This window comes from Talpa occidentalis, unplaced genomic scaffold (assembly GCF_014898055.3).
Source record: "Talpa occidentalis isolate TD23 unplaced genomic scaffold, MPIMG_talOcc4v2.1 talOcc4.6, whole genome shotgun sequence".
NCBI lineage: Eukaryota > Metazoa > Chordata > Mammalia > Eulipotyphla > Talpidae > Talpa > Talpa occidentalis.
In genome coordinates, this window is record NW_023604972.1 from 91,802,358 (window position 1) to 91,946,536 (window position 144,179).

The 144,179-nt window shown below is 42.5% G+C and overlaps 3 protein-coding genes, 1 long non-coding RNA gene and 1 other non-coding gene across 8 annotated transcripts in view; 4 read left to right on the forward strand and 1 right to left on the reverse strand.

Moving 5' to 3' along the window:
- Positions 1-15,282, forward strand: part of F2R (coagulation factor II thrombin receptor) — a 15,836-nt gene extending 554 nt beyond the window's left edge. Inside the window, exon 2 of the mRNA XM_037529846.2 lies at positions 12,153-15,282. Coding sequence (XP_037385743.1) covers positions 12,153-13,348 — 1,196 coding nt within the window. The 3' untranslated portion in view covers positions 13,349-15,282. The remainder of the gene's footprint in view (positions 1-12,152) is intronic.
- A 14,810-nt stretch (positions 15,283-30,092) lies between these two features.
- LOC129144694 (uncharacterized) lies at positions 30,093-76,931 on the reverse strand. The gene is made up of 4 exons (XR_008549115.1): positions 76,894-76,931; positions 76,530-76,684; positions 41,230-41,376; positions 30,093-30,262 (listed from the first exon to the last, which is right to left on the reverse strand). It is a non-coding gene; the product is annotated as an uncharacterized LOC129144694 (long non-coding RNA).
- LOC119261480 (U6 spliceosomal RNA) lies at positions 64,467-64,570 on the forward strand. The gene has a single exon (XR_005129025.1). It is a non-coding gene; the product is annotated as a U6 spliceosomal RNA (small nuclear RNA).
- Positions 76,932-77,017: 86 nt separating the features above from the next.
- Positions 77,018-92,025, forward strand: F2RL1 (F2R like trypsin receptor 1). Of its 4 annotated transcripts, none has more exons than XM_037529277.2 (3): positions 77,018-77,133; positions 77,545-77,637; positions 89,439-92,025. In XM_037529277.2, the coding sequence occupies exons 2-3, from the start codon at positions 77,592-77,594 to the stop codon at positions 90,545-90,547; spliced, it is 1,155 nt and encodes a 384-aa protein (XP_037385174.1). In that variant the 5' UTR covers positions 77,018-77,133; positions 77,545-77,591; the 3' UTR covers positions 90,548-92,025. The 4 variants fall into 4 exon arrangements, with proteins under 4 accessions (XP_037385174.1, XP_037385175.1, XP_037385176.1 ...); XM_037529278.2 differs by having other exon boundaries at positions 77,018-77,085; XM_037529279.2 differs by lacking the exons at positions 77,018-77,133; positions 77,545-77,637 and adding an exon at positions 77,761-77,785.
- A 22,027-nt stretch (positions 92,026-114,052) lies between these two features.
- On the forward strand, positions 114,053-117,645 carry S100Z (S100 calcium binding protein Z). The gene is made up of 3 exons (XM_037530400.2): positions 114,053-114,083; positions 114,180-114,379; positions 117,350-117,645. The coding sequence occupies exons 2-3, from the start codon at positions 114,239-114,241 to the stop codon at positions 117,506-117,508; spliced, it is 300 nt and encodes a 99-aa protein (XP_037386297.1). The 5' UTR covers positions 114,053-114,083; positions 114,180-114,238; the 3' UTR covers positions 117,509-117,645.
- The last annotated feature ends 26,534 nt before the right edge of the window (positions 117,646-144,179 follow it).

Consider the following 144,179-nt stretch of genomic DNA (forward strand, 5'->3'; position numbering starts at 1 on the left):
CTTTTCAGTATAAAATGGAGACCCGCGCCAGCCCAAGTTCTGTTCTGTTGAGATTGTTTCTCTTGTACATTTCGCAGAGGGGGAAAGTGGTTTAGACAAAAACCTCAGTCCCTTTGTCCATGTAGTAGAAAGTGGAGCCAGAGAGCCATAAGAGATAGCCATTGGGAGGTGGGTGGCACTTGTTGGGAAGTTTTGTTTGTTACTTGGAAGCTATTGGTTCTAAGTGAGTGGAGGAAAAGCATATCCTCTGCTCCCTCCGACACCATCTGATTTCAGTATTTCAGTTTCTGGTCTGCTGCAAAGAGGAGGTTGCCACTAATTTAAGTGTCTGACTACTTGACCAAATAAATGTATTTTCCAACCTCTCCCCATAAAAAACAAGACACAGGAGTTTTCAGCCTGTAAAGACACTCGTTAAAATGTGTGTGTTTTGGGGGGGGGGTAGCATATTTTTGTTTCCTTTTAGTAACAATACTTTATAAGACTAGAGCTGCCTTTTTTTTTTTTTAACATGCAGAAGCAAATTCTGGCTGTTTGCCTTTTTATCAGTGAAAGATTGTCTATATGACTTCCACTCTGGAAATCGTATGAACATATCAAGATTAAGAGGTGGCACAGTACATTTCCTCTGCCCTACTTTGCTCTGGGTGCATTTGCAGATAGGCCTGCAAAATTTTATAGCAACTAACCTGTGGGTAAAATGAACTTTATCTCTTGGGATGTTTGTGTGGTGATATGTGATGTCAGATATTACTGTGTAATTTTATTTCAGGCCAAGCTCTTGAAAATACAAATTTTCATTGGGATTTGGGGGAGTAAGGAATTCTTTCACACAAGTGCATATTCCTCCGTAGTCACCTTTCCTCACAGGTGTCCCTCAGGAAGCTTTTTGGCCTCATTTAGAGAGTGAGATTAAGGCTGCATGGTGCATGCTAAGGTGAACAGAGCTCGTGTAGACAGAAACATCGCTGTACAAACTTTAACTACTTTGTCTGTGCCGGATCCTACTTTGGAAGGGAGAATAGGAAAGAGGATGAGAGAAGAACAGGAAAGCTGTTGATTCTTGTCATAGTCCATGTTGAGTCTAGGGGGTAGATTCACATCACATTATCTCATTCTCCCTCTCAAATCAAGTTGTAAAGTGGGTGTTTAACTTTGCTGATGGTGAAATTAAAATTCAGAGACAGTAGAGGAAGGGGTCCTGGGTGCAAGGATTACTCTTTGGAGAATTTTTAAATCAACCAAAATAGGCCTCCTTTTTATTATCATTGCACACTGGAAAATTTAAACACATCTGTCATAACCAGCTCTCTGTGATAAGAGCGGCCGGAGACCCCAGCCCATAGGAAATCCTGCCACAGCCTACCCCACTCACCCATGCGAACTCATCCCAGGCACACTCGGACTTTTTGTTCTGACTCATTTTGGCATCTCTTGCTTTGTCACTTTGTGAGTATCTCATCTCCTTGACCAAGAACATAAATTTCCACTTATCCACATGAAGTCTAGAACAAATCTTCACTCAGTAGATATTTATTGAGAAATTTGTTAAGTCCATTAACCAGTTTATATTCCTGTATCCAGGTGATTTTAGTGAGATGACTCGCCTTCATCAAAGAGGGTCAGTGTCCAGGAGATGTGTATAAACTTTGCGAGCATCCGTTATATCCAGTCATCAAATCATGTTGTACACCTGAAACAATACCTGTTATATGCCCCAATAGACAAAATCTATTAAATATTTTTATAAGGATCTGGAGGGTAAAAATTTCAAGAATGGCTTACAGTAATTGGCAGAGGGGCCTGGGTGCTGCTTTCCTGCCCACAGGGTCAAACCTGATTCTTTAGCATAGAGTGTGGTGCCCCCTCCTTGCAGAATGGGCCCCTAACCTCTTTCCAGTACCCCATTACAAATCCCTGCCCTATTATATGACCAATTGTATTACCTGTGCTACACCCAGCCCAACCCACTAGTTCTTCCTCCAAGAACTTTGCTTTCTCTGGCTTCCTTCTCCCTGCCACCCCCTGTGCCCAGCATGCCTTCTTTCACAGTCCATATGTTCACATTGAATAAAAAAGTTACCCCTCAATGAGGTACCTATCAGGCAACATCCTACCTGTACAGTCTTATTTACTTCTTATAACAACCCTTTGAATAGATGTCATTCTCATTTTCAAGTAAGGGAACTGAGACCCAGAATCCTTAAGTGACAAGTCTAGTTAAAAGAGGAACTGGGATTTGATCACGTCTGTCTTTTTAAAGTGCAAGCTTTCTCTACCACACCCTATCAAAAAGAAGCCATCCAGACCTCTAGCCCCTCTTGGAGTATTAAGTAGTCCCCCTGTGCTCCCAGGGACCTCTAGAAGGTAAAGTCAGTGCCTCATTGCCTTGGTAGCTCAGGCCTAGCACATGGAGGAGTCTTGTAAATGTTTATGCTTGCCTGCTGTTTGGTGTCCTGCCATTTACTTTTGCTAATAGATAAGGCAGACTATAAATAGATCCCTAGTGGTGAATATGCCAATTAATTGACTTTTACTCAGAAACTGAAATCTTAAGCTGAAGCATAGAACACAAAACTGGACAATGATTCTGGTGTGTACGCAGACCAGAAACCTCTGTAAAACCTGAAATTCAGTTTTCTTATGAACCAGCAAGTCATTTGCTACTATAATATCTATCTAAAAGAATTTCTTTCTGTTTTCCTTTCTTCCCTCCCTCTCTCCCTTCTCTCTCTCATGTATGCTTTCATTCATTCATTGTGACTTTGGCTTTATTTTTACCAGACACATCAAGATAGTATGATGTCTCCTAATTTGTCCACCTTTCCTTTGTGTGAGAGCTTATTGAGGCGTTCTGACTCTTTCTCAGGAATATTCTGCTGTCCTCTCTGCTGGTTACCTTCCATCATGTGCTGTGGCCCTAACCTGGTTTCTCAGCAGCTCACAATGTTCCACCTTTCCAGGATGTTTTGCCCAGTCTTCTCCCCTGGGCCCTTGCTGCCCCCTCCCTTACCCCTCAGTTCACCCGGACCCACATTTCTAATCTTTTCACGCTCCTTATTTTGGGCACACACCCCTTTTTCGCTCAGAACTCTCATTAATAGGTCGTATTTTTAAGTTGAGATAAAATTTACATAGATACACTTAACCATTTTAAAGTATAGAATTCAGCAGCATTCAGTACATTTACAGTATTGCACAACCATCACCCCTATCTAGTTCTAAAACATTTTCATCACCCCAAAAGGAAGCCCTGTACCTGTTAGCACTCAAGAAGCTCCCAACCCCTTGCACCTCCTGTCCATACTTACAACCTCTTTTGCTGCAGGTGCTCACAAAACATCTAAGAAGAGACATTACGGACCATGGCTTTGGTTTGGTTTTTACTGTGATGCTAAGATGCCACCGTTGCGACATACAGACTTTTCAGTTTAGTTTCCCTAGTTTGTGGTTTCTTTCTTTCTGCCATGGGCCCTCTCTTGCTTTTGCTAGAACTCAGAGTAAATAGTTCTCTGTACAGGCTGATACTGTTTTTTCCTGGGTATGAACGTCTATTTCTCTCAAACCCCCTTTCCATATTGTGCTTGGAGAAACCCACTGCAAATAGGGCCTCCTCGCCATCCCAAAGCATGGATGTTGTTTTGCCACATAAAAGGCGGTGGTAGGCCTTTATATGCTTTCTGGACAACCCTGTCTTTTAAATTAATAGGAATTCTCCATAATGTGCACTTGAAAATAAATTTATTTCACTTTAGGAAAGGACATTACATAATCTACTTATATTTCAAATCCACAATGAATTGAATAAGACGTTAAATAGTATCGTGAGAGAGTGTTTTCCACTGTTTTGGTTTTTGTCGGCCAACATCAACGGTAGGAAGTATACCTACACCGGGTGTGCGTGTGTGTAGTAAATATACATGGACAGTCATCGTATCTCCATAGCTACAAGTCTAGAGTGCCTCGACAGCCCTGTAAGTTGATTTTATAACACTGTTGAATCTCTACCATCTGCAGGTGCAGCAACTTATCTGTAGTTTGCAGAATTAAAACCCTCAGTCCTGTAAGAAGAGTTCCACATTCTGTAAAGGGCTGTTTATGATGTTTCTATCATATCTAGAACCTAATTTGAGTTTAGGTTTACACACTGAGATAGACTTGGGCGGAGCTGGGGTTGGAGACAGTTGGTACCGGCAGGAACTAGTGATTAGTAACATCTTTTCCTGTGAATTAGTTTTCCTTTTGGTTCTTTGTCTTGGAGAGGGTAGCATTACCAGACATAATATGCTCAGGGCTGTAAGTTGTGGTGGACAACTGTCCTGAGGAATGGGGAAAACTAGGAGGAATCTGAGAGGTTCCCCAGAGGCCTGCAGTGTCCTAAGACCATGTGGCCTCCAGGAAGCCCCAGCCAAAGGTCCCAGCTTACCTTGTCCTCTCTATGCCTGCTTTGGTTTTGGATACACTGATGTTTAAATTTGCTGGTTGTCTTTGCTTTGCACTTAACTGAAACGGCCTCTTGCCCAATTTTTTCCTAGGTGTGCTTTCCAGTTGAGTCCTGGCCTGGGGTGGCCGGGGAAGTGTGGGGGTGTGGAAAGGGTTGGGGGTGACATTCTCTGGTATTGGACATCTCTTAATCCTGCAGCTACTTTTACCTTATTCTGCCTTTAATTCTGATTTTTCCTCCTCAGAAGTTTTTGTCCATTTCCTGCTCATGCTTCTGCCCCATCGAAAATAGTATTTTGAAGGGTTTATTTTTGCCCTTGAATGTCTCTCAGCTTCATCTGTCCTGTCTGTGCTGGCTGGGTTGTTGACCTGGGGTTGGTATGTAACTTGGGGTTAACAGGATTCCTGAATTACCAAGCACAGAGCCTTGGGCACCATCAAATTATTTATTCACATGATCACGTACTTCCTGCTGTAGTTAAAAGAATGGCAGATGCATATTGGTAAACGCTTAGAGAAAATAGTACTCTTTTAGGAATAGGTCACGAATCTCAAATTTCTTAGAAGGGCAGGGTAGTGTGGTGTGGTTCAAAAGACCAAAGAACCCAAGGCCAGGCAGATTTAGATTCCAATCCTGGTCTCTTCACTTACTAGCTGTGTGACTTTGAATTGGTTACTTAGCCTCTCTGTGCCTTCATGTTGCCCATAAGTTTAGGCCACACATCCCTTTTTTCCTTCAGAAGAGGGTTATACTTCAATGAGGTAAGGTAAGCGAAGTGCTTGCCATATACAGGTTTCCTCTGCTATCTGAAAGTAGACATGTTCTTTGTTGGTATGACTTGGTGGGTTACTCTTTGGACCTGGGAATGCTATTACCATTAATCTAAATGAAAAAATTTGGAGCATGCAAAGATCAAAAATACAAGCTACCAAATCATACCAAGTGGAATTATTCTCCTTTCAGATAGAGGGGAAGGCCTATAATAGGTACTCAACAAATGAGATGTATCTTTCATACACTGATGCCTTCATGTTCCAGAAAAGCCTCTGAGGAGTTAGTATCAAATATAAAACTGTGTTCACAAAACATGCAAGCACTTTTTCCCCTTCAAACCTAAGGTAAAAGAAAGCCAAAAGCAAAACCCTTCCTTAGTTTAGTGGCAAGTAAATATACACACACACAAAAAGCTTGTTTGTTTGACTTTCTATTATGGAAATTTTCAAACATATCCCAAAATGAACAGTCTAGCTACCTCTTATGGCTTGTTTTATCTATACCTTCACATTCTTCCTTCCCCATAAGACAAATTTATATCAAATCCTCGATATATCATTTTATTCATAAAAACATCAGTATAAATATCCTTACAGAAAAGAACTCTTTTTTTTTTTTTACATAACCACAAAACCATTACAACACCTACTTACCAAGAGCAATTTCTTAATATGATGTAATGTTCAGTCAGTGTTCAAATTTCGCTGGTTGTCTCAAAAATGCCTTTTTGGTTGTTTTATATGAATCAGGATCAAACAAGACCCACCACTGTATCTGTATTTGGCTGACATGTTTCTTAAATGTCTTTTAATCTGTAACCATTTCCCCTCTCCTCCTTGTTTATGACTTTTTGTCAAAGAAACTGAGTCATTTGTCTGAGGGTGTTTCCTGCGTGCTGGAGCTAGCCACCAGCATCTGGCAGGGCTGCTCATCAGGCCGGCCTGTCCTCTTCACTCTCTGTAACGTGCTGAGTCCTTGGAGCTGGAGACTTGATCAGACTTAGATTTGGTTTTTTGTAACACTACTGCAGCAGTGGCGCTTCGTACTTCCTTTTACATCACCTCAAAATTGTCTCTCTCCTTGAGATCTTAAGCTGATTCAGTGGATTCCAGTGTTGTCAGCTCATTCAGCCAGTCACTGTAAAGTTCGCCATCGACCTTACACCTAACGGTTTTAGACCCCACTAATGATGATTGGACTAAGACCATTATTTTCTACAACGATGCTTTTAAAAATCTATTTCTATTTCCGTATTTATACACTGGAATTATTATCTGAAGAAGAACTTTGCTTTCTGACTCTTTGGTTTCTGTGAAATATTGTTTATTCAGAAAAGACAAGGTAAATGCTTGAATCGTGCCTTTATTTACCTATTTTCCAACTGGATCTCCTCATTTCCACTAAAGGTGATCAGAAAGATTTTGTTTTCATCTGAACTCATTCTGAACCCCTGGATCTTAGCATATGTGACTGTAACTCATTCTGTCATTACTTCTCTTGATGATCAATTGTTCCATTTTGGTTAGTGGGGGTTCCTTCAGATTGACTCCAGAGTCTTTCTGACCTGACCTTAATATTCTCTGAAGATATTCAGACTCACCTAATGTATTTTTTTAAAGATTTATTTATTTATGTATACAGGAACTGGGGTACAAGCCAGAGGTGTGGGGTGAGAGGATTCACCAGAGACAGAGTGGGGAGCAGAACAGGCAGATTGACTGAAATACCCGGCTGAGGGGAGCAGCGAGCGAGTCAGGAGAGGTCTGCTGCGCCATGTGGGTTAGCTCCCTGGCGGGGGATCGAACTTGTGCTGCAGAGGCTGCCGACAGCTTATAGGTTGCGCCTTACCTGTTGCTCCACAAGGGAGGCCCCATCTAATGTATTTTTACCCCAGATCTGTAATCAGTTAGAACTTTAAGGAGCATTGGTTATTTTCACTGGAAAATGATATGCTTTTCCATATAAAGGAGTGGAGCACTTTTCCACTTGATGGGGCTGCTATGATTTTATTATTTTTCCATCATTCTCTTCTTTATTTCTCTTTTGCCTGTAGTGTTGATTCATTCATGGAAATGTACAGGGCTCAACTCTTCTGCTCTGTGTGGGAATGTGAGCCAGATCCTAGGACTTCTGCTTTGTTAATTCTCAGAGAGCATGAACCCTGTAAGGCAGAGCTGAGTCAGCACTGGGCTGGCGTGTGTGTACCCCAGGATGGAATGGGGCCTTGAACAAGCACCTAGCCACCGCTCTGCTTCCTGGCCAGATCTCTGCAAAGGCACAAAAAGCATCGCCTGAGTTGCTAATTTTAAAAAATTTCCAGAGATAGATTTTATATTCAGGCTGGTTAGCTATATGCTATACTCAGGAGCAAAACTATTCAAGAGCCATTTAGGGAACTTAAATTAAATAAAACTTAGCTAGCAAGTATGAGAACTGGGTTTAGGACCTCAGCTCTGTGTGAGTGTATGTGTGTGTGAGTGTGTGTGTGTGTAACCACACAACAAAAACAAATGAATTACAAACTTTTTGGCTCTAACAGGCACTTTCTCCTTGACCTATGAGCTGTGCTAGGGCTGGAGGAAAAGCAAGATATTCAAACTCAAATTTCAGCCTTAAGGGCTTGAGCTAGTTGGCTATATCTGTCCACCTGGAATTGGTTTTGTGCTTTCTTTGATGCTGGTATACACTTAAACCAAAAAAAAAAAGTTTTTGCTGACGTTCTTTAATTCCCCAAAAGTCAGAATATGAAGCTTATATTTAATAGCAAGGGAAAGTGGCACCTTAAGCAATAGTGTTTAACCAAGGGATTGAGCATTCTTCCTTGGCTCCAGCGTAGAAACATTTCATGTTCCAGTGAGTATAATGCCTGTGTCATGAATACCACTCTTTCCCAGAAGGCTTAGCCAGGAAGGACATTTCTTTAAAATAAATACTTACTGCCAAAGTACTAAATACAGAGTGCAACCTAATTTTCAGTTCAAGTCTTAGTATCTAAGAAGCTTAGTGATAGGTACTCAGTAGTTCAAATTGTGTCACTTCTCTAGGTGGTGCCTTGGTTTTTGCACATATGTGCACGTGAGTGAGTGTACCACCATGCGTGACAAAAGTCCTCAACCTGGGGCCTCCCTGGTGGCGCAGTGGGTTGAGCGCAGCGCTGTGAAGCTGTCTGCAGCCTCTGCAGCACAGGTTCGATTCCCAGCCAGCCAGGGAGAAACCCACATGGTGCAACAGACCTCCTCTCACCCTCCCGCACCTCTGGTCTATACCCCAGTTCTTGTATAAAAATAAATAAATCTTTAAAAAAAAGTCCTCAACCTGGCCAGGCTCCCAAGTCTGCAGAGAAATATTGTGTTATTTTAATGTTCTTCTGCATCAGCCTCAAAGGACACATATCTTTGTGGTATTAAGATCCCAGAAACCATTCATTCTTTTCTTTCAGCTCCCACACATTCATTATGACCTTGAGGGTAGCTACCTTCCCATCCCACAGCAGGGCTACTGATACCAGTGTCAGGCCTCCTTGTGCCTGGGTTAAGTTGCACACAGTAGGTTAGACACTCCTCCAGGAGGAGGAGACACTTCTGGAAAAGACTAAACTTGATCTCTTGCTCTGAACATGGGGGCTGTGTTCTTTACAACGCAGTCAGGCCCCTCATTGCACTGAAAAACAGTACAAAAAAAAATTGCTAAATAAGTAGGAAGAAAAGCCTAGATTCTGCTTTAACTTAAAAGTAAATGAGAATGAACAAATAATTGGGTTTAAAAGGAAGCTACATTGCAATGAGAGAAAGAGGGGTTAGAATCTAGCAATTCTTGTCAGAGTTTATAAAGTAAAGGCATTGTCCTATTTCACGTGGGTGCTACTCACTGGCAGATTTTTACAGGCCAAATAGGTACTGGAATTCTATTTTGGGGAGTCTGAGACTGAGTTCAGAAGTGTAAGTGATTCCTTAAAGGGTCTATTAGAATGCAAATCTGTGATGGGAAGCTAATTTATTAGAAAAGCTATGGAAACAACCTAAATGGCAATCGACACAAGACTGGATGAAGTAGATGTGAAATACTCCTCAATTATAAAAATAGATGATATCTTATTATTTATGACAACATGGATGGAATTTGAGGTGATTGTTCTAAGTGAAATAAATCAGAGGGAGAAACGCAAACATATGTTTTCGCTCATATGTGGAAAATAAGCAATACAGATGAACAAACAAAATAAAACAAAAACAAACCCTTAGGTACTGATGACAGAATGGTAGTTACCAGAGGGAAGGGGCCTGGGGGCAGGTAAAACAGCTAAACGGGGTTAGTTGCTTGATGGTGAATAGAAATTAGGTTTTTGACTGAGCTCATTACTTAGCATATACAGATATCAAACTATTAATATAATGCTGTACCTGCTTCTTATATGTAGTTGTAAAACTTACATGTAGTTGTAAATCAAAATATTAAAATTTTAAACTCTTTTTAAATTAGAGAAGAAAGAAAAGTCAGTATAAGAAGTACCTACCATGTGCGGGGCAGTGGACTAAACATTCAGAGAGTGATAGAAGTGGTCTCTTACCCTTGAGGAACAGTCTAGATCTATGTGTGTTCAGAAGCTGGGTCATGGAAATAGTTGTTTTTTCCCTGTGACACATCTCCTGCCAGATTAGCCCTTCATCTTCAGGGGAACCGCTCATGACCTTGATGAGGTAGTTTGACCTCTACCTTTCATGGCCACGTCCTCATCTACCGTCTCTTAGTAGTTAATACTACTCCCATAACTTTCCTTTTCATATTGGAAATAGATATTAATTTATTATATTTTCTAGTTCTAGAATTTCTATTGGTTGGTTTCTTTGCCAGTATATCCTGGGGTATTTTTTTTCCCATTCATGTCAATGAAATATTTTCCTTTACTTCATTGCACATAGTTGCAAATGTGTAGTTGCATAGTTAACAATCTTTCTCTGCTAATTTCAACATCTGGGTCATTTTGGGATTGGTTTTTTGACACAGCATCACATTTTCCTGATTCTTTTTGTACTGAATGCTTTTAGATTGTATCCTGGGCAATGTCACACTGTGAAGAATCTGAATTTTATTATAGTCCTTCAAGGAATTTTGGTGTTTTCACTTTAGCAAACAGTTAATATGACTGGACTCAAAATGCAACTCCCACTTAACCAAACAATCAAATACCACTTCAGTTCTTTTATTTTTAACAAAACTGCTTTCCATCTTCCCTATGAGTGCATGATCAAAAATCAGTGGAAGCTTTGAGCAGAATTTGCTTTAGAATTTAGGGCTCCCTTCTCTGATTTTTTCCTTTTGAGAATTCTCTCCTCATTTTTCACTGACTATGGTTGCCCTAAACTCTGCTATCTGATTTTTTAGAGCAAAAAGACAAAATTTTAGTTGAGTTTTACTCACTTTTAGAGGCTAGAGTTAGTAACATCCTCTCTCAAGCTAAAAATCATTAAAAACAGGAAACCTACAGGATGGGTGTCAATGTTGATGAGAATCTCTCTAGATACCTTCAGGTCTATGACCTAAATGCCTTCAGATCATAGATTTGGGGGAGAAAAGGGGTTCTGAGTTTGCCATTACAGATTTAGCATATACAGATATCAAACTGCATATGAGCCTTTATTTTTATCTTAAGGGATGGTTGGGTCTTCTGTTAGGACCTTATTTAGCCAGTGCAGAAGCAGAACTCTTGCTGCACAGTGCTTCTCTGTGGGAAATTTTTTTGCAGGAAGGATTCCATTACTGAAAAATGAAACCAAAAGTTTGAAAATCCACTGTACTTACACAAATTTCCAGCCAATCTTTTAAGCCTCTAATATTACTTCTAAGTGACCTGCACGTCTAGCCTTTGTTGTGAACAGTCCCAGAGGTAGATACCCCGAGGTAGATACCCCCTCCCCTCTTTCCCCTGGGGTGTCTCACCCCACCCCTCAGCTTTAGCTTTCCAATGCCTAAATTTTTCTCCCAGTCTCCTTAATGGCAGAATTTTCACAAAGCTCCACGGAAGGAGAAGCCAGGTGTTCCATTTCTTGGATGAACATTTCAAATGGATGTTTTTAGTGGAAGAGAGTGATCAAAGGAAGTTTGCAGCTGAGCCTTTATTTTGACTTTTGGATTATACTTTTAAATAAAAGTCCGGTTATCCTCCCACTTGTAGCTTTCTAGAACTGAGCTGAGGAAGGCCATGAACAAGGCCCATCTCTACTGCTCTGATCTGCTTAGGAAGGAGGCAGGAAGATGACTGAGGTGGTAGGTAACTTGTAGTTAACTTAGAAGATAACTTCTAAGGACTGTGGTCTGGACCCAACCACGATGAAAGATCTGGGACATTACACTGTCTGAACTGAAAAGAGTAAGAGGAAAACTGTCACATGCCATTGATCATGGAAGTGGGAGACTTTGGTCTTACATTGAATTTGTTCTAACGCCATAATCTTTAAGAAATCTCCCCAGCTTTCTTTATGGATTTTTCTATTGAGAGGAATGTGTTTCAAGGAGTGGCTGCAAAGTAAATAAAGAAAATGTGCACGTGAAGGCATATGGAGGAAGAAGAAGTCACAACCTGGAGTGAAATGTTTGGATAGCTCTGGCTCCAGAAATTGCTCATTTTTACGTTCATATCACATACTTTTCCTAATCTCCTACAGGGTATGTGTCTGGAAGCATATTGGTCACCTTGTCCCTCTGAGGAACAGAGTTTTAAAAGTGTTTCCTTGACACCCTAAATACAATGTTGTATGTTATTTTGAGTTAGCAAATTCCTTGATAAAGCCTCTAATCCATTTGTATACTGCCTGTTTTTTTACCACCCACACTCCTGTTAAGAAAACCAAAAAAAAATAAAATAAAAAAGAAAATAATGTACTCTTTCTAATTGTCTCTCTTGCTTTCTTAATTCCTTTTTTTTTTTTTTTAATAGAGTCAAAAGCAACAAATGCAACTGTGGATCCCCGGTCATTTAGTCTCAGGCATTCCAATGACAGATATGAACCATTCCCCATGGGGGAATATGAGGAGGAAAATGAAAGTGGGTTAACTGAAGACAGATTCAACCCCATCAACAAAAGTAGTCCTCTTCCAAAACTGCCACCTGTGTTCATCTCGGAAGATGTCTCGGGATACCTGACCAGCGCCTGGTTGACTCTCTTTATCCCTTCTGTCTACACCGGCGTGTTTTTAGTCAGCCTTCCTCTCAATGTCATGGCCATCATTGTGTTCATCTTGAAAATGAAGGTCAAGAAGCCTGCTGTGGTATACATGTTGCACCTGGCCATGGCCGATGTGCTCTTTGTGTCTGTACTCCCATTTAAGATCAGCTATTACTTTTCTGGAATGGATTGGGTATTCGGGTCTGAAATGTGTCGCTTTGTCACGGCCGCGTTTTACTGTAACATGTATGCATCCATCATGCTCATGACCGTCATAAGCATTGACCGGTTCCTGGCTGTGGTGTATCCCATTGAGTCCCTCTCCTGGCGTACTTTGGGACGGGCCTCCTTCACTTGCCTAGCCATTTGGGGGATGGCCATAGCTGGGGTGTTACCTCTTCTCCTCAAGGAGCAAACCACCCAGGTGCCGGGGCTCAACATAACCACCTGTCATGACGTGCTCAATGAGACCCTGCTTGAAGGCTATTATGCATATTACTTCTCAACCTTCTCTGCTTTCTTCTTTTTTGTGCCCTTGATCATTTCCACAGTCTGTTATGTGTCTATCATTCGATGTCTTAGCTCTTCCACGGTTGCCACCCGGAGCAAAAAATCCCGAGCTTTGTTCCTGTCGGCGGCTGTTTTCTGTATCTTCATCATTTGCTTTGGGCCCACAAATGTCCTTCTGATTCTGCATTACTCATTCCTTTCTCAGGATTCCACCACAGAGGCCGCCTACTTTGCTTATCTCCTCTGTGTCTGTGTCAGCAGCATAAGCTGTTGCATTGACCCCTTGGTTTACTATTATGCTTCCTCTGACTGCCAGAGGTACCTCTACAGTATCTTATGCTGTAAAGAGAGTGCTGATCCCAGCAGTTACAACAGCAGCGGGCAGCTGATGGCAAGTAAAATGGATACCTGCTCTAGTAACCTGAATAACAGCATATACAAGAAGCTGTTAACTTAGAGAAAGGGGGCTGCTGCTGACTTAAAAAGATAAGGTAAAAGAGCAAATAACCTGAGGATTCTATTAACTATCCCCCCAAAGTATGGGCTTTACCATCTAAAAACAACAAATATATTATTGCATACCTCCTTCTTATAAGGGCCATTAAAGTATATATATTTGTTAGTTACAGAAAAATGGAACAGGAATAAGAAAAGAGTATTGCCAATGCCGCATGATAATGAAGGTCACGTTCTGATATATTTAGGTGATGTGTGTGTATCTTATGCTGTGTGTCTCTTATGTTACATAGATGTGTCTACACACAGATATCATTTGCAGAGTGGTATGGAATAGGCACTTTGAAACCCCTTTCTCCTCTCTCCCTCTAGTGATGGTGGAAATAAACTCCAATTCTCTGATTTAATAATCAAGATTTGGGTCTATGGGCTTTAGCCCTGAACATCAGAAGATATCCATCAATTGTGAGCGGTTCTACAGTTTGGACTTAGCTTATGTACATCACTGTACTTTGAAGTGACGCAACAGCAATGTTTACGTTATTGAGGGTTAAGATTTAGTACTGTGTAGAAAAGTCTTACTGTTTTTTCATTTCAAAATATCAAAGTATGACACCTCAACATTATGAAAATAGACTGCATGGTAGCATTTTTGATGTTTTACATGCTGTGTGTATAAACTAAGCGTGAGGCTGCCACTGGAGAGCTGCAGTTGGTTTTCACAGTAACCTGCCCCTGGTGGAGGACTATGACTGAGCAGTGGCTACAAGGCAGGGCCATCTTATACAGGGGTTGGCCAGAAACCCTCCAGCCAAGGAGCAGAGGAATGGGTCCTCACCACATCTGCTCTTTCTTCCTGAGATTCCCTCAAGAGTTCACTGGATTGATCACGTTTATTAGAATGTAGTAAAGCAGTGTGTGCTACCCCAGGAAATAAAGACTGTAAGACTTCTCTGCCTAGTTTAAGACTGGAGGAAAAAGGCATGCTCTTCCAGCAGTTACCCTGCATGATCCCTGCTCAAATGGAAACCCTTGGAGCAAACACGAAGTCCTACTGTGTGCCTTGTGCTCTCTGGTGAGTGCTGGCTTACAAAGTTGAATAATACTGAGACCTGCCCTCAAGAACAAAGTAGACTGATACATAGAGTGTGATATGGGTAGAAAAAATGTCGTTATATAAAAAAGTGCTTTTAGCCATATGTCACCAAGCATGTTCACACAGGCAAGGCCTGTTAGTTGAAGAACTTTGAACATTTATGTTACTGCTTTCTGTGGTTTAATTTGAAGTAAAAATATAAAACAAGAAGTATATCTTTAAAAATACATCTTTCAATTTGCATTAATTGCAATCTTCATAAATTTTTTTTACAAAATTAAATAAGATGTCAGTCTGATTGGACGTAATAGAAGAAAATGAAACTGACTTTGAAGTTTAGGAAAATATTTTTATATTTATTCACTTTTCTTAAGAGTTCATGAGATGATTATAAAAGCATTTTTAACCCCATAACAAGTTTCAAGTACAGAAATCCTCATGTATTTCACAAAATAATTTGAAATTTAGGTTGAAATGTACTTTTTTTCCCTTATGAAAAAATACTGGCATTTTAAACAGACAATAATAGTGGACAGTTGCAAGGCAAATGTTTACTTATTTAAAAGAGGAAATATTCCAAATGCTATAATTCATATGAAAGCATGTATTCTAAGTAGAGGCTAGCATTGATTGTATTAATTTAGTCACTGTATTTTATTCAACTCAGTGGAGCTTTACTGTCATTGTTTATTCAGTCTCTATATATTTAAATACCTCTGACTTAATATGACTATCACTACTGTACTATCAGTTTGTACTTACAAAATATTATGTCACTGTTTTTATGTTTTTTTTTAAAGAAATTTATGTAACCTATATTAATAAACATGAAAAATTGCATGGTGTCTGTTTGGAATGAATTTTTATTGTCTTTCAGGACCCTGGCAGGAAGGTCACTCTAAGGGTTTCACTCATGAGCATATTTACTGAAGAGGCAATTTGCAGAGGTGTGGACAGGGTTAATTGAACCAACAAGGGACGCTGTAGCATCCCCAAGGGCTAGCGATTAGGGGAAACTGTTACCATCCCCAGCCCAAAGTGGTGGAAAAGGGAATATACTGACCCCCAATCCTCTGATCTCTTGCTGGTACCTCCCATCGCTGGGAGGATGGGATCTTAACCCAAACCCAGAGATCAAGGAATACCTGGGTGATGTCATTCGTAAAGATCAACTTCTTTTTTTTTTTTTTTTATAGAGGCATGTTTTTTTTTTTTATTTATTTATTTGTTTGTTTGTTCGTTTGTTTTGTTTATACATGCACTGGGGACAGTCAGAAGCGCAGGAGGGTGAGAGAATTCACCAGAGCCAGAGCGGGGAGCAGAGCAGGCAGAAGGAGCGAAGTACACTGCTGAGGGGAGCAGCGGGCGGCAGGAGAGGTCTGCGCACCATGTGGGACCCTCCTCTGGTGGCCGGGGAGCAGCCGGGAATCGAACCGGCGCTGCAGAGGCTGCGGGCAGCTTCGCAACCCAGCGCTCAACCGCTGCGCCACCGGGGAGGCCCAAGATCAACTTCTTGGGGCACAGAGAATGGATATGGAAAAACTGATGGAGGGAGAAAAGCACTGTTTCCACCAGAGGCACTGTCTTTTTTTTTTTTTTTTTTTTAATTCCTTTTTAGGAAAATTCAAGATTATATCCTTGAGAATATGTTTCAGATCCTGGATTCTAAGCATCATGGGTCAAGTCTGAAGTTCTTTCCTAAGGAAGCGCAAAAAACGTCAGAGTCAGGTTGAAACCTGAAGAAGGGCTGCCCATGGGTAACAATAGTTTGCCATCTAATGCTTCCTGAGGCAAGGGTGGTGAAGGAAGTTGAAGCAAAATGACAAGGACCTCTGAGAGCTGAAAACCAAATTCTATATCTAGATTCAGTCAATAGAAAAATTATTTCAACTAAACCAGAATCTGTTAACTCACAGAATTTTTAATTTAGTACAAAAGTGTTTTAAGTTTCTGATGCCTGGCACTGGACTGAACACCAGAAATACCATTCCCATTCTAATCAGAAAGTGACCTTTAAACTCTTCTGTTGTTATTTTTCAAATCTGTTTGAGTATATAAAAAAAAAACACTTGAATTTTCTTATGTAGAAATTTTTTTCACCAACTTAAAATAGCATTTTTAAGGAAATGGAATATTTGGCTGTTGAACATGCACATGGAAAATTTTAGGTTATACTTCTGAATTTTAGAAGTTAAGAAAAACACTGACATGCTACTCAGGAAGTCTTGAGCACTGAGAACAAATGGGAAATGTTAAGCAGCATTTAAATTTCTTAATAAATAAATAAATTTCTTAAGCCTGGCTCACCTGGGCACCACAGTGAAAATTAAGACAATAGTAATTTCCAAACAGAATCATAACTGCATGACTATTCTTACTTTCAAAATTACAGACCAAGTGTGTATGGAAAACAACTGACCACAGGATAAAAGAAATTATGTTTTAAGTAAGCTACAATCTGACCACAGTGGAGAAATTCCCCAATGCAGTGATCCTGAGACCCTCTCAAGAGATGTAGAGGTCAAAAGTCTTAAAACATGACAGTGCAACAGATTGAATGCAGAAGATAACGAAAATCTTCTGTTAAGACAAGGATTAAAGAGATTTGCAAAAATATAAAAAACAATGCAACTCTTCTCATTAAAGCATTTGGGGGGAAATTATCTAAAATAATGTATGTTAACATGTAATGGCTTTATTGTTTTTTTAAGTGAAATAGTTTCAAAAATTTTTCATTTTCATGTCTAGCATGGTCAGTATTGATAATAATCAGTGATTTATTGGTGACCAGATCTCCAGAAAAAGAAACAAACCCTGATTTGTAGCATTTGCCAATTCCCTTGGTATAAATACTCCCTCTATTGCCAATTTCAAGTTTTCATAGGTTTAACAGTTGACTGGAAAAATTCCTGAATATTAAATTCTGATGAACTGGTGCAAACTGATTCTAGCACACACCTGGATAAAACCTACACAAACAAAAACTCTTTGAGGTCTTCAACAATTTTCTTGTAAGGTATGCTGAGCACACAAAGTTTGAAAAGATTGCTCTTATGCAAAATATTCCAGCTTAATTGCCTTTAAGAAGACATTGAAACCAGTAATTGTAAAGCACAGAGAAGTAAATAGATGGCTTACAGCTGCAGGGTAGCACTTTGGGTTTCTTTTTTTTTTAAGATATTTATGCATACAAGAGCTGGGGTGCAGGCCAGGGGTGGGGAAGGTGGGGGGGTGAGAGGATTCACCAGAGACAGAGTGGGGAGCAGAACAGGATGATTGACTGGAATACACTGCTAAGGGGAGCAACGGGCAAGATAGGAGACATCTGCTCTGGCCATATGGATCCCCTGGCCAGGGGATCCAACTTGTGCTGCAATAGCTGCGGATTGCTTCATAGTACTGACGCTTAACCTTTTGCACCACCAGGGAGGCCCCGCACTTTGGGCTTCTGACAGCCCAGAGTGGTTCAGAATCTTGAAGCAGCAGAAATAAGGCAGTAGGTCTTACATGGCTGTAGAGGCAGGAATGGGCACAGAGCAGGATCTTTATGACCCAAGCAGACAGGGTAAGGGAGAAGTGAGTGCTGGAGACCTCAGTGGCATTTCAGGCTTTTATTGGGATTTACCAGGTATACAGCAGGCAGGGGTGCTGGGGGACCAGGAGGCTGGTAGGCCTCACAACCCCCAGCAAGTCTTCACTCTGGGTTCTCCGGCCTTCTCTGGTGGTTCTGCTTTTGCTTCTCTGTGTCTGCTTCTCTTGGCTTTTGCTGGCGTCCCCGTGACGCCAACCCTAAAAGCCCAGTCTCAACCCAGGTGAATCCCATCTACATATGCCCACACCCTATCCAGGTGCCCGCCATCAGGCATGCATTCCGGACCACAGGGTTCCGTCATCTATCCTAATGGCGGGAGGGCAGAAAAGCCTGTTACTTTTTACCTTACCCTACAATGGCCTAGAGTTGGAAAGCTCTATGTGAGGCCTGGTTTCCAGCCAGCAGAGGTGAACCACAGCTTGCACTGCCTACTGGTTCTGGCATCTCCATATAGTGAGCATCAAGTGCCACGCTTCCTGTAGTGGGGACTGTTGACTACATGCTCTTCTTCTGGAAACAGAAAACCAGAGGTTAGATTCAGCAGCATCTTGGAATTCAGATAACAGTAAGTTTCTACCTAGCCAGTTGTGTGTTCAACATTTCAGGAAATGACTCATAAGCGCTAGGGAACTTTGAAACCATATTTATAGTCACCTGGAGACAGTTAGTGGTGACAAGGTCAGTCTGGATGTTTTGTCCCTCTTAATGACCACAAAACTGGGCCATTTTAGCGTGACCCAGGAGCGTGCTGCTATGTGACCCAGGAAGGAAAACAGCCAAGGTTGGGATTGCCGGTAATGCAATGCATTTAAGGGCAAAACCGCAGTTGTTTCTTGTATGTTTTTGTTTTTTCATTCCTTATTTTCAGATAACTAGATGCTCTTGATACTGGCTGATGTGTCCTGACCTCCAGGAGCTGTGTTTTATTTAATTATAATATAAAACACTTAGTTATGGAGTTTGAGCATCTCAGGTTTTAGAAAACATTTTTATCAACTCTGACTCATTAAAAGAAAGTTTTAGAAATTTTAGTCAGTTCTCAGGTATGGCTGCTTATAGGATCACTGCAGCGCTTCTAAACAATTTCCATGCCCAGTCCCAGCTCTGGATCAATAAGAATCAGAATCTTTGGGGGTGGGGCCAGGGTATATTGTTTTCAAGTCCCTCAGAAAATTCTAATGTGAAAACCAGAGATAATACTCCTTACAGTGAGTGATTCTCAATGTAGCATGCTTGCAAACTACCTGGGGATCTTGTTCAACTACAGGCTGATGCATGCAGTCTCACATCAGGGCAGGACCTGCCTGTCTTACAAATTCCCATTAATGTTGACATCAGTGATTCTTGTACCATACTTTGAATGGCAGTGCCCTAAGAGATGGACCTGAGGTAAATTTGGTCAGCTTGGGGTCCAAACACTCAAAAATTTCAATTCTGATAACCTTAAAATCATTTTCTGGGGTAATTTCTTGTGGCAAAATTGGGGCAATTTTTATTTTATTTATTTATTTATTTTTTTAATAGAGGCATGTTTTATTTATTTATTTGTTTGTTTTTTTTTTGCTTTGTTTATACATGCACTGGGTACAGTCAGAAGCGCTGGAGGGTGAGAAAATTCACCAGAGCCAGAGCAGGGAGCAGAGCAGGCAGAAGGACCGAAGTACACTGCTGAGGGGAGCAGCGGGCGGCAGGAGAGGTCTGCGCGCCATGTGGGACCCTCCTCCGGTGGCCGGGGAGCAGCCGGGGAGCAGCCGGGGATCGAACCGGCGCCGCAGAGGCTGCGGGCAACTTCGCAACCCAGCGCTCAACCGCTGCGCCACCGGGGAGGCCCTGGGGCAATTTTTAATATAACAGTAGCATAGGTGCTTAATCAAAATTTGTTTAGGTGTTATCTATCCTGGTGTATATTTCACCCCTTTGGGGCTCTTCGAGGGAGTAAGATAGCTTAAAAGGTTCTAATCTCATACATAAAACCATTTCACAAGTGGGTGGGGGTTAGAGTGGAGACGGGTTTGGAAAGATAGTGGCTGATAGCAGCAGCGTCTGGTTACCAGAAAGCAGATGTGGATTTTTTTTGTCTCTGCGTCTGACTGAAAAATGGTGACCTCAGGGACAGCTGGGGATGCAAGTCAGCACGGGAGCTTCAGCTTTGCTGGTGCTGGAATAGGGAACTTTGCAAATCCTCAGACAAATTAGTCACCCCAGGGGTCATCCTGTAGAGGTCCTTGACTACACTGAGCCTGAGAGAAAACAAAAACAGAGGAAGTCAACTTTGGGAACATGTATTTGCAGCACAATCAATAAACCAGGTGTAAATTCCCCTTAGAGTGGATGAGAAAGCAACTAAATGATCTTAGAGGAACTATAACTTGTATGGAAAACACATCGCAATGTGTTTACAGCAATAATCAATAGCTGCAATTTAAAACAACACAGACTTCGCCCCTATTTTACCATGTGTACTATGTTTACCAGTATTAATTGCTGTGATTTTTCCCTAGAATGGCTATTTAAACAGCTCTTCAAAAATGGACACATGTAAATGACAAATTTAAATACCAGCAAGGGTAAGAGAATGCTTGCGGGAATGCTTTAGGAAAGGCAGTTTTGTTATAGGGCAGCCCTGATATTGAACAGGTTGCCTGGCTGTGGGTCCCCACCCGCGCACTTAAAAGGGACTTATTAATACTCCACTACAGGCACACACAAACGGTTAATTAAAGGTTTATTTACAAGGGAAAAGGAAATAAGGAAAATGTACAACTCAGGGAGAAAATAGGGAAATAAAGTCTTTAATGCGTCCTACCCGCTGGCCGGACGCTGCGAGCTGGCGGAGAGCCAAAATGGGGGACCCCCTCCAAAGCCCACGTGTCTGGCTTTATACCAACCTGGCTGCTTACCCCCACCCTCAGGGCCCAGCCACCTTCCCTTTGGTGGTGATGGGATTTGTGTCTTTGGCTTTGGCCTGGGGTGGGGGTGGAGTCCACAAAGCCTGTATGGAATTAGCTTTAGGACATCCTTTTCCCCCTAACAGTTTGACAACATGTCCTCACCCTTAGAAGGTTGATGACCCTGTTGCATGACTTCTGGGAGTCTGTCCTAAAAAAAAATTTTTATAAATAATACAAAAAAAATAGACTTCTAGGTTTTAATAGCATCCTTATTTGCATACTAGCAAAAAGCTGGAAGAGCCTCTGAATGTTCAGCCTCAGAGGACTGCTTCTCCTAGGACTGTTATGTCCATTTAAAATGACAAGTATTCATGTTGGGCTTGGAAATGCTTACAGTATTTAATTTTCAAAAAGCAAAATTCAGTGGTATGAAACCAACAACATGGAAGATAAAAACAAATCCAAGTGGGAGCAAAGGCTGATGGAAAATATAACAAAACATTTAAACTTATGTTTAGAAAGTAAGGCTATTTTTTTTTCCTTTTAGGTAGCTCCTACCTCTTTCGTCTGTACTACTTGCCTAACAAAAAAGCAGTCCACATTAAGATAAAACAAACAAAAAGCACACAGAATAAAAACTCCAACCCTGTTACCTAGTCCTTATTCTCTTCTCAGGATGCCAGGTGACCAATGCTGCTTCTAATATTTTTAAACAGATATTCTAGAGTATCTGCTAGCAGCAACTTGTATTTCATACCTAAAAATATCATCCAAATGGAATAAAAGTATTAGAAAATTCTATGATTCTACCCCTACATTTGACATCTTCAAGAGTCTTCCCTGTGGAGCCCTGATGTTATGCTCCAAAACTCGAAAACAGAACTGTCTTCAGCAGACTCTGAAGCATAAATGTCTGTCAGAACATTCAGTATAGCATTTTGTCAGCCTATTTAACCAGGCCTCAATTCTTCCTCTGATTGATAGACTTTGTACTTATACCAAATGGCTACTCATTAATTTTTCTCTGGAATTCATCTTTCATCAAGTAGGAAACATTATTTGCTCAAAATAAAACTCCTTTATTTTGACTGGTCTCATTGCATAATTATGTTAGTCCTCATTCTTCCTAAAATTAATTTATATAACTTACATGTTACTATCTAGCACTGGAACAATCTGATTAGTTCTTCTATGAATTTCTTTTTCAAAAAAAAAAAAAAAAAAGAAGCACTGGGGCTTTATTTCTTTAACTCACTTCTGCCTGTCTCAGGCCATGCTTTGGGTCCTTAATGTTACTTCTCTTTTTTCCTTAATTATGAAATGATCTATTGAGAATGAACTGGGCACCCTGGAGCTCGTTATTTCTGTAAAGTGAAGGGAGCTTGAGTTTTTGATAAACCCATGGGATACTGACTTCACTGTGTTTCTCAAAATGGAGTCCCTGAAAATAATTTGAGCTGCTCAGTATAATACAGATTGCTGGGCTCTGTCCACACCTGCAGTCAGAATCTCTACCATGGGAACTGGAGGCAGGCATTGTTTTTGTGCACACCAAACTTTGATAGTTATGGAACTAGTGTTGAAAAGAAACCTCTGACCTATATTTCTTGGTGAACAAGCCGAAAACCACAGTTGATCTGTTCAGAGGCTAAAGTTTTTCAGAAATGCCCCATAGATTATTGTGTCCATCTGCAAAGTTACTGGAGTATTAAGATTCTCTAGATCTTTTCCCTAGATATTGACCCTAATTATCTGACTATATGCATTGAGAGATTTAGCCTTACAAATAATTGTCTTTATCATTTACTTTGCCTTGTGTATAGAAACAGGCTCTCAAAGCTCCGTGTGCATGTAAGATTTTTAATGTATTTTTTGCAAGGGATTGGATTCATGTGGTTCAAGTTTCAAAACAACAAAAGGACATTGGGTGAAGAATTACCCTCCTGCCATGTCCTCAGAGCTAATCACAGTTAACAGCTTCTGAGTTGCAGATATTTAAAAAGCTATCCAAAAACTATCAGTTTGAGGGAGGGAAGCAAAAGGAGAGTACATAATAGGTCAATTTATTTTTAAATTGTACCTTTAGGGCCTCCCTGGTGGCGCAGGCGGTTGAGGGTCCCACTGTGAAGCTGTCCGCAGCCTCTGCTGCACGGGTTCTATCCCAGCTGGCCGGGGAGAAACCCACATGGCGCAGCAGACCTCTCCTGTCTTGCCTGCTGCTCCCCTCAGCAGTGTATTTTGGTCGGTCTGCCTGTCTGTTCCCCACTCTGTCTCTGGTGAATCTGTTAGGGGGAAAAGGCAGTCCCAAAGCAAATTCCATACAGGCTTTGTGGACTCCACCCCCACCCCAGGTCAAAGCCAAAGACACTGGGAACTCCAAATCCCATCACCACCAAAGGGAAGGTGGCTGGGACCTGAGGGTGGGGTTAAGCAGCCAGGTGGATACAAAAGGCAGACACGTGGGCTTTGGGGGCGCTCTCCATTTTGGGGCCCTCGGCCAGCTCGCGGCGTCCGTCTAGCTCTGAGAGTGACTTTGGGGTTTCCAGGTCGTCGGATAGGGTAGGACGCATTAAAGACTTTATTTCCCTATTTTCTCCCTGAGTTGTACATTTTCCTTATTTCTTTTTCTCTTGTAAATAAACCTTTTATTAACCCTTTTGCGTGTGTCTGTAGTAGAGTATTCATAAGTCCCTTTAAAGCGCGCGGGTGAGGACCCACAGCCAGGAACCCGTTTAATATCGGGGTTGCTCTATAACAAATCCTCTCACCATCCCAGCCTATACCCCAGTTCTTGTATAAATAAATAAATCTTTAAAAAAAATTGTACCTTTAACTTTGAAAGATTTCTGTTGATATAGAGCTATCAGCCAGTTATTACTGAGCAACAAAATGCATAAAACCCCAGAGGCACCTAATAAATAATAAACATTTATTACTCATGCCCTGGAGGGGCAGGAGTCAACAAGGTTGATCTATCCACTTATTGAGGAAGATTTTACTTGTGGTGACATAAGTCACCTCCCATCTTCAACTGTGCATATTCTCATGGCGATGGCGAAGGAACAGAAGAGAAGAGGGGTACGTGCAGAATTTATTGAGGTCTAGGATTAGAACTGGCATGTGGTATTATATATTGGCCAGTTCCAATTTGATAAGATGGAGAAATAGACTGTCCAGTTTTTGGGAAAGACATTTCAAAGCTACATGACAAAGGCAAGGGTATTGGGAGTGACAAAGAATCAAGGCCATCAAGTGAAATCTACCATGATTAAATAGCTCATTGTTGTATTTTAAGAACAACATGATCATGATTTCAGCTGTTTAAATATGTTTTACAGGGCCTCCCCTGGGGGCGCAATGGTTGAGCGCTGGGCTGCAAAGCTTCTTGCAGCCTCTGCAGTGCCTACTCAATCCCTGGCCACCAGCGAGGGTCCCACATGGCACGCAGACCTCTCCTGCCGCACCCACTGCTCCCCTCAGCAGTGTATCTCCTCCGTCTGCCTGTTCTGTTCCCCACTCTGGCTCTGGTGAATTCTATCACCCTCCCGCCCTTCTGACTATACCCAGTGCTTGTATAAAAAAACTTTTAAAAAATAAAATAAAATAAAAATAAATATGTTTTACAAAGAAAATAATCCAGTCAAAAATTGGCCAGAAGAGCTAAAAAGAAATTCTCCAAAGAGGAAATGCAAATGGCCAACAGGCATATGAAAAAAATGTTCAACATCACTTGTAATCAGGGAAATGCACATCAAAACTACAATGAGATACCATCTTATACCAGTGAGAATGGCACATATTAAAAAACTAGCAACAACAAATATTGGCGAGGATGCGGAGAAAAAGAATTCTCCTGCGCTGCTGGTGCGAGTGCAAACTTGTCCAACCACTATGGTGAGCTGTGTGGAGGTTCCTCAACCTACTAAAGATAGAGCTTCCATATGATCCAGCAATTCCACTCCTAGGTATTTACCCAGAAACAATTCAAAAGGGCACCTGTACCCCTATGTTTATAGCAGCACTATTTATAATAGCTAAGCTTTAGAAACAACCCAAATGCCCAAAAATAGATGACTGGATCAAGAAGATGTGGTACATATACACAATGGACTATTACTCAGCAATCAAAAAAGGTAAACTCATGCAATTTGCAGCAACATGGATGGAGCTGGAAGGGATCATACAGGGAAATAAGCCAGAAGGAAAAAGAAAAATACCAGATGGTCTCACTCATAGCTGGAATCTAGAAAACCTAAATAAGGGACCAGGAAAAAGAATAACTATAATAAAGAAAAAATCAAAATCAACAAGCAACTATAAACCAGAGACACACTATGGGGGGGGCAGAGGAGGGATTGGGGTCAAAATAAGGGGGGTGCAATTGTATGGGGAATATAAAAAAATCTTTTAAAAAAGAATAATAAAATAATACTTGATATATAGTAAATTCTAAAAAAAATAAAATAAAATAAATATGTTTTAATGTCAACCTAAGGATAATAAAAACATCTCAGTGACATAGGTCCTGGACCCAGTTCATTAGCACATGCCTTACCACGAGCCTATGTGAATGAGGGCAAGAGGACTCCTCACCCAGTGGAATATTTGCTGAAACATATAATATGCTTCCAAAAAAACCTGGCATTTTAATTGAAGATTTGCTCTTACTCTCTGACTTTTCTGACGAGACAGTTGATGAACTAACAAGCCACTAGGAAAAAGCAATGTGAGCAAGGACAGTTTTCTCCCTTCTGTGTCAATGATTTTTTTTTTTTTTAAATATTTTTCTTGGTATTTCACTGCTGATTTAAATCTTTGGATTTTAAAAATCAGAAGAGCTATGCTTTCAAAGTGACCCTTAAAAAAGTTTATGGAACAAATGTCAGGGTTTTTGCTTCCCATTTAACTTAATTTTAGTTGCTCTTTTATTCATTTTATGACATAAATTGTTTCTTGAGATAACGTTGCCTGAGATGTTATCAGTAGCCTCATCCAGATGTAAAAAACATAACCTTTTTAACTAGAATTTTAAAATACTTTGTGTGGGGATTATTTAGACATTTGACATTTCTTGACGCAATCACATTGTGTCTACCAGCTGATATGCAGTAACTAGAAGAATGGAGCATTTCTTCCTGACAGGAAGTGGGGAGATAGGACTTGGTGACACTTAGAGGTCAGGCCATGGTTCAGTAAGTCTAGATGCACACTTACCAGATTGACGCTTGTTTTATAGGTTCGGAGAAGAGTATTGAGCACAGACTAGTGCTTGGTACAACAGGTTACCTATGTAAGATCTTGCCCACCACCATCTTATTAGGGCTTCCAGCACTTTCCATGTTCTAAGATACATAAAGCCTTTATACAGTATTATCGGCATAAGATTCTTATCTGTGCAAGTAATGCTAAGTAAGTTTTTCTTCTCCACTTTGTTCTTTCTCTTTATATTTGCCACAGGGCTCATAGGTGTGGTTTAGAACCCATCGCTCTTGGCCCTCTGTGCTCAGCAGAGGAAGTCAGAGATTTTCTGATGTAAGCATGTCTACACAAGGATGGGAAGCTACTGAGTCCTACATCTCTGGTGGCATGTGGATATAAAATGGCACTCCTCTCTACTCAGCAGGTTGTCCTTATCCCATAGCAAATGGAAGAAGTGGTTCCTATAAGGTTGGCCTGGACTATGAGGACACTTTTTTTTTAAAGATTTATTTTATTTATTTATGCATACAAGAACTGGGGTACAGGCCAGAGGTGCAGAGGATTCACCAGAGACAGTGGAGAACAGAATAGGCAAACTGAAATACACTGCTGAGGGGAGCAGCAGGCAAGACAGGAGAGGTCTGCTGAGCCATGTGGGTTGCTCCCTGGCCAGCAGGGGATGGAACTCGTGCTGCAGAGCCTGCGGATAGCTTCACAGTGCTGTGCTTAACCCCTTGCGCCACCAGGGAGGCCCCCCTATGAGGACACTTTAAACAGGAATTATATGAACTGCAGCTTCTTTGGAATCGCAGAACTATCACAGGCCCTGGTAGACCCCCATGCTAAGTCTTCCCTTGAATTCATTCTGGATGTAAGACGTACCAGCGGGAGGCACACACCTGACCAGCTGAGTTGTTTATAGATGCCCTGCCTCTCTCCCACTTCCATTGTTTCCCCAGGAGCCAGCTGATAGGAACCACCTGGTGGTGGTGGGAGGGGAGGGGCACTTGTGAAGCACAGAGATCCCCAGGCTTCTCTCTGGAGACACTGATTAAGGAATTCTGGAACTGCCATCTGGAAACAGTGTGCTTAGCAAGTGTGCCAGGTGACTCCTATGAACAGGCGAGTTCGGCGAACACCAGGAAGACTTGAAGGCTCTGCAGGTCGCTATGGCAGTCACTCAAGGAGAGAGGAGATGGAAGTTTGGCAGATGCCAGAGCCTCATTCGGGGGTGATGACTAAGGTATTTGCTCACCTGCCCATCCCCAAGATGGGACAAGTATGCCCACAGAGGATCCTGCAATGCAGCAAGGAGTGGGGTGGGCCGAGGCCTAGAGGGTGCTCACCCAAGGCACCTCCTGTTGCCCAACTCCCCCTTATCCCCCAGAGTTTGGGCAACACAAAGCTCACCATCTGTCACTGTGGGGGTCCTTCTTCATCCAGGGGACACCTGACTGTAGAGGCAGGAATGGGCACAGTGTAGGTTCTCTATGATCCGAGCAGACGAGGTTAAGTAGGAGAGAGTCCTGGAGCCCTCAATGGCTTTTGCAGGCTTTTATTAGGATTTACCAGGTACACGGCAGGCAGGAGTACTGGGGGGCCAGGAGGCTGGCAGGCCTCTCAGCCCCCAGCAAGTCTTCATACTTTCTGGGCTCTCTGGCATTCTCTCGCGTTCTCTCTGCTTCTCTGCTCTCATGGATCTCTTGTGGTTCTTCTCTCTGCTCTCCTGGTGTTCCCATGACACCACCCTCATAAGCCCAGTCTCTCAGCACAGGTGTATCCACTTACGCATGCCCACACCCATTTGAGGTGCCCGCCATCAGGCATGCATTCAGGACCACAGGGACCCATCATCCATCCTAATGGCAGGAGAGCAGAAAAGCCTGATACTTTACTTTACCCTACACTGACCTAGATCCAAGGAAGTAAGTGCCCTGGGAAGCCTTTCTTGTAAAGGGAGCTTAAACTTTTAGGCCATTTTGCTAAACCTTGGGAGACACTTGAATGTTGTAGACCTGGCGGTTTTTAAGATTGTTCAATTCTGGCATCTGAGAAAGTTCAAAGGAAAATGCCTGGTTGTCCCTAAGTAATCTTCAAGTTCAGTTGCTAATAGTTGAATTTCTTGCTCTTTTCTCTGACTCTCTATATTTATGCACACACACACTCCTTTTTCCTGTTTTTTCTGTCTGGAAGGGGGAGGTGTGGGGGGACATGCACCAAGGGAAAACGTGGGTGGTAGGAAAAGTATTTTGCTTTTTCATTACATCTCATTTTTGAGCAACAGTGGAGAAACAAACACTTGAATATTCACGTAATCAAAGTTTACCTTTCTGTATTAGTGCAGAGTTCCCCAGAGTCAGAGCCTGAAACAGCATGTGTGTACAAGTAGTTTATCTGGCATGGGACATCTTTAGGCAAGAAAATGATAGGGGATGGGATAGTAACCACTCAGTGTGACTGGAGCTTAACACAGGGAAAATTTGGGAGACTCAGTAAAAGATCTACTCAGCAGGCGAAGGAACTGATATATTTAGACACCAACCTCTGAGGGTTATTTATTAAGTGCTGCTCCCAGGATGGGGGATATCAATCCCTTAGTGCCTTTGGATGGCTGAGCAAGATCACATTCAGAAAGCAGCCTTCCTCTGGTTTCAGAAGAAATCCTCAGTGCACATGCAGACACTTGGAAGTCAGCCAGGAGATAATGAATCAGTACTGTCCAAGGATGTGAGCAGGGTGCTGGCTGCATCTGCTGCCTTTATTAATTAACTCCAAGCTCACTTTTGCCCTCCTGAAATTTTTCATACAGTATATGCAAATAAGTGAATCCTCCCTTTGTGCTGAAGCAACATCATAAAGAGCACTAATTACTTTACCTTCTCTGTTCTAGTGGCTATTGAGGTGGTAGAAGGGTTTGCTTTCAACCATGGGGCTGTGAGTCCCTCAAAACATTTTGAGCTCTTGTGTCTGCTTTTTGTAGTTCTGTCTCTTCCCTCTTACCTGTGGGCTTAGCAGCGAGGTGACTTCAGCAGCACATTCCTTCTCAACTACTGGTGCTGGTCTGCTGGGAGCTGGGAAGCAGATATAATTAAGCTTGTGGAATTGTGATCAAAAAAGGAAAAAATGATGGCAGTATGGCCCAAGGCTGTCCATGGTGAGTGTTCTAAAGAGGTTTTGTGTCATCTGGATCCCTGGAAGCCTTTTCCTTGCAACTCGGCTGATGGTTAGGCTGTTGAATAAGTGACTGAGACAAATGTGTAGGGTCTCACTTTTCATGTGACCAAAGGGATTCTTCTAAGATGTGCATTTGCCTTCTTCACTGAGCCACAGGAAGAGGAGCCTCCATTCATCATCACTATGAAGATGTACAAAGGATCCAGAGGGTTATGTGAAGAGAGACTGGTTTTATGAAAGGCAAAGTAGCAAGTACACACTTAAGTTATGAAGATATGTCTTAGAGAACCACTAGAACATGGTGTGATGTGACTGTGGACTCCTGGGAAGTTATAGAAACAGAAAAACTTATTTAAGTGAGACGTAGACTCTCAAACTGTTTATTTAAAATAAGGATTTTCGCAGAGTCATAGATTTCTATTATCTTCAATCACGTGGAAGGAAATAGGCATGTCAAAAAGACCAACCTCATTGGCCTTATTTGGCAAGTAATTTTACAAGCATCTTTAGACCATTCAGGAAAACAGAGGTGTCAATTATAACACCTCTGGTAATGGTATTATATACCATTAGCTGGGTAGCAAATTATCAAGTAAGGTAACCCATTACAAACTTCTATTTAGAGATTAAGGATTTCTTTCATAGGTCTTGAAATTCTTCTAAAGTCAGGGTATTTCAGAAGATTCCCTTGTTCAAATAATACATCCAGACACAAATTGATAATAGTTATAATTAGTCCCTAAGTGTCTACATTGAACAGAAGAGCAAGCTTGATTCTGGGTAAATAGTTTCAGTTTGCCATTTTATTGGATAACATTCTTGGAATTATTTGAAAATACACAATTGGTGTCTCTTCCTCTCAGCTGTGGAGAAGAGATTATATCATCTTGTTCTTTTCTTTCTTAGACTTTTTAGTTTTGGTCCGATGGTTACTTAAGTAGACTTGAACTTTTAAAGTTTAGGCTGCAAAAGATCATTAGATTAATTTATAAGAAAGAACAAGTCAAAGGAACTCAAATTTTATTAGAAGAAATTGAGAAAGAGCAGAAGATTTTACTTCGCAATAATGAAATGAATGTTCTCCTGCAGAGTTGAGGTTGTTACTTTGTTTTGGAAAAAAGTCATCAATTCTATTGAAGGTGAAGAGTCAAAACTGCAGCTCAGCCACTAGGCCCACGTCTGCCTGCTCTGAGGACAGGGTGGAAGATATTACTAGTTCACAGACAGCCTGAGTCCTGTCTGCTTTAGTCTCCCTACAGCTCATCGTCCATGGCAACTTCTTTCAACAGGGAAGACAGGTCTTCCTACAGTAGGTGGCCTGTTTAGAAATCTAGGGAGATTTTCTAAAATCAAAACTAAGAGAGGGCCTCTCTGGTGGTACAAGGAGTTAAGACACAGCACTATGAGGCTACCTGCAGCCACTGCAGCATGAGTTCTATCCCTGGCCAGGGAGGTGACCCACGTGGTGTAGCAGACCTCTCCTAATTTGCGCGCTGCTCCCCTCAGCAGTGTATTTCAGTCAATCTGCCTATTCTGTTCCCCACTCTGTCTCTGGTGAATCCTCTCACCCCCCACACCTCTGGCCTGTACCACAGTCCTTATATGCATAAATAAATAAATCTTTAAAAAAATGAAGAGAAGTGCAAAAAATGCCATCCCACAGCAAATCCAAATAGCCCCCAGAGCATGTGCAATGCCTTTCATTTGAAAAGAAAGGTCAGAATCATCTTTAGATTCTCTTCACTTAAATTTTATTATACAGAATTACGTTTCCTGTTTTCCAGGTTTACTTATCTGGTTTCCACAGGAAATCCTCCCTTCCTAGTTTATGGCACCAGCAGATTATAGTGGTGATAAATGGTAGATAACACTCTTGTTAACCTTGAAGTCCTGGAGGGATTTCATGAACTGTAAAAAAATAACTACAGGGCCTCCCCGGTGGCGCAGCGGTTGAGCACTGGCTTGCGAAGCTGCCCGCTGCCTATGTGGTGCTGGTTCGATCCCCGGCTGCTCCCCGGCCACCAGAGGAGGGTCCCACATGGCGCGCAGACCTCTCCTGCCGCCCGCTGCTCCCCTCAGCAGTGTACTTCGGTCCTTCTGCCTGCTCTGCTCCCCGCTCTGGCTCTGGTGAATTCTCTCACCCTCCCGCGCTTCTGACTGTACCCAGTGCATGTATAAACAAAACAAACAAACAAAACAAACAAACAAATAAATAAATAAAACATGCCTCTATTAAAAAAAAAAATAACTACATCATGAACTGTGTAGTGATTATTGAGGTGCTTCTTAGTAACACACATTTATAAAGGATATGTAACTATTATGTATTATATATTTATAATTACTTATAATTATTGCATGGAATATAAGTACGTAGTTCATAATTCATTCACTCTTTTTATTTAGTGAGTTTATTTGTTCAGCAAACTAAACCTGCAGGCCAGAACAGAGCAAGACCCTGAGGAGATACAGAAAAAAATAAGACATGATTTTTGTACTTGAAAGCTCAGAAAGACACATGACCACTTTCTCAAAGCATGATAAACGCCACTATAGAGGCAAGTGATAGTTTTCATAGTTGCTCTGAGGCCAAGGAACTTGATTAGATGTCAAGAGTGATAATCCCTTGGCATTTGCACCACCTGGGAAAGGAATAGGTTTTTTAAATGAAAAGAAAAAATAAATGGAATCAGGATCTCTTGTTAGCAGACAGATTGAGGCGTTTGTGGGACTCCCAAACTTACACACTCTAATGGGGTCTGGCCATCAGTGTGCACAAAGAAAAAACAGGCTCAGTGTGAAAGAACTTTATTAGAATAGAGTGCTTGGAGACAGGAGAAGAAATGATAATAGTCTCCCAATGAAATACCCAAAGTTTCCCATCCCCGTGTGGGTAAATGCCCAGTGAAACAGGGTGGACCTAAAGTAGGGCCTCTGAAGCATGAAAGCTTGCCACATGACTAAGGCACCTTCTGGCAGGGAACCATGAGAAAGGGGCTTGAAAGGGGACAAAGGAGCACAATTAAAGCACAGATAAATCAAGATAAAGCTGCCATTGTGCCTCCCCATGTGTCTCCACATCCCCCACCTCTCTGATGCAGGTCCAAAGCTGAGAAGCAAGTGGGCCCTTCTTCTCCATGTGTCTCTCTCCAGTGTCTCCCCTTCCTGTCTCTCAAGCCTCTGTGTGTCTCCCCAAGTGTTCTCCAAGTGCTCTTCTGAGCCCCCCTGCCTCGCCTCTCAGTAGGTGAGACCGAGAACATGGAGCCTCACCTTTTTGTGGAGATGCCTCTGTTACAATCTGAGGATAGAATTTGAGCATCATTATTTAAAAGTTCCTCAACATAGCCATACAATGAAATATTATTCAGTTATGAAAAGAAATGAAGTGCTGATACATGATGTGGATGAAGCTTGAAAACTCTATGCTAAGGGAAAGAAACATACATATTTTGTGATTCCATTTACGTAAAATTCTGGAATAGGTAAATCCATAAAGTCAGAAGGTAGATCAGTGAGGGGGAGAGAGGGTGATAAGAAGTGAATGTTACTGGACATGGGGTTTCTTTTTGAGTTGATGGAAATATTCTAGAATTAGTGGTGATGATTTTATAAGATTATGAGTATAAAAACCACTGAATTATACTTTCAAAATGGACGAATTTTATGTTGTGTGAATTTAATTTTATGATAAAGCTCAAAAGGAAAAAAAAGTCCTCCAAAGGTACCTAATCCACAGCTGTGGTTGAGACCCTCTAATCTAGAGGATCACTAGCATGCTTGGGGGGCAGTAGTGCTGAATTTTCCTTTGCCCTCAGGCCCCAGTATGCCTTTATACAACACAAATGCTGATCTGGACTTTACTTAAAGTCTGATGTTTTGTTCATTTTGATTTTTTTTGCATTACTTTCTATTTTTTACAATAATTCCATCAACAGATTATTTATGATTATTGAATTTCTTAGCACACCCTCATATTTTGCTTATTGATCCCAACCCTGATTTCTAAAGAGAGTAGATCTAGGAAGTCATCCACATATGGGTGAGTTAAAGTATGGACTGATTGAGACTGCACTGGAGAGAACGTCGAGCAGAAAGACAGACATTACCTTTCAAGGACCAGTAGGAGGAAAAAAAAGAATCCATAAAGGAGCCAAAAAAATCAATGAAGAAGGTGGCAAACCAAAGACAGCAATATGATAAAGGCTGAGGCTCCCCTGAAAGTCATCCCAGATAAGACACTGGACTGGGCCAGGGAACATGGGGAGTCACATCCCCAGGACCCCTGGGATGGCGGCGGCTGTGCGGAGAGGGAGAAAAAGAGGTCTCAGCTCCAAGTAACCACTCTGAAGGGAAGGAATGAATGTGCGAGAAAGAGACAAGAGTTGAATTTAAATTATATTTAAGCATAAAAATGCTCTGAGCAGGTTTGTGAAAAGAAAATGAAGATCAGGGAAGGGAAGGGGCTTTGAAGGAGTGAGAAAATCAAGGGGACTGCTGTAGCTTCTGAGGAGGTAAGACAAACACTGAGGAAAATACAGAACGGATCTGAGGAAGCGTGCACTTCCTGCTCCGGCCAGTAAATGCCGGCACAAGCCTTGGCCCTGGAAAATCCCAAGACCTCTGCTACTCTGCTTTCAAAGTTTCTCTCACCACCTCTCTCCCTTTTCTGTGCTCCTCATTCTCAGACCTTTCTAGTTTTATAACCTCTCCCAGGGCCCCATTTTGGCTCAGCTCTCACCTTCAGCCCAGTGGCAGGGTTTAGTAACCTTGAGTACTTGCTCTCCTGGCTTACCTTGAGAAACTCCACCCCACTACACCTCAGTACCAAGGTCCTAATTAGGAAATACCTCATAATCACAGCCTCAGGACTTTCCAGCTCTTGCTGGAATGATGGTGGAAGGGTGGGGCATTTGCTATTGATAAATTTACCCGAAGGCTCCATTTCTCAGTAGAGCCAAAGGCTCTCTAGTCACCTGTCTGCTGAGAGGGTCGGCACAGGAGAGAGACTTTCAGAGAACTTCCAGACTAGGCATCACTGACAAAAATACCTCAAACACTGAGCGGGGGCTGGAAAGCACAGCATTATGAAGCAATCCGCAGCCTCTGCAGCAGGAGTTCAACCCACATGGTGCAGCAGACCTCTCCTGTCCTGCCCGCTGCTCCCCTCAGCAGTGTATTTCAGTCAATCTGCCTGTTCTGCTCCCGGTTCTGTCTCTGGTGGATCCTCTCACCCCCTGACCTCTGCCCTGTACCCCAGCTCTTATATGCATAAATAAATAAAAATCTTAAAAAAAAAAAGAAGGAAAGAAAGAGAGAAGGAAGGGAGGCAGGGAGGGAGGGAGGGAGGGAGGGAGAGAGGAAGGGAGAGAAGGAAACTCCAGTGCAGGAATTTTGGGTCAGATTGGTTTCTGAGTGGGGATTAGCAAGTCTAGGGCCCAGGTGGAACATAGACCAGGTGTGAGGAAATGGAGAGGGTAATAGAGGTAAGTGAAATGGTCAGCATGAAGTCCAAACAAGTAAGAGAAAGGAAAGAAGCAGGAGGGCACTGACAAGCTGGGGAAATGAGCAGGAGAAAAGGGACACAGGTGGTATCTGCAGGGTCAAAGATGGGCAAGTAGGCCTCCCTGATAGTGCAAGGGCGCTATCTGCAGCCACTGCAGCATGAGGATCCCCAGCCAGGAAGCTAACCCACATGCACAGCGGACCTCTCCTGTCTCTCCTGCTGCTCCCCTCAGCAGTGTATTTCAGTAGATCTGCCTGTTCTGCTCACACTCTGTGGTGAATCTGTTACAGAGCAACCCCAATATGAAATGAGTTTCCTGACTGTGGGCCCTCACCCATGTGCTTAAAAGGGACTTATTAATGCTAAACTACAGGCACATACAAAAAGGTTAATAAAGGTTTATTTACAAGGGAAGGGGAAATTAAGAAATGAATAACTCAGGGAGAAAAAGAGGGAGATAAATTCATAAATGCGTCCTACCCGTTCTGCTGACCTGGAATCCCAATGACCTGCCGAGACCGAGCGCTGCATGGCCATGAGGCTGACCCCTGCTCATATGGCTGGTTAAATACCCTAACAGAGAACATGGCTGCTTAACTCTGCCCTCAGGTCCTCGCAACCCTTTGGTGATCATGGGATTTGTAGTTTGCAGTGTCTTGAGGGAGTGGGGGTGGAGTCCACAAAGCCTGTATGGAGTTTGCTCAGGACATTCTTTCCCCCTAACAATTCTCTCACCTGCCCCCACACCTCTGGCCTGCACCCCAGTCTTGTATGCAAAAATAAAAATAAATCTTAAAAAAAAAATAGAGAGATGAGCAATCAGGAAAGGAAAAAGCAGAATACCTGAGGGTGTGAACAAAGAGGTAGAAAAAGTGAAGTGTTTCCGAGCGAGAGCTGTTGGGAATGAGGCCGTAGGACTGGGTAGTTGAAGGGCAACTGAGGTAAAGGCCAGTAGCAGGAGAGAAACAGTGACTCGTGAGCACACAGGTAGTAGGAAGGGCAGTGGTTAAACCTTCTTACCCTCAGGGACCACACTACGATTTCATCTCCAAACTTAATGTCAGTGTCTTTAGGCAAATCACTGACATTCATTTAGCTTTGGTTTACTCACTTCTAAGATGGAGAGCAAATAACTGCACTTAACACAGCACTTTACAAATTAAAATGAGACATTATCTGCAAGATGCAACACCAGGCAGATGGTAAGAAACATACAGTAGATATTGCTGTCAGGATCAAAGATGGGCAAGTCAGTGTTACGGATGCCCCTCCATGATGCAGAGGCACCATTGTCCTCACTGCCACATCAATGCAGCCACCTTGAATCACAAGTCCTTGGAGGCTATGAACCAGGCTCCTGAGCTGGGGAGCACTGGGGACAAGGGGTAAAGCTGAGCAACCAGGTGGGCCTATATAATATTGAAGGAGAGAAGCCCACTCTCTTGCTTCTCCAGCTTTAGCTTGCACCTAGGAACTTGAAGGAGCTATGGGGTCAGGAGACATATCAAGACACATGGGGAGACTGTCTTTTGCAGAGACCATCTGCTGTTATCTTGATTTGTATTTTGATTTTGAATTTTGAGCCTTCTGTCCCAGCTCTCTAGAACATGCTTAATCCCTTTCTGGTGGTTCCCTGTCAGAAGGAACCTTAGACTTGTGACAAGCTGTCAGGCTTCCCTGTCCCCTGCTTCAGGCTGAACCTGTTTGGCTGGGGAGTTGTCCATGAGGGATAGGTAATTTTCAGCATTTTGTTAGGAATATCTTCTCTTCTCTCTCTATGCACTAACTCTAGTAAAAATCTTTTATATTGTCTGCTTTCTTTGCCTTTGTGCATGTAAATGTCCAAATCCCTTTCAGAGCATGCACCCCTTCACAACTTGGGGGTCCTTGGGTCCCCCCTAGTCATGCACTAGCATTAGTACTGCTAGTGTTCTCAATAAAATAAACACCAGATAAAGTTTTCTGAAAGGGTATCTAAGAAAATTACAGTGGATATTTTTGTTCACTAGCCAAACATTCATTCTTCTTTTATCTGTTCATAATAGTTCTCTGATTTTTATCAAGTTTTATGAAGTTATATCCACCCAACACAGCCTGGGGTTTCAAGGAAGGATGACCCTTCCAAGGAAGGGCTGGTAATTCTCAAGTAAGACCAGTCCCTTGGACCCAGTGGTGATTCAGGAATGAAACTGTGCTATGATTCAGGCCAATGACGTACAAGGAAAGGACCTAGAAACTTCTGGGAAAGACATTTCCTAGGTTTTAAAAGAAAGAGATAGCCTTCCTTCCTCTAGATATATTATGTAAAGTTTGTACTTAGATAACTTTCTTCCAGTTCCTTTTTTTTAAAAAAGATTTGTTTATTTATGCATACAAGAGCTGGGGTACAGGCCAGAGGTATGGGGGGTGAGAGTGTTGTAGAGCAACCCCGATACAAAACGGGGTGCCTGACTGTGGGTCCTCACCCGCGCACTTAAAAGGACTTATCAATGCTCTACTGCAGGCACACGCGAAAGGTTAATAAAAGGTTTATTTACAAGGGAAGGGGAAATGAGGAAATGTACAGCTCAGGGAGAAAAGTGGGAGACAAAGTTTTAAATGAGTCCTACCCGATCCGTCGATCAGGAATCCCAAAATGGCGCTCTGAGAGCTGGCTGCAAGCCAGGAGCCCTGAAGCCAAGAGGCGAGCGACAGCGAGCCAGCCCAAGGCCCAAGTGTTTGGTTTTTATACCCAACCTGGCTGCTTAACTCCACCCTCAGGTCCCAGCCACCTTCCCTTTGGTGGTGACGGGATTTGTCTTTTCCAATGTCTTGATGGCTTTAGTCTGGAGTGGGAGTGGAGTCCACAAAGCCTGTATGGGATTAGCTCAGGACATCATTTCTCCCTAACAAGAGAATTCACCAGAGACAGAGTGGGGAACAGAACAGGCATACTGACGAAATACACTGCTGAGGGGAGCAGCGGGCGAGACAGGAGCAGTCCGCTGTGCCATGTGGGAAGCTCCCTGGCCGGCCGGGGATGGAACTCGTGCTGCAGAGGCTTCGGATTGCTTCATAGTGAGGTGCTTAACCCCTTGCACCACCAGGAAGGCCCCCAGTTCCATATGTTAAAGACTGATCCAGCTTCAATTGTGATTGCCTTCCAGACTAGTAGTTTCAAATAAGCATAAAGAGGCCAAGGACTTACCTATCCCCATGCCCTACAAACCCATGGAGAGAGAGAGAGACAAGAGCTAATTAATACATGTACAAGCATTTACATTCATTTTAAGCAAAAAAGAGGAGGTGACGAGTGTCTAGTAGTAAATACCCCTCTCACACCTCACATCCTGCTCTCTTATCTCTCCCCTTTGCAGCTCATGAACTTTCTTTTCCAGCAGCAACAGAGAACGGTAGCGGTATTGAGGAGTCTCTACCAGATAGCAGTGGTCGGCTTGTCCCAGCATCCTGCCATCAGGATAGAGGTGAGTGCCCGCTAATCAATTATCTAAGGTACAGTCCTCTTTTACAGGGAGGTTTGACAACTCAAGGCCACAGATAACGAGTGACAGACATGCCAGCAGGGACGGGTCTGCAGGCTCTTGATCCAAACTTGTCTTGTAAACAAAACTATGTCCATTTTCAAAGAAGCTAATGTTGACAACAGGAGCTTCCCCAGAATTGCTTTTTCAAGGTCTTTTTAAAAATGCTATTTTAAAATTATACTTTAAACATTTTAAAAAATGTAAATGAGACAATCCGGGGGGTATGTGTTTTTCTATTTTCAGAGTGATTCTAAGTGATTTGATTTTTCTAGACCTGACTAATGAGAGGGTTATGCCCCTGCCTATAGACCCAGAGGCCACATGGCATCATGTTTGTGTGTGCTGAGTTAGAGTGTCTGCCTGAGGAGCTCCGGAAAGGCCCATGATTGAGACTAGTGGGGTAACTGATGTCAGATGACCTACAAGCAGGTGCTTCTCACTGCAGGTCAGAGACAAAGAGCTTTGGGTCAGATCAAGAACCACCCACTGAAGAAGGTGATTTATTTCCTTTTCCTTCCTGCTTCCACTAAGACTTAGTAAAACCACCTGGAAGGAAGAAAGAAAAGAAAGGAAAGAAGGGAGGAAGGAGGTAGATAGGACAGGAATAGTAGCATGGAAACTTTCATTACGTGGGACTCTAAACTCCTGACAGATAAACCCTGGATTTGTGGGTTTGTATAATACTTTACACACTTTGCATTGGTGAACTCTCAAAGTATCTATTCTTCTGTAAAATAAATTTGTAAAACAAATGACAAAACATCAAAAGAACCTAAGCTCTGATCTGCCAGTTTGACATCCACAAAGAGCTTCACATCCAGCTATTTTGTAGCAACTGTTGAAACAAATCGCCTGAGTTCTTAGTAAATCTCCACCTGATTTGTGATCAGATAACCAGTGATTCAAGTTGCACATCTGACAAACTCAGGCCAAGGGAAGATAGTGCTAACCCAGAAAGTTTTGCCAAGATTCGTTTTTAAAGCAACAAGTTTTAATCCCACAAACAGCATGTTATTCAAAACGTCATCCATTCAAGTCAAAGTCCACTTGACTTTCTCTAAAACCACTGTGCAGATGACCTCACTGAGGGTCAGTTTCTTTTAGGGCACATTTATTTAACACTCGACTGAGCTGGCTTCCCTGGAGGGTCAGTGGTTTAACCTTGGAGCCTGGTCTAGCCTGACTTTCAGGTTATTCATAGTGTTAGTCTAACCTTCTGGAACCCTCTGTCAGCTACTCAGGAAGGGTGGACAGAGTCTGGGCTGCCTCTATCTCCTTGCACACTCTGGCTGTTGAAAGGTACCAGTGTGGTAAGTGTAGACGTTGACCTATATCTGAAGAGGTGTGAACCTAGTCCCCTAAATCACATGGTGTTGCAAACCAATGTTACTTCAATTAAAAATGATACAACAAAAAAATTTCTTTAATTAAAAAACTACCTGCATGCAAGCAAACATTGCACCCCTCAACCTCACTCGCAGTTGAAATGACAGAAGATGATTCTTGGCAAATGATTCCGTGCTGTGGAATTTGCAACTGTTGGCAACTAGTCAACATCTAAGTGTGTTTATTTTGTGGGTTTAGAGTGAGGGAGAGACATATTCACTTAGTTTTCTTTCCTCGTATAAAGCACTGTTTTGGGCCTCCCTGGTGGCGCAGCGGTTGAGCGCTGGGCTGCGAAGTTGCCCGCAGCCTCTGCAGCACCAGTTCAATCCCTGGCCACTGGGCTAGGGTTCCACATGGCGCGCAGACCTCTCCTGCCGCGCCCGCTGCTCCCCTCAGCAGTGTACTTCATCAAGTCTGCCTGTTCTGTTCCCTGCTCTGGCTCTGGTGAATTCTCTCACCCTCCCACGCTTCTGACTGTACCCAGTGCTTGTATAAATAAATAAATAAATAAATAAATAAATAAATAAATAAATAAATAAATAAATAAATAAATAAATAAATCTTGGGGGAAAAATGTATTGTTAAAAAAAAAAATAAAAAATAAAGCACTGGTTTTTCAAGAGCTGGTCTAGAGGCATATTGTTGTGTGCGGAGGGGCGATTCTCGCAGCAGGACATGAGCCTGCTGCTTACTCCTTCCAGTATTAAGACCTGAGCAGCAGACCTCACTGGTGGCGCAGCAGTTGAGCGCTGGGTTGCAAAGCTGCCCGCAGCCTCTGCAGTGCCGGTTCTATCCCTGGCCGCCGGGCAAGGGTCCCACATGGTGCGCAGACCTCTCCCGCCACCCGCTGCTCCCCTCAGCAGTGTACTTCGGTCCTTCTGCCTGCTCTGCTCCCCGCTCTGGCTCTGGTGAATTCTCTCACCCTCCTGCGCTTCTGACTGTACCCAGTGTTCATATAAATAAATAAATAAATCTTTTAAAAAAAAAAAAGAAGACCTGAGCAGCACCCGAGATACCACACGCATGACCAAAATGGAAGCATGACTGGCTCTCCAAGGATCAGCTTTCTGGTGCTGATCATAATTCTGGAGCAGAGCATAATTCTCCATGGGGAGAAAAACACAAGTGGCCCAGAGGTATTACAACTAGGGCTCTAGCGGGGCATTGTCAGTTATTTAGTTTTCTAGACAGGGTCCGAGTTCGGCAGGGTTGGCGAAGCTAATAACTGCTGTCTTCCTTAATTAGTATCTGACAGGGCTTGTACCTTTTACTCACAAAGAGAAGCCTTCCCCTAAGTCCACTCAAAGATTTTCCTAAGCACCAGTTTGGTTTATCTCTCTCCAGACAATGCAGTGTTCACATTCCTAAAGAAGTGATAAGCTTTTCCATTCCATCTCTATGCTCTGTGGATGCCAGTTCCCATTTCTTTATGGGTGCCAAACCCAATTAATTTGTGGGTGAGATTGCTAAAGCCTAGACAGATCTGACTAGTGAGAATTACAGAGGCTAGGGTTTACCTCAAGATTCACTTGCTGGCTCAGGGCAGGGCTGAGGTTGCTTCTATTCCCAAATGGCCGGTAGCGTGAGGAGTGGGTCCCTGCTCCTGCTGTGGTGACCAGCTAAGTTTCCCAGACAACTTCATTTTCTTCCCCCAACTCAACTTCCTAAGGGAGAGAATCAACAGAATTTTGTGGCTGCATGATTTGTATGTCCAACTTTCCTCTAATTCTTTAATATTGAAATTAATATGACCTGGTGACAAGGACAAATTAATGTCTTCTTGCATGAGAAAATCCTCCCTCCCCAGATCCCTTTCCTGGATAGGTCCAGGAATCCAAGCGTGCCCTCTCCAGTTACTGTCAGTGCAAAGTCTGGTTTTCTGCTGAGGGAACCTTGCCTCTCTGCTGCCTCTGCTCCCTGCTGTGTGCACCCAGACACCTGCCATGCCCAGCCCAGCTGTTATATGAAGGTCACTATCATTGATCTCAAATTAGATGTTCTGTGACTAAGTGATCTGAAAACTCTACTATCCTCAGTCCTGCTACGAATCTTCAGTCCTTATAGGAAAGGCAAGATACTTAAAACTTACACATATTCTTTGGAAGACTAATTATTGCCATTCTTTTATAGTTGTGATGACCTTATTAAGATAAGCTTTTGTATGAACAAATTAGTAGAATCAACAATGAGAGTTTCTTGTGAATCTTTCCCTTGTTTATTGACATTATTTATTCCTCACTGGCTTTGCTCTTTAGTTGGTCATAATAAATGTTTGTATCTGTTTTGTGCTTGGAAATTATAAACTGGGCCTCCCCTGGTGGCGCAGCCTCTGCAGCGCCGGTTCAATCCCCGGCCGCCGACAAGGGTCCCACATTGCACAACAGACCTCTCCTGTCTCACCCGCTGCTCCCCTCAGCAGTGTATTTCATCAGTCTGCCTATTCTGTTCCCCGCTCTGGCTCTGGTGAATTCTCTCACCCTCCCGCGCTTCTGACTACCCAGTGCTTGTATAAATAAATAAGTAAATCTTTTTTTAAAAAAAAGAAATTATAAACTCATTAGGAATGGAACTAATGCTTATTAGTAGTTTTCTATATAAACTGAAGTTCTAGGAAGATTGTAAATGAATAAGTACTTATTCTGAGAAATAACCAGGGCTGTATCCTCTAACTATATCAGGCACACAGTCCTTATATGTAGCAGGTTATTGAATAAGTCATTTCATTCTGTGTCCTTTTGGTTATGACATCATTGAGAAAACAATCTGTACTAGCATTGAACAAAACCATTTTATTATATGTAGTTTCACTGAAATTCTCAATTTCTAAGAATTTATCACTAAGGATAATGAAGGACTTACTCTACTTTTTCAGCCCAAACATCAGTTCATATGTTAGTAATCCCTAAATATCATTTCCGTGTGTTTAGCAAAATAGAGTTAAACACAACTCTGGTATTTATAAAAACAAGTAAACAAAAAGGCAAGGAAAAACAAATTTATGTAAAACAGGTTCCAGATGCAGAGGTGAGCAGAGCATGTAGGTTTGTGTTTCTTCTTTCCCATTATCTTGTTGTAGTGATAAAAAAAAAATGAGGGATGGTTGAGCATCAGTAGTTGAATGATTACAACAGATTTCTAAGAGATGGAAAGAGGATGTTAACTTATACACAGAGAGGGTAGACACATACAGGGTTGTGTGCAGACTGGGCTCCTGGGGAGTGGAGACTCTGCCTGACAGGCCCAGAGAGTGTTTAGATTGGAGTCTGCACGTAAAAGGGAGAAAACTGAGGAAGAGGATGAAAATAGAATCTTGCTAAAAGGAAAGATTCCCAAAATGCTGTAGGAAAAGTATTTAAGACTTAGAATTCTCTAATATCCAGCACATTTATCTAAAATTAAAGCAGATAAATACATTCTCATAAAGGTAAACTTTGCTTGCTATATACCGTTTCATAAGAGGTTACCTGAGGATGTGCTCAAATAGAACAGGGAGTACCCAAGGGGTAAAAATGATATGAGATATAAGCCATGGAGGAACCAAACCAGGATGAGAACTATGGAAAGTATCAAAGGAAGTTTGTGGGCAGCAAAAAAAAAAAAAATATCATCAAGAACAGCCTAGATTCTAAGGTAAAATAAGCTGGGGGGCAAAGGGTGAGGGGAAGTAGGTGGGAAGGAGATCTGATTGCAAAAGCATGTTACTTCTTTTAGAGGGGCCTCCCTCGTTGCACAAAGGGATAAGTCTCGGACTGTGAAGCTATCCTCAGACACTACAGCACGAGTTCCATCCCCGGCCAGGGAAGTGACCCACATGGCTCAGCAGACCTCTCCTGTCTCACCTCTGCTCCCCTCAGCAGTGTATTTCAGTCAGTCTGCCTGTTCTGTTCCCCACTCTGTCTCTGGTGAATCCTCTCACCCCCGCACCTCTGGCCTGTACCCCAGTTCTTGTATGCATAAATAAATAAATCTTTTTTAAAAAGGAATTTAGAAAATCCAAAGAAAAAAATGTGGTAGTGCAAGAAATTCCTAATACTTAAATGGAGCCAAGTATGTTATACCATGATTTCAAGCAAAGTATGAAAAAAGAGAATTTTTATGCCTTAATGCTAGACACACTCTAAGTGGCACAGGGAGTATGACATTGCATCTAAGGAGAAGAAAACAATCATTGCTCAAACAACTGGGCTTTTCTGCGAACAGTGTTTCCATAGCTGTCATGATTATGGCTTACTGATTGTCATCTTTTAGGTGCTGCTCAGCAGGGAGAGCTTGATGATTATAGAACACAGTGAAAATGTTATCAGCTGTGCTTGCGTAAAAGCAAAGGTGGAGAGCTGGAAGGAGGGAGAGGAGGCGGAGAAGAGTAGAGATGCTGATATTCTCAGTGTACATTGTGGGAAGCCCAAAGCTTTTCTCTAAAATCAATGAACATAGGGACCTCCCTGGTGGCACAAGGGATTCTCAGCACTATTAAGCTATCTTCAGCAGGAGTTCAATCCCCAGCCAGGGTGCTAACCCACTTGCACAACAGACTTCTGTCTCTCCCACAGCTCCCCTCAGCCGTGTGTTTCAATAGATCTGCCTGTTTGTTCCCCACCCTGTCTCTGGTGAATCCTCTCATCCCCCGCACCTCTGGCCTATACCCCAATTAAAGTCATTTGAAACAATAATATAGCTGTGAGTAAAATTGTGAGAGGAAAAGTGATTCAGTATAAGTGAATGAAATTCTAATCTATTATTTTTTTGAATTTTTTTAAGATTTATTTTATTTATGCATATAAGAATTGGGGTGTAGGCCAGAGATGTGGGGGTGGGAGGTGAGAGGATTCACCAGAGACAGAGTAGGGAACAGAACAGTCAGATCTACTGAAATACACTGCTGAGGGGAGCAGTGGGCGAGACTGGAGAGGCCTGCTGGGCCATGTGGGTAGCACCCTGGCCGGGATCAAACTCATGCTGCAGTGGCTGCCAGTAGCTCTACAGTGCTGAGACTTAACCCCTTGTGCCACTAGGGAGGCCCTCTACTCTATTATTGTTAGAAGTCAACAGATACTTTCTAAAGTTAAGAATCAAGGACTAGGAAAAGAAATTTACGAGAGTAACATCTAGAACTAAAACCAGGTAGTATTCAAATAGTGATTGTCAAGTAGGAGGGAAGAAATGAAAGAGGGAAAACAAATGATTTTTAAAAAACCCTTTCTGTTTGCTTTATTTTTCTTTTAACGATGTACATGTATACTTTGATACTGTAAAAATTTGTACATAATGGTTGAATTATGGCTAAGTACTAACAATTTGACTTTTAATCCATCTTCAAAATTATTATTTTTTCCTTTACGTACTTTGGTCATTTCCTTTAAGTACTTTGCTCAGTTAATTATAGCTTTTTGCTTATTTGATTTCACAGCACAGTTTTGAGAGCTGATGTTTAATGGAATAAATTTTCCTTGAAGTCTTTATAACTTCCCATAAGGAGACTGGTGACATTGTGTAGTCATGAGTGCACCCTGAAATCTCAGGTACAACTGTGACACAGTGGAAACGACCTAGACATCTGGGCATCCACTGGCAACTAGGGAAAGTCACCAGAGCTGGCAAATAGCAGTGTGGGCTCATGGTGCCCCCTACTGTCACACTGGCAAACTGCATCTTCCTGGAGCAGCATTCTAGAGTGAAATAAAATAATTTGAAAGGAAAGAGCCTATGAGCCTGTACTATATGAAGGCCTGGCTGGCAGAAATAGGATTCCACTAGGACCACCATGTGCATTTATTTACATATTTTAATCAACATATATGATTTCCAATATCATATAACAATTTGAGAAATTTGAACATGGACTGGCATTAAATGATATTTGGATATTATTACTAATCTTCTAATAACGATACTGTGGTTATGTAGAGTGTTTTTTTATTTTTTTGAAGATTTATTTATTCATACAAGAACTAGGGTACAGGTCAGAGGTGCGGGAGGGTGAGAGGATTCACCAGAGATGGAGCGGGGAGCAGAACAGGTTGACGGACCAAAGACACTGCTGAGGGGAGCAGTGGGAGAGACAGGAGAGGTCTGCCAGGCCATGTGGGTTTCTCCCTGGCCGGCAGGGAATTGAACCCGTGCTGCAGAGGCTGCAGACAGCTTCACAGCGCTGTGCTCAAACCGCTGCGCTACCACCACCAGGGAGAGAGACAAGGAGTGGGGAGTGGAGGCTGGCACAGCAGGAGGGTGACAGCATGTCCAGATCTGAGGTGGGGGTAGCTAAATGATCCCTTCTCTGCAGCAAACCAGATCAAGCTTTATCTCGGCAATCTCCCCTGACCCTCCCACAAGTCTGGGTTGGCTGGGTTACCCCATTCCACCCCAACTCACTCTCGGAATTCCAGAAGCTTCCTTTACATTAATCTACCCCAGCACTTGGTCCTCTGGACTCTGTTTACTTGCCTATGTCCCCATCCCAGATGGTGGACTCCTTGTGTGTGTTTCATCTCATAAACCTTTATGTTCAGCTTAGTGTTTGACAATTAGTAAGTTCTTCATAAATGCTTAAACAGAAAAAGATAGACTTTCTTACATACCCTCTGTACAATCAGTATACTTACAGAATGGGCTTCAGAAAACTCTGGAATAAAACTGTCACCATGCTGCTACCTATATGGACAAAACTATGCAGACTGAGCAGCACCTGGGTATTTGCTAAGCAATACTTAAAACAAACTTAATCTAAAAATTGGATGAGATACACAATATTGAGTGAGCTACATAGTGATTAGGAGGTATAAGCCTAATCACTCCATCTGCTTCATCTCCAAACTCCACCTACTTCATACTTTTATTTATTTATTTTTTTAAGATTTATTTATTTATTTATACAAACACTGGGTACAGTGAGAAGCACAGGAGAGTGAGAGAATTCACCAGAGCCAGAGCGGGGAACAGAACAGGCAGACTGACGAAGTACACTGCTGAGGGGAGCAGCGGGCGGCAGGAGAGGTCTGCACGCCATGTGGGACCCTCGCCTGTGGCCGGGTATCGAACCGGCACTGCAGAGACCGCGGGCAACTTCACAGCCCAGCGCTCAACCACTGAGCCACCAGGGGAGGCCCTACTTCATACTTTTAATAAGAATTTTTGTTTCTTTGTTTTACCTATCTAGCCACTAACACTGCACCCCAGAACCATAGTGAGATGTTAGGCTTTCACCTGGAGTGGGCTGTTTAAAAGGTATTTTCTTTCTGTTACCTTTGTTAGTTTTTACCTGATTGTAAAAAAAAAAAAAAAAAAAATCAGAGAATTCCTAAACAAAAACTTGATAAAAATGTTCAGATAGCTTTCTAGAACTCTTCATATATGCAAAAAAATGTTTATTATAGATGTAAAGCAGACAATGCATTTCTCTAATTTGCATTTAAGGTATTATGACTACATATGTATGCTCATAACCACATGTCTTTGAAAATGCCTGTCCTAAGGGCCCTGGCACGTGGGTTCCGTCTACCTCTACTCCAGGCCGTATTAATATCATTGGTTGTGCACTGCAAGTAAAATGGGAAATCAAACCAAACTAAAATGACCAAAGCACACAACAGGGCAATAACATTTTAATCAGAAAGAAAACTATCCCAAATGCAAGAAATCAAAATAGCGAAGCAATCAGTGTCATGTGGAAAAAATACACCACCACCTAATATGGTGCAGTCAGGCCTAGAAACACAAAATCCTACAGCTGAAGACAAGGCTCCAAATGATCATCCAGTTCTGCATGTGATCTTGAATGAATTTGGAATTCAGTTTCCTTCTCTTTAAGGGAGTCTGGCTAGATGAGCCTTTGGAACCCACCTCCAGCTCAAATCTTTCTTAATTTTGCAAATGATCTTTTCTGACCCTTGTAGGAAAGGTCAAAACTGGAGTGGCACTTGATAAGGCCTTAACTGGCCTGGCTAACACTGGCCCTGTCTTGGTGTGTTGACCAAATAACAATAAATACATCATAAAGCCCCTACATGGGTCAATTTGGATGCCCAGCAAGTGCTTTAAAAAGCTACTGATTTAGACCAAATTAGCATAGCAGACCTGGAGTTGCCTTGGAGAAGCAAATAAGATGACCGGGCAAAACTGTAAATAACACTCTGCTCTATAGTCCTTTTCTTCTCCTGCCCTGCCTCCCATTATGCCTCCCAACCCTGGAAGCCATTTTCAGAGTGAGCAGAGGAATCTGTGGAATGTTCATTCATTTCTTTTGTTTACCACAAGCAGTCTTTGTTTTGTTTTTTAACTTGAATAACACTCCTGCCTCCTGAGGCAGTATAAAAACTATAAATCAGAGACATACTGCAGGGGAGGAGGTAGGAGAGGGATCCCAGGGAAGGAGGGAGGAGCACAGGGGACTGAGGTGATGGTATACAAGTGCATTGGTGAAGGAAACTCTGTGGGTACTACACCTGAGGAGGTGGGGGAAGCAAATATTGTTTAAAAATGAAAAATGGGACCTCCCCAGTGGCGCAACAAGTTGAGCACAGCGCTGTGAAGCTGTCCACAGCTTTTGCAGCGCGGGTTCAATTCCAGGCTGGCCAGGGAGATTCCCACATGGTGCAGACCTCTCCTGCCTTGCCCGATACTCCCTTCAGCAGTGCTTTCGGTCTGTCTGCCTGTTCCACTCCCCACTCTGTCTCTGGTGAATCCTCTCACCCTCATGCGCCTCTGGCCTGTACCCCAGCTATTGTATAAATAAAAAATAAATCTTTAAAAAAATGAAAAATTATGTAAAAAATAAAACAAAAAATAAAAAAAGCTATGAAGATGAATAAATAAATAAAACTATTCCTCACACTATTTGCAAAAGCTGAAAACAGGAAACTCAAAATACTCATTTTGAATGGGATGGATAAACTCTTAGTGGGATAGCCACAGAATGCTCTGGAGTGCAGCAGTGAGAACAATAGCAAATCACCATAACTGCAAGCAACCACATTGATGAGACTCCAAGAAAATGAATAGAAGCCACTTCAAAAGTGAAAAACTCACATCTATCCTGGAAGTAGAGCAGTTGTTCCCCTGTGGGCACTAATGAATGAAAGAGAACTAAGAGGATCTTTTAGTGTTCTGTCTGTGTCTTGATTTGCGCTCTGATTATATGGGAATATTCACTACGCATAAATTCATGATGCTGCTCTTTTTAAAATTTATTTCATGAAGGTATTCTTACAATACATGTATGTTTTGTGCTCACGTAGCTGTTAAGCAACTACTTTAAATACATTTTAAAGTGATATACATGTTTTAAAGTCAGGACTACACTATGTTCGTGGGGTGGGGGAGAGGAAGACTGTTAGAGCCCACAGAACTTCATAAAAGCTTTCCAAATTTGGGCCTCTCCTGGTGGAGCAGGCGGTTGAGCACTGCACTGTGAAGATGTCCGTAGCCTCTGCAGTGCCGGTTCGATTCCTGGCTGGCCAACAAGGATCCCACATGGTGCAGCAGTCCTCTCCTGTTTTGCCTGCTGCTCCCCTCGGCAGTGTATTTCATCAGTCTACCTGTTCTGTTCCCCGCTCTGTCTCTGGTGAATCCTCTCACCCTCCTGCGCATCTGGCCTGTACCCTGGTTCTTGTATAAATAAATAAATAAATCTTTAAAAAAAAAAAAAAAAGCTTTCCAAAGTTCAGAAACTGCCACCCCTGCCACCCTCCCCCCCACACACACACACAGGAGGAGGGTGGGAGAGAGAAATTTTGTAGTATACAGTAATAGAAAAAAATAGCTCACATTTGTGGACAATGATTCTTGAAAAACAAAGAAAAAATCTCAATTCTCAGGAAACAGGGAGGAAGCAGGTTTGAGGAAGAACAGAAATTAGCAAGCAGTTAAGTATGAGTCATCGAAGAATACTAATAACCCAGTACTGTTCTTTGTCCTTTAGGACTCTGAACAATAAGTTTGTGAAATTACTCTGAGCCGCAGGTGGGTGGGGTGTGCATTGTGTACTCAGATTGGTTTCTGCCCCGAGGTAGATCAATACCTACAACCCACCTAGCTCCCTCCTTCCCACTTGAAGATGACCCATATATTCCCTGAGGTAGCACTCATGTGCCACTATCTGTGATTATTGCTCTTGAGTGCCACATCCTTCAGACAGATGCTGAGTCCATTTTGCCAAATTTTGTCAGCATCTCAAGGAGCACTACTTTATAATGTAAACAAGGCTTTGGAGAATTTCCTAAAACACAGATTTCTCGGAGCAATGATTATTATTCAGGGGGTCACAGGTAGAGACCAGCAATCTTCATGTTAACAAACTTCCCCACCCCCTCCATCTGCCATAAGATTCTGGTTTTTATCCTGGACACTATTGTGATGGTGAATTTTATGTGTGAACCTGACTGGGCCACAGCCTGCCAGGTATTTGGTTAAACATTGTTCTGGGCGTGTCCATGAAGGTGTTTGTGGAAGACATTCACACTTGAATTGGTGGACAGAGGAGAGCAGAGTGCCCTTCCAGTGCAGGGGGCCCTCATCTAACCCACTGATGCCTGATTAACAAAAAGGCAGAATTGGCTTTCTGACTGTCTTTCGAGTTGGGTTATCAATCTTCTCCTTTTTAAAAAAAAAAGATTTATTTTTATTTATTTATTTATGCGTACAAGAACTGGGGTATATTTATGCATACAAGAACTGGGGTGTAGGCCAGATTGCAGGGGGTGAGAGGATTCACCAGAGACAGAGAGGGGAGCAGAACAGGTAGATCTACCGAAACACACTGCTGAGGGGAGCAGAAGGAGAGGCAGGAGAGGTCTGCTGCACCATGTGGGTCACCTCCCTGGCCAGGGATCAAACTCATGCCACAGTGGCTGGCGATAGCTTGATAGTGCTGAGACTTTAGTCCCTGTGCCACCAGGGATGCCCCCAGTCGTCTTCTTTGGACTTGGACACAGAGGAGAACTTACAATGTTCTCACTCTGCATTCTCAGGCCTTCAGATTAGACCCACACCTTCATATCACCTGCATTTCCAGCCCAACTGCACGACTTGGATTTTCTCAGCTTCCATAACTGCTAGTTATTTTCTTATTATATATCCTATTAGCGCTGTTCTCTGGGGAACCTAGGCTAATATAATTGGGAATTGTAAAGATTATGGATCTTGGCTATATTGCTTTAAGGATTTCAGATTTTGGGCCTCCCTGGTGGCACAAGCACCGCACTATGAAGCAATCTGAGGCCTCTGCAGCATGAGTTCAATCCCCAGCCAGCCAGGGAACAACCCACATAGAGCAGCAGACCTCTCCTGTCTCGCCCGCTGCTCCCTTTAGCAGTATATTTCACCAGTCTGCCTGTTCTGTTCCCCACTCTGTCTCTGATGAATCCTCTCACCCCCTGCATCTCTGACCTGTACCCCAACTCTTATATGCATAAATAAATACAAATCTTTAAAAAAAATAAAGATTTCTGATTTTCAGCTTAGCAGGCAGATAACTGATTGAAACTACCAAATTTTGTCTTCCTCATGATGGTGACAACTAAAATTTCTGTTTGGTTTTTAAAATTTGTGCTTTACACACGTTATTTTACCTGTTACTCCTAGTAAGCCTCACAAAGTCAATAGATTCCTATCCCCATTTTACAGACAAATAAAATCTTTGAGAATATTAAGTTGCAGAACAGGAATGTAAATCCAAGACTATTTCCAAAGCTTTTAGATTTTGGCAAGCAAAGGAGTGTTCTATTTAGCTTCTTAATCGTCAACTAATGTCAGTGGAATAAACCCAAAGATAAAAGCCCTGTAGGTATTTGGCTGGTGATTCCCATGTTGAAGTTGAATCACAGTCAGAGAGCCGTGGGTGATGGGGCAGGACCACCTGGATTCCTGGCAGTTTGGGGTCGGCTGCCAGCTCCACAGGTTTGGGCTTCACCCAGGTGTGCAGTTATGGTAACATAAACAACACTGTGATGCTATAAATACAGCCTAAGGTTAGTCACCTGGCAGGTGACCTTGCTTCAAGATCACATGGCCATTAATTACCAAACTCATTCTAATAACTAAAAGAGAAAACAATGAGTGCGTTCTCCTCCCTGGGGCTTGGAGTATTCACAGCCAGACTACCCCAGCCTGCCCTGCTGGACTTTTAATGGTCTCGTCACTCTGCACATGATTCGTGGTACATAGTGCCCTTTCCTTCCTTGTATGTGCTTTATGATCAAAGTAGCACATTAATTTTAGAAAGATACAAAGAACACAGAAAGAGGACAAAATGTCTAAATCCTGCTCTCCACTCTGCACTTCCTTCCTCAGAGGTATCTTTATCCATCACTTAACCCTCCTAAGTTTCCCTTTCTGCAGGTACATAGGCACTGGTAGCTTTTGTTTTCCAAAAGGAATTTAATCATCTCTGCCTGCTTGAGTGATCTGCATTCTTCATCCACGGGACAGAGTTCTCAATAGGCCACATTGTAAACTTGCAGGGTTATAAATGTGTAGGGACCTCTACGATAGTCATAGTTATGCATTTATTTGTTGAAGTACAGATTTTCATATACAAATTATTTCCTTTAATTATGTATATTATTATACTTACAAATACTCATATACAATAGTGACCTATTGCCACTAGAAATTGTATCAAGGGGTAGATTATATTATTTGTGGACTTCATTTCAAGATAATAAAGAAGGCATGAAAATAATTTTTAAGTGGACTTAGATAGCTGAGAACCATAAAAGTTTCCTGTTTTTGAAAGGCTACACAGTAATTCATAACATAAAACTCCTTTTCTGAATCACACAGACATTGGGTGTTTCCTGCCGTGGACATGGCAAACTTTTTCGGCATTACCAGAAAGGACATCACCTTGAGGAAGGCTGTTGTTGAGTTTTATGAAAGAGCTTTAGAGATGGCAATTTTTAAGTTGGCGGTGTTTACAAACAACAGAGACCAACTCAAGCTAACTTCAACCGCAAAGGAATGTCCTGCCAGGGTGTTCAGTGGCTTGGAGAATGGGTAGGAATGTCGGAGAACCAGGGTGGAGAAATATTCAGAAACCTGGGGGGAGAGAGGGAAGCAGAGGGAAAACTCAGCCAGATCCATCACAGCAGGGAGGCCATGGGATGAGGGCCAGGGCTGCCCTTGACCCTGCTGCCCTGGAATGAATCTCCAGACATCTATGAGTCACACCTTCAAGAGTCCAAACTGCTGGGTGAGAGAGAACTTCTGATTGGCTGAGGCTGTATCCTATGTCAGTGCCTGAGTTGCCACAGAAAAATACCTTTGTCCTTTTTGGCTTCCAGAGTAGAGCACCCCCATGACCCCAGGAAGCAAGAACTGGTGCCAGGGATCCACCTGATTGCCAGAAGAAATTAACAAGCAAGGATTCTTAACTCATCTGCTTCCTTTAGATTGGCTCTTTCTTGGGGCCTCTCTGGTGGCGCAAGGGTTAAGATGCAACATATGAAGCTGTCCACAGCCACTGCAGCACAAATTTGATTCCTGGCAGGCCAAGGAGCAACCCACATGGTGCAGCAGACCTTTCCTGACTCACCCGCTGCTCCCTTCAGCAGTGTACTTCAGTCAGTCTGCTTGTTCTGTTCCCCACTCTGTGTCTGGTGAATCCTCTCACCCCACCCCCACCCCCGCGCCTCTGGCCTGTATCCCAGCTCTTATATGCATAAATAAATCTTTAAAAAAAAAAAAAGATGGGCTCATTCTTCCTTATCTTCCTCCATCAACCTTTACATGTAGATACAAACTACTCTGTGCATTGTGGGAAGCAGGGAAGGGAATGTGTAGTAGATGAAATAATGGTCACCCCCTATCAGAGCCTAATCCCTGAAACCTGTAAATGTTACCTTATATGGGAAAGGAGTCTTTGCAGATGTGATTAAGAATCTTGCCTTGGAGACTTTATTCTGAATTTTCCAGGAGGCCCTAAATGTCATCACAAGTGTCCCACAAACCAGAGACAGAGGAAGATCTCCCTCAGATAGAGGAGGAGGCAATGTGACCACAGAGACAGAGACTAGAGTGATAGTCACAAATCAAGGAAGACCAGGCACCACCAGAAGCTGGGCAAAGTGCAGAACAAATTCTCCCATAGAGCCAGCCCTTGGGGATGAATTCATTTCCAGCAAATGATATCGACTTCAGATTTCTGTCCTGGGGACCCGTGAAAGAGTATATTTCTGTTGTCTTAATCTACCAAGTTAGTGGCAATTTGTTATAACAGACACAGGAAACTCACAAAATATGAAGAGCTAAAAGTATTCATACTTTAAAACGAAAATGGAAGGAAGGTGAGTGTGTGTGTGCACATGTGTGGATACACGCGCGCACAAGAGCGAGAGCGATAGAGAAACCTAGCCAAGCAGTTGGTGAGCTGCTTAATGCAGTATTAGTCATCTAGCACACAGAGGAGTGAAAAACAAATTAATCCTGGAAACATTTGTCCTTTGAAAATAAATCCGGATTAGAATAGGGCAGACTGAGTAATACAGGTAAAAGTAATAACACTGTTAATCCATCTAAACCAGATGTATAATCTCCTGAGAAATACAGCAGGAAGCACTATAGGAGGGTTGGGTAAATTTACTGCTGAGATGATTTTTAAAACGAGAGGCAAACAGACTAAATAAACTGGATGACTCAGGAAATGAATTTGTTTGTAGATAATTGCTTCCTAATATAGTGAGCAATGATGTGAGTATTAGTCACTCACCAGCCCTTCATGCAGACAGAAAAGCAGTCAGAACACCACGTCCGCGCCACCCACAGCAGTGACTCTGGTGGGAAGAAGTTCCTAGTGAAACCCACGGCATTGGCCTGGAGCCACCCTGGTGTCCAAGAGTGATGGACACCACCCTGGAGTGAGGGGAGCAGTTCTAGACATTTGCTTCCTGTTGTGTCTTATTGCTGTTGTGAAAGAGGCTCTAAGCTAAGCAGAGCAGATAAACATCTGGGGAGCAAGACCAAGATGTCTAAGAAGTATGATGTCACTGGCAGCAAATCAGAACCTCAGCTTTCAGCTTCCAGTTTCCAGGGCCTTGCAGAACTTGTTCTCAGATGCCTCTAGCTCTAAGTGGCCTTTATCTTAAATCAAGATCAGAAGCCACTGGCCAGCCTATGCTGGGCTTTTCCTGGGGCTCAGGTACTGCTGGTCAGTGGCTGAAGCTCTGGAAAGGAGACTAAGATTCAGACCCTGCTGTGTAGTACACCATACTCATTAAAGAATGATGAGAGTTAAAGATATGATAAGTATTATACTGATATTATACAGGGCTGAGGTCAAATGGCTTAAAAATTACTGCAGACTTCGGTGGGGGGGGGCGGTAGAAAAAGGGGGGCGGGGAAGCAAAAAGAAAAAAAGAAAAATATTACTGCATAGAAATAAGTATATTCGTGAATTAGCATGTGGTTCCTTGGTTTTGAGATAGGTAGCTTTAGCTATAGGCTTGTTCTACTGTGGGACTTGCTATTTAATTGGTGGATAAATTCCCCATGAGTACAACATTATACTAAAAACGCAGCGTAGGGACTCCCTGGTGGGGCAAGGGGTTAAGCCCCGCACTATGAAGCAATCCTCAGCGTCTGCAGCACGAGATGGATCCCCGGCCTGCCAGGGAGATACCCACATGGCGAAGCAGACCTCTCCTGCCTCGCCTGCTGTTCCCCTCAGCAGTATGTTTCAGTAGATCTGCCTGTTCAGCTCCCCACTCTGTCTCTGGTGGGTTTTCTCATCCCCTGCACCTCTGGCCTACACCCCAGTACTTGTATGCATAAATACATAAAAACAAATCTTTTTAAAATGCAGATTAATACAAAAGCATAAGGTCCCTGATCTTAAAGGGTTTTGATGTTCAGCTGGGAAATTTAGATAACCAGGAAGCATCAGGATATAATGTGCAGTGTGTGCTCCTGTCTATCTCTGCTATAGGAGTTCATTCATTTATTCAGACAGCTAAGTCATTAGTGCTGGGGAGTCACTGGTGCTGCACTCCTCTGGCACTGCATACAGCAGGAGCAAACCAAACGCTGACCCACAGAGCCTACCTCCTAATGCAGGGTTAGGAAAAGTCAAACACATTTGAGACATTATGATGCATGAAGGTGGAGGTGAAGTTTTTTTTTTTTAAATAAATTTTATTTTTATATTCTCCATACAATTGCAATCCCCTTATTTTGACCCCAATCCCCCCACCACCCATGGAGTGTCTCTGGTTCATAGTTGTTTGGTGATTTTGATTTTCACTTTCTTATAGTTATTCATTTTCCTGGTCCCTTATTTAAATTTTCTAGATTCCTGCTATGAGTGAGACCATCCGGTATTTTTCTTTTTCTTTCTGGCTTATTTCGCTGAGCATGATCCCTTCCAGCGCCATCCATGTTGCTGCAAATTGCATGTGTTTATCTTTTTTGAATGCTGAGTAATATTCCATGGTGTATATGTACCACATCTTCTTGATCCAGTCATCTATTTTTGGGCATTTGGGTTGTTTCCAAAGCTTAGCTATTGTAAACAGTGCTGCTATAAACATAGGGGTGCAGGTGTTCTTTGGAATTGATGTTTCTGTGTCCTTTGGGTAAATATCTAGGAGTGGAATTGCTGGATCATATGGAAGCTCTATGTTTAGTAGGTCCAGAAATCTCCACACAGCTCTCCATAGTGGTTGGACCAGTTTGCACTCCCACCAACAGTGCAGGAGAGTTCCTTTTTCTCCACATCCTTGCCAGCATTTGTTGTTGCTAGTTTTTTTAATATGTGCCATTCTCACTGGTGTAAGATGGTATCTCATGGTAGTTTTGATTTGCATTTCCCTGATTACAAGTGATGTTGAACATTTTTTCATATGCCTGTTGGCCATTTGCTTTTCCTCTTCAGAGAATTTTCTTTTTAGCTCTTCTGCCCATTTTTTGACTGGATTATTTTCTTTGTTTGTGTTGAGTCTCATCAGCTCTTTGCAGATTTTTGTGATCAGTCCTTTATCATTAGTGTTGTGTGCAAAAATGTTCTCCCAGTCGGTGGGGTTTCTCTTTGTTTTGGTTATTGTCTCTTTTGCTGTGCAGAAGCTCTTTAATTTGATGTAGTCCCAGCTGTTTATCTTTGCCTTCACTATCACTGCTTTGGGTGATGTGTCTGTAAAGATGTCTTCGATGTGCATATCACATAGTGTTTCGCCTATATTTCCTTCTATGTATTTTATGGTTTCAGGTCTTATGTCTAGTTCTTTAATCCATTTTGAGTTGATTTTTTTTTTTTATAGAGGCATGTTTTATTTATTTACTTGTTTGTTTTTGTTTTGTTTATACATGCACTGGGTACAGTCAGAAGTGCGGGAGGGTGAGAGGATTCACCAGAGCCAGAGCGGGGAGCAGAGCAGGCAGAAGGACCAAAGTACACTGCTGAGGGGAGCAGCTGGCGGCAGAAGAGGTCTGCGCACCATGTGGGACCCTCCTCTGGTGGCCGGGGAGCAGCCGGGGATCGAACCAGTGCTGCAGAGGCCGTGGGCAGCTTCGCAACCCAGCGCTCAACCGCTGCGCCACCAGGGAGACCCGCATTTTGAGTTGATTTTTGTGTATGGTGTGAGGTAGTGGTCAAGCTTCATTCTTTTGCATGTAGCAACCCAGTTTTCCCAGCACCATTGATTGAACAAACTGTCTTTTGCTCCAATGCATAGTCTTTGCTCCTTTGTCAAAGATTAGTTGACCATAAATCTGTGGGTTTATTTCTGGATTTTCTATTCGATTCCATTGGTCTGTGTGTCTATTCTTGTTCCAATACCATGCCGTTTTTATGATTATGGCTTTGTAGTATAGTTTGAAGTCTGGGAATGTGATGCCTCTATTCCCTTCTTTTTTTTTTTCAGGAGAGTTTTGGCTATTCGGGGTTTTTGGTGATTCCATATGAATTTCATCAATAATTGTTCTATTTCTTTGAAGAATGACATTGAAATTTTTATTGGAATAGCATTGAATCTGTATATTGCTTTTGGTAGGATGGCCATTTTAATAATGTTTATTCTTCCAATCCATGAGCAGGAGATGTCTTTCCATTTCTTTGTGTCTTCTTCTATTTCTTTTAATAGTGTTTTATAGTTTTCTTTGTATAGGTCCTTTACCTCTTTTGTTAGATTTATTCCCAAGTATTTGATTTTTTTTGTTTCAATAATAAAAGGGATGTTTTTTTTAATTTCTTCTTCTTCAGATTTATTGTTTGTGTATAGGAAGGCTACTGACTTTTGCATGTTAATTTTGTATCCTGCCACTTTACTGAACTGATTGATGAGTTGAATTAGTTTTTCTGTGGAGTTTTTAGGGTTCTCGATGTATATTATCATATCATCTGCAAATAGTGATAGTTTGACTTCTTCTTTTCCTATTTGGATTCCTTGGATGTCTTTCTCTTGTCTTATTGCTCTGGCTAGGACTTCCAGTATTATATTGAAAAGCAGTGGTGAGAGTGGGCATCCTTGTCTTGTTCCAGATCTTAAGGGAATTGCTTTCAACTTTTCACCATTGAGAATGATACTGGCTGTTGGCTTGTCATATATATGGCCTTTATGATGTTGAGGTATGTTCCTTGTATCCCAAGAATTTCAAGGGCTTTTATCATGAATGGGTGTTGCACTTTGTCAAAAGCTTTCTCAGCATCTATTGATATTATCATATGGTTTTTATATTTCTTTTTGTTGATGTGTTGGATAACGTTGATTGATTTTCGGATGTTGAACCATCCTTGTGTCCCTGGAATGAATCCTACTTGGTCGTGGTGAATTATCTTATGGATGCATTGTTGGATTCTGATAGCTAAGATTTTATTGAGGATTTTTGCATCAGTGTTCATTAGGGAGATTGGCCTGTAGTTTTCCTTTTTTATGTTGTCCTTGTTCGGTTTTGGTATTAGTGTAATGTTGGCTTCATAGAACATGTTTGGTATTGTCCCTTCCTTCTCAATTTTTTGGAAGAGTTTGCAAAGGATAGGCACTAATTCGTCTCTGAATGTTTGGTAGATTTCATTTGTAAATCCATCAGGTCCTGGGCTTTTGTTTTTGGGGAGGTTTTTGATTACCATTTCACTTTCGCTGCTTGTAATTGGTCTGTTTAGGTGTTCTATTTCTTCTTTATCTAGCTTTGGGTGATTGTAGAGTTGTAGGAATTTGTCCATCTCCTCTAGATTGTTGAACTTGTTTCCATATAACTGTTCATAGTAGTTACTGATTATTCTTTTGATTTCTGCTGTGTCCGTTGTGATTTCTTGGAGGTGAAGTTTTTGAGTCTGGAGCATGGGAAGAGATCTGAGCCAGAGTTCAGAGAAGAGCAGCATTAGTATGAACTGGAATGCTTCAGCAGGGGGAGACATGTGGGAAATTGAGGGACAGTGAGGAATTTTGGAAGGACTGAATGACACTAGGGAGAAGTTTGGAAGGAGACGGGATCACATTGGTGGGGATGGTGAGGTGGGTTAGGGGAGGAAAGAAGCGTGGCCAGGCTGTGCAGGGCAGAGAAAGTCAGGGCACACTCCATGTGGTGGCGCAAGCTAGTGCTGGTGCAGACAGTGAATTCTGGTGTAGGCTAGGGAAGATATGGTTTCTGGAGCCATGTTGGCTAGTCCTCCTGCCCACAGACCTGCCCCTCCCAGTTCACCCACTGCCTCTTTCTCCACTGCTCTCCTCCCCATCCTCATTCTGATTAATTTTCTTCATTCCAGGCCTCCCCGGTGGCACAGCGGTTGAGTGCTGGGCTGTGAAGCTGTCCACAGCCTCTGCAGCACCAGTTCGATCCCCAGCCACCGGTGAGGGTCCCACATGGCGCGACAGACCTCTCCTGCCGTGCCCGCTGCTCCCCGCAGTAGTGTACTTCGTCAGTCTGCCTGTTCTGCTCCCCTCTCTGGCTCTGGTGGATTCTCTCACCCTCCCACGCTTCTGACTGTACCCAGTGCTAGTATAAATAAATAAATAAATAAATCTTTAAAAAAAAATTTTTTTTCTTCATTCCTATATGTCTTCTTTCTCTTTCCCATCTGCCTCCTTTATCCCTTCCTTTGGTGATTCCTTTCCAACCCCTTTTGTTTTATTCCCACCCACTAGGCCCCACATGAATGAGAAAGATCAACAAAACAAAAAAATTATTCTGACCAAAAGATGAAGGGGAAGGAAGGAGTTCTTCAACCCTTGGTAGAAAATTGACTATGTGTTCATTTTCTCAAAATGGATGAGGTCTCTCAGGCCCCTGAGCTTGTCTTTGTGTGTGATGTAATCACATTTAATGAGATCCTAAAATACAAACTTGTAAATAGCTGCTCTTTCAAAACACAAAGACTATAACTATATGTTAAGTTCACATATAGTGAACTGCATTGTCAACTGTGCAGAGAGAGAAATAGCAGAGAAAACACATGTGAATTAGCTTACCTATTTTTCTAAAGTTGCCTTTACAGTCCTAAAATGGTGTTCCTTAGATGTGCAGTTCAAATAAATTGAATCTTGTATCATAATAGTGGAGACCTCATAGGAAATGCATGTTTCCTTATGCTTTACTTATTTTTTTCCTCTAAAAGTAAAGCAATCTCCAGTTACTTGGAAAATACAAAAAACAGTATGAGAATAAAAACCAGTGATTTCATCACTCATCAATGATTACAACAAACCCACCTTTGTTGCATAACAATCGACTTCACAATCTCAACAGCTGACAAGAAACGTTTTTTTCTTTCCTGGGTCCACTGAGGCTCAGTACTCAGCTGGGCTTGGCTGGTTTGGGTTCAGGTTTGGGTTACATCTGCCGCATGTTCCCTCATTTTCTTCAGACCAATAGCTACTGGGAGATTTTTTTTTCTTTTTTTAAAGATTTATTTATTTATGCACACAGGAACTGGGGTACAGGCCAGAGGTGCGGGGAGTGAGAGGATTCACCAGACAGAGTGGGGAGCTGAACAGGCAGATTGACTGAAATACATTGCTGAGGGGAGCAGCGGGCAAGTCAGGAGAGGTCTGCTGCACCATGTGGGTAGCTCCCTGGCAGGGGATTGAACTTGTGCTGCAGTGGCTGCAGACAGCTTCATAGGTTGTGTCTTAACCCGTTGTGCCACCAGGGAGGCCCGAGATTTTTTTTTCTTAAGGAAGAGCCCAAGAATGCAAAAGGATGAATAGAAAAACATGGCACTCCCTGTACCCCTATGTTTATAGCAGCACTGTTTACAATAGCTAAGCTATGGAAACAACCCAAATGCCCAAAAATAGATGACTGGATCAAGAAGATGTGGTACATATATACCATGGAATATTACTCAGCAATCAAAAAAGATAAACTCATGCAATTTGCAGCAACATGGACGGAGCAGGAAGGGATCATGCTCAGCAAAATCAGCCAGAAAGAAAAAGAAAAATACTGGATGGTCTCACTCACAGCATGAATTTAGAAAACCTAAATAAGGGACTAGGAAAAAGACTATTTATAATAAAGTAAAAATCAAAATCAGCAAGCAACTGTAAACCAGGGATGCACTGCGGGTGGGTGGCGGGTTGGGGGGAAGAGATATTACAGTCAAAATAGGGGGGTGGGAATTGTATGGGGAATATAACCAAGATGAAAATGCATACATTGTGCAAAAATGAAAAATGATGTAAAAAATATATGAAATGAAATAAAATTTTAAAAAAACTTAAAAAAAAAAAAAAAGAGAAAAAAAATGGTGCCTAAGAGCCTCCCTTGAAACTAGTGTACTATAGCTCCCACCTACATTTTCCATTGGCCAAAACAAGTCATCTGGCCAACATCAGTGGGGTAGAACGTTCTAACTTGCCTGCTCAAGAGCACTGTAAGTTACTGTAGGGTAAGAAGGAAGAACAACAAACCAACCTACCCTATACTACTATCTTTCCTTCTGAGCTTTGTGAGCATATTGTACATGTTTAAGTAATAAGAATAATCTTGTACCTTTTCTATTTATATCTTTGTATTCATTGGATTTTCCCTTATTATTTTCATCAACTTCCTCTTTCAGATTCATCTTCTTCATTCCCACCTGTCTTGTTCCTCTTTCCCACCTGTCTCCTACTTCCCTGTCACTGATGGTTCCTTTCCCTGCCCCCTATATTTTATTTTTTTTTATTTTTTATTTTTTTTAAATTAATTTATTTATTTATACAAGCACTGGGTACAGTCAGAAGCGCAGGAGGGTGAGAGAATTCACCCAGCCAGAGCGGGGAGCAGAGCAGGCAGAAGGACCGAAGTACACTGCTGAGGGGAGCAGCGGGCGGCAGGAGAGGTCTGCGCACCATGTGGGACCCTCACCCAGTGGCCGGGGATCAGCTGGGGATTGAACCGGAGCTGCAGAGTCTGCGGGCAGCTTCACAACCCAGCGCTCAACTGCTGAGCCACCAGGGAGGCCCTGCCCCCTATATTTTATTCTCCCCCCATGGGATGCATAGTGAATGAAAACACCGCCACCACCAATAGGAGGTCATTTATTTTTGACTTAGCAGGATAATATGAGAAATATGATAACCAAATTCAATAATATCCTGTAGAAATAGAGATCCCCTAAATATCTGGGGTATACCAGGTAGTAGAAGAACCACTTTCTTCTGGTGCCACATTTCAAGGTTGAGTGGGCTTTGGGTTTACCAGTATTAGCATTGTTGGCTGTTGGGTTTTTCGTTATTTTCTGTAAGTTAGTAAATGGCTTTAGTCTGTTCTATAAGAACAGACCTAAGGATCAATAGATAACAGTAACCTAGAGATAAATTAGGAAAAAACAATGAAAGTTGCTTAGCAAAACTGAGTCAGAAGAACAGATGTTGCCATGTTGTCCCACTGGTCAGGAATATATACTTATACATCCAGAATGAAAGCATATGAAATAACAGCACCAATAAAACCCCTCTCATAACCATGGAGAGCAACTGGAAAATGGATTAGTTTTAAACATGGTCAAGTACAGAGGCAGTGATTTCACCTCCAAATCAGAAGGACAGTCTCCCGGACATCTGTTACGTTTGGGGGATGTCTAAAAAAAAAAGAGTTCAAAAAACCAAACTCTCGAAATCCAACTCCAGTGGGATGGTGGGAGCAAAGGACACCCCATGGCACTGGTGGTGGGTGAGACAACATATTTCTAGAGGTGCGAACTCTAACCCAAAACATATTGTATTTGCAGCATTGTAAACCAACATTACTTCAGTAAACGCATTTAAAAAGAAGAAAGAGGTCAACAGAGGAGTCTGCACCTGCTAGTGCCCCAGGGGGGTAACAGAGAGATGTGCATGCCTAAGGCGATTACTTGAGTACTTTGAGCATCCATTGCTTTATAAAAAGAGGAGGATGGATCAAGTGGTTTATTGAGCTATTGTGTAAAGCAATGCGCCCATCCTGGGTGTGCAACAGAGAATGTGTGGGAATTAGTCCTAGACCTTGTTCCATCAGTCAGTCACTTACTCCACGACAGGCACTGAATATTCAATAGTAAACCTAATCAGTGGGTTCCCTGATCTCTCATTTTTCCATTCTGGCAAGGGAGACAAGAAGCTAACTAGGAATCTATAAAACACTAAGTCTGGGCCTCCCTGGTGGCCTAGGGGTTGATTCTCGGCGCTATCACTGCTGTGGCCTGAGTTCAATCCCCAGCCAGGTAGCATAACCCACATATGGTGCAGCAGAGCTCTCCTGTCTCGCCTGCTGCTCCCCGTAGCGATGTATTTCAGTAGATCTGCCTTTCTGCACCCGACTCTGTCTCTCGTGAACCCGCTCCCTTGCACCTCTGGCATACACCCCAGTTCTTCTATGCCAAAAACAAAAAAGAAAAAGAAAACACTAAGGCTTATGTTATAAAAAAGAAGTGAAGGGTGTTGTGAAAATAAGAGTTAGATATTAATTTTACCAGGTACTGGGCCAAGGTGCTAACTTCTCAATGAACTGTTAACTAACTTTATGGAAGTTTGTGAAGAATGAGGGGTTAGATCATAACTTTGCAAACTTGAAAGTGCTAATGAGCTATCTGTAGATCTTGCCAAACTTCACATCCTGATTCAGTAGGTCTGGGGAGGGGCTGAGATGCTGAGTGTCTAACAAGTTCCCTCTCAGGCAGGAGCTAGAAGCCTTAAGTCATGGCCAAAAGCCATTACCTCATTGGTACCTTCCAAAACCTGTGCCTTCATCACCTTTCACAGATACTGCTCCAAAAGCCCTTGCTGCTCTTAAGTACTGATTCTGAGCCAGGTTAATTTGAGAATTGCAAATAAAATAATAGCAATAAAAGGTTGGTGTTTCCTGGCACCCCAGCTACTTCCTAATGGAGGAGTATTTAGAGATGTCTGGGTACTTTCTGGGCAGAGGAGGCTCCCAAGGAAGACAGGAACAAGCCTCTGTAGTTATCACCTTCATCTCCCACATCCCCCTCCTCCCTACCATGTGACGCTCATGTGGCCTAGAAATATTCAAGAAGATACCCTGGAGGTTAACTATAAGACCTACCCCAAAGTGGGAGCAAATAAGCAGAAGTAGTCAGAGAGCCCTTGTAAACTGTTCGTGAGAATGTAGAATGGTCCAAGCCTTATGGGAAACAGTCTGGAGGTTTCTCAAATATTAAAAATAGATCTACCGTATGATTCCACTCTTAGGTCTCTATCTAAAGAATACAAAAATATTAATTTAAAGAGATACATGTACCCTGTTCATTGCAGAGTATTGTATTTGTAGCATTGCAGCATTATTTATAATAGCCTAGGTAAGGTAACAAGGTAAGTGCCTAACACCAGATGAGTGAATAAAGACGGAGGGTGTGCTCTCTTCAGCAGCACATATACTAAAATTGGAATGATACAGAGATTAGTATGGCACCTGTGCAAGGGTGACATGCAAATTTGTGAAGCATTCCACATTTTTGTAAAAATGTAACCCCCAAATAATAATAATTGAGATAATAATAATAGATGTGGTGTAAATACACAGTGGAGTTCTACTCAGTACTGTTTCATCTTAAAGATGAAATCTTGCCATTTGCAACAATGCGAATGGGCCTGGAGGGACTTATGCTAAGTGAATAAGGAAGAAGAAAGACAAATGCCAGATGATTTCACTCATATGGAAAAGAAAGAAACAAAACAAAGGAACAGACAATTCAAGCCAAAATGAACTCTCGAAACTCAGCTGCAAAATGGAGGCTACCAGAGGAGGAAAGTGGAGCCTGCGGAGCTGAGTGGGGAAGCAACCCAGTGGACTTGGCAGAGAGTTATTGGGGCTTTGGTGGTGGGTGTGAACCTACACTCCTAAATCACATCCAATGTAAACCAAAGTTACCTCAATAAAAAAATAATACAATTAAACGTACAAGCAAAATGTAGTCATTGAATTAATAACCACATATTTAACCCTTAATTGTGGGCCAAGCACTCACTTAACATTTAATTCTTATGATAACCCCATGATGAAGTAGGACTATTCTCATCTATACTTTGCAACTAAGAAAACAGAAGTTAAATTATCCAAACACAGCTGGGCAAAGGCAGACCCAGCATTGAAAATGCGGGCCAAGACTGGATGTAGGTGTTTGTACTTTGTGTCACTGCTTTCAATTAATCATTCTGGCTGACTAGGAGAAAGAGTGGTGACTCTGCATGAAATGGTTCCTACACCCTCTCCCATACAACGGGCTCCTATCAGCCATGGTGACTTGTTTATTTGTAATCATGTATGTACCACAGGTAAAGTTCTTCCCTTCCTCCCTAACTTCAGCCTGAAAAAAATACCTGCCTGGGCCTCCCTTGGGGCGCAGGGGTTAAAGACACAGTGCTATCACCATCCACTGCGGCATGAGTTCAATCCCAGGCCAGGGAGCTAATCCACTTGGTGCAGCAGACCTCTCCTATCTTGCCTACTGCTCCCCTCAGCAGTGTATTTCAGTAGATCCGCCTGTTCTGCTCCCCACTCTGTCTCTAGTGAATCCTCTCACCCCCTACACCTCTGGCCTACACCCCCATTCTTGTATACATAAATAAATCTTTAAAAAAAATACCTGCCAAGTTATAACTAAAGATACAGTCTCAGGAACTATGAATTAAGTCTTACATAATTTTTCTGTGTTCATTCTGGGTCTATTATTTGTTCATGATCCATACATTCCATGAATTTGAATGCCATTTAAGAGAGAATTCACATATATAAATACTCAAAATTCATATATATCCAGACATATATAATTCACAAAATAAGAAAATATAGCACAACACTTCATAAAGTGGTAAGCAATCAAAGGCTTAAAGGATAATAAAAACAGCTATTGGGCCTCCCTGGTGGCACAAGGTTAAGCACCACACTATGAAGCAATCCTCAGCCTCACCGGCAGGCCAGGGAGCAAACCACATGGCTCAACAGACCTCTTCTGACTCGCCTGCTGCTCCCCTCAGCAGTGTACTTGGGTCAATCTGCCTTTCTGTTCCCCACTCTGGTGAATCCTCTCTCACCCCCAGCATCTCTAGCCTGTACCCCAGCTCTTGTATGCATAAATAAATAAATCTTTAAAAAAAAAAAAGATAGGTCTGGAGAAAGAACTAATAGAATAGAGGGAGAACTATTGCAAAAGGAAGAGGTCAATTGGGCCCAAGTGGTCAGGCAGCTGTAGATAGTGGGAGGAAGAGTTGAGGATGAAAAAGTTGTTGGCAGAAGAGAACAGCTTGGTCATTGCAGTGATCAGCATGAAACCTGGCCAGACTCGTCAGCTGCACAGACACACACAGGCCATGAATAGGGGTTTTAGACATGATCCTTTTGTAAGATTAACAAGGCAGCTGTTTTCTGGGTTTTCGGGCAACTTCCAGAAAACACATATGCAAACCTTTCTTTTCAACTCCCAGTGACCTGCTTGTAGAAAGAAATAAGAAAAATATTCATGCTCTAACATGTCTACATAAGACAACTTGCAATTTCAGAAATCATTGCATAAATCGTCATGGATCACCTCTCATTGCTAGGCATGTCAGAGACGCTAAAATATAGCAGTTAACAAAATCCCTGGCGTTGTGGGGTTTATGTTTAACTGAAGGCCAAGAGAAGGCAAAAATGAATACAGTTGACTCTTGAACGACACAGAGATTAGGGGCACCAACCTCCCTCACAGTCAAAATTCTGATTATGTCTAACAGTTGGCCCCCCTCATACTTGCTTTTACATCTGGGGATTCAATTGACCCAAGTTCAAGTTTGCTTGAATCTGTGACTGTGGAACCACAGAATAGAAAACATTCTGCGTGTAAATGGACCTATGCTGTTCAAACCCACGTTGTTCAGGGGGTCAGTTGTAGATACACAATATGTGAGGGAGGAAGTGGCAGGTAGAGGTAAGGGAGAGAGAGAACGATGTCAGGAAGGGCTATTCTGCAGGGAGAGTCAGGGAGGACCACTCTGGTGATAACAGTGCAGCCAAAATCTAGAAGAGGTGATAAAGGATGTGAGACTGGGGGTAGTAGAAGCTACCTGAAGTGGGAGACTTCCTGGCATATTCTATTTTTTTTTTTTTTTTATAAAGGCATGTTTTATTTATTTATTTGTTTGTTTGTTTTTTGTTTATACATGCACTGGGTACAGTCAGAAGCGCGGGAGGGTGAGAGAATTCACCAGAGCCAGAGCGGGGAGCAGAGCAGGCAGAAGGACCAAAGTACACTGCTGAGGGGAGCAGCGGGCGGCAGGAGAGGTCTGCACGCCATGTGGGACCCTCCTCCGGTGGCCGGGGAGCAGCCGGGGATCGAACCGGCGCCGCAGAGGCCGCGGGCAGCTTCGCAACCCAGCGCTCAACCGGTGCGCCACCGGGGAGGCCCTTCTATTTTTTTTAAAAAAATTTTTATTTATGCATATAAGAGCTGGGGTACAGGCCAGAGATAGGGGGAGTGTGAGAGGATTCACCAGAGACAGAGTGGGGACAGGACAGGCAGATTAACCAAAGCACACTGCTGAGGGGAGTAGCAGGGCGAGTCAGGAAAGGTCTGCTGAGCCAGGTGGGTTACTCCCTGGCTGGTCAGGAATCGAACTCGTGTTGCAGTGGCTGCGGATAGCTTCATAGGTTGCCTTAACTCTTGCACCATCACAGAGGCTTGGTATATTCTCGAAAGCATCAAGGAGACCAGTGCTGGAGCAGAGCAAGGAAGGGCAAGGTAGCCCAGAAGGGGCAGGGGTTAGATTTTGCAGAAGGCCTTTGCCTTTTCTTCTTGTTGAGATGGGATCCTGTAGAGTTTGAGCAGACATGGCATGCTAGACTCTGGCTGCTACCTGGGGGAAAGATGAGTCACTGGATGAAGGGACACCAGGAAAGGTCTCTTGGAACAACTCAGGTAAAAAAGAAGATGATTTGGGCTAGGATGGTAGCAGGTGGCAATTGTGAGAAGTCTCCTTATTCTGGAGGTATTTGGAAATCCAAAAGTAACTGATGATGCATTGGATGTGGGAGAAAGTGAGTAGTTAAGGATTATTCGAATTCCAAGAGTAACTGGAAAAACTGCTATTTATAAGGCAGGGGGTACTTCTTGAGATTGGAATTTAAAAGCCCGGTTTGGGACATACATTTAAGATGCCTGTAAGGATATACAAGTCCTGGGTTGAGGGGAGAGGTCAGAGCTGAGGACAGGAGTTATCACAGTAGGGGTGCTAATTAAAGCCACGGGACTGGGTGAGTCAGCCTGGAAGCCAGGGCAGCTAAGAAGCAGTGTGGTCCTCAGAGCTCACAGCATGTCGGGAAGCCAGAGAGGTCAGCAGGGAAACAGGAAAAAGAATGTTGGAGAATTGCTGCTAATAGAGAAGTTAGCTAAGGATTGGATTAACTGTTAGGTTTGGCAATGAAAAGTCATTGGGAATCTTGACAGAAACCTGTTTTTTTTTTTTTTTTTTTTAAGATTTATTTATTTATGCATACAAGAGCTGGGGTACAGGCCAGAGGTCGGGGTGGTAAGAGAATTCACCAGAGACAGAGCGGGGAGCAGAACAGGCAGACTGACTGAAATATACTGCTGAGGGGAGCAGCAGATGGGACTGGTGGATCTAGTGGTGCAGTGGTTGCTGATAGCTTCATAGTGCTGCGACTTAACCCTTTGTGCCACCAGGGAGGCCCTGACAGAAACCTGTTTAGATGGAGTAGTAGGGATGAAAGGCTGGAGTTCCCTTCAGGGTACAAGAGGAAACATGGGGAGAGAAGATGAGGATGTCCCAAGAACAGATAACTCTTTTAAGGAATTTTGTGTGCAGACTCGTCAAGAAAGGGATTGGAGAGGGATCAGGAACATAATTTCATAGTTTTAGGTGGTGGAAATGAACCAGTAGAGAGGGGGAAATTAACCATCAGAGACGAGTGAGATTACTGGATTGATGCATCTAAGTTACTGAGAGGGACAGGGACCACAGCCATGGGGATTTGTGTGGGAGCACGGGAGGGGTTCACCCTTTGTCAAAAGAGGGTGAGTAGAATGGATGATGGATTTGCCCAAGGAAACTGAGTCTTCTCTGAGTGCTTCTCTTTTTTCCTGCTGTTTGCAGGTAGCAATAATGCTCTGTTTTCATCAACTCATCTTTTTCATATGAAATTGGAGCAAATCTAAAAATTAATGGAGTGTTTGTCTGCAGTTATGCTTTGACAATATAGAAGATTTTATGTCAAGGGTGATTTGGATTCATCGTCTTTGGGATGTCGACCTCTCTTTCTGTTAAGATGCGTTCAGTCCGAGGCTCTGTAGAAGGACCTGGGCCTGGAGAACAGGGGGCAGTCTGACCCTCTACCACAGCTGCAGACCTGTCTGGGTTGCTGATTCTTCTTCCACAGGAGAATGTGGGAGACCAAGGAATAGTCAACACACACTGGGCCACACCTCAGCCTGGGCAGACAGTGCTGATTCAGAGACCAAGCATTTACTATCATCAGATAAGGTCCTGGCCCCACATCCTGTATGGTAAAAACAAGGAGAAGTCTAAGGTCTGAGAACAGGCAACTGTCACATCATAGCTCTCCAGGTTCCTTCTCCAGCTTTGGTTTGTTTTGTTTCATGTAGGTACGCTTTTTATTTCTTGGTGGGTGGAGATAGAGCTCCAATCTTCTTTTTCTGCAGTGGGTATCTAGGAAAGGTCTAGAGGCTTCCCTTTGTCCAAAGAGTTGAGTGCTTGCTGTGCTAAGCAGACCCAGGGGGTCCCCCCTCTCAGAGTTTGTATCTAGTCAGGGGATGCATTAATAAGATAATATATTTTAAAAACTTAAAAAAAACAATGTACAAGGACCTATTCTAAGTCCTCCACAAACCTAAATTCCTGTAGTTTGTATAGTGACCAAAAATAAGGTGCTATTTCGGCCTCCCCGGAGGCGCAAGGGGTTAAGCACCGCACTATGAAACAATCCGCAGACTCTGCAGCTCAAGGTCAATCCCCAGCCAGCTAGAGAGAAACTCACACCTGTCTCGCCCACTGCTCCCCTCAGCAGTGTATTTCAGTCAGTCTGCTTGTTCTGTTCCCCACTCTGTTTCTGGTGAATCCTTTCATCCTCCTGCGCCTCTGGCCTGTACCCCAGTTCTTGTATAAATAAATTAATTTTTTAAAAAAAGGTGCTATTTTTTGCTTTTACCTCTACTTTATAGGTAACCTCTAGTACAGAGACATTAATTGTCTTGCCAGATTCACACAGCACATCAGTGATGGTCAAGAATTAAAAAAAAATTTCCCCCCATCATCCTTTATATCCCCTGTTCCTCTCCCTCCTCTCTACCTCTTAACCTCAGCGCCCTCTCGGTGGTGTTTATTTATGTCCCCTGGCTTTTGAAAGTATTTTACTTTATCAAATTGTCTACTACTTAAATGCCCAGTATTTGTTTTATCATTCTGGTTTGTTCTACTACATATAGTTCTCTCAAGCTCCCTCTATGTTGTTGAAAATGACTAAGTTCATCTTTCTTTTGGCTGAAGACTACTCTAGTGTGGAAATACCACACTAGGCTGCTTCCACATCCTAAATATTGTAAATATTGCTGCTGTGAACATTATAGAACATATGGTGCTTATGTTGATGGTTTCATATCTTTGGACAGATGCCTAAGAGGGGGATGGTATGTCATAGGGTATTTCCATTTCTAGTTTTTATAATTTTTTTTTTAGAGGCATGTTTTTTATTTATTTATTTGTTTGTTTGTTTGTTTGTTTGTTTGTTTATACATGCACTGGGTACAGTCAGAAGAGCGGGAGGGCGAGAGAATTCACCAGAGCCAGAGCGGGGAGCAGAGCAGGCAGAAGGACCGAAGTACACTGCTGAGGGGAGCAGCGGGCGGCAGGAGAGGTCTGCTCGCCATGTGGGACCCTCCTCTGGTGGCCGGGGAGCAGCCGGGGATCAAACGGTGTGGCAGAGGCTGCGGGCAGCTTCGCAACCCAGCGCTCAACCGCTGCGCCACCGCCACCGGGGAGGCCCCATTTCTAGTTTTTAAAGGTATATCCAAATCGATTTCCATAATGGCTGTACCTGTTTGCATTCCCACCAACAGTGTAATAGGGTTCCCCACTCCCCACATCCTCTCTAGCATTTGTTGTTGGAAGTCTTTAATATGTGCCATTTTCATGGGTGTGAGATGATATCTCATAGTAATGTTAGCTTGCATCTTTTTATTTATTTATTTTTATAATGGAGTTTTTTTTTAAGATTTTATTTACTTATTTTTACACAGAAGAACTGGAGTGTGGGTCAGAGGTGCAGGGGCAGGGGAGAGGATTCACCAGAGACAGAGTGGGGATCTACTAAAATACACTGCTAAAGGGAGCAGAGGGTGAGACAGAAAAGTCTGCTGTACCGTGTGGGTCAGCTCTCTGGCTAGGGATGGAACTCAGAACTCAGGCCCTTGTGGTGGTAGTACTGAGACTTAATCCCGAGGCTGCCAGGGAGGCCCCTATGCATCTTCATTACTGGAAGAGATGATGAATACTTTTTCAGATGTCTGTTGGCCCTCTGGAGATCCTCTTCAGTGAATTCTCTGTTCATATCTGCTATCCATTTGTTACTTGGGTTGTTTGTTTTTTTATTATTGAATTGTGTGTTTTTATATAGCTTCGATATTAATCCTGTATTGGTTATATATTGTGTGAATATTTTCTCCCACTCAACAGGGTGTATTTTTAATATTCTTTATTTTCTTTCACTGTATAAAAGTTTTTTAACTTGAGGTAACCCAATTGTTTATTCCTGTTTTTGTCTTCTCTGTCATAAGAGTTGAATCACCAAAAACATCTTTATCATTGATGTCATGGATATATATCTTGTTGTTACTGGTCTCATATCTAAATCTCTGCTCCACTCTGATTTTATTTTTCTGTACAGAGTTAGCAAGTGACCCAAGTTCATTTCTTTAATTGATTCAACTTTTTTATTGGCTTACATTGTTGGTCATTTTTGGACAATAGTTGATTTCTCCTCTCAGGTGTAGTCCCCATAAATCTCCTACCACCATGTCACCTGTGAGCTGTCATCACCGTCCCTTGTGCTCTTCCTTCCCCTATTTCCACCTTGCTCCCTCACCCTCCCCTGCTGTTTGCCTCAGATCTATAGCTGGCCTGCAAGTTTTGTCTTTTTTTTTTTTTTGACTCTTTGTTTATTTGTTTTCCCTATATCCCTCCTATGAGTGAAGCCAATCCAAGTTCATTCTTTTATGTGTGACTTTCCAATTTTTCCAGCACTATTAGAGACTGTCCCTTTCCACCTTATATAGTCATAGCTTTATAATTAACATGGATTAGTTACTAATAGGTACATGGATTTATTTTGGGACTTTCCATTCTGTTCCATCGAGCCTTTTATCTATTTTTGTGTCAGTACCATATTGCTTTCAATACTGTTGCTTTAGAGTACAGCTTGAATTGAGGTGACTTGATACCTCTGTTCCTCTCCTTTTTTCCTATGAGTGCTTTTGCAATTCAAGGCCTTTTGTAGCAACTCAATATTTTTTGCTCAGTTTCTTTGAAAAGTATTGCTGGTATTTTGATGGGGATTGTACCAATTTATATATCATTCTAGGCAGGATAGTCATTTTGATTCTACTGATTCTCCCCATCCATGAGCACAGAATATCCTTCCATTTCTGTATGTCCCTATCTAAGTCCTTCAGGAACAACTTGTAGTCCTCATTGTACACGTCCTTTACCTCCTTAGTAAGGTTAATTCTGGGGTATTAAATCCTTTTTGAAGCAATTATAAATGGAGATATTTTCTTAATTTCTTTTGCTTCTTTCTTGTTCATTGTATATAGTCAGGTATGGATTTTTCTTCAGTTGTCTTTATGGCCTGTCATTTTGCTGTATTCATCTATTGTTTGTGATAACTTTTTGAGGGAGTCTTTAGGATTGTCTATATTTAATAGCATATCACCTGCAAATAGTGATAATTTCACTTCTTATTTTCCAGCTTAGATTTCCTTTACTTCCTCTTTTTGTCTGATAGCTCTGGTCAAACCTCTAATATTAAGTTAAACAGAAGTGGTGACAATGGGCATGCTTGTCTTGTTCCTGATCTTAAGGGAGAAGTTGGCAGTTTTTTTCACCATTGAGTATTATATTGGCTGTTGGTTTGGGACAAATGGTCTTTATTACATTCATGTAGGTTTCAAGTGGAGAAGTCAGGATTTAAACCAAAGCAGTTTTGCCCAGGAGTTCTGGCTTTTGAACGGCAAGGTCATACTGCCTCCCAATTATTTTGTCTAGTTTAGTCATTCCAAAATAAAAATCCCTTTGGAAATGAAAATGATTAATGGAAGGAGGATTTTAGCATCTGACAAGTCAGCATAGCTTTGTGGGAGCCTGATGGACACTGAGCAGTACACAGTTTTCTCTTGGGCACTTCTGTGGTTCCTTGAATCTTAGGCTTCTCTTCCTACACTCCTCTTCACAGCCCCTCCTTTGGGGGCTCCTTTACCCTCCCTGGGTCCAGCCAGTTCTTTGATGCTTTTACTTTGATCCCCCAGGTATTATTTTGTCTTTGGCCTCTGTAGCCCATAGGGTCCTTGGCTAAACTTACTCCAGCAGAGACCCACATCCAAGGGGGCCCAGACAAGGCGACTGGTGTGGGATGAGAGGGGGAGAGAGAGAGATTAGAAATCAGATTTTTAGAAGCAGCTCTAGACCAAGACTATATCTACTTCTTCTTTTTTTAAAAAAAGATTTATTTATTTATGCATACAAGAACAGGAGTGCAGGCCAGAGGTGTGGAGGGTGAGAGGATTCACCAGAGACAGAGTGGGGAACAGAACAGGCAGATTGACTGAAACACACTGCTGAGGGGAGCAGTGGGCGAGATAGGAGAGGTCTGCTATGCCATGTGGGTAGCTCCCTGGCTGAGGATCAAACTCATGCTGCAGTGGCTGCGGATAGCTTCATAGTGCTGTGTCTTAACCCCTTGCGCCAGCAGGAAGGCCCCTTCAACCAGACTACTTCAACCAGTGGAACAGAGTCCTTGCCAAATCGTGGCTCTCCCTGGCTGAGTCATCAAAACTCAACGCTTTCATGTTGAGTAAAAGGGAATGTTTCTGAAGTACCTTACCAAATCTGTTTCTGGTCCAGATCTCTTTTGGCTCCAAAAGCAACCCCTGGAGGTATTCCCAGCATAATACAGCAGGCTTCCAAATGGTCCTCAAAGCTGTTTGCTAATCTGATGCTAAATCCCTCATTCCTGGGTGAGTCATTTGCATTTCTAAAGTGAGTTCCCTTTCAGAATAACTGGCTGAATGGCGGGTGTGTGTAACTGGGCAGTCGAGCTGGCAGGACTCAGCAGTGATGCTTAGTGCTTTGGATTCCATACTGTTCAACGACACCTTTGTCCCTCTCAGAGGGGGTAGACTGGATAACTTCAGACGCAGAGCCTAGTTGTGATTCTTAGAAAACTAAAACCTGTATTCCTGTATACACCTATTTGTCATCCTTTGGTTCCAAAGTCAAAAATTGTCTGATTTTCCCCACTAAGAAATAAATCCTAATTTCTAATTAGCTTGCAAAAAGTTCAGTGATGTTTCCAGCAACAGGAGCATTTAATATTACAAGGAAAACCTCCAGTATAAGGTTGTGAGTTTGGCATCTGTTTCTTAAACATGCTATTTCTAACAAAAAGACAACATTAGTCCATAATTCACGAGATACAGTGTTCCCTATTCCTACTACAATAATTTTTTTTTCTTTTCTAAACTACTTTGCTTTCTATATTGGACCAATGACAAAATAGCTGAGTACTTTTGAAATTTTGTAAGTAGGATAAATTTTGACTTTCGCTGGGATTGAAACAAACTTATTCCTTTCTTAGAGTTCACTAGTTTCAGTAGTCCTGAATTTGGTAAATCAGGCTGACTCAGAGCAATTATGTTCACTGTCCCCTTACTCAGCCCAGGGTGTTTTTGCAGGGCCCTACAGGCTCTGTGGGTGTTCCCCAGGCACTTCCTTCAAATGCTAATGAGGAGCTTACAGATGCAGGAACAAAGAAGTTTCTGCTGCCTGGTGCGGTTAGGAATTATTGCCTTACCCTTCTCTCGGGAGATTTCCCAGACCCCCTCTTCCTCCAAGTCCTTGTTCCTACTTTTCCCCCTAACACTACCAGCTGTCCTTACACCACTAGAAACTGGCCACTGCTATCTCTTCTCTCTGGGTGGGTCTTGTCTCCTGGCACTAACTATAAGTAGCTTTCATGACCCATGATTGAAAGCACACATTGGTCTCAGTTCCTCCTCAGACTTCTCTGAGTAATTTTTGTAGCTGCATCAGCCTTATGCACCCAGAGTTGCTCTGTATAGTTCCTGGACTGTTAGGAAGTAGCTCTGAGCTCTCTCCCTCTCACCCACATAGTCTATCACATCTTCAGGGCCATAGTCTGATCCTGCTGGGTTGCAAAGGGAAATTTTGCTGATTGGTGATTATGGGATTATGTGTCAAAACAGTATGTTTATAATCAGCTATAATATGATTTCTCATTGTAGTTAGTGACCGCAGCATTACAAATCATTAAAAGCTTATAAAATTAATAAAATGTTTAATATAGCAAATCAGCCCATCTGTAAAAATATAATTTCATAAAGAAATAATCTGAGACTACAGAAAGAAATGTATGTATCAGGACATGTTTATGTTGTCTAAAACAAAATGACAAAATCCCAAAATAATCTGGATATTCCACAACAGATTAAACAAAGATCTACAAGAAGATGAAATAGTATACAATAATTTAGAATGGTGCTATGGAAGAATATTTTAAAATTTGGAGAAATGTTCACTATTAACTAAATTAACAAGTGGGTGTGCAACAACGTAATCTTAAGAGGAATTTTAAAAAGGTAACTCTAACTAGGAAGTGATATATCAAACTGTTAAGAGTAGTAATTTCTATGTCCTCCCTCTCTTCCTATTTTTTTTATAATAAACTTAATATGCATGTATTTCATCTGTAACATGAAAGGAGAAACATTTCTTGTTTAGATAAGACTCTAAGAATGAGCCTCTTAGGAACCACTGCGAATGGACGGTAGAGCTTGTGGTCTAGACTAGAAGCAGAGCAGAGAAGACAGCTAGTCCACGAGCTCCCAGATTGAAAAATAAGTCTATTCTGGGAGGAAACTACCTTCCCTTCCCCTTATTTAAAGAGGATGTTATGACTGATTTTCTAAGAAAAGTCACCAATTAGGCCTTGTTAAATTTGGGCAGGAGGTTGTCACCCCTGTGGTTAGACTACCAGCTGTGACCCCCTCCTGACTGAGGCTCAGGGTAGCAAAGTCAGTCTTTGACACCACCCTCCTTTCCCACAGTAACCCCAGCATCCCAACCCCAGTGAAGGAATCTCCCAGAAGGCCTTGCTCCCCACACTTTTAACTCACCTCTCTGAAGTGTTAGTTAACTCCCACTTATAAATATCACTGGAACTGGAGGAGGCCTCAGAAGTCATTTGTTGTAAGAAAATGGAGCCCCTGAGAGCTGTCTCACACCTCCAGCTTCTCTTAGTCTATAGCTGGAGGGCAGGGGTCTGGCCAAGCTGAAAAAATGGGATGATATTACACTGAGCCTTTCTGGACCCAAAGAAATACTTTCAAATGATAATAATTTCAGGTATTAGCAAACAATTACTATTTAGGTTAGGGTTCTTGGGCTTCTTTCTCATTAAAAAAATTGTAAGATTTAATATTTTTTGTCATTCAAACAAAATGGGGAAATATTTTAAAGGAAAGAGTTATGAAGACTTACAAACTGGTATGGTTGGGTGCTGTTCAGTGAGAGGAGTGTAGACAGAGTTAGTTGTGACATCATGGGAAATGTAGGTAAGGTACCATCTTTCTGAGAGGGGACAATGTGTGTGAGTGAACTGGTGCCCCATGTAAAGAGTCAGGGGATGGCATCTGTGACAGAGATTCCTTCACCAAAGAAGCACATGATGGGGTATGGGGAATAGTCGTTATGCCACACGTTGCTTAAAAAGATGGAAAGGTACATTAGTAGGGCTGAGAAGTTCACTCAAGGCTACAGCTATGGAAGGAATGAATCCCTCTTCTCCCATTTTCTTCCCCCTATCTCTTCCATATATAGCCTCTACCTGATTTAGTATCTTCCTTCAGTTCCAGAAAGGCCACCTGCAATCTCAGTGAGGTAAAGATAGGTTTGAGAATGGATGACTCAATCTTTAACTCCCTCCCTTAGTACTAAAGTCTAAGTTCTCTTCATATAAACACATGCCCTTGTAGGCGAGTCCTGCCGACCTTTCTAGCTTGATCTCTAGCCACTTCCCTTCACAGTGGGTGCTCTGGCTTCCCACTACACTATTCCGCAGACAGAACACACTTTTGTACTCTTCCTACCTCATTGTGTCATCACTGTGTTTCCTCTTCCTTCTGGACACAGAGCCTCCCTGAAGTGAGCTGTGGCCATGTGGATGGGTCAACATAGAAATGACTGTACACCACTTTCGCACTAGGCCTTTGGGCCCTGTGAAGGGTAAGTACAATCCTTCACACTCTCTTCCTTCTGTTGTGATCTTGGAAGCCATGAGTTGAAGATGGCAGGACCCCATATGTCAGAAGCCTGGCTCTTTTATACATACTTGGAGGAGAGCCTGCCACCAAACTTAGCCTTGGATTTGGCTGTAAGTGAGTAAAAATCTACTTCACTGAACCACTAAAAGCTGATACTATCTCTTGCAGCAGTTAGCCTTAACTTAAAAAATCACCCTATTATTCTTCAGGGCCCTCTTAGGAGATCCTTCCTGTGGAAACCATTTTCTGATGCCCCAGGCAGGAGTCATTCCTTCTCTGTGTATTCAAAGTTCTTCAGAGAGTTCTCATTACCTACCACCCCAGGGCTTGACTTAGGAATCTCTTCACTTTTGATGTTCTACTCAATGGAGGCAGAGATACTGATCTTTGCAATCCTAGCTTCTAGTAGGTGAGATATAGTAGATATATAATGTATAAAAATTTACCTTTTCCATAGGCTAGGCAGTGTTCTAGCATTAGGAAGACAGAAATAGATAAAACACTAAATTTTCCTGTCCTTTCCATTCCATTTTAAAGGTTGACTTTTGCAGTGTTTCAAACATTTGCTTTCCTGTATTTTAAGAGAAGTGATTTTAGCCAGGACTCACATCATAATTGCCATGAGAGAGATGAGTGTGTAAGAGGCAGTTACCAACTCTAGATGGTATTACTTCATAAATCATAATTTTAAAACTGTTGCAAACTAAAAGAAAACAACTGTACTCATGGAGCTCACATACATTAAGGAAACTAGATAATTAAAACATGTAGAATATCAATATGATGACACATGCCATAGAGGAAAATAAAGTAGGGAGCGGGGAGGACAGTATAGGGTGGGAGTATAATTTTTTTTTTTAAGATTTATTTATTTATGCATTCAAGAGCTGGGGTGCAGGCCAGAGGTGCTGGGGGCAGGTGAGAGGATTCACCACAGAGTGGGAGCAAAACAGACAGATCAACTGAAATACACTGCTGAGGGGAGCAGCGGGCGAGACAGGAGAGATCTGCTGCGCCATGTGGGTCACCTCCCTGGCCGGGGATCGAACTTGTGCTGCAGTGGCTGTGGATAGCTTCACAGTGCTGCATCTTAACCCCCTGTGCCACCAGGGAGGCCCGGGAATATAATTTTAAATAAGATATTTTCCTACTGAGAAGATAGCATTTTAGCAAATGCCTGAAAGTAAGTGAGGGCTGAAGCTGTCCCAGTATTTGAGGGAAAAGCATCCTAGGCAAAGTCTAGTGAGTGCAGAGGAATGGAGCTGGAGTAAAATGAGTGAAGGGAGTTGAAATTAATTCAAAGAAGGTGAGGGGGGTGTGTGTGTGTGTAGACACGCGCGCGTGCATGTGTTAAGGAACAAGCCAGGATGTATAAACCTTTGAAACACTTTGGTTTGTACTCAGAGGGAAGTGGAGAGCTATCTTAGTATTTTAAGTAAGGAAGCTATCTGATGTAATTTAACTGGTTCCCTTTGGCTACTATGTTGAGAGAAAACTCTGTAGGGGCTTAACAGCAAAACAGAGGAGACAAGCCACAAGGCTATGGTAATAATCTAGACAAAAGATAACAATAACTTGTACCAGGGTAGCATTTCGGATCAGTTTTGCAGATGAACTAGATGTGGAATGTGAGAAAGAAGTCACCGATGACTCCAAACATTTTTCTCTTATATAACTGAACCCACTTATTATAGGCTAGTGGTGTTTCAATTGGGACAGCTTCTACTGATCTTTTAGTTCCTTCTGTCTTCTGATGGCAAACTTCATTGTGATAGCAGAAATGGTGGTGTAGGCCCCCATTCCAGCGGCTCACATTACATTATATATATATATATGTAGCTGTCCAAATCTTCACCACTTTGATGAAGGAACCATACTACTAGATCCCCACAACTGGTCTCTTCAACCTGGTTTTGCCACGGAAGGAGCAAGTGTACTTGGCATGTTGGCTGATTTCAACTTTCTTCACCATTTCCCAAGGGAGGCACTAAATGGGTCCCCCATATTTACCAACAAACCTGAACTTCTTGGAACATAGCCATGTTGCCACAAACTAGGTCTGAGCCCAGAATGCAACTCCAGGATTTTTGATCTGAACAACTAGAAGGATGGAGCGGCAATTTAAGGAGATGAGAAGGCCGTGATAGGGTGGGGTGGACCAGGAAATTAGTTGTGGGACTTACAGCCAAGGGAAACATGGAGTAGCTGCATGAATGTGCTATGTGTCTGGAATGGAGATAAATGGGCTTGAAATACAAATTTGGGAGTGGTCATCATATAGATGGTATTTCAAACCACAGGGTTAGCTCTTCAAAGGAAATGAGTGTATATTGAAAAGAAAAAAAAGTCCAGAGACCAACCCAGGGACATTCCAGATTGTGGAATTTGGGAAGGTGGGTGAGAACCAGCCCATTCACAGCTGCAGTGAGGTAGGAGAATCAACAAAGAGTGATTCTGGAGGCCAGGTGAACACAGTTTTCAAGGTGAGAAAGAGCAGTTGTGTCAAATTCCATAGTCATATTGAGGAACATGAAAACTGAGAAGTACCCAAAGAATTTACCATGTGGAGGTCACTGCTAATCTTGTTCAGAATGCTAGTTCGATGAGCCAGGAAGTGAGTGAATATAGCTGTTCCTCTATATGTATCCGTCTGAGTCCCAAGAGTGCAGGATGATGACCTCATTTCTTCAGGCAGTTTGATGAGTGTGATAAGTGATTGTAGAATTGATGATATCACTTTTCTTTTGGGTCTGTTCTATCCAGTTTCCTTAGAATTGTAGAGGGTGGGAAACTGCATAGTTCCCAATCTGCAGAAGCCAGGTTGTCTGAAATTGCACATGGTTATTCTCTGAGCAGTTCCACAGAGCCATCAACACCCTAAGCCCTCCAGGGCAAAGGAGTCTAAAAAAAAAAACAAATTCTGTTTTCCCAAAGTTACTAGAAAATATCTGCAAGATGACTTAAAGAATGTCGTTCATTTATACAGGCTGCTGGGAGAAACCGTATTCTTGAGATAATTAATAATTTTTTTCCTAGTAATTGCTTTCTTGGAAATTTTGATGAAATACCAGTGAAAATTTAAATTGAAAACAGGTGGACTTAGATGCATTGTTCCCTGACAGAGGAAGAGTCCCTTCGGGGCAGCCATTTTGTATTAGCTACCTTTTCTTGAGCAGCTTACAGGCCTTTAGCAAACTGAACCCTCATCACCACCTTTCAACAAACGCACTGTGATCATCCCCAGATTATAAAAGTAACAATAACAAATTACAGATGGCAACATGGAGGCTTGGAAAGACTGAAGGGTATCTCAGGGATTATCTCCCCTAGTGAGGGACCCTTAGGAGTGAACCGATCTCCTCAGGACAGCTGCCCCCTGCACAGGGAGGAAGGCCCCTGTGCTACTTCAAGTTACCTTTTTCTGACAGGAAGAGAGGACATCGTGAGGCCTGTGGCCCTGGGAAACAGCACCCTGAGTGCTGCTGTGTGGGGTGAGTGGGAGAACAGGTGGTAAAGAAGACTCCCGAGGAAAAAGGAAGGAAACAAAAAGAAATATTTGTTGAGCATCTAAAATGTATCAAACAGAGTCGCAATTGATTTTATCCTCAGTCATCTTTACAGTTATCAATTCCATTTTATAGATGAGGAATCTATGGCTTAGAGAGGGTTAAGTACTTTCCTCCAAGGTTACACAGATGGTAATTAGAAAAACTAGGATTTGAAAGCAGGGTTATGTGCTTTTGAAGGCTGAGCTCCTACCATATTCCCAAAAGAACTCACTTGGGAAAAAAAAAAAAAAGAAAAAAGAACTCTCTTGAAACAGCAATGAGTTTCCTAAGAGATGGGGTTCTTGAAAGGCAGCCATTAAAAAGAACTGTCTCCTTCCCCGGCCAATTGTCTCCTTCCCTGGCCATTCTTGTGTGTGTGCGCGCTGGCGGCAGCCCATTCCTGTTATTCAGGGAGCAATTATTCCAGTCTCATGGCATGTTTAGGACCATTGGCTTCTCTTTTTTTTCAACCATTTATTTCCCAGCTCTTGTGATTCCTCTGTCAGGGCAAAAAGGCAGAGTGCTAACTATCTACTTCTTTAACTTTGGGGAAGTGTCTTACTGGGGATATGGCTGAAACAACTAGCTTACGTAATATTTTGTACACTTTTGTCTGGAACCCACATTAATTCTGTTAATTGGCCCCACCGTGGGTTCAGTAAGAGGTCATACACAGGACACAGGGCCTTTATCAGATGCAAGCTCCATCTTAAAACTCAACTAAGATTGTGGCCCTTTGGTTTAGGCTTTTTCAAAAATTAATGATGGTCACTGGCAACTGACTTGCCAAACTGTGGTCTTCTAGGGAGAGTCATGGACTCTCAGGGTACAAGCCCCTTAAAAGGCAATCCAGACTCACCCAGTCTGGCTCATGAGCCTGACAGAATTCCCCCTCAATATGCTGGACAGATGTCGTGTCCTTTACAGCAAGCCCTGCAGTGAGGTGACTTTCCACCTCAACAGGCAGCTCTCAGGACTTGGAAAAGCTGGCCAAATCAGATATCTCCTACCACATGCATTGGGCCAAAATCAGCCTCGCACTGTGGCTTCCAGCTATTTCTGCTCTCTGCAACTACTCAGAACATGTCTAGTGCTCTTCTACATGTGAATCCTTAAAATATCTGAAGACAACACTCATGTTTTTCTTTTCTGCTCCTCCACTACCCAGCAGTTAAAATGTTAAACAGTCAAATTTGTTTTATTTCACCATTAAAGCAAGTTAACAGTATTACATTACTAATGTGATAAAGGCCATCCCCAGGTTCACACACCCCTCGTCACCCTCTCTATCTCTTGTATTTCTTTGGACTGTGAGTCCCAGTGCAGAAGTGACCCTGGTGTAAGCAGATATAGTGCAGTGATTAATAGAACACAGCAGTGAGACTCGAGTTTAAATGCGACGGGCACTTACAAACTGTGTCTATACATTATGTAACCGTGAGCAATCTAGCCAATCTTTTTAAGCTCCACTTCCTCGTTTGTAAAATGGGAATAATAATCATACTTACAGTGCAAGGTGTAGTGGTATTTTAAAGAAGATAATACAATACACTTGGCACTTAAAATAGTTGTTCTAAATATTCTCTCAGGCTCCACCTCACGGAGGAGAAAATGAGCCTAAAAGGGAGATGAAGAGGTTTATTCATATCATAGCTGGTTAACAGCAGAGCTAGAACCAAATCCTAGACCCCTCACCCTTCAGCCAGGACCTCTTCTCCTTCCCCACTGCTTTCGTTGCTGTCCACAGCCTTCCCTCCCCTCTGCTGCTTAGAAACACGCCTTATTCCTCAGTGCTTGCTACACAGAGAAAGCTTGTGTTGGCTTTTTACCATTTAGGAAAAGGGAGGGCGGGAGGGCAACCTATAAGTTAAATTAAAGGTAATTTTAGGCGTGGCCCAAATCAGTAGGAACCATAGTCAGAGCTTTCCTTCTACCTGCATTCCAGTACCCCACTGCACCGCCCTCGGGCAATCCAGGTCGCCCCGGGGTACCTCCAACGTGGGGAGGGAGTGGTGAGGAGGGAGGGGCACGGGGCTGGGCCTGAGGGCTGGGGGACCCCGCCCCGGCGCCAGGCTTCCGAAGGGGCGGGCCGTGCGGCTCAGCCCCGGGCGTGGCCTCGCGTAGGTGCGCGCAGAGGATCGGGTTTCGCTGAAACTTACCGGTCTCCGGGGAGTCACCGGCAGAGACTGCAAGTGGGAGACTTAGGTGCAAGCGGGAGGGTGGCTTTCTCCCCGAACTGCGCTGCGAGTTGGCGCTGAATCGGTGCCCGCGACCTCCGCCTGCTGGCGTCGGGACAGCTGCAACCATGCGAGGCGCGGGCGCGGCGTGGGTGCTGGGGGGCGCCATCCTGTTGGTGGCCTCCGCCTCTGGCAAAGACGCGGTCCCAGGTGAGAAACTTGACCAAGGAGAGTCCCTACCTCTCAGGCGCGGGGTTCCCGGCACCGTGGACAGGTGTTGGGAACGCGGCAGGTGTGCGAAAGGTGCGCTAAAGGTGTTTTGTTGGGGCGGCCCGCTCCGCCACCATGTCCCAGAAGCCCGCATCCTTCTCGGCCTTGGCTTTTATGGCTTCAGCTGGGACAACCCGAAATTCTGAAGTTGGTGGAGGGGAAGGGAAGGAAAAGAAGTGATCCCCTCTAAAGGTTACCCAGAGGGGTACAGCCTCCACTCCCCCAGGGTTGGTTTCTCTGCAACCACTAAGAAGCTTTTCGCACATCCTGGAGGCTTCCTCCCGGCTGGTCCCACGGGACCCCTGAAGTTGGCGCGTGCATAACTCTGGGAGCCCGCGGCCGGGGAACCTTCTATCTCGCTTTTTGCAACTCCATCCACCTTTGGCGCTCCCTCTTTGGGATGAGCCTACAGTTTTCGAGACCCACCTGGGACCCCGAGCGCCTCTGTAAAATGGATGGCCGAGGTATGCCAGCGAGCCCCTAACCTCACTGGGTTCTCCAGGTAGCATCGCTCAGCTTCTAGTTGGGCGTCACACCGATTTAAGACTGGACCCTCTTTAAAACTGGAATATAACCTGTGTTAAATTCCGCCGGGAGGCCTTTCGGCCCTGGGTTTCCGGGTCCATTTATTTCTGCGCTACACGGAGCGGCCGCTCAGGTGCGCAGGCGGGAGGCTGCCTGCTCCGCTACGAAACTGCGCGGGGTGCCCTCGCGCCAATTGCGCCAGGTCTGAGGGTGCGCTCTTTAGGGTGTGCTCGAACTAGTCCCCCCGGGGGTGTACGTAGCTCGAGCAGGCCTGTGCGGACTTAGTGTGTGTTTGGCCTGAGATTGGACCGCTGTGATGCTAATGAAAGCCCCGCTGTTGGGGGCAGTCAGGGTACCCTTAAAAGGAAGGTTTTAATTTCCCTGAGAAATTTGCCAGACCTGCTGTAAATGGCAGTGCTTCACTTTACCCTCTTCATAAAGACATTGTAAAAGCTCAGATCACTGAATTTGAATTCGACTGAAAATGTGATTCTTTTCCCTCTGGAATTGGGTAGAATGGGATGTACTTGAAAACTGCTATGCATTTTATTGCTCAGCTCAGAGTAAAGGCATTTATATACGGGAAGTTTGAAACTGTAAAGAACACTTCTCCATTTGCTTTTGTCTTTTAAGTTGGAAATGTAAAATTCAGGAGCAAAACTTAGTATCTGCATACATTTTTAAAAAAATGTAAGTGTAGATGACCCAACATGTTTATTGTTCTGTTCAGATAGTTCCTATGGGAAGCTTATCGTGGGTATTTGACTTGCTTACAAAGTGAGGGACTGGGGCTAAAAGATTCCAGAATACAAGGTGAACTTGAATGAAATACAAAAAAAATCACCTCTTAACCAGAATTATTTAATAATGCATATTTAATAATGCATATTGTTCCCCATCTTCCGCACCCTGCCCCCCATATTTTTATTCCTTTGCAGGATAACTTTCCTAAAGAGTTAGTTAAATAACAGTGAGACTTTCGGTAGATGGAGCTTTCCCTGCAACTTGAAATTAAATTGGTTCTGTTTAAGAATAGAGCACCACTGAAGTTTACAGATAAACATTGATTTGGTGGGAATCAAGATGGCCAGCTCTCTACTTTCTTTGCCCTCATAACAGTTTAATAATTATTTGTATAAATATGTTTAATCTCTCTCCCCCGAATCCAAAACTCCTGTTTATCACCAATGTCATGGTCTAGCACCGTCTTATCACCTAAAGGACGTCATAAATAGCCAATGAAGAATGAAGGGAAGGACTTGCCCAGTGTGACCTGGAGGAGAGCTGGCAGGCGGCAGTTCAGTTTAAGTCAAAATTTGCTTAGTACTTTTTCAGCCTACAGGTCCTGGTCCCCTTTGGTGCAGTCTTCTGGGTTTTTCTTCTAGAGACTGAAACTCTGTTCACGGTGCAGTTGCTTTTTAATTATACTAACAAAATAGGTGTACACTGTGGAGGAAAAATGAGCATGTAAAAATGGGAGAAAATTTAAATCACCCTCAGTTATCAAAGTAACCACTGCTAACGTTTTGGACTATATACTTTCCCATGCTTTCATAATGCATGCATAAAGTATATTCATAAATATAGAAAGTTTTATTGTACAAGCATAGGGTTATGTACTTGTATAAATAAGCATCAATACTAACCAGAAAATATCAGCAGCCATTTTTAATGACTGTAAAATGTGTTATAAAGTATATTATAAATTTTACATGGTCCTCTGTGGATAAACTCATGGGCTATTTGAAATGTTTGTTTTTTTTTTAAAGATTTGTTTATTTATGCATATAAGAGCTGGGGAACAAGCAAGAGATGTGGAGGGTGAGAGGATTCACCAGAGACAGAGTGGGGAACAGAACAGACCGACTGACCTAAGTACACTGCTAAGGGGAGCAGCAGGCAAGACAGGAGAGGTCTGCTGCAACATGTGGGTAGCTCCCTGGCTAGCAGGGGATCAAACTTGTGCTGCAGAGTCTGCGGATTGCTTCACAGTGCAATGCTTAACCCCTTGCACCACCAGGGAGGCCGTATTTGCAATGTTTTGTAATAAGAGAGAACACTGTAATGAACTGAAGATGGGACTTTAAATTTAGATCCCTTTCTTGCCTTATAGTTACTAATTAACCTTGATAGGGGATGTTTTACTGAAGTCTGTGTTTGACTTTCTTATGGTTTTATTAGCTGGGCAAGTGTTCAGAGGAAAACAGTACCCAGAAAGAACCATAAAAATTTACTGAAGTATGCCTAGGGAGGGTTACTTGGTATTTGAAACTTTTTAATTTTCTTTTTTTTTTTTTTAAGATTTATTTATTTATTTATACAAGCACTGGGTACAGTCAGAAGTGCAGGAGGGTGAGAATATTCACCAGAGCCAGAGCAGGGAACAGAACAGACAGACAGACGGAGGAAACTGCTAAGGGGAGCAGCGGGTGGCAGGAGAGGTCTGCCTGCTATGTGGGACCCTCGCCGGTGGCCAGGGATCGAACTGGTGCTGCAGAGGCTGCGGGCAACTTCGCAGCCCAGCACTCAACCACTGTGCCACTGGGGAGTCCCTGAAACTTTTTAATTTTCAATCTGTGTTCTTTGTGTGTGTATGTGTGTGCTTTGGAGAGGAGATGTGTGTGTGCTTTGGGGAGAAGCAAAAGAAGATTGGGATGAAGGGATAGTATGGAGGAGGATATGAGAGTGTACCCTGCTTAATAAGTGTAGTTCTTATTTTGTGAAGCTATTTTTCCCCCCACTATGGCTATACGTATTAGAACTGGGTTACCATATAGAATGTTTCCTTTTTTTACTTATGCATACAAGAACCAGAATAAAGGCCAGGGGGTGGTGGGGGTGGGTGAGAAGATTCAGTAAAGACAGAGCCAGGAACAGAGCAGGCAGAAACTACTGATATACACTGCTGAGGGGAGCAGCGGGCGAGTCAGGAGAGGTCTGCTGCACCATATGGGTAGCTCCCTGGCGGGGGATTGAACTTGTGCTGTGGTGGCTGCGGATAGCTTCATAGGATAGCTTCATAGGTTGCATCTTAACCCCTTGTGCCACCAGGGAGGCTCCCTGCTTCCATTTTCATTTTTATTTATTTTTTTAAAGATTTATTTATTTATGCATATAAGAACTGGGGTACAGTCCAGAGACGTGGTGGGGAGGGTGGTGAGAGGATTCACCAGACACAGAGTGGGGAACAGAACAGGCAGACAGACTGGGGGGAGCAGCGGGCGAACAGGAGAGGTCTGCTGCGCCATGTGGGTTGCTCCCTGGCCAGCCGGGGATCGAATTCATGTTGCAGAGGTTCTGGATTGCTTAATAGTGCAGTGCTTAACCCCTTGCACCACCGGGAAGGCCCTGTTTCCATTTTTTAAATTTGTCACTGTAACTATATAATTTTGGGAGTATGACTTCACACCTCCATATACCTGCTTCTTTCTATAATATATTTCTTATTGTGGGTTATATTCAAGTATCAGAAGCACATTGTCATCTATATGAATATTTAATTGAAAAAGAATTCGTTATTTTAAAAATAAATTATGGGCCTCCCTGGTGGCACAAGGGGTTAGGAAGCAATCTATGAAGATCTCGTCAGCCACTGCAGCACTAGTTCAATCCCCAGCCAGGAGCTACCCACATGGCGCAGCAGACCTCTCCTGACTTGCCTGCTGCTATCCTCAGCAGTGTATTTCAGTTAGTCTGCCTGTTCTGCTCCCCACTCTGTCTCTGGTGAGTCCTCTCACCCCCACACCTCTGGCCTGTATGCAAAAATAAAGTTGTTGTATGCATAAATAAATAAATCTTAAAAAATAAAAATAAATTATAAGAGAAATAAGAACAAGATACAGGTCTATCCTAAGGATATCAGTTTCCTGTGGCTGCCATAACAAATTGCCACAGGGTGATGCTTAATGGAATGGATATTACTCTCCCATGGTTCTGGGGTCCAGACTCTGAATTCAAGGTTTTGGCACCTCTGAAGGCTCAAGGGGAGAATCCATACTTTGTGCTGTTTCCAGCTTGTGATGTCGGCATTTCTTGGTGTTCTTTGGCTTGTTTCTCTACCTTACTCTAATCTCTGTCTCCATGTTCACATTGCTTCCCTTTGGTTTTCTCTTCTGTGTCTCTCAAATCTCCCTCTGTTTTTCTATTACAAATACACTTGTCAGTGTAGGTAATCCAGGATGGTCTTCTCATCTCAAGAGCCTTCATCATATCTACAAAGACCCCTTTTCTAAATAAGATAATGATCACATATTCTAGGGAATAGGATGTGGACATCTGTTTGGGGTCTACCTTTCAACCCACTATCCTAAGTAAAAAGTCAAGTAATGACCTCTACACTGATCCTTTTTGCAAGATAACCACTGTTAGTCCTTAATAGGGAAGCCTTAAGAGATGTGAATAATCTTAATGAATGTGGGTGCAAGCTGGAAGAAATTGTGATGACTCAGTATAAAAAGTATCAGATAAATTCATGAGTAAGTTTAATGTCCTTCCTTGCATAATACGGTACATTTGCCCAGTTTCTCTGCATGGTGAAGGCCTACTGTTCCATGAAATAAAAAAAATAAAAACCCTTTTGTATCCGCAAATGGTGCTCCACTTTATTTGGCAGATTCATGAACACTTGGTCAGAACAGAATATAGACTGGTTATGCCATTCTTTTGCTTGTGTTTTCTAAAATTTAATACATAATATGGGATCGGATACATTTTGAAAACATGCCATATTGTGCCACATGACTTGCTTGAAAGTCAGGACACAAATTTGTCTTTGGTATACCCGTCTGTCAAGTGACCTTGAGGCTAAAAGGTGTGGAGAGGCAATGTTCCTCATGCTCTTGGAAATCCCCCTGCGTCACAATTTAGGAAAGGGAATTACTAATAGCAAGCTGGATCCTGTCTTGCTTCCAGGGTGAGATAGATGCCATTAGAAGAATAGTTAGGAACTAATGAGTATGGGCGGTTAGAAAAATAAATTGAAATGCTGTCAAGGTGTTTTTGAGATTCATAGAAATCAGCTCTATTTCACACGTACCCCACAACCCTCTACTTTAAAAAAAAGAAACAAAACTCAGCAATAGAAATCTCAGTGATCCATCCCATCAACCCAGACAAAGTCCCTGTAAGCATTTTGTGTATCCCTCCTGTCTTTGTCTAACAGACTCCTATTTGAACAAACCAGCATTACTCCTGAAACACTGATTTATGTAATGACCATTGTCTGCTTTGACTTTCCTGCATAGGAACCACTAAATCTAAAGGAAGAAGTCTCGTGGGTAAATTTAATGGCTCAGCTAACATCACTGGGAAAGGAGGTACAATGGAACCAGTCTTTTCGGTGGATGAGTTTTCTACTTTGGTCCTCACTGGAAAATTGACCACCGTCTTTCTTCCAATTGTCTACACAATTGTATTTGCGATTGGTTTGCCAAGTAATGGCATGGCCCTTTGGGTCTTTCTTTTCCGATCAAAGAAGAAGCACCCTGCTGTGATTTACATGGCCAATCTGGCCTTGGCCGACCTCCTCTCTGTCATCTGGTTCCCTCTGAAGATCGCCTACCACATAAACGGCAACAACTGGATTTATGGGGAAGTTCTTTGCAAGGTACTCATTGGCTTTTTCTATGGCAACATGTACTGTTCCATCCTCTTTATGACCTGCCTGAGTGTGCAGAGGTATTGGGTCATCATGAATCCCTTGGTGCACCCCAGGAAGAAGGCAAATATTGCCATTGGTGTCTCCCTAGGAATATGGCTGCTGATTCTGCTGGTTACCATCCCCTTGTATGTTGTGAAGCAGACCATCTACATTCCAAGCCTGGGCATAACTACCTGTCATGATGTTTTGCCCGAGGAGGTATTAGTAGGGGACATGTTCAACTACTTCCTCTCTCTGGCCATCGGAGTCTTTTTGTTCCCAGCCTTCCTCACAGCCTCTACCTATGTGCTGATGATCAGAACTCTCCAGTCTTCTACCATGGATGAAAACTCAGAAATAAAGAGGCAGAGAGCCATTAAACTCATCATCACTGTCCTGGCCATGTACCTGATCTGCTTCACTCCTAGTAACCTTCTGCTCGTGGTGCATTATTTCTTGATTAAAAGCCAGGGCCAGAGCCACGTCTACGCCCTATACATCGTAGCCCTCTGCCTCTCCACTCTCAACAGCTGCATTGACCCCTTTGTCTATTACTTTGTTTCACAAGACTTCAGGGATCATGCAAAGAACGCTCTTCTCTGTCGAAGTGTCCGTACCGTCAAGCGGATGCAAGTATCCCTTTCATCAAAGAAATTTTCCAGGAAATCCAGCTCATACTCTTCAAGTTCAACCAGCGTTAAAACAACCTATTGAATTTTCCAGCTTCTCTCATGGAAGATTTAGAGGAGGACTTGGAGCCTGCTTAATGTTATGGAATGTTTCTGTTGCTTCCTAACCCAGCGGGTCTTACCACATACCATTTATATGCAGCATATCGCAGGATTGCTAGAAACTTCTTTGTCTTCAGAAGGGAAACTCCCCCTCCCTCCAACTAACATAGATATCAGTTTCAGAATTCTTCTTCTACACAGATGTTCCCAGAAACAACCGAGTCTTTGCAGAAGGTAGTAAAGAGACTGAAACCCACTGACTTGCAAAAACCGGTCTTGGTGTAATGACAAAGTTCTTAGCCGAAACGACATTTCTTTTACATCTCATGGGCTTCAGGGCCCCCAGCAATGTTCAGTTGAAATAACTGACTTTACAGATATGGAAACAAGAGAGGGAAAGGTGCTCCCCAGAGCCAGGTTTCTAATCAGTGGCAGCTAGTTAGGATTGGACAGTAGATTCTGAATGTTCACTGGGGTTCTTTTATCCCCTCATTGAATTGATGTGGATCTTGTTTTTAAGAGGCAGATTCATCAGCCTCTCCACTGAGAGCTCAGAGTCTGGGGCTGGAACCCAGAAACCCGAGTTTTAACAAGCTTCCTTCTGATATTCTTGTACAACAAGGTTTGGGAACTACTGTTCTGAGTGCTGCTTCCATTTGACAAGATGTCATAGGTAGTTTTTGAAAAGAGAAGTAAACAGAATGCTTCATGTCTCATATGTTCAGCTTATGATGAAAGCTGATGACATTTGGAGACTTTCAATCATTATTAATCCTTTGAGCATTTGTATATATCATCATTTCATGGACGATATAATAAGGACTTTAAACATTGGAAATACAAATTTTGTTTGACTTTTTTACTGATCTCAGCACACTCTTCAGGTAGTCTGAGTAATATAGTGTTTTATGACAAAGGATGGCATTTTACCACTTAGTATTTTTTCCAATTGTTGTTGAACTATTTATTGTTAGTTTTGTTCACTTGTTATCATGTATGAAATTATAGAGCCTTCACTGGGTTTGAACCACACCTGTTTGGAAAAGAACGCTAAAGTAGCGTGGATTGCAGAGAAGTCCCGGACTCCAAACCAACTTTATGTGACTGTGTGTTTGTGGCATTTAAAAATTACTGTTTTATTGTATGACTTATCAATAACACATTACTTTTTTACAACTTACTTCTGTGTTGTGTGTGTGTGTGTGTGTGTGTTAGAGAAGGGGAGTGGGAGGTGGGAAATAACAGCATTACTCTTTTTTACAGAACTGGGGCCAGAGTGTACATTTTACTCTCTGACGATTCCTTTCCATATAACCACATTATATGAAAAACATGTAATAATTGCAAGGATAAGAGAATTCTTTCTACATCTGCATCTATAGGTTCACTTCCATTTTTAAAGGTTACACATTATTTACAAGTTTGCATATGTTGTAATATATTCAGTCATTTCCCTAACAGTAGCTCCTGAAGTTTTCTTTCTTTTTGATATTCTAAAATAGTGCTGCACTGAACATCTGCATGCAGACATTTTGGGGAGTGTTTTTGTGGGACAGGTTACTGGAATTTAAATGGCCAGTTAAAAGTTAGGTCCACTTTAAATATTGGTAACTCTGGTTAGGTTGTATTCAGTAATTTACGACTCTACCAAAATAGTACCCTTGCAGTTGTTTCCTAAAATGCTTGATCGCTGTCTTTTTTACCAATCTGCTTGAATAAAATCTTGTTTTAATTTGAACAGAAGATGATAATCTCATGGCTCAAAGTGCAGGTCCTGAGTGGCCAGGCAGGGCTGAATTCCGACTCCTTCTTGTCTGTTTTATTGCCTTTGGGAAGATCAGTTACTTAATTTGTCATATGAGGATAATAGAATCTTCCTGGTAGAGTTATGATGATGAAGTGTTTGGCACTTCATTATACTTGTAGCTTTATGGGTGTAGCATTATTGTTTATTCCCTGACTGTTAATGTGATCTCATTTATGATCTGCTTCCTTCTCACTGAGTGCTAGTTTATACCCTGCCCTCCTTGCTAGTTGTGCTTTAAGTAAGCTTGTGGGGTTGTCTTCTTAAAGCTGAGAAAGCATAAGATGATGGATACAGAATAAAAGGAAGCAGAAACAAATGGCTTGCAGTTGTCATGAGAAAAATTAATGTTCTACACATGACTGTTTCTTTCTACAATGTCAATTAATTTGCAGTTTATCAAACTAACAAATAAATGGGTGATGACCTGTGACAAATGAAAACCAGCCAACCTGATCTTCCAAGTGAGTGAGTTGGGAGCACACAAGTCCATACCATTCTCTTTAAAAAAAAAAAAAAATTCACATCAGCGCTCTATCTATTAACAATCTAGTACATTAATAAGTCTAACATTCTCAAACTTTGTCAAACATAGTCCATTGTTAACAAACCAAAGTCTAAGCTGATGAGGGTGCTGGTTCTGTCCAAGCAGAGGCACTTTTTACCTCAAACTCTTTGGTTCAGGTGAGTGCAGTTTGGGAGCTTATTGTGTGCAAGCTCTGGGGCCTGCATCCAGCAGACAGAAGCGGAAAACTTCGAGGCAGATGCCTGCGTTGAATGGCCTTGTCTCAACAAAGGGATTCGTGTGGAGGTGAGTGTATGGTTTGCTTGGTGTCCAGCTGCCATTTTTATACTTTTTAAAGAGTCTTTCTGCCAAGTATGTCTAGTTGTTCATCTAGGGCCTGGGAAGTCCACCCAGGGCATTCCCCTGGGGTCTACCCTTATTGCTGTGCCCATAAGCCCCATTGGGTGCTATCGGGTTTAATTCCCCAAAGTTAATTTGGGCTTGACATTAGTGATTGCATTTTATGTTTGATGTAAGTTACTTCATTCGTAGCTTTTTAAATAGTATAAACACTTGAACAGTAAAACACCCTGGGGTCCTCACAGGTGGTCTATTAGCTGATCCAGTGGGAAACCTTTTCTTTGGCATTTGTCATTTCTTTATTAGTCATTTTTATAATGCATACTGATGGGTAAAATTGAACAGAAATGTATAAAATGCTACCCAAGCCCATTTCCCCAAAGAGAGTTAATTTTTTATAATTTGCTTATGGAATATGTATATATGTATACAGGTATGCATAGGTGTGAGTGTAAGTGTGTATACATACCAGATCACTAAAAGTAAGAAAATGCAAATGAACTTACTATTAGTGACCTGGTAGTATTCCATGTATGACCATAACAATAGTGCTTTATTAAATTAGAGATAATTTTAAAAATTCATTTGCACCAAGTCTTCATACCTTAAAAGGTGTAAAAGAAATGATTTGGAAAATAGACTCATAAGAAATTGCATTTGGGGCCTCCCCGGTGGAGCAGCGGTTGAGCGCTGGGTTGCGAAGCTGCCCGCAGCCTCTGCAGTGCCGGTTCAATCCCCAGTTGCTCCCCTGCCACTGGAGGAGGGTCCCACATGGCGCGCAAACCTCTCCTGCCGCCCGCTGCTCCCCTCAGCAGTGTACTTCGGTCCTTCTGCCTGCTCTGCTCCCCGCTCTGGCTCTGGTGAATTCTCTCACCCTCCCGCGCTTCTGACTGTACCCACTGCATGTATAAACAAAACAAACAAACAAATAAATAAAATAAAATAAAAGCATGCCTCTATTAAAAAAAAAAACATTAAAAAAAAAAAGAAATTGCATTTGTTGAAGCAAAGCTTTTAAAATTATTGCCTATTTATGTTTGAGATATGGCTTGAAAAGCCCCTGGTGTACCTGAACCTGTAAACCAATTCAGAGGAACTTTGCCCACCCCCCACCCCCCCACCCTCCCACCCCTCACACCCCCGCCCCAGAGAAGTACCCTGGATTGTGGTTGTCTTTGTGCTTGTGTTAGCCTTTCATAGTGGTCTGATGTTTTTCTAAACTAACTGAAAATCTGAATATTTTGCACTCCACTGCCTCCATTTACTAAGAGTGTGATCAGTTTGAAAGTGAATGCAGGTTTGCACCCTGTAGTGCTGGGCGGACTGGGTTGGGCTGTTTAAGGGTATTTCCATGTCTGTCACTTCAGTTGTGTTTGCAGCAGGGGGTTCAAACTAATTAATTTCCTGGTTATCAAGATTTCATAAATCCTGGGGCTATAATCTCATCAGTATGCATAGTTTAGTGATTACAACTTCGTTCCTGAAACCTTAACTCTTCTGAGGCCCATGAGAGGAATGGAAACATTACCGAATCAAAGGCATTGTTTGTCACCCCCCACCCCCCTTTTCATTAACATTTGTGGCTCTGAGTTTGGATGTCTTTTTAAAAAAGAAACTTATGATGCCATACCTTGAAGGAAAAATACAAACCCTGAGGAATCAAGTCCTTCTGTTCAAGCCTCGGAACTTCACTGACATTGGTTGTACTATTCAAATGTCAAAATTGTAATCACTCATGCTGAACTTCGGAAGTGTCTTTATTGAGGGAGAATGCGAAGAATTCTGTGGTTTGGATATGAGCTGCCCTTGCTGCTATCATTGGCCAGCCTTTGAAATAGTTCCCAGAGTCTTGTCTTTATTGGTGGGAAATTAGGCACAACCAGAGTAAGGACCGCCTACAGAAATCATAGCCTCATCCTTTAGGCCCCCTGAAGCCCAGGCATGTCATCAGCACCCAGCAGCCCCATGAGTGCTTCATTTGTTCATCGCACAGCTACTGCAGCATCATTGCCAAACTACACACAAATAATTAAACCAGGCCTCCTGCCCTAGCAGCAGTAGCCGAGACATGGGATGAGTGTTCTCAGTAAAGTTAATCAATAAAAAATAAATAAAATCACCTTTGAGTTTTTGGACTACTTGAAAATCTTTAAGGTAGAGCCTATTCCAAAGCCAGGTGTTGAGAGTGGGAGACAGTCAGGAAAACCTGACGGGACAAGAAGGCTTAGGAAGGGCATTGTTGTGGTTTGTTCTGTCAGGAAAGGCCTCACGTTCCCTTCCCCCACATACAAGCAGCTTCCTCAACTAGCTACAGGGCAATGCTGAGTGGCCCCTGAAGCTATATAATTTGGAAGGTGGGGCTCTTGCTTCTCTGTCTCTGAGTTGCACATGGACTTAGGGGGACTTAGAGGAGACACATGGAGGATTTGGAAAGAGATACGTGGATATGAGACACGTATGAATGCTGTTCTTGTCAGAGACAATGGCAGCCATTATCTTGATTTGTACTTTTTTTTTTTAAGATTTATTTATTTATACATACAAGAGCTGGGGTACAGGCCAGAGATGTGGGGGTTGAGAGGATTCACCAGACACAGAATGGGAACAGAACAGGCAGACCGACTGAAATACACTGCTGAGGGTGTTATAGAGCGGCCCTGATATTGAATGGGTTGCCTGGCTGTGGGTCCTCACCCGCGCGCTTACAAGGGACTTATGAATACTCCACTACAGGCACACACAAAAGGTTAATAAAAGGTTTATTTACAAGGGAAAAGGAAATAAGGAAAATGTACAACTCAGGGAAAATAGGGAAATAAAGTCTTTAATGCGTCCTACCCAATCCGCCGACTTGGAAACCCAAGAAGCACTCTCCGAGCTGGCCGGACGCTGCGAGCTGGCGGAGAGTCACAATGGGGGACCCCTCCAAAGTCCATGTGTCTAGCTTTATACCAACCTGGCTGCTTAACCCCACCCTCAGGTCCCAGCCACCTTCCCTTTGGTGGTGATGGGATTTGGAGTTCCCAGTGTCTTTGGCTTTGGCCTGGGGTGGGGGTGGAGTCCACAAAGCCTGTATGGAATTAGCTTTAGGACATCCTTTTCCCCCTAACAAGGGGAGCAGTGGGCAAGTCAGGAGAGGTCTGCTGCGCCATGTGGGTTGCTTCCTGGCCAGGGATTGAACTCGTGCTGCAGAGGCTGCGGATTGCTTCATAGTGCGTTGCTTAACTCCTTGCGCCACCAGGGAGGCCCTTGATTTGTACTTTTCTTTTTCTCCTTTTGTCACAGTTTTCTGGGGCCTCCTTACCCCATTCTTACTGTTCCCTCCCAGAAGCTGCCTTAGACTTGTGGCGCAGTGACCCTGCTCTGGGCTGACCCTATCTGGTTAGGCGTTTGCCCATGATGGGGGATGTGTAATTTTGGGTAGTTACTGGGAAACTATTATTAGGAATATCCTCTTTTCTCTCTCTATGCACATCAATTCTGTTAAAGATGTTTCACACGAAGTGTGTGCTTCCTTTGTCTCTATGAGAAGGAGGGCAGAGCCCTTTAGAGTGTGCACCCTAATAGTTTGAGGCCCCCAGTTACTCCCTTGGTCATGCTCTAATACTTCTTAACACTAATTTGCCTAAATCTTTTAAAAAGTAAGCTTTTAAATTAAAAAAAAAAAAAAACAGAAGTAACAAACGGTTCTTGTGAATAATGTGAGCACATAGTGAAAAGGAGACAAGTCCCCTCCCTACCTGCTGGTGTCAGAACCCAGGTACTCCATTGTGTATTTTCTATGCATGTACAAGCACATGTACGTATATGCTTTTTAAAAGTAAAAGAGGAGTTGAACTATAACTTAGTGACACAAAACAACAATAAACATTTACTAACTTCCCCAGTTTCTGTAAGGTCAGCAGGTGGGTCTGGCTTGGGACCCTCTGAGGTTGCCTTCATCCCAAGTCTGGACTAGGGGTAGGGACCTACTTCCAGTGTGGCTCCTCCCACCATTGGCAAGTTGCTGCTGGCTGTTGGCAGGAAGCCTTAGTGGAGCCATCCACAGGGCTGGTTGATGGCCCTCATCACACGAAAGTTGGCTTCTTCCCCAAATGAGTGAGCCAAGAGAACAGAGGAAGCCACAATGTCTTTTAGAACTTAACCTCCCAAGTATCACACTGTCATTTCCACTCTATTGGTCACACAAACCAGTTCCAATTCAATTTGGGAAGCATCTACATAACAGCATAAATACCAGGAGAGAGGGCTTCATTGAGGCCATTTTGGAAGCTGGCTAACACATTATGTATATGAACACATCTTGGACATTATTTCTATATTAATATTTATAGACTGACCTCATTACTTTAAATGGTTATACTGTAATGGCGTATAGTAATGAAATAATATGAGGAATCCTTTAGCTTCTAGGTTTTTTCCCCCCTCCTATACTGGTATTGTATGCAAGCAGTATTTCAGTTCCTGTCTTCTTATATTGGTATATACTTGTTCATTCAATATTCTTCCACCCAGCACTATTTGCCAAGTCACACTCATGGTGGTGAGGGATAGAGTAGAGAACAAGGTATACAAGAACTCTATTCTCATGGAGCTTTTTTTCTCATTGCAAAGAGACTGGAATTAAGAAAAACATCCAACAATACTAAGTTCTATGAGAGGATAATTGCTAAGGGTATTTTGTATTAAGGGATCAGGTTAGGTGAAACTAAAGGAGGTGAAATTTAAGTTGCAGTATTCAGTCATGGGAAAAATCAATCCCAAGCAAGCGTTTATGGGAATGAGTGATGGGGAAAAGACAGTGAGCAAGTAGGTTGCAGAGGTAGGCAGGTGTTAGGTAACTGAAGGGATTTGTAAGTGAGCATGGAATTTGACTCTCACTCTAGGTGTGATGCTATAGGGCTGTTTTTTTTTTTTTAATTTTTTTTTTTTTTATAGAGGCATGTTATTTATTTATTTGTTTGTTTGTTTTGTTTATACATGCACTGGGTACAGTCAGAAGCGCGGGAGGGTGAGAGAATTCACCAGAGCCAGAGCGGGGAGCAGAGCAGGCAGAAGGACTGAAGTACACTGCTGAGGGGAGCAGCGGGCGGCAGGAGAGGTCTGCGCGCCATGTGGGACCCTCCTCCAGTGGCCGGGGAGCAGCCGGGGATCGAACTGGCGCTGCAGAGGCCAGTTAGCTTCGCAACCCAGCGCTCAACCGCTGCGCCACCGGGGAGGCCCTATAGGGCTGTTTTACTGGTGATTTTAAGCCATTGGTCACTGTGGACTATGGATTATAGAAGTGCAAGAGGGAAAGCAAAACTATTTAGGAGAAAATTCCAGAAATCCAAGCAATTGATGATGTTAGCTTGAATTAGAGTGATGATAAAGATGGAGAGAATTTGGGTTATGCATTGAGGGTAAAGTCAACAGATGTGATAAAAAGAGGAATCAAGTAATCAAAGATCATGCCTAGATTTTTTTTTTGCTGGATGATGATGAAATAATTAGCAGTGGGTCAATTTGGGAGATTGAAAGTTTTAGAATTCTAATTTGACCATGGCATTATGGATTCAAGATCGATGACTGTTACACATCCAAGCAGAACTATTGAATAGGATATGTGGATATCTCAGTCTGGATTTCTTTTTACGGTGTGTGTGTGTGTGTGGGGGGGTGATTGATATTTCAGTCTTTGACATATCACTAACACCTTTACAGCAAAAGACTTGGTGAGATGTCCTAGGTGTGAGGACGTAGATGACGAGAATGAGATTTAGGTCAAAGACCTTTGGCACTTCTGACCTTTTTGAGCAAAAAAGGAGCCAGCAAAGGAGTCTAAGCAGGACTGGCCACTGGAGTAGGCAGAAAGACCAATGGATATGCTGACATGGAAGCAAAGACTGTGAACGTGAGAGTACTCAGTTGTTTGGAATATTACTGAGGTCAAGTGATATAAGAACAGAGAAGTGAATCTTGAACCTGACTGCACGGAGAATGCTGGTGACCTTGATAAGAGCACCAGTCTCACTGGCATGGTGGAGAGAGGAAACCACAAGAGTATGTTCAAGAAAGAATGAGAAGTGATGATCCCTTAGAAACTTTAACTGTGAAGGGGTGTCCCGACCCTCAGGATTCGGAGGCACGGGAAGAGAAGGGCTGAGGATTGAAATGAGGGGCTTGAGACAACTTGACGCTAGCATTTGCTTCTTTATTTTTCCTTTATCCTTTTCCTACTTTTCCATGTCTTTCTTTTCCCTGACTTTCTTACTTCCCTGGCCTTCTCTCTGCTCCTCTCGCAGTAACCCTTGCTGTATCTCCTTACAGTCTCCTCGCAGTCCTTTCTCTCTCGCGCGGTTCCCTTCTTATACCCTGGTCGCTCCTCCCATCGTGCCTCTCAGTCTCGCGTGATTTACAGGAGAACGCAGGGGTTTCTCCGAAGGCGAAACAGTAAATCGAAACCTAATTCATCGAGCACATGTGCAACATGGCGCATGCTCCAGGCGGCTCCGGACAAAGGGGAACAGAGGACTATGGGGTAGGAGAGGCAATGAGAGTGATTCAGTAGAGACGGAGTGATTGGAGGGAGTGTCTGTGTGTACTGCATTTCTACAAGTAGTATTTCTGGGTCAGAGGGTTTGTGTACTTTTGATTGTTATAAATTGCACTGTCAGGATGGTGCGCCAGTTTATAACCTGTCAACAACATAGGAGTATCTAAACTTTTACCCACACCATTGTAAGCACTGATTTTTCATGGTCTTAAATATTTGTCAATCTAAACATCACAAATTTTAAGGGTAATGATCATACAGGACTCTGAGCATCTTGGAAGCAAAGCTATCTCTTTCCTCCTTTATTTAGTATTTTGGGCATATTTTTCTGCTGCCATCCCTTATCACAAAGGCAGCGAAAGTTGCTGGCCTTGGGGAAATTTGGTTCCATTTCTCTTTGTATTATCTCTGTGAAGAAACCTCAATTATTGTTTCGGGTGGGCTGCAGAAACTTTTTGTTCTATTTGGAACATCCTTTGTTCTCTCTCACTCTGGTGGAGAATGTGAGGGCTTGGCTGAAGCCACATTGTTGGTATCTAAGAGCCTGAAGTCTGAGCGGTGGACCAGGGCCAGCTCGCCTGCAGAGAAGGGATTAATTCTTCACATTGCTAAGTTTTGGGCCAGGTCTGAGTTCTTCATCCAGCTTCACCATGTGGCCTGGGGCGAATGACTTTAAGTCCATGAAAGGATTTAATTATAGCTTCTATGTAGCATTGTAGACTTAATTGCCTAATCCTGAGAAAGCAGTTTTAGCAGAGCCTTCTGTTCTGAGCCCTTTCAGAAGCTACCTGGCACTTGTGGCGGTGAGAGGGGTGGAGGGACAGACTGAGTCTAGCCAGTTCTTATTGGTGAAGATTTTCCCTCTACCAAAGATTTTTGTAGATTTTGTTAACAATACAATTGATTTAGGGGCTTCCCTGGTGGCGCAAGGGGTTAAGCACCACACTATGAAGCAATCTACAGCCTCTGCTGCAAGAGTTCGATCCCCTGGCTGGCCAGGGAGCTACCTACATGGTGCAGCAGACCTCTCCTGACTCACCCGCTGCTCCCTTCAGCAGTGTGTTTCAGTCACCCCCCACATCTCTGGCCTGTACCCCAGCTCTTGTATATATACATTAAAAAATCTTTTAAAAAATACAATGGATTTATTAGAACTTATGGTAAAAAAATCAGAGGGGAAGGAGAGAAATGATGGTATTTATTTCAATGATAGTTTCTGATCATTAAAATTACATTTTTTTAACTTTTAAAAATTGATTATGGGGAATTTTCTATTACATAGAAGTCAACAGCATTGTATAAGGAAGCTCTATATAATTAGATTTTCTAGTTTTTTTCTTTAAAATATTGGAAGTTCTGAGAGTTAAGCCATATTTTAATCTGGTCACAGAGTAGATCTAATCTAAATCTGAAGAGCACTGACTCTTAAGAGGATACAAATTCTCCTATTTGCTGCAGTCCACTCTAATCCCTATTACTCCTAAACACTGAGACAGAATGTCAGCCCCATTTATCATCATAGAAGATTTCTCTATATCTCTATCAAATGTGAATGAAACAAAAATAAATTGAGAGATTTCTAATTTTCTCTTCTACTCACTGTTGATTTTCTATCTATATTAGCTGCCTAGCCGTGGAGGCAGGCTGATGGCCATTATTTACAACTGTTGCCCATTCTGATTAGTATTTGTATTGTACGTGTTGTTAAATAGCTTGACCATCACCCTGGCTATAGGTATTTGAGTTTAAAACTGCTGGCAAAATCATGCATTTGGCTAGGTGACCCACAGATTTTGTTATAGGGCAACCCCGATATAAAACGGGTTGCCTGGCTGTGGGTCCTCACCCACACGCTTAAAAGGGACTTATTAATACTCCACTACAGGCACACACAAAAGGTTAATAAAAGGTTTATTTACAAGGGAAAGAGAATTAAGGAAAATGTACAACTCAGGGAGAAAATAGGGAAATAAAGTCTCTAATGCGTCCTACCCGATCCGCCAACCTGGAAACCCAAAGTCACTCTCAGAGCTGGCCGGACGCTGAGAGCTGGCAGGGAGCCAAAATGGGGGATCCCCTCCAAAGCCCACGTGTCTGGCTTTATACCAAACCTGGCTGCTTAACCCCACCCTCAGGTCCCAGCCACCTTCCCTTTGGTGGTGATGGGATTTGGAGTTCTCCAGACCAAAGTGTCTTCTGGCTTTGGTCTGGAGTCGGGGGTGGAGTCCACAAAGCCTGTATGGAATTAGCTCTAGGACATCCTTTTCCCCCTAACAATTTGACTCTAGAAGCCAAAGAAAAAGAGGATACTGTATCAGCCAGGCAAGTTATAGCATCCAAATGATGATTGCTTAAGTCACTCAGGACTCCTCTCAACACAAAACCACTCAACACAAAACCACACAGAAATTTCTCCTGAGTCTTTATAGCGCATGAATGATATGTTCAACTACATTTATGCCCAGAATATATAGACGTGTGAAGCTAATTCTAGCAGCTTCCCACTCTAGTCAAGTGGCATTTCCCAAAGCACAGCTACTTAAGCAATTCTACAGGTTAATCTGATACAGTTCAGGAATTTACTTCTCTACTGAACTAATACAGGGCTAATTTTAGAAAATTCAGAAAATCTGGAGAAATGGATGGACTCCTCCAAATAACAACCCCTCCCAATCCTGTAGGTGTTCCACAGATGTGATGCTTGGATTTGCAGGTGCTACCTTGCGGTCATCAGGTGACAAGTCGGGGATGAGAGCCCGCTGGGAAAGGAGGAGAGACAGTATCTCGAGTCCTAGATGACGTGTGGAAACACTAAAACAACCAGCTCTTTTTTTTTTTAATTTTAACCTTTTTTTAATTTTTAAACTTTTAATACAGTTCAAATCAGCATGCCTGATTCATTTCAGCTCCTATGGCCAAAGCTGAGGGCAGGGACTGCTTTAGTTCTCTGCCTTCTCTTTGTGATAGCCACAGATAAAAGGTATCCACTGCATCTGACTTTAAACTTCACATTAACCTCGTTTTTCTTTTTTTTAATATTTATTTATGCATACAAGAACTGGGATACAGACCAGAGGTGTGGGAGGTAAGAGGATTCACCAGAGAGTGGAGAGCAGAACAGGCAGAAGTACTGAAATTCACTGCTGAGGAAGCAGCAGGCGAGACAGGAGAGGTCTGCTGTGCCATCTGGGTAGCTCCCTGACTGGCAGGGGATTGATCTTGTGCTGTAGTGTCTGGCAGTAGCTTGATAGAGCTGTCCTTAACCCCTGCGCCACCAGGGAGGCCCTAACCTTGATTTTCTTGATCTTGAAAAGTTTGGCATCCTTTCTCCTGGCTGTGAGCAGAAAGTCCCTGATTTCCTCGATTTTGTGAGGCATGGTTAAAGGTGTGCAGGTGGGTGCACAGCTAGCCTCGTGACTGGTCAGAAGCAAAGAGCATGGAAAAGAAAAAGACTTCCATTTCCAGGCAGTGGATTACTCCTGAAACAAACAGCTCTGGTTATATGAAATGACAATGTCCTTAGTAAGTTCAAACTACTTGTCCCCCCCATTATTCTAGTACTTGTTGGCAAGCACAAGGTGATCACTAGCAGCTCATAACCAATTCAAGTCCAAAGAAGAGCAATAAAAGTTGCAATCTAATTTTTCCTTCTGGGAGTGTAAGTATGAAAGCAAGATAGGCAAATAACTGAAGCACGGAAAAACACTAGCATGTCACAAGAAGTTGCAAGACTATCCCAGGTGAGTAGAAGTAAAACAGCAGTGATGTGATTCTCGTGGCTTTCAGATCTCAGGCAGGGGTGGGGAAATAGACTTGGGAATTGGTATCATAGCGTTTGTATGTAAAACCACCACAGTTGGTGTAAATGCCTGGGCTGATCCCATGGAGCAATAGAGAATACCCACATTTAAAGGTCAGGCACCAGAGGACAAAGTTCCTGTTGAGGAAGATGACAGAGAAAGAAGTTTAGAAATGTTGGAGGAAAACTAGCATAGTAAGAGATCAGAGAAGCAAGAGAATAGAAACTTCAGAAAAGCAGGAAAAGGGAACAGTATCCAATACAGTCCACTAATACAAAGACTTGTATATTATCAAATGAAATCTCTGCTTATATACATATTCCCTCTGAGATGGCATTCTGTAGACACAAATTTTCCTGATCTATACCATTCTTGTTTTTAATAGTTAAACCTAGAGTATTGCACAGGAACTTTCTTAAAAATTTTTTTAGAAATGACAAAAACAGTTTATAAGAAGTTGAAAGCCACAGGCTCCTAGGAACTTCTTCTATATTAGCTTTGCCTGCCATTTCCCGGAGCATAGTGAGAGAGAGGAGAAACAAGAAAATAGAAACTTCAGAAAGGCAGGTAAAGGGAACAGTATCCAATATAGTCCATTAATATGAAGACTTGCATATATCAAATGAAATCTTTGCTTACAAAACATACACCCTCTGAGATTTCTTAAATGGCTTCTTAGAAGTTCTTATGTAACCAGAACTTGAAACAATAAAGCCTTTGCTTACTGAAGGATAGAGCTGCCAGGACCATTTATCTTTTGATAGGTATGAGGGGGGTGGAGCTTCTCTCTGAGACAATCATAATGGAGTTCCCTTGGAGGGGATTATGCTAAGCAAAATAAAACAGGAGAAAGACAAATATGGGGTGATTTCACTCAAGTGAAATATAACGAAACAAAACAAAGGAATAGACAAAATTAAGCCAAAACAAACCCTAGAAATCTGAGTGCAGAATGGAGTCCATCAGAGGGGAGGAAAAGGATTTGGGGGCCAATGGGTGAGGTGGCCCAATGGACGGTGGTGAAGGATTATGGGTGCATAGGTGGTGGGTGTGCTGTGGTAACATGAATTTGAAGAGATGTGAACCTATACCCCTAAAATATATACAGTGTTGTAAACCAGTGTTACTTCAGAAAAAAATATATAATTTAAAAATAAGGAAAAACACTTAAAAAAATAATAGGGTTCCAGAAGTAATCCAAGGGACTGCTGACACATCTGGAGAGTTCTCAATTTCTTCACAGTTTTCTGCCATCTACTCTTGCCAGTTCAGTTGTGGCAGACTGTCTTAGGGAGCAAGAGCAAGGTGAAAGGAAATGTCTGCTCCAACTGAGATACTCTTTGTTCATCATTTAAGGACAATGATACGCAGGGTGGGGGCTAATTGCTATGAAGTCTAAAGCACAAATTCTTCATAAGTAGCCTCTAAGTTTTTATTTCACAATTACAAATTATGTTTGTAAATGAGTAGATGATAGATGAAAAACATTTCTTCTGATAAGGTTATAATCTCCAAAGAGAAATGTCTCAACTTGGTAGATACCCAAACTATAAAAATCTAAAAGATGTTTTCATTGTAACTAATTGTTTGATTTGGCTGGAGAAAGGTAAATGTTAACGCATATGATGTCCATATAATTAGGAGTCAAATCAAGATAGGAGGAATATATACTTATTATATTAGCTTTGATACTCTACTTCTGAACTGCTTGGAAAGGGAGCTTGAACAAAATGACAGAATACCCTATTCTGGAAATCCAGGTCTTTTGGTGACATAAAGTAAGAAAATTAGTACAGGATCTTTACACCCAGGACTCTATTCAGCTCTGCTTAAAAGTGAGGAAACTTAGTCTCAAGAAGGCAAATACGAAGGAATTTAGTGGTCAAGAAAGATGCAACCTTAATTAGCTTCTGCAACTTTGGGACTTAAGTGTTTGTAATTTAACTCAAAACTGGCAAATCCAGTCTATGAAGGCCAGTTCTTCGTGGAGAGAGACCAAGGCCACAGCTCCTTGGAGATTCTACCAGCTTAGCAGAGTCCCTCTTGAATGGAGCACATTACTCAGGCTCCTTATTGCAAGCTATGGGAGCTGACTAACTGCTAAAGCAGAAAAGAATCTATTAAAGTAAACAAGAGGTTCACAAACTCTTATGAGAGCTTTGAAGAAACAGTGCTTGTGACGAATTGTCCAAGAATGATGTCCAAAACCACACCGCAGAACTGGTCAGGTGAGAAAACTGCTCCCACTGTGGCCACCAGGCATCGGAGGCCATAGTTTGCACTGCTTGACATGCAGCCTTTGCTGCTACAGCTGGGGTACCTGCTGTGTCCATATCGTGGTGGAAAATAGAGGGGGAAATGAGCTTACACATAGATCACATTTCAGAGAAAGAAAACTTTTTGGGTTTCCCTTTATTGAAAGTGCTAGAACTGAGTGTGGAGAAAGATTTCTGATGGAAGGTGTTTGGAATTCTGAGTTGCCTCTCAAGAAAACACACTCATAACGGAGAAGTACTCATGCCCTTCAGTGAGCTGGATCACATCAGGGATGCTCTCATAAAGCAGACATTGCTCAGCAGATGCTGAGAAGTGACAGCAGCTTGATTTTGTCATGAGAGGTGATGCTTTGAGAATCATAAACAATGAGTTTTGGTTAGTCTGATTTTTTGTAAATTTAATATTCTGTTAAGATATTCAAGAAGATCACTTGGAGAGAAGCCATTAGTCCCCTAATTTTTCATTCCTGCTTTGTGGAAAAAAGGGCTGTGGGAAATAGGAAGCAGTGTCCTCTCCTGGAAAAGGATGGTATATGTGTCTTTTTTGGGGTCACATATAAGGATGTCCTCACACATTTCATTTCTGAGAATTCTCCCATCCAAGTACTAACCAGGCCCAACCTTGCTTAGCTTCCGAGAGCAGGCTCATTTAGGGTGGGATGGCTGTAGCCTATTTCTGAGAATTCTAGTAGAAGAAGCATTTTTTTTTGACATTGCAACATTTTTCTAAAGAGGCATATACAAAGACTGCACTTTTATAAACTATATTCCAAACAAATTTTTGTTGCACAATTTACTCCAAATTTAGTTTAAAACATGTATTATCTGTTAACCAAGAAATAATCAGGATGTAATGTAATGAAGAAAGTATTTACTGGAGAACAGGAATCATTATCTGGGTCCACAATCAAGGGGCAGTCCCAAGTTGTGTTCTGCCAGATGTAGAATGGAGGGGAATTTTTAAGGTCAAAGCAGGGAAATGTTCTGACCTGGGTCACTTGTTTTGAAACTTTTGGATTGGTTGACAAGAGGCTGCATTGCGGGTCTGTTGTATTAATCAGCAGATGGTCTCCTGTTTCTTACATAGTAACCAGTTGCTGCTTTGGCAGTTTACCCGGAAGTCTCAATGAGGCAGTTAGGGACAGGATGGGTTTGTTCAATTCAAAGTAGGTTCCACAATTGCCTACAATTTCTGCAGGACAGAATTTGGGGGTTTGGGAGCTGTGTAGCTGTGGCTGTGGCTTGGGGTTTCCCCAAAGGTCTTGCTGAAGTCATCGGAGGCTTGACCATACCTGGAGCCTCCACTTTAAAGGGCCCTAGCTCATGCCTGGCAGGGTGGTGGAGGTTGTAGGCCAGAGACCTCCATTCTTTTTTTTTTTTTTAAAGATTTATTTATTTGTGCATACAAGAACTGGGGTAGAGGAAAGAGGTGTGGGGGTCAGAGGATTCACCAGAGTTAAGATTGGGGAACAGAACAGGAAGATTGACTGAAATTCACTGCTGAGGGGAGCAGCGGGAGAGACAGGAGAGGTCTGCTGCACCATGTGGGTTAGCTCTCTGGCTGGGGATCAAACTCATGCTGCAGTGGCTGCCGATAGCCTCATAGTACTGAGACTTAACCCCTTATACCACCAGGGAGGCCCCCAGAGTCCTCAATTCTTTGCCACATGGATCCATATCGATCCACCCAAGGAATTGTTGGGTCTCTTCACAACATGGCAGCTGACTTCCCCAGAGCACATTATCCAAAAGGAAGCAAATTGAAAGCCGCTGTGTCTTTTATGCCCTAGCTTCACAAGTCCCATGGAATGTCCTATTGGTAACACCCATTAGCTTTATTCATTGTGGAAGGGGACTATACCAGGCATATAGCAGGAGATAAGGCTCCTTTGGCGCCATTTTGAAGAGTGTCTATCACTGGAATCTTGTTTCACATCATGGCAGATAATGGGTGTGGTTTTAGCTGACAATGAAAATATAATTGTTGGTCTTGCTAATATCTAGTCCTGCTACTAAACATGAGCTAAGGCTCACACCTGCAGCACAAATGACTAGCACCAGCCTAAACATGTTCTACCTGCTTATTATCAATCTGGTCAACGTGACTGGCCAAGGTTCAGATTAAGATTCTGATTTGGGGCCACCTCCTCTAGCAAGAGAATACATTTGGGCAAGTAATAAACATTAATATTCTACTTTGTCATCTTCAGAATAAATAACTTGCACAACCTTTTATTTTCAGTGAAAGAATTTCCTTAGCTAATAAATTCCCAGTAATTTATTTCAGTGTTTGACAGCCTTTATGATTAGGGAAATGTTTAATTTCTGTAATATTGTTTAAGTTATTCATGTTGCAGCAGGTAAATATCTTTATATCAGTAGGGAACTCGGGGACAGAGGAGACATCATTTAAGTGAAAGAGAAGAGACATCTTTCTGTAATGCCTGGAGCAGAGGCATCTGACTGTCTTGGCAGAAATGTCTGGCAAAGTCTCTAAACCTGTTTTTCTGGACCATAGGGTGAGGAGAAAAATGTGCAGTCAGGTTTTCCTTGAAATTTCCTGAGGGACCTCTGACCTTCATTTCATTGTCAGAATTGTTTTTCTGAAAGATTAAAAAAATGCACACAGTGTGCTCACAGACACACAAATATATACCCAACCCTTAGAATAACTTTGGAACAAACTTCTTAAAAGGAAAGGAAATTTTAGCCCAAGGTTATTCTCCTGCTGTGAAAAAGGAGTCCTGTTTGGTCACTCACTGTGGCTAGTTTAGTAATTAATAATGAAGTGCCATGCAGTTTTCAGTAATAGTGTGATCATTTGTGCTGAATGATGCAATGTCTCGCACACTGTATTCAGCATGGGGCAAATACTTACTGCTAATAAATATGTTTGAAAGGGCTTCATGAGCTTCAAAAGTGTCTGAGGAAAGTTAGTGATTATTACAGCAAAATCCGCATTTGGGTGGTTCAAATGCTTGCTGACTCTATGATTTTAAACTCTTCATTTCATTTTATTTTTTGACTAGAAAAGTAAAATATATCCATTATTGAAGATTTTAAATCATCCAAAACAAGACTAACACAGGCAGAAAGCAAAAAGGTCACTTTTAAAAAACTCCTACTTATATTTTTAACTTCTAGCTAGAAAACAAATGGCCTGGGATGGAGAGCATGGTGATTGTAGGTAGTAATGCTGTAGATTCAAAGGTTGCTAAAAGGACATCTTAAAAATTCTTGTCACAAGAAAAAAAATCTGTACGTGTGACAATCATTTCACAATATATACAAATATCAAATTATGTTGTACACCTGAAACTATTATATCTTGATAAAAACATTTTTGCATATTTGCTTTATCTTTCCTAATGCATCGATGAAAACATTATATGATTATTTTGAATGTAGAACTTTATATGCGGGCCTCCCTGGTGGCGCAAGGGGTTAAGGCACAGCACTATTAAGCAATCTGCAACCCCTACAGCCCAGCACAAGTTTAATCCCCATCCCCGGGCCAGGGAGGTGACCCACATGGCTCAGCAGACCTCTCCTGTCTCACCCACTGCTCCCTAGGCAGTGTATTTCAGTGGCTTTCAGTAGATCTGCTTGTTCTGCTCCCCACTCTGTCTCTGGTGAATCCTCTCAACCCTGCATCTCTGGCCTGCACCCCAGCTCTTGTATGCATAAATAAATAATCCTTAAAAAATAAGTTTCAAAAAAAGGGAACTTTATATGCTAAATTTTTAAATGTGACATTATACCATAAGAGATATTGACATTTCCTAATGTGCAGATAGATTACAATCTTAAGCAACCATATAATTAATGTTTTAATTGAAAATGCAATTAACAGCATTAAGGAATTTTTAATCACCCATGATTGTACTAAAAGTATTATGTTTTCCTTATTTCCTACATGTACACATTTTTTTCTATTACAGCATACATTTGATTTTAATTTTGCTGATTTTTCCTTTGCTTTTTTTAAAAAAAAGATTTATTTATTTATTTATTTATTTATTTAAGCACTAGGTACAGTCAGAAGTGCGGGAGGGTGAGAGAATTCACCAGAGCCAGAGCCAGAGCCAGAGCGGGGAGCAGAACAGGCAGAGTGACCGACGAAGTACACTGCTGAGGGGAGCAGCGGGCGGCAGGAGAGGTCTGCGAGCCATGTGAGACCCTCTCTGGAGGCCGGGAAGCAAACCAGCGCTGCAGAGGCTGCAGGCAGCTTCTCAAACCAGCGCTCAACTGCTGCACCACCGGGGAGGCCCTCCTTTGCTTTTTGATAGTTTTTATAATTCTAATTTTAAATGACTGCATGCCTTTAGTTTTGGGTCAAACAAGGATTGGGACCTCAGCTTGCTATAATCTAGTTATGAGATTCTCAGAAAGTCTCTTTCTTTGACTAGCCTTATACAGTATAATTAACATACAATAAACTGCACATCTGTAAAATGCACACTTGGGTCAGTCCCAACATATGTGTGCACTGAAACCACCACCACCAAATCAAGAGAATGAACATATCCATCACACCCCAAAGTTTCCTCACTCCCTTTTGTAATCGCTGCTTCTCACACCCTGTAATTGTTTTAGATGTGTCCACGTCATTGCTAAGAAAATGACAGAACCTTTGAACCAGTTACATAAAAAGAGAAAAAATGCCAACTTTGGAAGGGGGCAACTTGGCTTTCATATGACTGAATGTGGAATTCATGGCAGGCTCAAGTGGGTGTCAGTCATGCTCCAGTTGATAGGATGGCCTGTTTTTCACATAGTGCCTTTCCTGCAGGTTTCACAGCCAAAACCCTACTTTCAAACAGCTTGCCTCGCTCTCACTGTTGTGGCTTTGACTAGTTTTTCTCCTCTAAAATAGCCTGACTTTTAAACTTCTCTACATCTGATCTTTCCATTTCCCTCATTCTTTGTGATTCTCTTGGATGCAAAGTTGTACCTTTTAGCCCCAAGGTTTAGGGCTTATGCCAAGTGTGGAAAAGTAAAATTGTAATAATTAATAGAGCAAAGAAGGAGGTAGGGGAGTATGAACACTTCAGTGCTATAAACAGACATGTCCCCCCTGCCTGTCCTGAGACTGACATTCCCTGACTAACAGTCTTATTGAGGCTTCGACGTTACCTTTGTTTCTGAAGAAGCTGGGGCTGCCTCATGGAACAGATAAGCCCCTGAAGATGGGCTTAATTTCAAGCACGTTCTGGGAATTAGAGGGCTCCCAGATGCAGTTCCGAATTCTGACACTAAGGGGCAGCATGCACCAAAGGAAACATTCAACTCTGCTAAAGAACTGCAGAAACCACCTAGCTTTTAAACCCCCGGGAGCAAAGGAGACTACCGCCCTTTCTCTCAAATCAGATTACAGCATCACAATTTTAAATATTTATTCTAATAAGAGTTTTGCCTGCCAGTTGAATTCTCCAAATTAGTTAATTTGCACTGAATATGATTTAAATATACTTCCAAGATCTTCATATTCTATAAGACCCATTTAAGTGCATTTGTAGTTTCAGCAGCCTGATAATATGTAGTTTCAAATTCAGACTTTTTATATTCTTTGAAGTAACTGTACTGTGTCTGTCTGTGTCTCTCTCTTTGATGAAGCAATTTTTTTTTATGTCAAATAAAGGTAAGCAATTCTTTAGACAAGTTAAACCAGACAAGGCTCAACTCTTTGGGGATCTTACAGTTTTCTTCTCGGATTCATTTGTTCATTATCCATCAGAAAAGATTTTTTTTTTAAATAAATTTTATTTTTATATTCCCCATACAATTGCAACCCCCTTATTTTGACCCCAATCCCTCCCCTCCCCACCCCTCACACCCCATAGAGTGTCTCTGGTTCATAGATTTTGTTGATTTTGATTTTCACTTTCTTATAGTTATTCATTTTCCTGGTCCCTTATTTAAGTTTTCTAGATTCCTGCTATGAGTGAGACCATCCGGTATTTCTTTTTCTTTCACATCAGAAAAGATTTCTGAGCATTTCTCCATGTTGATCTCGTGCTAAATGCTGTGGGCTGCTAAGATGACCAGGTATCAATTCTGCCTTCAAGGGGGTTATTCCATCTCCAGAGTGGGGACTGTCTGGGCAGACTTACGCATGTGTTTGTAGGTATAAGGATATAACATTATATTGTATTACATTATATTACATAAATTACATTTTTTAAGCATAATACTAGCTGAAATATACATAATGCTTACTATCTTCCAGGTACTTATTTTAATTTATTTCATCCTTTCTGTTGGGTAGATTTTACTGTTATCCCATTTATACAGATTGGGAAACAGACTCAGTGGAAGTAACTAGCCCAGGGGCACACAGCTAGTTAATGGCAGATGGGAGAGCTGAAGCCACACGGTCCAGACTTTCAGCACAGGAGAGTTAACCTAGGGGTCTAGGGCCAGGCCTGGAGAGTGAACTTTAGTTTTATTTCATACTCTTGAGCATTCAAAATAATATTATTACTTAAATAATTTTAAAAACCAATTTAAGAAATATTTTTGAAAACTCAGCTTTAGGCTTATGGTGAGGACACCCCTAGAGGCCCCTAGGGAGGTTTCACAGTTCCCTGGATGGTAAGAGGAAGGAGGAGGGGCTGGTCTCAGTTCCATCCCAACAGACTTGTTGAAAGGAGAGGGGAAAAAAAAGTACTAGTTTGCGTTTTATGTAATTACATTTCAGTCCTGAGAGGACAGGCAGCATTTAAAAGCTCAAGTGGCTTTGGTTTTTTGCCAGGGGCTCTTTATTAAGTTTTCTCACTTGAAAAACCTCATCCCCACCCCTTATGGGTTCTACACATTCAGCCATGTTCGCCCCTTATGGGTTCTACACACTCCGGTTTAACCCTTCCCATTTTGGACCGGGCCAGACATTCCTATCACTGAAAAGTAACATCAGTTGAAAAGCTGGAAGTGAGAAATCTTCCTGAGCACTATTACACCTCTTTTCTGGCAGCTGTTACATTACCTTTTTCTTTTTTAACTTTCTTAGGTACTTTCAGAGACTCCTTAGCCAAATCAAGGATACATGCTCATCTTCTTTATTTCTTCCCTGCACACCTGGATTGCTGCTTGTACCTCCCTGCATCAGCATCTGGAGAGCTTCCTCATTTTTTTTTACAGCTGCACAACAGCCCAGTGGGTTAGTTTGACTAGTCTTCTCTAAGATTACTCCCTGACCTTGCTAGGGGTCTGCTGAGGAGTCTCCGGGTGTGAACCAACCCTTCGCTTAGTTCCTCTCTTTATAGAGCCCATCCCCCTTCCCCTTCCTGATGACTAGCTGCTTATCTGCAGGCGCTCCCATAATGAGGGACACCTGAAACTTCTCTCCCTCCCTTTCTCTTACCTAATTCACACAGTGGGTATTCCCCTCATCCCCCCTCCCCTGCTGGCCCTTGGGGCCGCAGCTCAACCTGTTTATTCTGGTGATTAAAACCTGACGCAGAGGCACCTGCATCTGAATCTCTTGTCACTGGTAATTTTCATCATCTTGGGAACAGGTGTGCCAAGGTGGCACCCCAGGTAGAAACGCCTATAATTGTACACACCTGTTGACAGAGTGGTGCCCTGGCCGAACAGCTACAAAATTAGGTATTTTCTTCCTCATTTTTTCTTCCTAACTTTATTTCTTTATTTTTTCATTTATGTTTAAGACTGTACTTATTGGTTCCCTAACTTATAAACACGCTCAAATTGCTACATCTTAGGGGAGTGGGGTTTAGGGAGGAGATAACTCACCTGTAAAGTTCACCCTCCTTCTTTCAAAGGAGCTTATTATGGTTTGTAGGGTAAAGAAAATATCAGGCTTTTCTGCCCTTCCGCCATCAGGATAGATGATGGATCCTTGTCCTGAATGCATGCCTGATGGCGGGCACCTGGAGTAGGGTGTGGGCATAGGTAGATGGGATTCAGCTGAGCTAAGACTGTGCTTTTAAGGGCGGCGTCACGGGGCGGGAATGCCAGCAGCAGCAGTAGCAGCAGCAGCAGAACCTGAAGGAGAAGCTGAAGCAGAGAACGCCAGAGAGTCCAGATAGAGTGAAGACTTGCTGGGGGCTGGGAGGCCTGCCAGCCTGCCAGCCCCCCAGCCAGCACCCCTGCCTGCCATATGCCTGGTGAACCCCAAATAAAAAACCTGCAAAACTACTGAGGACTCTGACTCCTCCTTTACCCGGTCTGCATGGGATCAGAAAACCTGCACTGTGCCCAGTTCCTGCCCCTACAGGTTTAACAACTAACACTTGTGATCTGAGATGACTGGGGCGTGGAATGTTTTGTTTTACTGAACATGTTGCTTTTTCCCCATCTGCTTATTTTGAAGAAGCATTTGCTCTTGGAGTTTGCTGACCTGCCCCAGGGACTGGTCAGCCTGCCGCCAGCATGCCCACCCCACTAGAGACTGCCATGGACACCATGATTAGAACCTTCCACCAGTACTCTTGCAAGGAAGGGAACAGATTCAAGCTCAACAAAGGGGAGCTGAAAATGCTCCTGCAGCAAGAGCTAACGGAATTCCTCTTGGTGAGTTGCGGCTTTTGCCCCCCTTGGTGGCGGGTGGGTGAGGTCCACAGGACAGGCAGCCACCACGCACACAGGCACCCGTGGTTCTATCACACACAGTACCATGTGCACCATCATTCAAAATGTAGGGAAGCAAACACTAGGCACCCTGGTTTTCTATGTATATGGGCAGAAGGCATTTTCCATTTTGCCTGTGTTGGGGTTTTGAAGTAAAACTACATTTAAGGCATTCATCAATTCAGCATTCTGGTGTGGCAATCAAAGTTTGAGCTAGTGATAATTAGTGAGGTGAGTTATACCTGAAACTTTGTCTAGCTGTCTGTAAAATCTGTAAAATATGTATTTGGCCAGAATTGGAGTCTGGGGTACTTTATGCTATGATGGGAAATTTTCTAGTGAATGACATGCTTAATTTCATCTGCCAAGCACAAACCGATTAGAATTGACAGAAAGAGTATGTCTGGCCAGTGAGGAACTGGGCAGCAAACAAGATGGCATCCCCAAATAGCCAGGAGTTCAGTAAATCGACACATGAAAACTTATCATGGAGCATTTGGAGTCTGCTCTGTGGAAAACGCTTTACTCTGTTGTTCATGGAGCAGCCTTGAACTTGAATAGACTTTAGCACCAGACTCGACCCTTGCATAGTGGTGTTCTGTCCAAATCCACTGTTAATACTGTAGTGATGTAATTACAACAATCTTTTCTCTCCACCTTCTATGGGAAAAGCTTAAAATAAAAAATTTAACATAGCAGTTCTTCATACTGATTTCGTGAATCCCCAGGAACTCTTTATTTTTTTCCAAATCTAGTTTGGAAACATTTAGCATAAAATGCTCAGTTTGTTGAACTTGGCACATTGATTTATTCAAGTGGAATTTGTAATTGTTTTTGCTCAAGTTGATCTTTATCAATTCAGTTTAAGTTTTCAGCCTTTTAATGGCTGGCAGCTAATGAGAGAGCAATGGGGAATACCTGGAAGAAATGAATCACTTTTAGAATCCTTTCTCATCAACAACTTATAGGCAAGGGGGGTACTCACACTCCCACCCTTCTGAACCCTGAACATCTCTATGGGGTCCTTGCTTTACTTTCTGTCCATAAAAATGGAGTTATCAGGGCCTCCCCTGGTGGTGCAGTGGTTGAGTGCTGGGCTGCGAAGCTGCCTGCAGCCTCTGCAGCACCGGTTCGATTCCCGGCCACCGGGCGAGGGTCCCACATGGCCCGCAGACCTCTCCTGCCGCCCACTGCTCCTCTCAGCAGTGTACTTCGTCAATCTGCCTGTTCTGCTCTCCGCTCTGGCTCTGGTGAATTCTCTCACCCTCCCACATTTCTGACTGTACCCAGTGCTTGTATAAGTAAATAAATAAAATCTTAAAAAAAAAGGACAATCTTAAAAAAAAAAATGGAGTTATCCTCATAAGAGCTACCTTTTACTGGGTGCCTCTTTGTGTTAGGCATTCTGCTAAAATAAGGCTGCTAGATTAAAAACTATTGTACGTTGCATATGTTTTGGGAACATTTACGCTAAAAAATTGTTCATCTATATATTTAATATAGCAGCATATCCTACTTGAGAATGTAAAAAATTGGCTGTGAAATGTAACTGGATTACTTCAGTTTTATTTGGATGTGTAAAGTTGTGGGGCAGTAAGTGAAAAGACATGTAATTATTTTTAAAAGGCCATAAATAGCCTCTAAGTTATATGAGAAGAGACTATCTGCTAGCAGTGATATTTCAAAATATCAATGATAGTGTCTAACTAAAACATAAGAGTTAGGAATACAAAAATAGTATTTGTAGGACAGTTTAGCAGTAAGGGAAAATAAAGCTAGATATACAATTCATTCTTTATACAAAAGATAGTTTCATAAATGTGAAACTGGATATTATCCAAGGGTCTTGTATCAGGACATACAACTTAAGCACCAGAAAGAGTAAATTAATTTTTTTTTTTTTTAGATTTATTTGTTTATTTATTTATACAAGCACTGGGTACAGTCAGAAGCGCAGGAGGGTGAGAGAATTCACCAGAGCCAGAGCGGGGAGCAGAGCAGGCAGAAGGACCGAAGTACACTGCTGAGGGGAGCAGCGGGCGGCAGGAGAGGTCTGCGCGCCATGCGGGACCCTCCTCCGGTGGTCGGGGAGCAGCCGGGGATCGAACTGGCGCTGCAGAGGCTGCGGGCAGCTTTGCAACCCAGCGCTCAACCACTGAGCCACCGGGGAGGCCCTAAATTAATTTTTTTTTAAGATTTATTTATTTAGGCATACAAGAGCCGGGGTACAGGCTAGAGATACGGGGTGGTGAGAGGATTCACCAGAGACGGAGTAGGGAACAGAACAGGCAGATCGACTGAAATACTCTGCTGAGGAGAGCAGCGGGCGAGACAGGAGAGGTCTGCTGCGCCAAGTGGGTTGCTCCCTGGCCGGCCAGGGATCAAATTTGTGCTGCAGAGACTGTGAATTGCTTCAGAGTTCAGTGCTTAACCCCTTGTGCCACCAGGGGGGCCCAAGAGTAAATTTAATAAGTTTGATGACATAAAAATCCTAAAAAAAAAAATTGTTCATGTGAAATTCACACTAAACTGAACATCCTGTATTGTTAGTCCCTAAATCTAGCAGCCCTGGTGCCAAACACCTTCACATTTATGTTTGTGTCCTCCAAATTTGTGAGGGTCCTTGACCTGTGACATCATAATGTGATGTAAACATGAGTTTAGCATCAGTAGTTCACTTGAACTGCTGCTTGCTTGGTGTTTAGGATTCAGCTGGGACTATATGGTCCTGAAACAGGGCTAAATTTGTTTGGAATGTGTGCCTATGTCAAACCCACCTGCAAATAGTCTCTTAAAAATTGTCCTTAGATGCTAAGCATAGAAATAAAAACTTTAAGGTAAACAAAAGGAAGATTTCAGGTGTCCTTATGAACCTGAAGGCCTGGGAGTTAGACATTTTCTTTTTCCTTGTAGTGCCAAAAGGATCCCCAGTTGGTTGATAAGATAATGCAGGACCTGGACGCCAATAAGGACAACGAAGTGGATTTTAATGAATTTGTGGTCATGGTGGCAGCTCTGACAGTTGCTTGTAATGACTATTTTGTAGAACAATTGAAGAAGCAAGGAAAGTAGTAAGGTAATCTAAAGGCAGAAACTTACCCCAAACCATTTACTGTTCATCTATACCCTCCTCGATAGTTGCAGCAAGCTAGTTACAGATATAATACACATATTCCTATTTGCTAGTATTAAATGATGTATACCTTAATATATTGACTTAAAAAACATCATATATGCCCTACTAGATAATTTCCAATATTATTAATGTCGTTATATACATTTTTTGGTCAAAATGAGAGCATCCCAAAAACTTAACTACTTTCAAATGACACTAGAACTCAGTTAAGTTTCTGACACTCACTTCCTTGAATTATTTTAGAAGTTCTATTAAGTGACTCTCAACCCTCTTGTGATTCTGCTCCACATGAAAGAAGCTGTGAAGGTCTATAAGCAGTAAGGCTGATAAGTAGAAGAAAGTGCTGGCTCTCTCATTGAGTGAGGTCAGGGAAGGGCCGATTTGGGACTGGGTGTTCAAGCCACTGCAGCAAAGCCAGCACCCCTTGGGCACTAGTGTATAAATACCCTCCCTTGTCCCTTGGGTCGTCATTCTGGAGCAAGTGTTTTACACTGTTACCCAGTGCTTTCTCTGGGGTTAGTCTTTCGTCTTTCTGGGGAGACTGGCTCGATATGTACCTTCTCTAGGCTCCTTTCCTGTCCTGGTCTCACCATGTGTCCTGTACCTTCAATAAAGGATTTGCATGCAAATATTGTCTCAAGATCTGCTTCGGGGAGGGTGCGGCTATGATGGGGCCTCTGGAGTACTTAACAGTGGAGGCAGTATGATTATATGTATACCTTTGAACACTTCCCTGACTACTGTTTTCTTTAAAGATTTATTTATGCATACAAGAACTGCGGTACAGGCCAGAGATGCAGGGGGTGAGAGGACTCACCAGAGAGAGTGGGGAACAGAACAGGTGGATTGACTGAAATACACTGCTGAGGGGAGCAGTCGTGAGACAGGAGAGGTCTGCTGCGCCATGTGGGTTAGCTCCCTGGCCAGGCCAGGGATCAAACTCATACTGCAGTGGCTGAAGATAGCTTCATCATGCTGCAACTTAACCCCTTGAGCCACCAGGAAGGCCCCCTAAGTACTGTTCTAAGGAAGCACTAGAGAGAGGGCAAGTATGAAAGAGAAAGACCAGTTGGGGGACTCTTGCTGTGGTCTGGGTGTGAGATGATGGTGTCAGGCCAGGACTGGAGCAATAAAAATAGCAGCTGAATTTGTTTAGTGTTTTAAGGGTGGGGCTGATAAGGACTTACCTGTAGATTGGTGATGAGGTTCGGAGAGGAGAGCACCCTGGGTAACAGGAAGGTACTGCTACTGCCTATGCGATACCCTGTCTACCTTTCCTCCATATATCAGAACCCTGATTGTGCAAAGTGGCAGAGTGCCTAGTTAAAAAAGGATATTTGCCAACCTCCCTTGCAATTGAGGTGGGGCTTTTTACTCAGTCCGGACAATGAGAGATGTGTCTATGAGGAATTTCTGGGAATATGTTGCTATTTCCATACATGCTCTATGCGTTCCACCTTGTTCCTTTCTTCCCTTTCTTTCTATTGGCATGTGGCTGTGAGGCTGGAGGTGGACCTGTCATCTTCCAACCATAAGGCAGTGAAGAAATCAGACAGAAGGAACCCAGGACATTGTTGTCACTGAAGAGTTACCCGGCAGCCCTGGTCTCCTGAGAGGTTTCATTGGATTCTGTAACATGCAGCCAACCACAATCTCTAGTATTTAGATCTTGGTCAAACAAATGATGCAGCTTACTAAATGGGAAAGACTGGAGGAGGAACAGCTTTGGCCTGGGGACTCTAAGAGGAAATTTATAGCTCTGTCTGAAATGTCATTTGGCATCCAAGTAGAGATATGGACATATGATCTAGTCCAGAGCTCAGGATGAAGAGGGGACTAGAGATGCAGATTTGGGGCACAATGACATCAAGCATTAGTCACAGGACTGGAGGAGATCACTTAGGATGAGAATGTAGCTAAAGAAGAAAAGTTTCGCTGTTACCTATCAGGAGAAAGAGGAGTCAGTGAATAATATAGCAAAGGTTTTGCCAGGGAGAAAAACCAGGAGTGCATGGTGCTTACAGGCCAAAGAAACAATTTGAAGGAAAGAGGGCAAAATCCACTGAGGGGAGGAGTTAGAGAATGTGGAACTGACCCTCAGATTTGCCAAGACAGAGATCTTCAGTGATATCAGTGAGCCTCATGAGAGGGACTTTGCCGATTGAATATGTATCTTATCCGACAGATAGTGGGCACTCAATAAATATTTGTTTAATAAACAAATGAAAGTACCTGCCTATTGTTGAGTTCCCAGTGCTGACACCTGTCATTTTTTCTTTAACATTTTTGTCTCCCTCAAGTCAATTCTTAGTAGATAGGATAAGGAGGATTTAGAGCTCAGAGCATTCAAGAGAAGAAATATATACTCTTGGCACTTACTTATTGCTGTTTCTTAAGAGTTGGAAGGAGAAATGAGAAAAAATGGAACACATTTCAAAGATGTTTAGATTTTTTCTTATGAGATGGCACACAATCATGCAAGAGAATACCTGACCATTTCTCAAGGGTCTTTATAAACTTTTTAATTTGGCCCAAAGTTTACTTATTCTAAAAACTAGAACATTAAATCCAACATTTCCCTCACATTCTATTCTAGGGAAGACATTCTCAACATAGAGAAATAAATGGGAAAACAATGTTCATTTCATGGTATTTGTAAAAATCCATCAAAAATGAGGAAAAAATTATGTGTCAAATTAGAGTTCAAATGAGTAAGAATTACATGATGTGCCAAAAGCCTTTTTTTTCTAGGAAAGGAGAGGCTAGCTTTTGTGTGTGTGTGTTAGGTATATACAATATGTATGTAGGAGACAAAGTTGATGATTTTGTCTGCCCAGAGGCACTGGTCTTTCCATTTGCCAGAGTGTAAATCAATTTCAAACAACTTTTAAGGGTTCCCTCTCAATCAGCACATTCTGACATTTAACATTCTCTTGGTATGGATATTGAAAAACAGTGTAGCTATGAGAGAAAATAGCTTAGGTCTGCTTGGAGCTGACTGTACAAATAGCTAGAAAGCATTAGTGAAAAACTTCAGTATTATTTTTAAGAAGAGATATTTTTCTTTTTCCTTAAGAATAGCTCCTTTCAACAAAGAAATACCCACCGACTGGGAGAACATTTTTGTACAAAATGCTAGTGATAAAGGACTGATCACAAAAATCTGCAAAGACCTGATGACATTCAACAAAAACAAAGTTAATAATCCAGTCAAAAAATGGGCAAAAGAACTATAAAGGAACTTCTCCAAAGAGGAAATGCAAATGGCCAACAGGCATATGAAAAAATGTTCAACATCACTTGTAATCAGGGAAATGCAAATCAAAACTACAATAAAATACCATAGTACACTAGTGAGAATGGTGTAACATAAAAAAACATTTAAAAAACTAGCAACAACAAATGTTGGTGAGGATGTGCAGAAAAAGGAACTCTCCTGCACTGTTGGTGGGAGTGCAAACTGGTCCAACCACTATGGAGAGCTGTGTGGAGATTTCTGGACCTACTAAACATAGAGCTTCCATATGATCCAGCAATTCCACTCCTAGGTATTTACCCAAATGACTCAGAAACAGTAATTCCAAAGGGCACCTGCACCCCTATGTTTATAACAGCACTATTTACAATAGCTAAGCTATGGAAACAACCCAAATGCCCAAAAATAGATGACTGGATCAAGAAGATGTGGTACATATATACCATGGAATATTACTCAGCAATCAGAAAAGATAAACTCATGCAATTTGCAGTGACATGGATGGCCCTGGAAGAGATCATGCTCAGCAAAATAAGCCAGAAAGAAAAAGAAAACGCTGGATGGTCTCACTCGTTGCAGGAATTTAGAAAACCTAAATAAGGGACCAGGAAAAATACTAATTATAATAAAGTAAAAATCAAAATCAACAAGCAACTACAAACCAGAGATACACTACAGGGGCGAGGGGAAGAGGAGGAATTAGGGTCAAAATAAGGGGGGTGGGAATTGTAAGGGGAATATAACCAAAATGAAAATGTATATATTGTACAAAAATGATAAATGATGTAGAAAATATATAAAATAAAATTAAAAAATAGCTCCTTTCCAGGGCCTCCCTGGTGGCACAGGGGATTAAGCACAGCACTATGGAGCAATCCACAGCCTCTACAGCATGAGTTCGATCCCTGGCCGGCCAGGGAGGTGATCCACATGGAGCAGACCTCTCCTGCCTCGTCCGCTGCTCTCCTCAGCAGTGCATTTCAGTCAGTCTCTCTGTTCTGTTCCCCACTCTGTCTCTGGTGAATCTTCTCACCCCCCTGCCCCTCTGGCCTGTACCCCAGCTCTTGTGTGCATAAATAAATAAATCTTAAAAAAAAAAAATAGCTCCTTTCCAGAGGTAGAAGCCTGGAATCAAGTCTTTGATGAGGTACAGGAATGGGAAGGTTATTAAAGAAACAGAGAACTCGGGCAAAGTCATGCAGCTATGAAGCAACAGGACATACTGGGGAGAATGCAGGCTGGGAGGCATGGAAGATCATGAGATGGAACTGGAGAGGTAATTAGCACTCATTCAGAAAAGCCTTCGGTATTAAAGTAAGAAATTTCAAATTTATCCTGAATGTAATGGGAAAACCATTGTAGGATTTTTTTTCTTTTTATTTAAAGCAGTTTTGTATGTTTTTAAATACCCCCTAATGGTGAAAAAAAAATCTTTTTTAAAGATTTATTTATTTATTTATTTATTTATTTATACAAGCACTGGGTACAGTCAGAAGTGCGGGAGGGTGAGAGAATTCACCAGAGCCAGAGAGGGGAGCAGAGCAGGCAGAAGGACCAAAGTACACTGCTGAGGGGAGCAGCGGGCGGCAGGAGAGGTCTGTGCACCATGTGGGACCCTACTGAGGTGGCCGGGGAGCCTGGGATCGAACCGGCGCTGCAGAGGCTGTGAGCAGCTTTGCAGCCCAGCGCTCAACTGCTGCACCACCAGGGAGGCCCTGAAAAAAAAATTTAAACAGTAGTTTTGAATCCTAACTTCACATTATCCTCACCTGATGTATTATTAAAAACATCGATGAATATGCTCCTCCTCCACAAAGATTTTGATTCAGTTTTCTGGGAATGGGGCCCAGGCATCAGTAGTTTTCATTTATTTTTTTAAAGATTTATTTATGCATGCAAGAGCTGGGACACGGCCAGAGCTGCGGGGGTTGAGAGGATTCACCAGAGACAGAGTGGGGAACAGAACAGGCAGATTGAGTGAAACACATTGTTGAGGGGAGCTGCAGGCGAGACAGGAGAGGTCTGCTTCGCCATGTGGATTTCTCTCTGGCTGGCCGGGGATCGAACTCGTGCTTCAGAGGCTGTGGATTGCTTCACAGTGCCGTGCTTAACCCCTTATGCCACCAGGGAGGGCCCAACATCAGTAGTTTTCTTTTTTTTTAAGATTTATTTATTTATACAAGCACTGGGTACAGTCAGAAGCGCAGGAGAGCAAGAGAATTCACCAGAGTCAGAGCGGAGAGCAGAGTAGGCAAACTGAGGAAGTACACTGCTGAGAGGAGCAGCGGGTGGCAGGAGAGGTCTGTGTGCCATGGGGACCCCCACCTGGTGGCCGGGGATTGAATCTGTGCTGCAGAGGCTGCAGGCAGCTTCGCAACCCAGTGCTCAGCCACTGCACCACTGGGGAGGACCAACATCAGTAGTTTTTAAAGAGCATCAGGTAGTTATAAATGTAACTGGAGTTGAAAATGACTGTTTTAATGGTGAAATCACTTGAGCAAATAAATCAACATCTGGCTGAGAACTGCCAGCAGCTGTGCCAACTTGGACATGTATTTATGAACGTGTGTGAATCACCAGGGGATCTGATTCAGCTTCAGGAAGTCTGGGTGGGACCTGAGATACTGCACTTCTAACAGACTCCCAAGTGGTGTCCACAGTGTCGAAGAATGGTCTAGACTCTTGAATAAAGTGGAAAGGGTATGAGCAAAAATGTGGGGGTGTCGTTTTGGAAGCAGGTACCTGCAGAAGAGTTCTTGCTAGGGCATACTGCCTTTGGAAGGATACAAGGACACTGGGCACAGAGAAGGATGGGAAGAGAGCGGAGGATCCAGAAAAGAACATTCCCTAAGGTCCAAGGGGAGTGAAGGGATGCCACCAGACTGCCTTAGACAAAGGTCTTGGGCAAGTTATTTGACTGCTTTAACTTTTTTTTTTTCTGGCGTGTCTCAATATAATGACTCACCTGTATCAGAATCAACTGGAGCACTTATTGAACGAACGTTTGGATTCCCAGTTCCTCCCTGCCCAAGTCCAAATGAAGTAGAATGCTGAAGGATGGCAGGTGAGCATATGCACTGATAGCAAGCAATTTGGGTGATTATTCTGCACCTTTAAGTTACAGAGCTAGAACTCTGATGGTTAAAATAGCATGTGCCTGGAATGTAGTGGGGGCTCAGAAAGTGGTAACCATGGTCATGAAGATGGTGGTAGCAGTAACTGGGTAAACATTTCTGGTCCAGCCTAGATTCTGCAGCACGTGGGTTTTATCTGAACTACTCTCTCAAGTTGGTGCCTACCAGAGTTGCCCATCAGCGGCCTGCCACAGGAAAAGGCTACTTTCCTCCTTGATTTCTCTAGCTTCCTCAAAGAACTTCTTTTAAAGAAATAGAAAGCTATGTGGTTATTAAATGCATGTTTTCAATGAACATTTACTGTGGTGCAAAGTGTCTCTAATACTTGATGTTTGAAAAAATTTAAAAAAATTGATGTTTGATATGGTCCCAAATTGAATTTTTAAAGTGCTGCAGCGTTTGTTTTTAAGATGTTATTTCTAGTCTGTCTTTCTTTATATCAATCAGGAATAGAACAGGCTTCCTCATAAAGGGAAGGTCTGGGCCTCCCCTAGTGGCGCAGCAGTTGAGTGCTGGGCTGTGCTGCTCGCAGCCTCTGCAGCGCCGGTTTGATCCCCGGACACTGGCAAGGGTCCCACATGGCGCACAGACCTCTCCTGCCTCGCCCACTGCTCCCCTTAGCAGTGTGCTTGGGTCCTTCTGCCTGTTCTGCTCCCCACTCTGACTCTGGTGAATTCTCTCACCCTCCTGAGCTTCTGACTGTACCCAGTGCTTGTAGAAATAAATAAATAAATCTTTAAAAAAAATAAAATAGGCCATCATCACTTATCATCAGGGAAATGCAAATCAAAGCCACAATGATATATCCCTTCACACCTGTGAGAATAGCCCAGGTTTAAAAAAAATAATAAAATAAAATAAAGGGAAGGTCTGTGAGGCGAGGAAAACAAAAGTGACCATACTTCCCCTCCTAGCTTTTGTTTACAAGAGCCAGCTCTTTGAGACAATTATGTGTGATGCCTCCAAGGAAATTGTCAAGAGAGAGGGGATGGTCCCTGAGCAGAGGATTTCGTCTGAGAATGAAAAGAGATTCCCCTGTCTCTGGGGGAAGAAGAGAGGTTTGTGGTCCCCAGAGGAGCACAGGTCTGGCAGCAACCACAGGGCCTCTCCCGATCCTCTCCTAACACCCAGCTTTCTTTCAGTCTCCCCACTGGGGGTGGGTGGTCAGTGAAACATGCCCTGCAGATTTTTACCATCTTCTTTTGCAAGTCTTGCTTGGTGCTCTTCTACTTTCCTTTGTGTTGCATTTATGGTCTTGCAGCCTCACCAAAATTCTAATATCTGGGCATAAAGACCTATTATCCCAATTCTGTTATTTAAAACTTCTAATATTCTAATATTACTTCTAACTAGCAAAATTACTAATATTGCTAGTAATATCTTGCAAGTTGGATATTTTACTGTAGGGATAATAATTTCTCTCTAGATTTTCTCTTCCAGTGAATATACCACAGACAGTAATTACTAACAAAAGCTATACAAAAAGAAGTACTTAAAACACTAGTTTAGTCAAGATGGAATTCTAAAAAGAATAGTCACATAACCTAAAACAATGTAGGAAAAAGAAAACAGAAGAAACAGAAAACAAATTTCCATCCAAAAACTTTATACCAACTTGGGCTCTGATCATCTCCATGTGTCTTATTTTCCTGCAGCTTCAGTAACTTTATTTTTTGCCATACAATAGGCTTTTACATTGCATTTTAAAATTTCTGAATGTCTCTAATCTTTTTATATGTTTGCTGACCATTTATTGTTCTTTTTCTGAAATGCATATTTCTCTTCAATTAGTATTAGACACTGAATTCACTGCTAAGACTCCTCTCCATGTTGCTTTTCATGCACAGCACAATATGTACATGGTGTTTTCCCTCATCGGAATTTGCCTAACTTAGGGGGAACATCCCTGCCCACCTTGCACTCAAAGCTGTATATCTGATGACAGTAGATGCACTCTCTTCAATGCAGAGCAGAAATAGTTACCTGGAGTGGTACATAAGCTTACAGTAAAAGTGCCCAATTTAAACATTACAATAATCATCCAGAAACACATCCATTGGTTACATTTCAAGAGACTGTGTGGGCCTGTAGTGTCGGAAGTTCCTGAGTGCTTATCAAGGATGAAAGAAAGTAGAAAGCATCCTTGAAAAGCATCACTCTCAGGAGGGGGTCTGCCTGGAATAGTACTGCCTGTCTTTAGCAGTGCCAAGCATTTGGGGGCATTAGAGTAAACCGCTCCTGCTGATAAACTGGGAAGAGAGCAGTGAGGAAGTATCTCAGCACTGGTATGCCTGAAAGGCTGTGTGAAATGGATTCTCTGACTTTACATTGAAATTCAAATTCCACAATAAGATCTTTGCCATTTCTCATTACAGAAGTAATAAACATTTATTGGGGTGGAGGGGAACATTGGCATTTTCTTTAAAAAAAAAATACCATCATCACACTTAATAACTGAAAGCAAAGATGTTGATTCATAAGAAAAAAAATTTGCAAATAATGTGTCTTCATCCAGGGAGGCCCTAAAGAAAGTGGCATTTAAATCCTTGAGGCCCTTTCCTGAAGATCCAGTGAGAGGTATTTCTAAAGTCTGAGTTCCTCCATCTGGCATACAAAGTCCTTCGGATCAGGCTTCTTACCTGCCTCTCCACTGTAAACCCATTCTGTGTCCCCCCAAAGTCCAGCCCACTGGCCCCTTTCTGGGGCTCAAGTGCGTAACTGAGGATGCCAAGCTGTGCTTTCCCTCTGTGCCCAGGTCCTCAGGTGCTTGTCTCCCTCTCTTCTTTCCCTGCTGTTCACAGGTGACCTCAGAGAAGCTGTTCTGCTCTTTTCTGCAGAGGAACTCTGCCCAAGTCACTCTTGGTCCTGTTTCCTTGTTCTATCTTCACTGCTCCTCTGCTGTCAGAAATAATCTGGTTTATGTGTTTGATCATTATGTGTCTTTTATGGACTGAATGTTTGTGTACACCCAGAATTCATATACTCAAGTCCTACTCCCAATATGATGATATTTGGAGTTAGGGCCTTTGAGAGGAAATTAGGTTGCAAGGGTGACCTAAAATTAGGTGATAAGGGAGTAATGGCCTTGTAAGACGAGACAGGAAGATCTCTCTCTTTGTCTCTGTCTCTGTCTCTCTCACTCTCTCTCTCTCACTTTTTTTCACTTTCTCCAATCCTCTGTTATCTGGGGACACAGCAAGAAGACAGTTATCTGTAAATCATCAGGGACATTCTTACCAGAAATGACACCCTGATCTTAGACTTCCAGCCTCCAGAACTGTGAGAATTAAATGCCTGTTGTTGTTGAAGTCACCCAGTCTATGGTATTTGTTAGAGCAAGGGTCTGTCCTTATAGACCATGAGCTCCAGGAGCAATCCTGAGTCTTCCTTGTTTACTTTTGCTTCCCCAGCACTAGAATAATACCAGGAATGTAATAAATGCTCAAGAATGATTTATTGAATGCATCAAAAGTAGTGAAAAGTCCAGTCTGGCAAGGTCAGGCTGCCCCATCATTCTCTTTACATTTAAATCCTTTCCTGACTTAGGGAAACAAAAGCTCTCCCACCCCACAATATGTCTTTTTGGCAAAAGATTGATTTCTTGGAAAGGGCTTGGCAGGCTGGGTGGAAGTTGCTTTTGAAAAACAAATGTTTACATATGAGTGTGTATACGGGAAGACCTAATTTCCTTATCTTTTGCAATGGAGAAGGCAGAACTTAATCTGCAAACCTTTGTCTACTGTGCCTTCCCCAGTTTGCTCCCTAACTGCCCTTCTCTCTCTCTCCAAGTTCTTCTGTCTAGTTAAGCTATTTAATATAGAGCCTGAAGCCACATGGGACTCAGTCAACCTGGGTCTCTCCCATCTACCAGGAGGAATGAGTGTTTTTATTAAAATTTCTTATTGACTTTTTCTCTTAACAATCAGCCTGATCCTTTCCAGCCTAAAAGAACAGAGATGACGGAAATCATCAAGGGATGCTTTCCTTTGTACCCTGATGCTGGCAATGAGTTAGGCCCAGACACAAATCTTCTGGTAAACTCATTCATCTCAGTGACTCTCTCATTATTGGTGTATCCTTGAGGAAAGCTGTAAGGAAATTGCAAAAGGAAATAGAATTTTGGTGAGAAAAGAAATGAAACAGGATTTGAATTTCAATATTTGAAATAACAGGTCTAGAAAGGGGGAAATTAGGGAGATGCAGACTAACATTTATTAAGGTCAGGTCTTGCCCCCTGTTTTACCTTTGCCATGTGTGATTTTCAATAAGCCTATAACATTAGAATAGTGTCCCCACCATAAACCAGAGACATCCTGCAGGGGAGGGGGAGAGAGAGGGACAGTGAGAGGAGCACAGGGCACTGAGGTGATGGTTCCCCAGGGGAGTTGGTGGAGGAAATTCTGTGGGGACTACACCTGCGGGGTGAGGGAAGCAAACATTGTTTGAAAATGAACAATGATGTAAAATATATATAAATTAATTAATTAAAAAAGTAAATAGTCTCCCCATTTTACAGATAAGGAAATTGAGGCTCAACATGGTAAAGCAATTTCTCAGGATGACAAAGCTAGTTCATAGTAAAGAGCAGGTTCAAGTAGAGGTCTAGCTAACTCCAAGCCTGTGAGTGTGTCGAGTGTGTCGCGTTCTACACCCCTACCCTCTCTGCTCTGACATGGGAGGGGGAAGATGTTGACTTTATGTTGTAGAGCAACCCCGATACAAAACGGGGTGCCTGACTGTGGGTCCTCCCCCGCGTGCTTAAAAGGACTTATCAATGCTCTACTGCAGGCACACGTGAAAGGTTAATAAAAGGTTTATTTACAAGGGAAGGGGAAATGAGGAAATATACAGCTCTGGGAGAAAAGTGGGAGACAAAGTTTTAAATGTGTCCTACCCAATCCGCCGATCAGGAATCCCAAAATGGCGCTCTCAGAGTTCGCCGCCAGCCAGGAGCCATGAAGCCAGGAGGCGAGCGATCGCGAGCCAGAGAGAGCCCAAGGCCCACGTGTTTGGTTTTTATATCCAAACTGGCTACCCAACTCCACCCTCAGGTCCCAGCCACCCTCCCTTTGGTGGTGATGGGATTTGTCTTTCCCAATGTCCTGATGGCTTTAGTCTGGAGTGGGGGTGGAGTCCACAAAGCCTGTATGGGATTAACTCAGGACATCATTTCCCCCTAACATTTAGACAGACATTAAAAGACCCACAGGTGCAGTACTGAGGGATACCTCCCATGCTTTCACCATCTACATTGAGTTCAAATATCCTTTAGAAGAACCTGAGTCAGAAACATTTTGAAACCAAAGGTCTAATTCCCTGTCAGTTTCACACAATAGAGAATTCTCTTGTTATGGCTTTTTGGTCTTCCAGTCACAAAGGACATAAGGGCTCTAACTGGGTCATCAATAATTTCCTCTCATTCTGAGGAGGTAAACAGCAAAAGATGCCTGAAATTTTAGAATTTTATTGCTTCCCCAGTAATTCTTTACTTGGCAGAATTAAATATAAGTATTGTGTGCTTGCAGCTTCAGAACCCATTTTGAAGATGAGATAATGCATCTTCAGGGTGGGAGAGAGAATCTTTTGTCCCATCTGTCAAATTTTACACAATATGAAAAGGAGACTGGGGAAAGGGTAAGCCAGGAGAGGGAAGCCACTTAAAGTCTCCTGCTTTCTCTATGAATTACGGTGCAGGAGTAGCAAAATGTCAGAGCCACACATGGCTTGTTTCCCCTTTCAAAATGATTGAAGATGTGTTGAAGGCAGAGACAGCTTAGGCTCAGTTAAAAACAAGAGCTCTTTTCATTGCCAGATGGGGCTTTATAATCCTCTGCAGACTCTCAGCTTCACTTACTGGCTTAGAAGTTGACTATTTGGCTGACTCTTATGCTATCTTCACTATTAGAGTCTGAACCATCATATCAGGAATTGAACAGTCAACCTGGTTGATGGATGCTTTGGAGAGAAAATTACAGGCCCCTGAATGTAGATGAAAGCTCCCAACTGAACAATGCCCCCAACACGTGTAAAAACACATAGGAAAGTTTGCAATTTGAGTTATGTATTCATCCTGGATTTTTACATGGTAGAGAGAAAATAGATGAACATTGTACTTTTTGGGGGGACCAAACAGTTCATAAGTAAACTTTACTTGTGTGTATGTGTGTGTGTGTGTGTGTGTGTGTGTTTACTTTACCTGAAAACTAATTCAGGGAAAGAGATACCACCCCAACCCCACCCCCCAGACCCCTTCTTAATGAAGGAGTCTCAATTAATAGGAGCAATCAGGGACATGTGAAAAGGCAAATGGTAATAAAAACATCATGGACATTAGCACCCTAAGATGCTGATACCCATTGCTCTCCCTGTAACATCGTAAGGTGTTTGAGTAAAGATGTCTTCTAGTCCCACCCAGAGTATTCTTTCATCTTCAAAACATTTTGAGAACTAGAAAAACGCAAGTTCCAAATCCAGTGTTTCCTAGATTCTGCAGTCGCCTGTGACATTCACCCTGGAAGGGGCAGCATCTTCAGTGCGGTGACTGGATCTTCTATTGAACAAATTCCTCGTTTGTTCTCAAGCCTCAGCAGGTCTGTGATCTGTATAGTGCCAGTTCCCATTTTACAGAGGAGGAAACTGAAGTCCACAGAAGTGATACACCCAAGGTCCTCAGAGCAGAGCCAGGACTGAATTCAACTCTGAAGCACATTAAAATCTGATCTAACTTAATTTTCCTGGACTCCATGGAAAGGTGTAAGGCACAAAAATAGTGTGGGTTTCAGGGTCAGAGAGTTTAAGATTTGGCTGCTGAGAGCAGGAGGCAACTTGATCAAACCCTCCTGTTCAATCTGCAGCAGCAATTCTTTATCAAGTTCCCAAAGTCCTAGAAAAGATACCATCACCTAACTCTGAAAATTCTTGATTAGAGGATCAGCTTGGGCAGCTTTAACTTTACCTTTAGATCATAACTCCACTTAATACAACAGAGCTCTGTTCTATTGATCGCCAGATCTGACTCACCCCTGATATTTTTGAGCAATTGACCAGTGTGTCTGAAGTACACTTCAGGTAAAGGGAGTAAGAGGGTGCTTGTGGTACTACAATTTTCTGGCACATTACCCACGTAGGAGATAGCCTAGGAGCCCATTGGAAAAGGTATTTTAAAATATATAGCCTGGCTGACTTTTCATGGAAACTGAACCTGAAGGTCATTTGCAAGCGGTCTGGAAGAACCAGAGTGGAGTTTACAGAGTTAAGAGCTTCCTTGCCTGAAGCTGTGGAGTGAACAGGATGCTGGGGAAGTCTCCACACTTATAGAAACTGTAAAAAAGCAAAGAAAGTCTGATCTAGGAGACCCTTTGGGTCTTTTCAGTGATCCTTCGCAATCTGTGATGGTGAAGCAGTTGTAAACTCAGTTCTATTAAAGAGTTTTCTACCCAAGATGTTAATTTCAGGTAAAGACGTCATTCCTTTTTTTATGTACAAACCAATGGTTTCTATGTTTGTCCTACGTGGAGCCATACAAGAATCCCCAAACTTAACAAAATGCAACTGATGTCGACTTCTATTTTTGCACGTAGATGTATGCCATTTGTGGTTTTGAGGTGGAGTCAAGAAGATGTTTTGAATTTGGTTTTTAAACATGCACTTGAACCTATGAACACACTATTAGCAAATAAAGAGTAAAGCAGTAGCGATAATCAAACCTCCAGTTTTCAGGGTACTTTTGCTCTTTGCAGGGACAAGTGGCAACTCATGAGGAATGACTTGTACTTACACTGATACCTTAAACTCAGATAAAGTGATTCATTGTCTTGATGGTTAAGCACTAGGGGCAACATCTTGGCAGTTTAATTAACTCCTGAGAGAGGGAACCCAATCTTGAACTATATTGAATCTGTTTCTCTAGGCAGAGAAGGAGTGGAGGCAGGAGCTAGCATTTGTTGAATTCTATTTTGTACCTATAACAAAAGAGATATAAAGCTTCTGGCATATTTCTCAGTTAATCGTCTCAACAACTCAAAAATTGGCTAAGATGACCACTACTTCACAGATTTCCCCAGGCCCAGGGAGGTGGGTAAATGGCCCTGAGTTGCACAGCCAGAAATGGAGTTGTCTGATTCACCTTGGGCTGCCAGAACAGCAATACCAGAGACTGGGGGGCTGAAACAGCAGAAGTTTATTTCCCACCACTCTGGACACCTGAAAGTCCAAGATCAAAGTGCCAGCAGATTTCTGACTCACAGAAGCCAAGTCTTCCTGGATAACAGACACCTAACTGGAGGTGTGTGGAGAGTGTGTATGCTCTGACCTTTCTTCCTTTTCTTATAAGGACACCAGTCCTCATAGAGACCCCACCTTCACAGCCTCTCTTAACCTAACTACCTCCCAAGGGCCCCACTTCCACACATGAATTTTGGCATGAATGTCTCACATCCAACACCCCAGAGTGGTTGATCTGTGATAGGAATGGAGAAGTGCTGTAGAAAAGACCCCTGTGTAGGCAAGGCTCCCAGACTCAGAGGCAAGGCCAGAGGTGTGGGGCAGAGAGAGAGTGTGTGTGTGTGTGTGTGTGTGTGTGTGTGTGTGTGTGTGTGTGTGAAGATTCACCAGACTCAGTGGGAGCAGAATAGGTGGATGCACTGAAACACACTGCTGAGGGGAGCAGCGGGAAAGACAGGAGAGGCCTGCCAGGGATTGAACACATGTTGCAGTGGCTGGCGATAATTTGATAGTGCTGAGACTTCCCCTTGCATCACCAGGGAGCCTCAAGAGGAGATCACTTCTAAGGAAGAAAGAGCCTCCTCTCCTCCCCTCTTGCTCGCTCTGGTCTTTGTACAATTTGATTCCAGGATATACATACACTCACATTCATACACACATACATATGGAAAGAGATACAGAGGATTAGAGTCTGTAACAATAGTTATCTCAGAATGGTGAAATTATGAGTTACTTTTACTTGTCCTCTGAAGCATTTATTTTTAATAAAAATGGCTTGTTTATTTTATGTACACCAAAAATTCTCCCAATACTTCTTTTCATAAATCTCAGTTGTTTTTCAAAGGTCACTAGTTCAAAACAATAGGCCGTAAATTCAAGCATTCGATGTTAACTCTTGTTTTCCTCCCCACAAAATGACATGAGATTTGTTGTTGTTCCTTTCATTTCTTTGCGCAGGTCTGACTAGTTGTTTTGATATTCTTCAGTACATCCTAAGTAATATAATTTGGTTAAGTTGGAAAATAAATGTTTTTCTGAGATTTCCCCTAGGCTTTCAACAACATGAGACTGTAATGCCCTTAGAGTGACAAAATACTAAGTGAAGGCCATTTATAAAACTCCAGTTAGAAAAATGAGGCCCTGCTGAGCTGCCCACTCATCCCCATCCCACAGGTGAATGACTTCATCATTGCCCTTTTCAAAGAAAAGTCATGAATTAATTCATCAACATTTTAAAAATAAAAATTAAATGAAGCTAGTTTTATTTTTTGCTCGTGGGGTTTGAAAAGATAGATTTTTTTTTAAGAAAAGAAGAAAGGCTGGTAATGATTCTTTGTAACATTTAAAACTTAAACACAGCAGCTTAGCACCAGTGGGAGCTAAAACTAATTAGAAATCAAAATTATATTTGCTTCATCAGTGTTCAAATAAATTCAAGGGAAAACAAAGAGGTGCTTTTGTAATTAAATTTAATTTAGTGTAATAATCTTTGTTCTTGCTATTTGCAACTGTGGGCGTATTTTAAAAAAGGATATATTTTGTAGAGCCAACAATTTGCTAAGTTTTATGTAGGATGGAGATAATTCAAAGACAAGGGAGAGAAGAGGATGTCAGAATAGACAAGAGAGGGGAGGTCAGCGCAGGGGTCCAAGACCTGTGTGGAAGGTGGGGTGACTCTTGGGAAGCCAGCAAGGAGCCTGGATCAGCAGGGTGCAGGCCAGGCTCCCCTCCCCTCTTCTGCCCCAAGGTGCTAAGTGCTATCTTGCCTCCCCCAGGGGCCAGCATGGAGGGAATGTTGTTCTGTTGATATGCTTCCTCTCAGGGGAGCAGGGAGAACCCCAATGAGCATGAGACAGCATCTTGAGTGTTACGGCAATTTTTTAGAGAAACCAGAAGGCACTCAGAGAGGTGGAGAGAGAGAGATTTATTTGTCGTACTGGCAGGCTCAGTGGGATAGCTCCCAAAAGATCGAGCCCCAAATAACAGGAATGGTACGGTTTTATAGTTTGTATGTGGAAGCATGTCACCCCATCTATCACAGACTTTATTGTTTGGGAAGGGGGTCAATGTAGCCCTGGCTACTACTGTGGCCAAGCAGCAAAACACAGGAACTTTCTGCTCCATCAAGCAACAGAATCCAAGCAGCAGACTCGAAGCAGCAGACTTAGCAACTTCCTGCTTCACTAGAAGCAGTTGTAGATCTGGTGGTCACCTTCTCCACAGTTTGAATGTATCCCAGAAAACCGAAAAAGTCACTGGTCTGACCAAGTCTGGGCCACATATGATGGGCCTGGTGCGTAAAGACTCAGACTGTCTGCCTAGCCCTGGAAATGCTTCCTCATTGTTGTCTGCTAATCCATGGTCCTGCCAGTCACTAAACCTTTGCTGCATGCCAGTTCCAGTATTAAGTGCTCTTTATGTACTATCTCACTTAACATCCACAAGCTTAGGGAGCAGGAATTATTATCCCCATTTAAAAAATAATACAGCTTATAGGTGCATTGTCATTCTTTTAAGACCACACACCTTTTTATTATGGTAAAAAATGTATATGGCATAAAAATTCAGCATTTTAACCATTTTTTTAAAAGATTTATTTATTTATTTATACAAGCACTGGGTACAGTCAGAAGCAGGGGAGGGTGAGAGAATTCACCAGAGCCAGAGCAGGGAGCAGAGCAGGCAGACTGATGAAATACACTGCTGAGGGGAGCAGCGGGCGCGGCAGGAGAAGTCTGCGTGGCAGGAGAGGTCTGCGTGCCATGTGGGACCCTCGCCCGGTGGCCAGGGATCAAAGCGGCGCTGTAAAGTCTGCGGGCAGCTTCACAGCCCAGTGCTCAACTGCTGCACCACCAGGGAGGCCCATTTTAACCATTTTTAAGTGTATAATTCAATAGTATTAATACACTCACGTTATTGTGCAACCTTCCCCACCATACATTTCCAGAACTTTTTCATCATCCCAAGTGGAACCTCTATATTCTTTAAGCAAATGGTACCCCAGTTCCTGGTAAACATTATTCTATTTTCTTTCTCTGTGAATTTACCTATTAAATGATTTCACATAAGTAAAATCATTTAATATTTGCCTTTTTGTGTCTGTGCATAACATAGTACTTTCAAGTTTCATTCATGTTGTAATTATTTCATTTTATAGACTAGGAAACTGAGAGTTATATTAAATATCTTGCCTAGGGCCATACGGGGCATAAGTAGCAGAGGATGAATTAGGACCTGGGGATGACAAGCTTGAAGGTCCATGCTTTTAACCCTCCTCCACACAAGTGTTTCCTGCAGACCACACTATCAGAGTCACTTTGCCTGCTTAAACAACATGGTTTCCTGTCCCCACCCCAGTCCTACTAAATGATAATCTTTGTATTTTGAACTAGCTCCCAAGTTGATCGTAATGTAAAGCTTTATTTTGAGAACTGCTTCACTCTTCTCTATTGAAAGTGAAACCCAGAAACAATGGTGGTAGAGAAAAGGAAGACATAATAACAAACAAAATGGTAGGTGTTTCTCACTAAAAGGCAGAAATGAGTAGAGGGGACTCCAATTCTCAGAGTCTGTTGGGCTCTCCTGAAATGATCCCCAATGTGGTCACGCCATCTCCCTTGTGGTCTCATAGCTCCCTTTTATAAAGTGAAAAGAAAAAATTCTTAGAGTTATGCCTTATTTTTCATTCCCATTTTTATGGATCATGTCAACATATATATATGTTATGTGTTAAAAACAAGCTAGCATATTATCCAGTGCCATGAAAATGTGGCATCCTGATGTGTGGCATAGGAAAAGAAAGATATCAATGATGAGCTGGAATACTGGCAAGCCAATGCACAATGTAACCAAGACCTGTCGCAGGGTCTAAGTGTGGGACTAAAAGCTCACCTTCAGGAAGACTTTCACCTTGAAATCTGGTGATGTGTGGAACAGATGTTTTAATTTACCTAAGGCCATTTGCATAATCAATTTAACATGTGGTTTATCAAAGCTGCCAAAGAGCAGGTGATAATATGGATTAATATGATTACTAATTTGACACATCATTGACAGTAATTTGACCTTTCTTGCTCTCAGAATACCCAGAGGTCTTTTGTTATCAGATGCCATATGTAGCAATATAAAATCCACCATCTCACTCTCATAAATAAAGCAGTCAATTTCTCAGTCTGGTCTCATGCTTTCACTCCTTTCCTTTTGAGCTCTCTTCTAAATTGAAAAGAAGGCAATGTGTGACTATTGGAGAAGCATCCCATTCTGAGTACAACCAAGAAACACTGAAGACTTTATTCATTGTTTTATGATCTTATGAAAAGTAATTGAGCTATCTCTCTTCTAGTGCTGTGAATGGCACTGACTTCTCCCTGGTCTGCTGATTTATTGTTGATACTAGGGAGATCAAGAGATATTACCTCTGAGAATCCAATTAGGTCTTTACCTTTAAGTCTAGAGACTCAAAATGAAAGATTTAAAATGAAACATTGGCTCAAAACTCAAAATTATTCCAAACCATAAAAAATGTTCACTCGTAGGGGATTGGTTAAATAAAAGGTCATGCCAATAACATTGCATGACTATTTAAATGATGTGGGAAAATTTTATTTAACAATATCATATATGTGTTTGTGACACATGACATGAAAAGGTTATTTTGCAAAATAGTGTATGTACCTAATCTCATTTTTGTAAGGAAAATTAAATATATGTGTGTGTATGTATGTATATACATATACACACATACGTGTGTGTGTGTGTGTGTATATATATATATATATTCTGGAAGCATGACTACCAAAATATTAACCATAGTTATATATACACAGCAGGATTAAGGCTAATTGGTTTTTCCTTTTTATTTATCTATATCAAAAATATTTATACAATAAACATAAAGTTCCAATGAAAGAGAGAGAGACAGGTGGGGGCAGAACAGAAAGAACTATGAGGGAGACAACAGCAATAATTTTTTTAAACAATTTTCTTGAAATTTTTATCTTTTTTAAGATTTATTTATTTATGCATACAAGAACTGGGGTACAGGTCAGGGGTGCAGGGGTGAGAGGATTCACCGGACACAGAGTGGGGAGCAGAACAGGCAGACTGACTGAAATACGCTGCTGAGGGGAGCAGTGGGAGAGCCAGGAGAGGTCTGCTGCACCATGTGTGTAGCTTCCTGGCTGCGGGGGATTGAACTCGTGCTACAGGGGCTGCGGGTTGCCTCATAATGCTGTGCTTAACCCCTTGCACCACCAGGGAGGTCCAGATCCACCTGTTTTGCTCCCCTCTCTGTCTCTGGTGAAGCCTTAAGAAATTTGTTTATGTTCAATCAACTCTCCATTTATAGAGGCAAACATTGTTCTGATTTTTATCCCCATAAAGTAGTTTTGACTGGCTTCACCGCGTTGCAAGCATGCTCCATGGACTCTGCGTCTAGCTTATCCCCGCAGCATCTTTTTTTTTTTTTTTAAGATTCACCCAGTCTATGGTATTCTATTATAGAAGCCTGAACAGACCAAGGCAGACCTGTAGTTATCTACTCCCATAAAATGCATCACTGCAAAACTTGGTGGCTTAAAGCAATGGTATGCTCTTTTGTGGCTCCTGTGTGATTGGGTATTTGGGAAATACTCAGCGGAGTGGTGTTGGCTTAGAGTCTCTCATGACGCTGCAGTCAGATGTGGTTGAAAACTGGGGTCATCTCAAGGGCTTCCATACTCACATGTCTGACACCCAGGCTAGGGTGATCAGAACATCTGGGAACTGAAACAGTTGGAGCTCACAGGGATGACCCCCGCCCCCCATCTCTATGCTGTCCCACATGTCCTCTCCAGCACAGCGACTTTGTGGTAGCTGGACTTCTTACATGATAGCTCAGGGCACAAAAAGTATGAGACCCTGGGAGAGAAAATTCTAGGTGGAAGGCAGATGGCCTTTTCTAACTAAGCCTCAGCAGTCACAGCATCACTCTGTCAATTCATTAGAAGCATGTCACTAAGATTGAAACATATTCTAGGGACAGGGAGTTAAGCGTCGCCTTTTTGTGGGAAGGATGCCAAAGAATTCACAGATAAGTTTGAAAGCCACCACAGGACTTTAGAAATCCCACAGGCCCTGGGCTGGGTGCCTTCCACTGGTTGCTTCTGCTCCTCTCTTACCCTCCTCACCCTGTCCCATGACCCAGGAGAATGGGTAACAGGTCTTCCCTGCCATGCATCCTGGGTACTGCTCCCTCCCTTGTGATTGCCCCATATGCTCTGCACACCTTTGCACAGTAGCTCACTTTTTATCGGCCCTTTAACTTTCCTTACTTGCAGTTACCTGTGATGGCCAAGGCCTAATACAGTGAAAGAGAGAGAGTAAGAGAGAGAGAGAGAGAGCGCACGTTCACATAACTTATATTATCATTGCTCTGTCTAATTACCAGTCATTATTGTTAATCTCTTACTATGCCTAATATATATGTTACACGATCACAGGTATGCATGTATAGGAAAAACACTACACAGAGGGTTTGGTACTGTCTGTGGTTTCACTCACCCACCCCCGCCTAGGATAAGGGAGGACTAGGATGAAGTCCTTTTGCTAAAATCTCCACAAATGACCCACCTGAGCTACCATCTGCTTCCTGCTGTACTCCTGACAGTTCCTCCCACCTCCCTCATCGTAGAGGTGAGGAGAATGACTTGCCTGTGCTCCCAGTCAATGATCTAAGGCATGGGTCATCTAATCCAGAGCCCTTTGTTTCTACCCCAGGGAAAGCAGGATGCAGAACCCTGTGAGGAGTTGCCTGTGTGCTCCCTGCCAAGCCAGAGTGGTGCCTGAGGCAAGTTGATGGGCTTGATGGTGACTCTCTCTTAAATATCTTTGCTATTTTGTTCATAAATGCCCTTCACTTAGGGTTTGTCACTAAGGTTGTGTTGCATTAATTTCTCTTTTATAATATATTGCATGAGAAGCCTTATTTATCATGATGACTGCATTTTTGTACCCTAGGCCAGTGCCCTGCTTACCTCATTTGAGTCTCAACCTGTCCCTCTTGCTCCCTCTCACCTCTCCCAGGACTACACCTCAAAGCTGGCTGTGGTCTTTCAGAGCTGACCCCAGGAATTGTGTCAGTATCTCCTCACTTCCTTGCTTCAGATTTTACCACTGACTGGTACTAAAGCTTTGGATGTTGTCAGCTGACATGTTTGGGGGTAACTAGCCTCTAAGCTGTGACTAGGTATTAGGAGGAGCAGAAACCCTACTATTCAGTTTGCAAGTAGGTGCCACCCAGGAGGGCCAGGGGTGCATGTGCTGGATGCTGACGAAAGGGGTGGATGAGCTGCAGGGCCCGACTTCCAGGACTGAGGTAGTGAAAGTTATAAAAGAATATGGTGAGGCTGTATATATAGATACCATGAGTGCAGAGCAGCTAAATCTGTTACTCCAAGTAACAAGGGAGAGAGAGAAGGAGGGAGAAGGGGAGAGAGGGAGGAATAATAGGGAGAGAGGGAGGCAGAGACATCGAGGGAGGGGGAGACAGGGAAGGGGATGGAGGGGAGAAGGGAGGGAGTAAAAGTTGGTAGAGGCGAGTAGGCTGGCACTGGCAGGGGTCCCACAGAAGTGAGCTAAGGAGTTACCATAGATAGCTAACCAGTGCCTAGCTTGCAGTATTCCGTATTGCTTTCCTTATTTAGACTCTCTCATGTCATTCCACATAACTGGCACTTTTCTCCTTTAGATCTATTCTGAGGCACTAAGGAACGAGACTATTTACACTTCACTTCTCTTCCGTCACGGGAGAGGCTGGTGTCCATGATGCGCGTCACCACTACCTGATGACAAACACACACTAAGGGCTCTGGCTGTACTTTTCCCTCTGATGCAGGCAGTGCAGGATTATTAAATGGCATTTCATTATGATCTACTGGCTAGATGTTAGTCATGGCGTATTTCGGAGTGAGCCTGAAGGGAGTTGAAATAACAATGTCACTCCAAAGTCAAGAAAGCCATTGCATGGACACGAACAATCCCCAGTCTCTTCTGCAGTTATTGATCTGCCAGTGCCTTGCTTTGACCTGTGTCATCTCACTCTTTGCTGCTGGTCTAGTAATTTTTCAAACCCAAGATACAAATTTGGGGTTAGTTTCTAGAGCTGTTGTCTTTGAAGAAAGATTGATTACCTGCCATCCAGAGAGATCTTCTTCGGTTAGACTTTGTTTCTGACTCATTGTGATAATCTGGGCAGATCATTTCATCTCTCTTCTTTCTTCCCATCTTCACTAGTTTTAACGTTCCTGCCAAATCATTGCTTTATTTCCAGTGCCCCCAAGGCTTAACAGATGATGCCATTTAACAATCTTTGACATGGGATCAAGGCTATTCACTTTACAGAGTTTCCAATGTTCTTATCTCCTGCTTCTGCTTTATAACTTCAACTTTCCCTTCTCAATTTCACTGCTCTCTTCATTTCAGCTCTTCTGTCTGATACTGCTAAGCCACTATTCATTATGGTACATAATATTTAATGGGACTCATTCCTAGCTCATTTTCAAAATGCAATTCTGTAATTACACTTCAACTTAGTTCTGTCTTTTTCAAACTATGGCTCTTAAAAGTCTGTTAATGTATGAATATGAAGCCATTCATTCTCATTTAATAATAATATGCAAAACATTTTATGAATGCATTCATAAGATCCTTCATTAAAGGAAACCCCTAGTGATAAAGACATATAATTGGTATGATTTAATTATAGCTACCATTTAAGGCTGTCCTCTGTATGGCACCTATATTATAATATGGAATTCTTACAGTAATTCCTAGTGTAGATACTATTTTTTTTTCTTGTGATGAGGACTTTTATTTTTTTTAATTTAATTTAATTTTTGTTAATTAATTAATTTATTTTATTATAAATTTTATTTTTATATTCCCCATACAATTGCAACCCCCTTATTTTGACCCCAATCCCTCCCCTCCACGCCCCCCACCCCCACAGAGTGTCTCTGGTTCATAGTTGTTTGTTGATTTTGATTTTTACTTTCTTATAGCTATTCTTTTTCCTGGTCCCTTATTTAAGTTTTCTAGATTCCTGCTATGAGTGAGACCATCCGGTATTTTTCTTTTTCTTTCTGGCTTATTTCGCTGAGCATGATCCCTTCCAGCGCCATCCATGTTGCTGCAAATTGCATGTGTTTATCTTTTTTGAATGCTGAGTAATATTCCATGGTGTATATGTACCACATCTTCTTGATCCAGTCTAGATCACTATTTTATAGGTGAGAAAACTTAAGATCAAAGAGGTCATTGAGGGCCTCCCCGGTGGCGCAGCGGTTGAGCGCTGGGTTGCGAAGCTGCCCGCGGCCTCTGCGGCGCCGGTTCGATCCCCGGCTGCTCCCCGGCCACCGGAGGAGGATCCCACATGGTGCGCAGACCTCTCCTGCCACCCGCTGCTCCCCTCAGCAGTGTACTTCGGTCCTTCTGCCTGCTCTGCTCCCCACTCTGGCTCTGGTGAATTCTCTCACCCTCCCGCGCTTCTGACTGTACCCAGTGCATGTATAAACAAAACAAACAAACAAATATAATTAATAAATAAACATGCCTCTATAAAAAAAAAAAAAAAAAAGGTCATTGAACCTCTTTGATTTTTCACTCCTTTGAAGATATCTACTATTTTGTGAATTCAGCATCCCTTCTAAGCACTGCTGCTCCCTTCTCCATCCATATGGCTGTCATGGGAACAATCATGTTATGACTCCATCTCCTGGCTCTGAACCTCTTCCATGAAGTTTTGTGGGTAGGGATTACAAGCACATTGGTTCAAGGTATGTTTATTTGTGTAACAGTAACACGATAGGTTAAGAATTGTTGGTAGCTGATTTACTGCCACAATGACCACAGATAGAAGAAATGGCAACATGCCTGTGAGTTCCTCTTTGATAATATGTTCTTTGAGTTAAAGTATTGAAACACTTAAGTATTTGCTGAGATTCTACTTTGTTGTCAGTCACTTGCAGCCCCCAGAAGTCCTAACTTCTGCTGACTACTGGCCATTATGATCACAACAAAGGAAGGTAATGGCTTTGGGTTGATTTACTCAAAGTCTGCTTTACACTAATCCCCCAAGAGTCTTTCTCTAGTTTCTTCCTTCCAGATCACAAGCACATCTGAAAAACAAATCTTAGTAAAAATAAATTGCTTTGAAAGAGTCAGATTAATTTAAACAGCAAGTCATCTTGAAAGAAACTGAAAATTAGCTTGTTTTATTGTTTATTTTAAAGATTTATTTATTTTTATACAAGAACCGGGGTACAGGCCAGATGCATGGGAGGGTGAGAGAATTCACCAGAGACAGAACGGGGAACAGAACAGGCAGACTGACGAAATACACTGCTGAGGGGAGCAGTGGGTGAGACAGGAGAGGTCTGCTTCGCCATGTGGGATTCTCACTGGCTGGCCAGGATCGAACCAGCGCTGCAGAGGCTGTGGACAGTTTCACAGTGCTGCGCTCAACTGCCTGCGCCACCAGTGAGGCCCTAGCTTGTTTTATTGTTCACTAACTATATTGACTTCTACTCAGTCATCTTTATTTATTAAAGAGTTGAATCATATGATACATTTCCCAACATTTTATCACATGTCTGGAAAGGGGAAAGGAAGATTTCTAAAGCATGTATTGGAAATGTTCTCTATTGCAGTGATTAGTGAAAGAAAAAGTTTACTGTTACTGGTAGGGCATACTTAAGGGGGTCTTGAGACCCTGGAACAGAAAGAGATTTGGGATTGTGTTGTCCCTTTGTCACTATTGATACCTCAGTGTGGAAGCTGTGGCAAGCTCTATTAACTTGCCTTTGGCTGTCACAGTCACAGCATAGCCCATGTGGGTGACTATAAAGTCCCTCTATCTGCTACTAAGAAGTTGTCTTTGAGCACCTCTTCAGTCTCAGCAGAGTTGAAAACTCCCCATATTCATGCATGGTTAATTATGGTTCTATACTATGTGACCACCTCAACCTACATGCTTTTACATGAGTGACAATTTGCTTGGGGGCTTTCTTTGTCAAAGAAAAAAAAAAATGACTTAATCCAACCCAACAGAAAGAACATCTTAACAATAGCTTAATACTTTAAAAACACTGATCAGTGACTGGATTAGCATCAACACTGGAGAAGTTTCCTAGTAAAATATGAAGAAACTGGGTCTCCCGGTGGTGCAAGGGGTTAAGCGTCAGCACTATGAAGCAATCTGCAGCTACTGCAGCAGGACTTCAATCCCAGGCCAGGGAGGTGACCCACCTGGCACAGCAGACCTCTCCTGCCTTGCCCGCTGCTCCCTCAGTAGTGTATTTCAGTAGACCCACCTCTTCTGCTCCCCATTGTCTCTGGTGAATCCTCTCATCCCCTGCACCTCTGATTTATACCCCAGTCCTTGCATGCATAAATAAATAAATCTTTAAAAAATAAAATTTCAAACCAAGTGTTTGAATGACTAAATCAGTCCACGAAAACAATTTATCTTTGGTCCTCAAACATAAACTTACTTATTACCTAGAAACATTTTCTTCTGTCTAATCCAAATCATGCTTGCTTTGTGCTTACCCATTTTTAATACTTTAGCTCATAGAGAATGGCTACCTGGCTTTTCTTTATTGTCCTGTTTCATCTTGTTAGTTTTCCCGTATTGATTCTAGTTTTTATTCTCTAGTTACTTTTAATTTGAAAATAAAAATAGGAAAACAGTTTCTACTGGTTTAGTATATATTCACCAAGCTGATAAAAATGACATTTCCCACATAGACTTAGGTGGGAACAAAGTTATTACAAATTCTTTAACTTGTAGATTACCGTGTAACATAGGATGTTGCCCTTTGTCCTTGCATTTACCCTCATTGTCCCAGCTCTCCCTGGGTGAGTTACCTGAGGAGGGAGCATCATGAATGCATATTACAAACATGATGTGTGTGTGTGTGTGTGTGTTTTTATGTGTGTGTTTATATGTGTGTGTAA

Excerpts from the sequence above, each read along its gene's own strand:
- F2RL1 (XM_037529276.2), top strand. The coding sequence starts at position 83,529 with ATGCGAGGCGCGGGCGCGGCGTGGGTGCTGGGGGGCGCCATCCTGTTG. Across the intron at positions 83,611-89,438 it reads TGGCAAAGACGCGGTCCCAG|GAACCACTAAATCTAAAGGA; the intron begins GTGAGAAACTTG and ends TTTCCTGCATAG.
- S100Z (XM_037530400.2), top strand. The coding sequence starts at position 114,239 with ATGCCCACCCCACTAGAGACTGCCATGGACACCATGATTAGAACCTTC. Across the intron at positions 114,380-117,349 it reads AGCTAACGGAATTCCTCTTG|TGCCAAAAGGATCCCCAGTT; the intron begins GTGAGTTGCGGC and ends TTTTCCTTGTAG.